The following is a 144,179-nucleotide window of genomic DNA, read 5'->3' on the forward strand; positions in this document are numbered from 1 at the left end:
ATTAACCATATATTCTCTAACATATCACAGATCCTCACTTTCCAACAACAATTGCCACACCCAACAAAACAGTTTGCTGAACAATAAAATGAATCAGGGGGCTTCTTAGAAAATGAGCACGAGTGCTTCTAATCAGCTACTGAAAATAATAAAGGAACCTTTGGTAGACAGACAGAAAACACAAAAATAATAAATCATAGTTTTTCCAATCCAAAGGACTAAAATACATTTGTTGATAATAGGAATAAATGACTTAAATTAGATGTTCTGCATTGTGCTACATTCCCAGGAGGAAGCATGATAGTTGCATCTCACAACGATCTTCAAGAAATCCAATGTCTTAATGCAGCCTGACTTTTAAAAGTGGAACAGATTAACGCAAATGGACTTGAAAATCCATTTTTGGTTTCATTGCCTGGTGCAATCTCTTAATATGAGATATGAAAGCCAGAGAATGCAAATGGAAGCTGTTCAAATTAAATGGTTTTAATTATTCAGCGTAGCGGGCGCACAGGAGACATTGGCAGGTTTTCCTGACTTTCGCCATCTCTTGGTTTCTGTCCAGAGTGCTGATAGTTGGCTAGCATAAAATACAACTTCATTGTTAGCAAGTTTCATTGATAGAATCCTAGGGCTGTTCATAAGGGGCACAGGAGGGGTAATTACCTTCCAGCCTTGGCAATCTCTCTCATCTTTTGATCGGGCCACAGCAAGGAGCCTGAGGAAACAGTATAGCAATGACCAAAGTTGGAAAGAAATGGAGAGATGCCATCCAGAATTATTGCAGCCTCTCGCTAGAGAATATGTTAATACATCCTTGTGCTCTGCTTTTCTGAACTATACAAATAAAAGAACACCAGGCCCTAAGAAGGACAAAAGGAACCTGGAATATTGCTCCACAGTGTGCAAAGCTTGCAGGTTGCTTAACTCCAAACAAAATATAAAATCACTATGGAACTGAAAGTAGTGTGGCGGATATTTGCATTGGTGGGTGCGTTCACTCCTCTTAAAAGAGTTAATTTTGGCCATCTGCACCTCAATAAATCACAGTATCCCCAAAGTGTGATATTAGCAGCCCTTGTTTTTCATTTTGACGATTTAAAGCCATCCAAAATTAATAACAATAAAGTTTTGGACTGGATGAGGGTCGAGATGTGTCCAATTTCAGGGTCAACATTAAAATTGCTACCCTATCATAATTTTTGTTTGCTTTTGGACCAAGAAATCTGAGTTTTTGGCTAGATTGTTTTATACTTTTCAGTGCCTGCCACAATCTGGATGTTATGCTAGGTTGTTTTTCTCCAGTTTTATTCTTTTTTTCTTTGTTTGGTAATATTCCAGCAGAAATTTAAAATCTCAGAAGATATATATTAAAAACATAAACACCTAGATGAAATACATATATCAGAATAAGCTTCTCAGATATTCCTTTAACCGTCAGACAATAAAAAAGCTTGTTTTCCAGAATTCTTCTTCTTCAATAAATCCACACTTTCTGCAGATCTCCTTGATGTGACCCTGCTGGTTAATGGGCACGAGATAATTTGAAATTGAAAGACTACTATCATTATCTTAGCCGTAGAGATATGTGCTATCAGTACACTGATTCTTAATAAACAAGGTTTATAAAGTGAAATAATAAATCATATGCATGAAGAAAGCCAAGTAAATGATTGTTATTATTTTCTCCTTAGAATTTGATAAACCTATATATCTCCTTTGATTCTTCTCTGCAGGGCTCCATGCAAAGCTGGATTAATTTATTATGATTTCCGTAAAATGTTCTTTTAGCGGAGAAAGTCTCCAGTACTTTAATAAGAAAACAGCCCCCCCAAAAAACATTTTCTTCAACAATTCATATCAAATATGATATGAATCACTAGTTGCAGTGTGATTGCAATGATAAGACAATCAAAGGAAAACAGTGTCCTTTTCCACATACCATTTTGCCAGAGTGTTTTATGCTGTTTTGTTTGTTTTAAAGGGCACTTAAAGCAAAAATCCCTAAATGAAAAGGATCTTTACAGAATAGATGTATAATCTGTACAGCTATTATAAAGGAAGGTTACTGAATGACAAGAGAGCTGGGTGAGAAAGGAATTGGGTAGAATTTGACAAAAAAACACACTTTAAAACTTGAAATCTTGTTCTTTCACCTGGAGTAAATCAGTATTATCATCTCATTTTTGCAATATTCAACATGAAGCTATATTTTTCCCCTTCAGCCATCTAAGACCTATTTTTTTTTAATTCTTAAAAGCCTTGTGGGACAAGAATAGTTATGTAAAAAAGAAAACACATATAAGAGCAGTTGTAGTTCATTAAATATGCTTTTAAAGAAATATTGCATTGCCTCAATTGTATGAGCAAAAATGAGAAACACAAGGTCAATATTTGATGTCAGTCCTGAAATCTTACCATTATCTCTGTGGTTTTGAAATACCTTGGTCTGTCTCTCTCTCTCTCTCTCTTTCTCCTAGTAACGTTTATGTACTTGGCAGCATGTACATTTAAAATCCAAATGGATTTTGTGTTCATCATACAATCATTTACCATTAAAATAATTTCAAAATCCTTAAGATTTCCTCTATTATACCTAGATATTTTGACATAAAAAGATGTATTCATTTGAAATATTTATTAGTTCCAAAAATTATATAAGACACACATATACAAAATCTTGGGTATTAATTACATTTTATTGATGTAATACAAATCTGTGGGCTTTTCCATATGAAATTAAACACTAGTGCAACTAGTTTGTTATAGTATATTTGAGATGTACAGGTGATTGCAAGGTAGTTGTATCTTTCATATTTTATATTTACATATTTAGTACATTTTTTTATTTACATTACTAAGCATATACTATAGATAGAAATTGTTTATATGCACTGTACATGTAATATCGCATTTATGACAAGAGGACTTTGAGCCTTCAATATAACATTACAGATCATGCTAAATTATTGAATTGTTCCAATATCTTTTCTACGTTAGTAAATCTTAATATATTGATATTAGATAGCAATTCAAAATTTTAACAAAGGGATGTAAAAGAAATATTTTTTCCATATAACAGCTGGTTGGGATGGCACTTTTCCTGAGTTATACAAAGAAATCAAAACACAATTTCAAGGAAAAAAAAATAAGTACACAGAAAATCTACCCTATGGCCAAATACCCAATTTTTATAAAACAACATTGGAGGACAGAGTATTCCTTTATTTCTGATGTACTCAAGTTGTTCTTTTTCACAGCATGGAATATTATTCAGTTTTGAAGAAGAAGCAAAAATGATTCTAACAAAGCCTGAAAGTCATATCGAATGGAATTAACTTTTTTTTTCATTTCTCCTAATACATTTAACACAGACCCATTTTACATAAGAGAAATTCCTATGCATATTATACAATTTAAAAAGTACAAATCCATGTGCTCTATATCTTATTTTCCTTTTTTTTTAACGATTCATACCATTTTCACTCCCAATGCATTTCAGCTGGTTTGTTTTTTTTTTTTGGGGGGGGGGGTTGTTAATTTATTTTATTTGACACAACCTGACAAATTAAAAATAATAATGCACTGAACTTTAAAGTGTCCTTATGTTTAAGAAACCTTTAACCCTTGTGGCTAAGAATCTCCCTTTGCCTTACAAACATAGCTGGGGGTAGCAGAGGAAATTCTGAAAAAACTAAATTTTATTTCCATTATATAATTAAAGTCCAGAATCTATTGGAATACACTGACTGTGAATGACTTTCCATGGTAGATTAGTAGATGGGTGATAGGATTAGAATTAACAGAGATACCTTAATAAAAAGGGATGGCATAATTCCTCACTAATGTAGCTCCTTCAGATCAGTATTGACCTGGAAGCTCTCATAAACTATATCCTCTTTGTGACTGTGCGTCTGTGTTACAATAGTAACAGAACTACTCTGCTTTGTTCAATAAAGCTGTTAAAAGGCATGCATTTGAAAACGAGGAACTCAAATGGAACTGGAATATGTTTCACAATCACATAGCCCAACACAATCCGAATGCATAAAACAATATCAGAAAGAGAATATGGCAAATGCTCCACTGAACAAAATATCTTTAAACAAGGAACTTTTAAAACATCTGTGCAGCCTATGAAAGGCCAGAAAAAATAGTGCTATTGCCTGTAATTATCATGTATTTTGGCATCTATCCATACAAAAAGGAAGTCAACACATACAACCACACTAAGGCATTCAAATAAAGACTTAAAGGCACACTTGAAGAGCTCCTAGTATTATCTTATTCCATTTATGGTTCAGGACTTAGTGAAGATATGAGTGATAAAGAGGTTTTCATAGATCATATTTAACAAATCTGGTATACTAGAAGCATACTGGTATCATTGCTACTTTTGCAATAACCTTTCCTCTATACAAAGACCAAGAACACTTGGTTCGGTCAATTGTATGCTAGATATGCAGTCTTAAAGAATAAATCACCTTTTGCTTAAAAATATATATTGCAGTGGAAACATTAACTGCTTGAATCTGTTAAATTGGATGCTTCAAAAGATTAATGATTGGTGAATATTTTAGAAAGCCAAATCATTTATATTACTAACAAAGTCCTTTCACTGAATTCCTTCCATAAGTTGCTGCTAAACACACACTTTTTAAAATATAAATTGGCTCTTAATTAATCAAGAGCTCTGCATGATGGTTGCAAGAGAGTACATTTGAGGAGACTTCATCAGTCCAATTTTCTAAACCTGATCAGTACACTGCAAATACATGCCCCATCATATTACAAATTCAATGTAAGGCAGCAACACATCAAAATATATTCTTCATCTATAAAGTAATATTTTAATTAGGAAAATGTTGAAACTAAAAGATCTACATGCACATAAAGGTTTTAAACCATTAGCTCAGTAATACATTACGGCCAACCAAACTTGTTTCCTATTCTACAGTCAACATGTTTTGAAACTCTAAAGTCAAATAACATAGTAAACATCTGCACACTGTTGAGTAAAATGTCCACGGATCTTATTTGACCACACGTGTGCCATTATTTTCAAGTTTTAAATGTTGTGTTCCATAAATATCTACTCCTGGATTTCACTGTGTAAACAAACTTTTCTCTTAAAAGGAGTTAAATATCCTGGGTTTGCAAACAAAATAAGTGTGCAACAACCTCTACATGACATCTTTGCCTAATTTATTTGCACTCATTTTCAATGCAAGACTGATTATTCTTATTAGCTTGCATGCACCTCAGACACCAAAAATACTTCCATCAAAATATTGAACATAATTGACTTGGAATAAAACTGATGGAGACAACACAATCAGTCATAAGATCCCAATGAACACAACACACTTTACTCATTCACATAGTAACTCAGTTACCAAAGGAAAAAAGGACCATAATGAAAATAAAATTAACTTTTTTAAATCAGTGAACAAGATTTTTTTTTTTAAGTACGCAAGATTTTCCCCAAGCCTGTACTCTCATTTCTTTGGTAATCCAATAGCTTCTTGCTCAACAGTAATATAGAAACTGTAGACAATTGTGTGCCAGCACAACCACAATATGGAAACTGATTTGACGTCACAATCAGCGCCATACTTTGTAATTTATTTATTTTGTTTATCTCTTGTAATGGTTCGGAGCATCTGCAAATGCAAACTTCAATCTGTAGGCTTCAGCAAGGAGAACACTGATATCTTCGTTTCCCCAGTGCATTGTAGGCAAATTCTGTAAAAAGATGAGTAGTTCCTTGTGGGAAGAAAAAGAGAAAGAAATCAAAAGATGTATTTTGTTAACTTCACTGGTTACTTTTGCAGTATCAATCTAAAACTACAAGACTGGATTCACCAAAGGTGAGTTCTTTCTAGGTATCTACAAGTATACCTATAAAAACACAACTAAAATATCTGTGGAGATTCTCAGTCATCCAGGTTATGGCTGTCCCAAAGGTGCTTTTATTAAGAGGCAACCGGACTTGAGCTGAAGAAGCTTCTTGGATGAGAAGCTAAATGTCTTCAAAGAAAAACCAGAAAGTCCATTTGCCTCTTGAAAAAAGCACCTTGGGCACAACTAAAATAGTGAGCATGTCATTTGTGATTCAAGATAAGATATCCTGACAGCTTTGGCCTATCCAATGAAACTGCATGGCCACATAAATAAAGCAGCAATTCAAAGCAGAAAAAAAGCAAAGCAAATTCTATTTACGTATAATAGAATAAAAAGAGAAACTCAATCTCATTGGGTAATGGCAAAAAACTGTTTCTTTAATTAATCCTCTCTCATTTGAAATGAACTAATCCAGATCTTCCTGCACACCCAAGTATTGTTATGTGTTAATTTCATATACAACTAAAATTGATCTATGGAAACCTTATTCTAATATATTATCCAGTACTGTCCAGACAATATGGAATTATGGAATATATACTACAACAACTGCTCCAAAGATAAGTACATTTAAGAACTGAGAGATAGAAATCTGAAAAAAACAAATAATTTGCTAACTCAAACAGTGGCAAATAGATTTTGTTTCGCTAGATAATTCATGCTAGCTTAACTGTTGCTCGCTATCTGTTTTCTCAAATGGCTAAGCACTTTATTTCTAAGAATAAATTTGTTCTCAGGAATAAGATACAACATAACCTGTAATAATATTATCCAGACTTATTTTAAAAACTTGAAAAGCATTTGTAAAATGAATTCTTTTAAGACTAAGCCAGCTATTAATAGTTAGATATCCTAATACTGACATGGACTAGCTGTAAAAGAAAACAAACAATGTGTCAGCTTTATATAAAAGTAGAATAAATATTAAACCACAGTTTGAAGTAATGCCAATAGAAGTACACTACTGTAATGAACTGTTGCCATGACTTAATAATGTACAAAATATGAATGCTTTTTTCTGACATATATGATACATGCAAGATGGGTATCTCTCTAAAACAAATGGGTAAATCATCTCTACTTTCATTTCACACAAGCCAACATGAGAACAAAAGTAGGGACTTGCCCGATTAGATTACTCTTTTCCCTCCGGAAAGGTGGAAATGATGGAAAAAATACTAGTGAGCACCAGCATTCTGAAAGATTCAGAATAATGACCTTCGCTAATGTTTTTGACAGATTCAAGGTCAGCTCCTCCAGTGCCAAGGAGAATGCACAGAGGAAGAAGAAATCTCTCCCAGGCTGGAGGAACAGATCTAAATCTGAACTTACAACCTTCCTTGCTAGCTTCTCCACTGACTTTCTGGGGAACCAGCAGAGAAGTTTGCAAAGCCAAACACATGACTGCAGAGCTCTCGGCCACCAATGGGAAGAGGTTTCCGAGCATATAAAATGGTCACGTGACCCCCCGCTTTTTTTGGTCAAGTCTATATTTTAAAAATTGGTATAGATTTTACGGAAGTTTTATTTCTCCTTTTTTTCTTTATTTCTCTCTCCCCACCCTACAGTGGTAAATAAATCACATTTGTGTAGCACACTGTATCATATTGATCAAGCAATCCACAAGTTTCATAGAACGCATTTTTATTCTTGTATACTAAATTCATGCTGCCTTTAAAAAGGTCATTATCCTTTAGAACAATTTTATATTCTGACCTGGATTTGCACAGTATTACTTTTTATGTCCATCTTCCTCCATGCTACATTTGACAAGGTTTCCAGAATAATTCTAAACCTCAAATGAATCCGTAAAAACAGTTTATATAGATGATTTCTTTGACAATTTTGTTACTAGTTGGGGAGGAAAAATACTAGCCAAAATCTGGATGACCTAGCACCAAAAATAGAAAAATAAGTGATAGTTATATTTTGCCTCAACTGTCAGCTTTTTCAATTGGTCAGCTAGGACTGACAGCTCCCAAGAAGGTGAAACCAGGAAGGTGACATTTTGACAGAGCAAACTTCCATTAAACTTTCAGACAAAACAAGGGACTGCCTTAAGATGCAGAAAATAAAGTTAACAAATTAAGGGAATATTATTCACCATGTTAATATTTCAAAAAGGAATGCAATACTATAGATTTTCAAAGTGGTGCAAACTGGGCTAGAATTAATTAACATTTCTTTTGAGGGGCTTGCAAGAACTGTTATAAAGTTGACATTTGAGGCTGGTACTTTCCTTTGGAGCATGTCAGTTTTTCATATAATTAAGTTCTTAATTAGAAAAAATATTTTTTAAAAAGGTAATGAAAGTAAGATTGAGCAGAAAGCCCCAAAAAAAGTATTTATGTCTCTAATAGTGTTTCTGCCTTCCCTTGACTTTCAGTTCAATAAAACTGAGGTCAGAAATAATAATGCCCAAGAGGGGGAGGAATTATTTGGGTCAATTAGTTGATCTGGTGAGGCAAACAATAAATAACTGTAATGCTTGCAAGGCCTACATAAGTTAAGCAGGCAGCTGGATTCTCCTACTAAATTAGACATTATTTAAAAAAACAGTAATATTTTATAGACTAACCGAAACAGGGGACTCAAGAGGAAGTCTTGTAATTCAAATGCTTTTTAATTGGTGAAGAGAATATCAAGGACGTGTCAATAAAATTGAGTACTGACATTCATTGGTACAACAGCCTCATTACATAACTCTCTAAAAAGGGGGCGCATATAATGGCAAAGGCTGAATAAAAATTGATTTGGCATTAAAAGAGAAAGACTTTAATGCAAAATGTGTAGGACGGAAGGAAGGGAAAATGTGATACCTATTTATGAAAATGAACGAGGTTACTTAACGGAAGTACAAATAAAGTAAGTTTAGCATCCTGGCTTTTAACGGAATTGTAAAACCCAGTTCTAGGAAGCAGAATGCCATTCATAGCAACCTAACTGCTTTGCATTAGGTGGCAAAACAAGACATATTTACATGGATTGTTTTCCATCTTGCTGTTGCAGTGTAACGGTTTAGCATTTAGTGAATCATAAAAGAATAGATGCAATTTTTAAAAAAAGGTGGTGGGGGGGAGAAATGGTTAAACCCCTTTTCTTCTGTCAATCTGTCTGAAAAAAAAAGCACGTGTCACTTTATTTCATATTATCCATTTTATACCCCAAGTTTCCCCCCTCCCCATTTTTCTTTGGAGGGTGAAGGCTGATTTGCTCTCATCAGCAGTTGTGATTGAATTTGCTGCAACCAGGGCATCGGTGATTTTTGTTTTTATTTTCAGTAGAGGCTACAAAGCCAGTAATTGGCATTGTTATTCAGATTTCTACTGCAGAAAGAACCACAAAAAGAAAACAAATTTTCTTTAGAGCAAGGCTTCTCCAGTGGCAGCTATGAATTACCAACCATCCCGCCCCTCCAAAAAAAGAAGAATCTCTGCTAAGACATTTAACCGTACTTTGGATAGATTAGGTCACCTAAACTGCAACTGTCAGAAAATCCTTTAGAAAATGGAAAATATCTACAATTTGAAATACAGCAATTCTTTGGTGATTGTTATTAAAACAACTAAAAATCATTTGAGTAAGGGGGAAAAAGTTCATCGGAAATTCACAAATAAACCATAAATCTGACTATGAACATGACCTAGAAATTAATTAGAATGCACTTAGAATTAACAGAGTGGGAAGGGGGTCTTAGAGATCTTCTAGTCCAACTCACTGCTCCAGCAGAAGACCCTATGCTACTCCAATAGTTGCCCAAGACCCGATACTATTCCGAACAAAGGTTCCTTGCAAACCTCCAGTGATGAAGCGCCCACAACTTCTGAGGGCAAGCTGTTCCACTGATTGTATCTGACTGTCAGGAATTTTCTCCTAAGTTCTAGGTTGCTTCTCTCTTTGATCATCTTCCATCTGTTACTTCTTGTCCTGCCCTCAGGTGCTCTGGAAAATAGGTTGATGCCTCTGTGACAGCCCCTCAAATATTGGAAGACTGCTATCCTGTCATTCCCGGTCCTTCTCTTTCTTAGATGAGGCCTCTCTAGTTCCTGCAACCGTTCATCACAGGATTTAACCTCCAGTCCCTTAATCATCTTGGTTGCTCTTCTCTGCACTCTTTCTAGAGCCTCAAATGCTTTATTGTATCTCGGAATTGGACACAGTGTTCCAGTGCAGTATAAACCAAGGGTTACTATCCAATATCTAGAGCTGCATTGGCTTTTTGGACAGCTGTAGCACACTGCTGGTTCATAGTTAAGAGGTTGTTCATTAGGGCATCTAGATACTTCTCAGAATTGCTGCTGTGCAGATTCCAGAGTGGGGACAATGCAGTACTTGAACAATCTGGAATGTGCCAGGACCACATATTGGAATTTCAAGCCACACACAATGAACGATATCTTCCTTCCTTACTTTCAGCTTTGAAAATGCAACCTTTAAAAGTCAAATTACAACAGCTAAGTCATTTTTTTTTTTTTTTTTTGGAGGCATTTTAAGGAACTCATGCTTCCGGAGAACTTTTAGCAGCAGGATTTATTAAATCTGCCAATATTGTATTTTGGGTAGTTAATATGTTTTAACCCATCTTAAAAGCGTTAAATTAAGAAAGAAAAGCAAAAAAAGATGAGAAACAATACATTAAATGATACATTCCATTTATTGCACAGGTCTTATACATATGTACATTTGCTTGACAGAACAATACAGTATGTGCAATCTAAGAAACATCCTATGGACAGACGAGGCTTAAAATAACAGAGAAGCAAACAACTCTTGAACTTGTTTAAAAAAAAGAAGAAGATATGAATGAATTCCTTCAGGATTGTCAGAAGCCAACAACTTAAAATAACAACGAGAGCTCCAGACAGGAATACAATACAAAGGGATTCCAAAAGTAACACAAAAGCGGTATTTACACACCACAACTGCAGAGGGAAATGGGTTGTCAGTTTTACAGATATCCTCATATCATCTGTTGATACACTTTACAAGCTGCCATTTGACATACAGCCAATTTAGCTACAATATAGATAGTAGATGGCTATCTTACCAAAGGTGTTTTTTTTTTTTTTTTAAGATAGAAGAATTGCTATTCTTGGTGGCTTGGACAGGTTTTTTTAAAGAGATATATACAAAGAGGGCAAGTATGGAAACCAGCGTCAGCATTTCCTGCGTCGGATGAGGAGAGCACATCTTTCTTCTGTCCTGGCCACTTTTTACAGAGGCACAAATTGAGAGGCTTTTTAACAAACTGCAACACTGTTTGGTTTGGTGGCAGCAGTGCCTCAGATAGAAAGTCCATACAGAGAGTGGTGAGGACAGCTGAGAAGATTATAAAAAGCTCGCTTCTTGTTATTCAGGATACTACTTATAAGCGTTATTTGCTTATAAGAGCTCAAAGCATTGTTAGAAATCCCACACACCCACTTTACGGAGGTTTCAAATTATTTCTAGCAGGACTACCAGATTCTATAACAGCCTTGTTCCCTATGTCACCCGTCTGGTAAACTTCTAAGATTCATTTTTCTCGCCATCTACATGTTTACAGCCGAACTAGACCATGTTGTTTCTCTGTGTCATATATGTAGCTATATGTATAATTTTATTTATTTATTTATTTAGTCATGTTTATGTAGTAGAGGTGGTGACCCTTGGAGAACTGTATGCAATGAAATTTCATTATAATGTATGCCTATTAGTGTACATTCAAAGTGACGATAGTTATTCTAAATCTAAGGGTCTTCAAAAGTTTTAACCTGATTGAATTTTCAATATTTCTGCATAAACATGGCTTAAAATGAGATGTGTTTGCCACACATCTTAAAATCAGCCAAAGAGAACCTAGTTAAACAAGTAGAAATTATCCCTGTTCATTTGCTTATTAAGGAAAATGATCCAAAGCTTTGTATTTGTATTTAGCAAAAGTATCCAAACTTCTAAGACTATCAGTGTTCACAAGAACATTATCAGAGAATGCTGAACATCAGTGATATGCATTGCTACATAAATATGCAGCTTTGGATCAACTATCTGTAGGTTAGATTAAATCATATTTATGCAAAAAGGCTGAAAATTCAAAAGAATTTCACAAACTTTTAAGCACTGCAGAATTTATATGAACCCAATAACTGTCACGTATAGACATCCTGACCTCTGAAGGGATGTTCATGTTCCTCAGAAGGGATTAAGAGAAATAATTCTGCCTGCCAAGGGCATATGGGAAGCATTAGCTTAAGAGAAGGCTCTGTGATGGTGAGGAAAGTTAAGCACTTATCTGGCTGCAAATATAAGTTTAGTCCCCAGGAACAAATGCCAGATCATTTTATCATTCAAGGTTCAAGATTTGCTGAGTAGTTTGAAAAAAAGGCTCATGGAGACTGGCAAAAGCTCTGAGAAGAGGCTTTAAAATGGCAGTTAAACCCAAATAATTCTTTTTTTCAGAGAAAATAAATTTTGTCACCTACTGAAATGGTGACAAAGGGATGAAAGGCATTTTGCATGAGTTATTACTATGTAAATTATTCAGGTATATGAGATCTGCTTACATTCTGTCCCTAACTTGTAAATTTCCAAGAAGGCCAGACAATTTCTATGTGAACCATCTTCTTGGAAGATTCAAAATCCTTTACCATTTATGCAGTAACCAAATTCTGTGTTACCATAATAAAAATAAGAATTACAGGAATAATGACTTCTATTTTATTTATAACTTGAGAGCCAATACACATTAGTTATCTTGCTTAGAGATATGTATTTTATTTCATAAACTATAGGATTTTAGATTTACACTTGGCACAGGCAAACTATCCACCATTATAATTGTACATGTGTTATTTATTGGTTCAGTATTTAAGTTATCTCATCAACAGGTAGTCCTCAATTTATGACCACCATTGAGTCCAAAATTTATATTTTAAGCAAAATATTTGTTAAGTGACTTTGGGCCCCGTTTTATGACGTTTCTTTAGCCTTAGGCTACATGTGCCAAGCTCGCCGTGTCAGGTTGCCGTCAAGTGATGTATTGCAACGTTTCATGGAGCAGGGGTGGGCGTGGCCTGCATGTGACTCATCCAGCCCGTGGCCACCAGTTTGACACCTCTGCTTTAGACAATTTAGCTCAGTAATATATCATGCTCTCAATTACAATGGCAATGAGTTCACTACTGGAAGAGCTGAAGAGCCAGAATTTTTTTTTTGGGGCAGTCCCATGATCCATTTTTGCCCTCGGTAGTTTAGTTTTACTTCATTTTTGCCTTAAAGATCTCCCTCACCAAGACAATCCCAGAGGACATCTCCATTCATTATGTAGTACATGTCCTGGAATGGATGACATCATAAATAAGAAATATTTGAATATAAGCTGGTTGGTTAAAATGAAATCAAGTCTTTAAGCAGTGTAGGATGCTTCTAACAGTGTGGTTCATCTTGGAATGAAGTGATTCATTGCTTCTGGAGACAAAATCTGCCAGCTTAGAGGGAATGGCAACATGTATTTGCAAAGACTGGCGGGGAAAAATGATAGCATGCCTGCATCGTCAGCAGACCATGGATCCAGTCCATTTAGGATAACTGGAATCCTTCCAAATACAACACCAGTTCATTTATTTCTGCAGGTTCCCTGATGATAGGATTGTAGTACAAGTTGGCAGGGCAAAATTGTTCTCCTGCTGAGTCATGCTGATAATTCATGTTCTTCTTCTTGAACATTTATATTGCTATCACATTAATGGATGATGGGAGTTCTGTTGTGTTCAAAGCAAGTGAAGAAAAGTGGGAGATAAACTACATATCAGAACAAATAGTGCTTGCTTCCTTATAGCCTAGTCTAAGACAATTAGAAACAGTTCTATCAAGATAAAAATATTATAAGTTTAATATATTTCTCTCAAGGATTATGGTTTCATAGGCCTTTTCTGTCTCTGAATATGAAGCTATAAGTCATTATTCTTGCTCACATTAGAGCAGACTTTACAGAATTATATAAAAGTAAAGATGTTTTGTTTCATGTTTACAGCACGGCTGTCAAACTCAATTTCATTAAGGGCCACACCAGGGTTGTGTTTGACCTGGGGGGGGGGGCAGGGTGCGTGGCCAGTTCGACGTCCCTTGTTGAGGCTCTGTTTTCAGCTGTGAGGGCCTCCTGCAGCCCTCTGCCAGCAAAAACAGAGCTCAGGGAGGCCTTCCCGGGCTCTGTTTTCACTGGCAGAAGTCTGCAGGAGGCTGTCACAGCCCGAAACGGAGCCTGGAAGGGTTGCATGCAGCCCTCCTGTGCTCCATTTTCACTGGCCAGTCCTACACTGTTTCCAGGGTGGACCCCTGGGTCAGTTCTAAGCACCCCGCCGGCCAGATTCTTGAGTTTGACACACCTGTTTTACAGGGATGCTGGCCTATCTGAATTATTTTAAATGGCTCTTCATAACTTTTTGAGTATCTATATCACAGCGTCTTCAAAATAATTTCCATGAACCTGATATTCGTCACTCATGTATCAGGAACACAGCAAAGAGAATCGGATATAGAGATTCATAACAGGCATTCTACCATCTCCAAAAACTGAAATCCTGTTGTCTCTGCGGCTGGGGCCTCAAGAAATGTTAGAAATAGGAAAGATGGATTCAAAACCATTAACAACTGAATAGCATGAAATACAATAGACAAAAACAATATGGCTGTTAGCTGTAGTATAAACATTGATTTATACTACATAGGTATAATCTATGGTTGCTAGATAACAAAAATAGGTCTAACAAAAGAGAGGTTTGATATGTTCAGAGGCACTACAAAAGTGTGCAGAAGAACATTAAAAATATTTGAGGAATAAAATTCTAACAGTCAGAGTCAGAAACTTGTATTTACATGAACCAAGTGATTCTTTTCTAAGCATGTTCTTTCCCTTCCGGAAGATTTATTGAAGTATTGAATATAACCATGTGAACTATTTTCGATTTTTAACTAAAATTCCCTCATATATATCAGCAACAAGACTTTCTTCTAACATCTTTCCCCATGATGCAGCAAAGATAAGCATTCTCACAGAAAATGGGAATGTTAGCAGCTACTTGTTTGCCCAGTGAATTTAAATTATCATTCTGACTACCAAGCTGACAATCAAGCTTCACAGACATGTCAAAGAATATGAAGGCAGTTTCTGGACTATATTCCACTTGCACACTAAAATAATTTCAGAGTTTGCAGTACTGTTAGAACAGACAGAAACTGACCATTCATTTCTGAACAGGCTAGTTGTTTGCATGTGTTCAAATAGCTATGAAAGTCTGCACTTGCAGATTTAATAAATTTGACTAAAAACATGGAAAACTCTGTCTATGATTAATGCCACCAACTTGCCTATTGGCCTCTATGTACACTAGTAAAGCAAAAGAATAAAGAGGAAAAAAACCTTCTAATCCAGGGCAAACTCAAAGCCCAGGGACAGTCCTGGAAACAGCAAAGGACCACCTGTGGTGCCTCTGCCAGTGAAAACGGATCTTGGGAGGGCTGTGGGACGCTCTCCCGAGCTCCATTTTCACAGGCAGAGGCTTGTAGGAAGCCCTCACAGCCAAAAATAGAGATCAGGAGCCTGTTTTCTCTGGCAGAGCGTTTGGGCAATCACAGGCGCTCCTGACATGAGTGATCTTGAGCTAGCCACGCCTACCCTGGCCACACCCACCCTGGTCCCCCAAGGTCCAACACAACACTAATGCGATCCTCAATGAAATCAAGTTTGACAACCCTGCTAATCGCTAACAGAGAATGAGGATAAAGAGATCTGGAGAAAAGAGGTACTGAGAAAGAAGAGAAAGCTATCAAAAAGCATTCTAGAACATCACTTTGGTAGATTTTTTTTTTTAAAAAAAGATGTATTAACCTCCCCATCATTCAATTAATGTGTGGCTAAAGGGGTGGTGTAAAAGGGAAGGCTTTGGTTTTATTAGTCGTGATGTCTGCAGCTGGTCCAGTGTAAAACTGTACAAAAGAGATGGTTTGCATCCATCAAAGAAAGGGACTGAGTTACTTGGCATTAAATTCACAGATTTCCTGGATAAACATTTAAACTGAACAGCGGGGACAGAGAATTAATGGATTCAGAACATCTCTGTCCCCAGCAACCTAAAACTGATAAGGATACCAGTGCATGCAAAATAGATGTTTGTGCAGGTAAGATTATCAACCTTCATGCCAACTAAAACCAAGCATTTAATAGTGAGTGACATACCATGTGCACTAATCAAACAGGTGGCAAGAAAGTAGGGGCGGGCAAGCACAACACAGGTGATGTAGACAGGAAACACAGTGTCAGACATAAAGATCTCAAGTGCCTATATACAAATGCACAAAGTCTGGGCAACAAACAGGGTGAACTCGAACTACGAATGCATGAAGGTAAATATGATATAGTTGGAATAGCAGAAACTTGGTGGGATGAAACCCATGACTGGAACATACTGGTAGAAGGATACAAACTGTTAAAAAAAAAAAAGACCCTATAAAAGAGGAGGTGGAGTTGCACTGTATGTAAAGGACCACTATATTGCTACAGAAATGCATGAAACCAAAGATGAAAACCTCCCAGAATGCATATGGGTCAATATAAAAGAAAAAAAGAATGACATGGCCATAGGTGTATATTATAGGCCACCCAGTCAAGCAGAAAATAGATGTCCTTTTTGCCAGCCAACTAACAAACATATGCAGGAAACACACAACAATAGTAATGGGAGACTTCAATTATCCTGATATCAATTGGAAAACAAATTCCGCACCAAGTGAGAAATCAAATAAGTTCCTAACCAACCTAGCTGAGGGTCTCTCGCTTGGATAGGGGGTGGGACTAGATGACCTACAAGGTCCCTTCCAACTCTGATTATCTGTTAAATCTGTTAGTAAAAAGAGAAATTCTTCTGTAGGCAGAAACTGACATGACATTCTTATAGTACTGTATTTTGATTGAATCTTCTTAGGCAGGGATTCCCAACCCCCCAGTCTGGGGACTGGATCAATTCAAGGCATCCCAGCAACCAATCCATACAACCAATTGAAGCCCAATTGGCAGAATGCAGGCAGTATGCAAAACCACACCCCTCCAGTCCACGGAAAAACCTTTCTCCATGGAACCAGTCCCTCATCCCCAAAAGGTTGGGGGCCCACTGTTCTTAGTGATGTAAAACTTCTGTTAACTCAAAACACGTTTTGTGACGCCTGTCCACACTAAAATTTAATAAATAAATAGAGACTAGAGCTTTATTATTTTTCTTTTTGCTTTACATTTTAACAATTGATATTTTACTGCAGGATTTTACTTTATTGTATCATGATGTTTCACTGATTATGTGAACAAGTAGATATTTCACTGATTATGTGAACAAGTAGAGAAAACAAGTCTGTGGTGGAACAGGCAAGGTTTGAAGAAAGACAATATTTGAGGTGGGAAAAAAATCAGCAAAGCCAACAGAGAAAACATAGAAAAGGGTACAATAGTACTGCAGAAACATATAAAAAGACAATATAGTCTTTGTTCATTTGTGGGTTCGGTTGCAGACCACAGCAATAAAGCAAATATTCCAATAAAGCAAGTCACATGAATTTTTTGGCTTTCCAGTGTATATGAAAGTTAAGTTTACTCTAGTGTAGTCTATTAAAAAGCGTGCAATAGCATTATATCTAAAAAAAATCATACATACTTTAATTAAAAAAAAACTTTATCAACAAAATTGGTAATCATCCCCCAAACTTTCAGCAAGTCACAACCTTTTTGCTGGTAAAGGGTCTTGCAAAGAAAAAAAGCACAGTTTGCAAAGCACAGTAAGACGAGGTATGCCTGTACATCATGTAACAAATGTGACACCTACACCCAAAAACTAGTTTTTAAGAAAAGCAAGTAAAAATATTTAACATTCGTGGGCCTTTCAAATATTAGTGTTTTAACCATTTCATTTGCTAATAGTCATATGCTGATGGATGAAATGATTTGGCATTTCATACTACAGCACAATTGATCACCAAGGAATCGTGTGTGCGCTTTCGACAAAAAAATTCTCTGTACAGGTAACCAACCCTCTCTTTTCTGAGACAAGAATTATATCACCTTTCACTTGAGAAAAATTTAACAGCTGAGCCACAAATGACCCAAATGCCTCGATCTGTTATAAATGCGTACAAATGAGAAATGGGAATCAGAAAAATTCAGCTGCAGCTATATATACCAAAACAGATTATAAGATCAAAATACACAGTCCCCGTTTAGCAACTACAGTTTAGACCAGCTATTTGGTTGTCAAGCCAAGCATTCACTAAGTAAAACGGCAACGGTGCTTATGATCTCACTTCAGCTTTCTTATGGTTTATAGGAAAATGTCGCAAATGTGGACAATGGTGACAAACTTACTTTTTTGTCACTATAATTGCAAATGGTTGCTAAACAAGGCAGTCGCTAAATGAGGGCACTGATATATTCTTTGAGGGTCTCCTGGTCACCTCACTTCTTCCTCCAAGACATCTATTTGACCTCATTTTACCTTGCGGCCTCTTTAGTCTACATTCAAATACCACAAAAACCTTCAGTGAATACAATCATCTAAGGGACATTAACCCATATTAAACATGTTATTTCAATTAAAAAAAACAACCCAGCATTAATAGTAACAAATCCTTTTGGTTACCACGCATTTAATTACACATATGCTCATTTCAGATACCCAGAAAACATTCCTGAGGCAAATTCCAAGAGCTGATCAATGACACTGCAAAGGTAACAGCATTGACCAAATCATATTAAAATATTGGCCTTTCAAAGAGAATCTATGGGATCCGCATTTTATTATACTGCTGAACAGTGCAGAAAGGTAGCATTACATACTAAATGTACGCTTGGGATTAAAATGTGAGGATCACAAACACTGAAACAGAGTGGGATTGAAAATAAAATCTTGCACAAAGCAGTGTTAGCAGAATGATCTGAACGCCCTGAGGTGAATATTAGGCTATATAACTTTTCTCCTTTTCAACCCCTCTGGGTTTTTTTTTTCCAAGCCACCTTTTCACCCCAAAATTGCTATAATTGCAGCTCTTTAGAAAGAAAATAAACTAATACGTTGGCGATATGCTTCTTGGGTTGCTATGTTACAGTGATTATCCAATTAGCTACCTGCCTGTAGTGAATAATAATGGCAGCATTTAAACAAATCGATAAAATACATCCAATCAGTCCTTGGCAGGCCTTTCGGTGTACTTTAGAAACATACCAACTAAGAATATAACCAGTCAAAAATATGCTTTTGCAGTTTCACAATGAACTTTTACACTGCAAATGCTGACACATAAAACAATCTTTTAAATGAGCCCATTTAATTGGCATAGAAAGAGAATTCTAGCCTCTGAAAGGGTAGATGACATAAAGCTAATATAATAAAATGTGAATGCAGGCTTTGCATCTTCCCTGAAGGCAACTTTAAGCCACAAAAGGCAACAGTTCACTTACAGCAGTCACGTATATTCCACAAAGTTGCTAGATAAGAATTTTTAAAAAAACATTTTTCTATCAAGAACCTTAGAGCTAATTGTGCTTAACAGCTACATGGGTCAACCCTGACATCCTGCACCCTGACAGACCATTGGAGCTATGGCTAATGATGGAAAAATACATTATAAACTAAATAGCTTTGAGTTGCTATCTGGATTCCAAACTCTTCTTACTCGTGTCATGAGGTATAGCCTGTTCTTCTCTTATTCTTGTACTGGAGGCTACTTCTGCTGACTGTCGGCTGCCTGCAGTTCAGCAGTTCGATCCTCACTGGCTCAAGGTTGACTCAGCCTTCCATCTTCCGAGGTCGGTAAAAGGAGATTGTAGGGGATGCTGTAAACTGCCCAGAGAGGGCTGTAAAGCACTGTGAAGCAGTATATAAGTCTAAGTGCTATGGCATCAACCCTTTTAAGGATAGATGAAGAATTTAAAATGCAGTGTTGGAATTAAAAGCTTGGCACTGTTGAAAACACATGTTAGGGATATACCCTAGCAAGATCTGCAGGGCAGTCAGGCAGGCAGGCAAAATATGTGAGATAAGTGTTTTTTGTAGCTTACACTCAGTAAAACAGATACAAGTGCTAATTAAATAGTTTTATTCCAGCAAGAGTTAAAGCATAGTCAGAACAGTCCATATATCATTCACTTAGTTCAGTCCGTCCAGGGATTATTCATTTGCAAATTGCAGTGTCGAAAAAGAGAGGTCAGTACACTTACAAATATCAGTCCGGTGATATATCTCCTCGCAGTAGAGAGATATGCAAAACTCAGAAACTCCTCTCTTCTTATCAGCAACTCTTCAGTAGGGGAAAAACGCAGCTAACAAACCATACAATGTAATCCAATCCAGTAATTGTCAGTAATTGCCAGCAAACTGTCAGCGTCTCGTCAGCAGTCAATCAGGGTTCTTGCTCCCTCTTATGGTGGTTTCACACCACACCCAAATTACATGCTTTGCAGTTTTTAAAGTGACAGACACTTAACCTAACAATCATAGCTTATATATATATTATTTTACCCAAACTATGTTAGGTGACTTATGTTATACCTAACAACACAGGTGAGAGAATAAACCTAGGTGGCCATAGTGATGGCTCCAGGATGACAACTGGAAGTTTCTGTTGAGTTGAGCGAGAGGCTGAGCATTTGGGTGAAAGCCAGCAAGGAACAATGCACTCATTCCCAGATCCCATTGCTACCAGAACTGGTCCAGCCTCACCGTTGTGGTTTGCAGGCAGCCGGTGCAGCTGGCAACAGAATCAGACAGTGGGGAAGAACGGGGACTAGTCAGGGAGTCTGGAGAGGACTCGGACGAGGGTCCTGTGTCCAATTCAGAGATGGGGCCAGGACTATCTGGGAGTGGGGTGCTGCCTCCGGAGCCTCTGGAGTCTGGCAGCAGCGAGGTAGAGGACCCAGGGGAGCCTGTTCCCAGTGTGCATGTGCTCAGAGCTGCTAGAAGTCGAGAGCAGCTGAAACAAAAAGGGGTGATTCAGGAGTAAGGCTGGGAGATGATTGCCCCTCCCATCAGGTATAAAGGACAGGCAATGATGATGAAACCTTTGCAGGAAGCAAAGTCGTTTGCTCGGTTCAGATTCATTCTTGAAGGTCTTTGTACTTCGGTTAGTTTCTTTTCTAGTTCATTTGACACTTCTGTTATTGGCAGCACTTCACAAGAAAGAAAGGTAGGTGCTTATCTTGAGGGACTGTTTGAAATTCGTTACTCGCTGGGAATGAAAACAATTCCCAGTGTTGCAATAAAGCACTTGTTTTTAAAATAAGTGTGTGCGTAATTACAGTCTCAGAAGCTTTGGTCAGAACACGCGCTGCCCTGCAATGATCCCACCTCTTTCCCTTTCACAGGGTTTCCTCTCTACTGTGAGGGTGAGAAAGCAAAGCCATCACAGCTTTGCTCTCACAAGGACTGGGAAGAATGTTTGGAAAAACGACTGGCTCAGCTCATCAGCAGGGCTTTAGATTAGAAATGGAAGGAGAGGGTGACCCATCTTTAAGGCCAAACCCCAAGCACAAACCACAACACAATAAATCAGACAATTAAAAAAGGAAGTGTTGAGAAGGAGGTGGGACTCAGATATAAAACAGGGGACGTAGGAAGCAAACACGGGGTTAGTCATAATACGCTCAAATGCCAGTATGCTAATGCTCAGAGTTTTGGGAACAAACAGGAAAAACTTGAAATTCTAACGCATGAGAGCAGGCATGATATTGCATCATTACCAACATTTGGTGGGATGGAACCCTTGAGTGGAACTTATTGCTAGAAGGATATAAACCATTCAAAAGAAACTGACCCAACAAAAGAGGAGGAGAAGGAGTTGCTTTGTATGTAAGGAATCACTACATGTCTACAGAAGTACAAATACCAGGGATAAAAGCCCTCTTGAATGCATTTGGGTGAACATTAGAAGAAAAATTGCTACAGGTATATTCTACAGGTATGCCCAACCAGGCAGAGGATACAGATGAACTATTTGCTGGTCAGTTAAATAAGGTGTGCAAGAAACCCTGTAGCAATGAGGGACTTTAACTACCCTGACATCAACTGGGAGACAAAATCTGCACCAGGCTCCTGTCGTGCCCAGCTGACAACTTTGTCAGCCAAATGGTATAGGAGGGAAACAAAGGGTCAGCTATACTGCCTTTAACTCCTACTAACAGGGATCAAATGATACGACAGGTGGAGGTTGCGAGAACTTTGTTGAGAGAGTGACTCTGTCGCACTAGGATACGGTCATAGTACTCAACATAATGCAGGCAGAAACAATGGAACAAAATCAAACTAGTGTTCTAGACTCCAAGAGAGCTGACTTCGAGAAACTAAGACATAAATTAGGAAGGATTCCATGGAGATAAATCTTATAGGGAAAAACAACTGAAGATGCTTAGGAAACTCTGAAAAATGTTATTAAAGCCAATCAAACACAGTATGGTGGGGGGTGGGGGGAGAAAAGAAATAGATCCCAAATGAAACCAACATGGTTGCATAAAGAACTTTTTGACAGATCAATGGACAAAAAGAACAAGAAAGTAGTTATTATAAAATTGTATTTCAACATTCCTCCTCCTCATGTCCATGGAGAAATATAGATACTTCAGGACAATGAAAACAGGCATTCTCTCTGCCTGCATGGGGCAGATCACTCTCTGGGCTCCATTTAAACATAATTAGATCTTTTTTCCTTTATCTTCCCATATGGCCAGGTTAATTAGTTTTTACCAATTATCAAAACTGTCTTCCTTCCGCTTAATTTTTTTTCGACATGAAAGTTGCTGTGCTGGAATTGTATCAAATGAAGTTTTCCTGCTCCTAGTAGCCATATTTTTCTTTTTTTCACACCATCTTGATGTTGCCTCATCCAACACAAGGAGAAGGACGATTGGAAAAATATTCAGCTGCAACTTTGTACTTTCCTTTCATTTTAAACTCAGCAAGAGAAATACAGAAAAGCATCCAAAATGTATCCAAGGCTGTTGAAACCCAGTAAAAATGGAAGTCTTTTGCTACTAATGAAGGTATTTTTTAAAAAAATAAAATAAAATATCCTTTTTTAGTAAAAATAAAAATGTTTTACTTACTTGGAAGTCTTTTTCTTCAAGGATTTCCTTTTTCCATCTGACAAGGAAGGCAGCACAGACATACAGATGGAAGTGGGAAAAACCTTCGGGTTCAGACTGTTAAAATAAAGCATATATATATATATATATATATATTCAACATAAAAATACATTTGAGTAGATAACTCAATACTGATCAGAAAATGTTTTTGTTGTTTGCCTCATTTTTAACATGTAATTGTCACGATTAATTAGCGAATCAGATTCCAAATAAAAGCCTTTTGACTGGTGTAGAGAAAATAGGAATAAATAAAACTATGCTATCCAAGAATCACAAGCTTATATGAGTATATAAAAAGCATAATATCCACCAATAAGCTTTGTTATTGAGCATCAAGGAAACCTCCTGGCTTCAACTTTAGGGAAGAAAACTGCTGTGATTTTTCTTCATGGGCAAGTTTTGCTAGGGGAGAGTCAATGGCCTTCATAAATAAGTTCTTCTTAGCTTTGATGATTTCTGAAACAATGCATCATTCTATACCAGGAGTGTCAAACTCAGTTTCATTGAGGGTCACATCAGGGTTGTATTTGATTTCAGAGGGCTGGGGTGGGCGTGGCCAGCTTGACGTCACTCATGTCAGGGGCGTATATGGTGGCCTGAGCGCTCTACCAGCGTAAATGGGCTCCCAAGCTCCGTTTTTGGCTGCGATGGCCTCCTGCAACCCTCTGTCACCAAAAACGGAACTTGGGAGGGCCGCAGGTAGCCCTTCCGAGCTCCATTTTTGCTAGCAGAGACACCATGGCCAGTGCTTCATTGTTTTCAGGGTGGCCTCACAGGCCAGATCTCAGCAACTCATGGGCCAGATCTGGCCCCCGGGCCTTGAGTATGACACCCCTGTTCTATACCATCTTCCCTATTTTGCCCTGCATTTTGGCTGCATTCTTCCCTGGTAAGAAAAACTACGGAATGTAGTTTTGGGAGGAAATATCTAAAGGGTCTGTTATTAATCCCCAACCTATCAACATGAGCTTGCTGGGAAAGATCATTATTAAAGTTTCTAGAATCAGGAGTGATCAATATGACAATACATTCATAATCAAGTTATGTCCAGGAAATTACATAACAGAAGGATGCTCTCTTCTATAGTAAAAAAGAGCATGTCTTACCCAAAAGTCACATCTCATAAACAATTCAAAATGAAAAAAAAGTTCCTAATGTTTCATCAGAATCACAACCATTCTGCATTGTTGCAGAAAGAAGATGGGAATTAAAAAAAAGGACTGCTCTAGGAATCTGCCTCTTTGCAAGAATATTAACTATCTTAGACTTTTCTGTAACACACAGTAAGTCTTAGTTTCATGAGGCTATCTGGGTCTAAAATCAATTCCTCCTTTAACCTAACCATTGTCTGAGTTTGACAGTTCATACAACATTGGGTTCCTATCCCAATGCCTGACCCAATTATAACATGATATCTGTAGATGACCCAATTCAAATGGAACTTAACACCTCTCTAGAGTATAAGGCAAAGACTTGGAGAAGAATTAGGCCGTTGCTAAAGGGATAGCATGAAAACAGACAATAATCTATCCAAACCATAGAGAAACAGAGCTTTTAACTACTGTTACACCCAACAAAACTGACAGGAGATTCAGGGCAAAAGAAAAGCATAATTTTCAGAATTTCAAGCTGACTATGTAAGATGGCTTAAAATGGATTTTTGATCTGAACTAGTATATCTTTTATGTTCTTGGGAGCAGGAAAAAGAAGAAACCATTTTTTTCAGTCTTAATCCAACACCATCTGGCAAAAGTCAAAGAAACTGAGCAAAACTTCAGGAGAAACTTTGAATAATCCTTTATGCCAAGGCCTAAATACCATTCTCTCTATACAAGCTGTATCAAAGTTTTTTTTCACTCTAAGAAATGGAAATAAAATAGCAAACTGTGCCAAAGATCTAAATTTATTCTTGATATTTCCTGTTTTCACATTGTTTTTCAGTACCGTTTGCCTTGGCTCTTTTAAATTAAATCAAATAGGCTTAAGCATTCAGTTCATTAAAGGAAAATGCATATTCCCTTTAGATCTGAGAATTCATCATAGTTCAGAGATAAAACTAGGGTATAAAGCATTTCAAATGGATAGTCTTGGACAGTTTTGGAAATTGAGCAAAGCACCTAATGCATAATTGCCTTTCCTAACACCTGCTACCTATTATAACTTTCCATTTGCAGCCCTTGAAGTTACAAGCAGATTCATCTTTAAATGTATAAAATGGCAGGCCAATAGCTAAAAGCTGCTTAGAAATCAAATATAAACAATGACCTTGATTTAAATATTTTAGCAAAAGATCTTAAAAACAGATGTACAGCCTTCCAGAAGACTTATTCTGAACATATTAGGCGTGACTCTGAGTGCATCACCACAGAACCATCTGTCATCATCAATAAAAATCACTTAGACAGTTAACACCACAAATATCACATTGCCTTGCAAAAAGTTTTATCGCTCCCCTGGATGAAATTGAACCCATTATTTCAGACTCTGCCCTCAAAAATCTCATGAATTAGTCATGAATCTAGCTTGAGGGACAGAAGGAAGTATAGCAGAACATATTGTTATTACATTACATCCCACCACTTCAAAAGGAAATGTTATTATGAGGCTTAATGTTATATTGGTTCATAATTGCAATAAAACCTACTGTTATACCAAGAAATTTGCAGGCTAGTTTAAAGGGTCAATTCCCAATTGCAGTAAAACATATACACAGATTTTCCCTTTTCTAAAAAAAATAAAAAAATTTAGGACCCAATGCAAACACCTTAACAACAAATATCTTGATTCCTTTGTAGAACTCTTTATGCATTGTGCTACTAAAGTCTAACTATGTCTCCTTGGAGTAATAGGAGTAGTTGTTTTAAGTAGCTTTAAGTAATTGTGCGGGGTAGTTTGAAGACCAGCTGGAGACAGTTGTTCTGAAATTGGTTCAGGTGAATGGGTTACAAAAAGAAACAGTGCAAAGGAAATAGTAAAAGGGGTCTTAGGTGGAAAGTATTAATTGGCTACCACTTTTCATGAGCTATCAAATTCTGTCCATTGACTCATTCCAGTCATATCTCAGACCTTTTGCTGGTACGTTGACTTCTTACTGTGCAATTATGTCACCTGGAGGGAAAAAATATATCAGAACTGCAGTTGAAATAATCCTCCTGTGCTTAGGAGCCATAAGGAAGTGAATTGTAAGCACAAGCGAGGGTTAAGGAGTCCTCTCTACCATATTTTGAACCAGACACCCATTTCCTAAACATCTAAAGTTGTGATACAAGAATAAAGATCTAAAAGTTGTGACAGAAGACTGTAGCAGTCCTTTTCAGAAAAAGCAAAAGTCCAATGTTTCAAAAACTGCCATCTTTTAGGCTTCAACTCCAGAACCATAATGAAAATTTGCTATGATCAACAATTTGCTATAACTTAAGTTGCACATATGTAATCCTACATTATTTAAATTAGATTTCAGAAGGAAAAAATGCAAATTTCTTTAGTATTATCTTTCATACTGAAATACACAATCTGCAAATTCCTTTGAAGTGCACATTCTGCAATGTCCAAGTAACTTAAGCAACAGAAGTGGACATCCATAAAAGAAATAGCAAAATTCTGAAACTCTTTTCTATAATAGGAGGTCATTTGTAAGTTTTCTGAAAAAGCTTTTGCAGTGGGTGCTTCTATTTGACTACAACCTGCCGCAAAGTTCCACTTCCACACTAGTAAATAAACACCAAGGATTCAACAGTCCTGCTATGCAAGCAGAGTCACACAGCTGGTCCAGCATCCAGTTAATTCAATTGAAGGCTTCCCTTCCACCTTGCTTTCAAAATATAAAGTCATAATTGACAAAATAAACAGATGAACGAATGAGCTTATTTTGGAGGAGGTTTTCATGCAATACGCAGTTAATATATTTTTGTAATTCCCCATTTTCATTAAGAAAGCTATGCAGAAAGAAATGGTGGACAATAGAATTATATTTTCCCCTATCAGAACTATTATAGGAACAGCTAGAAATTGGTAAAACATAATCCCACTCCCTCTGCAAATTTACCTATGAGCTTCCCTGTTTAAAACTAGGTGCAATTCTGCCATTTATACAGACCAATAGTAAGTACAATGAGTAAGACATGAGCAATTGATAGTAAGAAAGAACTGATAGGGTCAGAGCCGTTAGACTGAATAATTTTTCTTTTATATATATTTTTGCAACTGCATTAACAATTGCAGTCTGGGCAGACTTAAAACAGCTCAATGTTCCTGTTAGGAGCCACCCACCTTACCTTCTGTAATCTGATTCTTTCCAGTTATGTTGGATTACAATTCCCAACATTCTGTTTGGATTTAATTCAAATGGAGCAGTCTGGAAACCCTGAGGTGATTTTGATTCTAGACAAACGGGTACAATTACCACTGGGCTGCATCCTGCAATCTCTCTAGGCTAAAAGGTTCTCTGAAATGGATCAGCTGCAGACCAATTTAAGAATTACCCAGAATGTATCAGCTGCAAAACCTTTTTGTCAGCCTGTGTGTATATTCTCTCAGGATTAACATTCTGGGTATACATGTTCTTTTGAACCAAGACAAAGTGATGGCACCCTCATACCCCATCTGATCCTAATAACATGCATTCCAATGAGTCATGAGATTCATATATGCCATTCTTTTCACCTAATTCAGATCTGCAGATCACAAGAAATAGAAGCTGAAAGAGTGGGAAACAGGGAGGTATTCTGTCAGAAATTAGTATTTTGAGTAGGCAGCTCCTGTTAGAGCAGCCAGGCTCAAGCTTCTGTTTCTAAGAGCAGATTGGGCTGAACGGGAGGTCCAACTACTCTTAGTGATCAGTCAGGAAGCCTAGAAGACAGATCCCTAAACCAGGCTTTGGCAGAGTGGCTCCTACAGGCCACAGAATCACTTAACTGACCCAAGACTTGCAAAATTAAATAATTACACACAATCCGAAAGAGTAATCAGAATATTTGGCAGGATGCATATTAAATTAAAATAGTTTTTTTAAGAATGGTCAAATTCTACCAAGTTTTTAAAAGTTTCTACGCTTTCATATGAGATATGTTTTAATATCCGTAACACTGTAGGAAGTCTGGTGAAAATGCCGCCAGCTTGAAATGGTTCCTAACCCATGATGTAAGCTTTCCCAGGAATATAGGCCTGAGGCTGACTGGTGTCTGTCAGGTATAGGACTTGTTAACGTTTGCTTGACATGAATAGAGGTGGGTATTCAGCCAGTTTGGACCAGTTCTGGAGAACCAGTAGCGGAAATTTTGAGTAGTTTGGAGAACCGCCAAATACCACCTCTGACTGGCCCTGCCCCCATCTATTCTCTGCCTCCTGAGTCCCAGCTGATCGGCTGGGTCTTCTTTGGTTGCTCTAGCACAGGAGAACAGAGCTGGAAAGCAGGTTAGTGGGGTGGGGAGGGAATGGAGATTTTACAATAACTTTCCCCCAGGAGTGGGGAGAGTATAGGGATTTTACAGAATCCTTCCCCTGTCGTGCCCACCAAGACATGCCACACCCACCAAGCCACACCCACAGAACAGTAGTAAAAAAATTGAATCCCACACTGGACTGCATTTACATTCATGATGGATTTGAATTAGTTTTATTATAATCATAGATTAATATTTATCAAGCATGGTTAAGTAGGAAAAAAACGGTTTACAAGAAGTTATTTATATTAAACTATTTTCACCTTGCCTACGTCAAAGACATCCGCTCCACCTCTTAGTTAAAGGGGCCAAATGCTGCTTTTTTGAAACCAATTTCTATACTTCCTTTTTTTACACTGGGAAAGGCATATAGAAGTTCAGCCATTCTAATTTTAATGGAATTGTTTGATGGAGAAAAAGAACACCGTAACAGAACAATACACCCATGAGATTAAACACAGATCAGTTTTTGTCATCGTTTGTCACTGCATGAAGGACTGACAGCAGCATCCATAGATGAAATAAAACTAAATGTGGCATTATTAGGCCTTTTCAGGTAGCTTTTTGAACTACAGGTCAAACAACTCCAAGTAATTTTGTGTTGTTGTTTTTTTAAAGAAGAATGTAATCAGTTTTTCATGCTGTGGCATAATTCCTTACCCTAAAACCACAATTTTATAACTGCTTGCAGATTCAAGACTCTGCTGAGAAATGAACTCTAACAGAATAATCCTTACCTTGAATTGTTATCTCAATTAGCTAGCTCCACTTTAAAAATTAATACTCAAGTTTTTCCTTTGTTCTTTTTTTTGCCTTTTGTGTTTTTTTATATTTCAACTTTTCCAGATGAAAAAGTTTATCCTTTAAATGGACAAACACAAAAAGTACATCAGGAATAGATTTTATGAGATAATGGACTTCAAAACTAACTTTTTTGTTTTTTTAAAAGGCACCCGAATTATTTTTCTACTATTCAGCTGAACTAGAATCTACTGAATACTTCTCAGTGAATTTTTTCTAATATTATAAAACAGAATATTCTTGCATTTAAAAAAAGAGTTAGAATAAAATTTTCAAGGAAAGAATGCAAGTGACGTTAATCTAAAATTATGACTGTGGAAGTCTTTGAAATGACGTGGTTGCAAATCAGGAATGTACTTCAACAGAATGCCTGAATGTGGCACATTTGAGGCAATTCAGTTATTTTTGTCTGACTTGGCTTAAGACAAGAGTCTCTAACTTACTCTGTCAAAAAGCACAATTTAGCTCAGTAATATATCATGATCTCGATTACAATGGCAATGAGTGCACTATTGGAAGAGTTGAAGAGCCAGATTTTTAAGGGGGGCAGTCCCCATGTTATGTGATGGGATGTTAGACTACACAATACATTGGCCAATTCTTGCATTACCGTATTGCTGTGATGGCGAACCTATGGCACACGTGCCAGAGGTGGTACGCAGAGCCCTCTATGTGAGCATGCAAGCCGTCACCCCAGCTCAGCTGCGCATGCACGCATGCCTCCTGCCAGCTAGCTGGTCTTCAGGTCTCTGCCATGCATGCACAGGGGGACGGGGTCAGGGGTGGGATTCAAAAATTTTAACAACCAGTTCTGTGGACATAGCTTAGGTGGTGGACATGACTTGGTGGTCATGTGATTGGGTGGACATGGCTTGGTCATGTTATTGGCTGGGTGTGGCTAACTCAATGTCACTCACATCGGCGCGCATCTCCTTGCCTGGCCTCCCATGATTGTGGGGATGCTGCAACAGTCGTAAGTGTGAAAAATGGTCATAAGTCACTTTTTTCAGTGCCATTGTAACTTTAAATGGTCACTCCACACAAGCAAAGTACCAGCAAAGGAGGGGAAAAAAACTCCAGAGAAGTTCCAGAGACAGGAAGTCTCGTCCTGCCAAGAATGTAATAAGGGTTAACGGAGAGGCAGTTTCTGTAAGCAATACCAGAATGTTTCCTTCCTGCCTTCCTTACAGGATTAGGCCAGTGATTTCTTCTAACAACCGGTTCTCCGAACTGCTTAGAATGTTAACAACCAGTTCTAGCGAATAGGTGTGAACTGGTAGAATCCCATCTCTGGACAGGGTGCGTGTGCAGGGGGGACACACACATTGCATTTTGTGTGCTTTGGGCTCTCGGTGCCGAAAAGGTTAGCCATCACTACCCTATTGGATAACATGGAGCTACAATTCTGCCAGATCTTCAAAGCAGGACAGATCAGAAAACAGGCACCCAAGGGAATGGCAGAAGTGCTACTTTATGGATGTACAATATCACAACAGAAATTTGACAGACTGTTGAAACTTGTCCCATCTTATTCCAACAAAATCAAGGCATGGTTATTTTGAGTTTCTTTCTCATAATTGCTTCAGTCATTGGACTGTTCTCAACTTATGACTGCAACTGAGTCCAAAATTGTTAAGTGAAACATTTGTTAAGTGAGTTTTGCCCCATTTTACAACCTTTCTTGCCACAGTTGTTAAATGCAGTTGATAAATTAATAACCCAGTTGTTAAGTGAACCTGGCTTTCCAATTGACTTTGCTTGTCAGAAGGTTGCCAAAGGTGATCACATAACCTTGGGACATTTGAATCTATATTCACATATTGTCTGGGTTATCACCGCTTTCCATATTTGGGACATGCCAATCATGAATTTTAGATGCTTCCTTCAGAGCCACGCTTCAACCAAATTTTAATGGAGGTAAAGTATTTTAGGATTTGTTCAAATCATTTTAGTATACATGATTTTACTGACCTTTTAAAATATATCCACAATTATATCCAAATAAATATATCCACCTATGTTTTATAGTTTTATATCACCATTATCTTGCTAAATAAAATATTATTGATCAGGATCATATAGCAAAGAATAAATTTCCAAAAACAGTATTAGGTGTACCACAGAGACAATGGAAATATAGGAACCAGGCAGCCTGCAAATTGTAAAATATATTAAGAAAATATTCAAAAAAGATTTTATATACAGCATTCAATTTCTTGTCTCCATACTTTCTTCTAACAGAAAAAAATCAAGACAAACACAATTTGCATATTTTCTTTCAAACCATGCATGATCGAAAATCATTGAGGTCATAAAGGTATGCCAGGTCTTAAGGTGTATTTTTAGAAATATATTTACAATTGTTCACCCTCCACTGACATGCAATATATTCTGATCAAGTAAAATAATCTAGAAAATTTTATAAAGTCAAATCTTCGCCTACAATCTATCATGTGATCTCTGGCTAAAAATATTTCAAGATTTTCTATACAATAACACCTCACAATAAACAATTATCTCCAGCGCCCGGTAATAATGTAACAATAAAATTATTAATGGAAGTACTTTGCGGATGATAAATATGTAAGAGGGAAAGATAAAGCAAATTATTGGCAAAGCAATACTGGAGACCATTTTGATAACATGGTCTAAAACAGGCTTGTCCAACCTGCGGCCCAAGGGCCGCATGCGGCCCAGGTCACCTTGTAATGCGGCCCAGTGCCCACCCCAACCTTCGTGCCAGAGCCAGCGAGGAGGAGGAGGAGAAGCAGGCGCGAGGCAGGGCGAGGCGAGCGCCAGGCCAAGCAGCAACAGAAAAGCAGGCGCCGTCAGAGCGCCACCCCCTGCTGTTGCCACCACCGCCATCCGCCGCCGCTTCTGCCCCTGCCACTTCTGCCCCCACTGCCACTTCTGCCCCTGCCATCGCTGCCATCGCTGCCGCCACTGCCCCCGCTGCTGCTTCTGCCCCGCCGCTGCTGCTGCTTCTGCCTTCCAGTCCTGCCTCATCCAGCCGGGCCATTTGCAGGAGGAGAGGTAGGCGCAAGGCGGGCGAGCTTTCTCCCCGCAAAATTTGGCTGGAAAATAAACCATGATAAAAAAACCGTGATAAAAAAACTGTGATAAAAATAAATGATTTTTAATAAATAATTAATAATAAAAACATCTCACTAACTTCATTTCCAAATAAATTTAATATGTTAACTATGTTTTGTATGGTTTTTTTGGATGATCAGGTATTGTTACTGTTATTTTATTTTATGTGCGGCCCAAACCAAATTTTTATCTTCTAATGTGGCCCAGGGAAGGTGAAAGGTTGGACACCCCTGGTCTAAAAGGAACTGACTGATGAGAAGAATCATGATTTTGAGCTATATTCACCCAATATGGCACCTTAATTGCTGGAATGATATTACTTAGCTCCTAAATTGCATCTTATAGGCAATCATCATACACATTACACACACTTCTCTCTTAGAAGTATAAAACTTGTAAACTCTTCATAACAGCAAGAGAGATGAAATCACAACATTTCAGATTTACTCTAAGTTGCCATGGCATTTTCCTACCCCAGTAAGTGGAATATTTGAAGACATGTTTCTCAGCTGAGATGTTCTGTGTTGCTTAGAAATAAAGTTGTTCTGTTTCTACTTATTATAGAAAAAAATAGCAAAAATTGTATGGTGTTTAAAAGAGCTGTAAGGTGCATAAATACCTTACCTCTACTGTAAAATACCTCAGCATATTAAGTACCCTTTTCTTTTTATTGGCTCTCAAGAGTCAGGTGACTAGCTCTGGACATATCAAGCTAGCCTTTGATTTAAAGAACTTCCTGCTTCCCATTTCATAACCTATTTCAGTTTGGAAAAAAAATCAGCAGCTCTAAGAAATGCTATCATCAATCCAGGTTGCCTAGAAATAATCCAAAATTGATTCTGTATCTAAAGGAGCTGGAAAACTGGATTCTACCATACTGTACCTTAGTATAGCATTTCTCAGCTTTGGCAACTGTAGAATACAGTATGTGGATTTCAAAGCCAGCATATTGGCTAGAGAATTCTGGGCGTTAAGATCCAGACAACTGAAAAGTTGTTAAGCTTGAGATAAACTACCTTACAATAGCATGAACAGTTAACATTTTTGTTTTTCGCTATAACGGGATAAAAGCTGCAATAAACTTACACAGGAATGAAACATGCCAAATTTCACAGGAAATTGTTTTCAGAAACTGATTTTATAGGATCATGAGTTTTTATGTGGAAAGGGAAGAAAATTAAATGTGCAAAGATTACAACTATGGTAATAAAAGACATATATTCAAAGTTTTTTATGGACAGAGGAGTGTAATATAGCTTCACCTACCTCTTTCTTGAGGTAGAACTATGAAATAATAACTCATTGTATTTCCACAAAACAAATCCACCTTTAAGCCAGTTGGTAGCTAAGACACAGTAGCTCACAAAGCATTTCCATATGAAGAACTGGAGCAAATAATAAAATTAAGCATCTCCCATCTCTAATACTGAAGTAAAGATGATGGCCTCATTCCAAGGGCAGATTCTGAGAACCCAAAATCTGTCCTGTCCTGTCGTTCTTTCTTTTTCCAAGGACTGGAAAAGACAGACAACAATTTAGCATGTTGCTTTATATCTGCCCCAATAACAGACTATTGCTCTGAGAGTTAGCTCACCATCCTAGACCTAGCAAATCGATGTAGATCAGGGGTGTCCGACCGTGGCAACTTTCAGACTTGTGGACTTCAACTCCCAGAATTCCTCAGCCAGCTTTGCTGGCTGAGGAATTCTGGGAGTTGAAGTCCACAAGTCTTAAAGTTGCCAGGTTGAACCCCTGATGTAGATGATTAAACAAACCTTTAATACTCAGTCCTTAAAGCAAACAAAAATCCCCCAAAATCTATTAAGTGGCATACAACTTTTGCCTCTCACCATACATTCTTGCACTGATTGAGATGAGGGGTCAGCGAGGTTGCTCTTTTTCGGGTTGCTGCCAAGCTCCAGACTAAGTTCCAAGGCAGGAATCTTACCAGGGTATGCTACTTACTAGTGTTTGTAGACTTGGCAACTGATCAAGAGCTCTCTTATTGGCTGTAATAGCTGTCAATCTCAAAACTTTGTATCTGGCTTTAGTTTGCTGGTTTGGTTTTTTTTTAATCTCAGGGAGTCTCCAAACTTGGTAACTTTAAGACCTCTGGATTTCAACTGCCAGAATTCTCCAGCCAGCCATGCTTTGGTGAGCTAAGAGTTTGGAATAGGAAGAGGCTACCTCTGGACATCAGAAGCCTCCTAAAAACACCAGGATACATAGCTCAATGAGATAAATGTTGGATACTTCTGAGTAAACTCAGAGTGATTGAATTAATGAGCCCCTCTCTCAAATTGGGAGAATTGGGATAGCTAGTTCAGCTTCTTTCATCCTCCTGTTTTCATCCTATTTCTCTTTCTTGCTTACTCACTCACTCTCTCATATATACATAGGTATCCTTATGGCATATCTCATTGTTATCACATATAATTTGGAGAATAGGCAAAATTGGAGTTTTATGGAAGCCCAAATTCATTCATTTCAGCCTGAATTCATTATAAGAGAGTAAATTATAAAGCATACATAAAATATACTGTCAATGTATCTACTTTAATATGAAGATAGATTATGGAGAATAAATCTGAGAAAAGTTCAGATGTGTTCTAATCCATATTCAAACTCATCTGTAGCTGAGCTTTATAAAATATGTGTGAGCTGTAATTTACAGTTAATATGAAAGCAGAAAATGTGATTCACTTTCCATGAACTTCTGCACTGCAACCTGTAAATACCCCATATATGTACCTATGGCACCACCATATGAGGTTATAATTCATTTGAGTGAATTCGCTATTTTCATATATAAAACAAATAATCTGCAGGGCAGGGCAGATTGTTTGAGGAGTGCTTTGTCTGTAAATTGCCCCTCTGGATATATGGCTTGAAAGCAAGAAGAAGCCACAGCTGTTTCAAGTTTTGATTGGATGCTTAAAGGCTCTCTCATTATAGGGTTTGCACAGTCAACCATGACAGTAAAATAAGATTATCTGAGTTTTCCCATTGTACACTTAGTTTTTCAATGTATGATGAAAGGCCTTTCATCATACATTGAGAAACTATCTATAATCAAACTAAATTTTCCTTAGTAAATTTCACTTTATTCAAATTAACTCTTTCCTAAATATAAGAAAAAAGGCTTAGCATTAAATACAGCTCAGATATCACAACAAATATGAACCTGAGTTATAAAATTGTCTGATTTGTTATTAGTCAGGAAAGTGAAGAGTTCAATATACGGACACACAAAAATACCTTTAATTTCTTTAAATTGAACTGTCATGAGCCATCTAGAGAGAAAATGTCAGACAGCCAAGAGGAAATGAAGTTTTAGAACAATACAATCAAAATTATAAGAATACTTGAAAAGTGAGGATGAACTATAAGTCACAAGCTTGTTACACCAACGATTAAATGCAGGTCCAAAATAAATAAGATTCACTCATTTCCTACTAAAAGGCTTGCTCCAAAAACAGTGGCAGATTGTCATAAAGCAAAACTGGATAGAATAAAAATATGGCATTCCTCAATGTTTAGTACCACTGTTTTACATTAACGTTCATTTTGTAATATATTTTGTTTTAAAAATATAGTTTTTAATTTTAAAACTTTTTTTTATTATAGGCTACGTTTAATCAAGAGCTGGTTATTTCAAATCCTTAAGGTGGACACAGTGGGTGTAAAAGAACATTGAATCCTCCCCTGAGACTAAGGAATGTAGGGAAATCACATATTGTGTGAATTTACACATAACCCTATAAAACACTGTTGTTAATAGTCATTAGCAGGTTAGAAGAAAGAGAAGTACCAGCCAGCAAAGAAAGGAGGAGATAGAGGGGTCCTAATTTTACTTTTACTGAAGAAAAAGCCAAACCTTATTGTTTTGGATGAAAGAAGACTAGAATGTGATAGACATGCTGTTGCTAGAGTTTAAACTGCTTGCTTCCAAATGACATTTTCAAAGGATTCCATTTAGTTACATAGGAAACCTGCCTGGAAGGCTTCTAAGGCTTCTACATAACTGATTCTACCTTACTTTTTGGAAGGGCTGTGAAACAGAATCCTCTAAAACTGTAAGACAAAAGGGACTGACGTATGGCTGGAAGATTTTGTCTCTGATAGAGACGAGGTTGGGTCAACCTGGGAGGAGATGCACTTCCAAGAAGACAAATGAGCAACAGAGCAAATCAGGGCTGCTGAAGACTGCATTGTATGATAAAAAGAAATCTCCTGAAATCTGGCTGATTTTGGTCAGTGATGGAATGGGCAAAAATCTGTAAAACAGAGTTCATTCTAAGAAAAGAGAAAGACATTGCCAAACACATTGGCTCTACAATCTCTTGATGCAGATAGAATAATCTTGCATTTGTACAATCGGACCCGATAGCCACAGATGCAATATCTGTTTATTGGATGACCACCCTAGCATGTGTCTACGCTGATCAGCAGGGATGGTGTCATGTCCAGACATGGATGGCAAGGATGAAGAACAGAACCAATGCAAAGTTGTAAAAGGGGATACAAAACTTTGTAGACTTTGTGGTTTTTATACCACTTCTTTTTTATATGCAACAGACTACAACAGAATTGCAACAGACTACAACAGAATCTGGATAGCCTGATCATAAAGATAGTCTTGGAAAGCTATGAGGGCTTCCAAACTGCAGAATTAGGTGGTCTTAATTTGTTGGAAGATTATGTGCCTGCAGAAAGCACAGTGAATGCAGAGGGCTCATTAAGAAAGCTCTCATTCTGAACACAAATGTATCGGTTGTGAGTAAACGTTGAAAAGGGAAGCACAAAACTAAAATGCCCAATAAAATTGCCTGAAATCAATAGCCAGTGGGATTTTTTTTAAGCTGAGTAGAAATGAGAGGAAGAGATGCTTTATAACTGCCTCCAAGAAGTGAAGCAGAACTACCGCACTTGTAGGTGATAGATGTGAAGGTGAATGGACCCAACAGCTAAAGCCACAGCTGCTATACAGCTCAGTAATTAAAGAATATGGGCTTAGTCTCTTCATAAACATCAAAAAAGAGCCAATAGAGACTGGACAGTGTAAGAATTCATCGACAATGGAGCTATTGAAAATGGCGTTGGTAATGCCTTGTAAAGTACAAAGGAACCTGAGACAGTCGGAGCTGGAATTAGAGAAGTTCTTTATTCCTTTCTTTTCCTTTTTTGCACTGGTTGAAATCAAACAGGGAAGGCTACTCCGAAAGCTCTGAATTCTCAATGGGCAATTTCCTCAGTGCTGACAATGGAACTGACCACAACAGAATATTCATCGTGGGAGACAGAAAATGTGGTTCACCTCTCAAAGATGAGATTCATCAGGCAGCAACCCAGAAGTCAAGAACTGAATATTGACTTCTTCCCTATGATTGGTATGGACCTCCGTATTTCATTGTTTTTGGGCAATAACACAGATTGGCAAGGTAAGGAGAAAACGCTGAAGGGTATGAATAATTATGTCAAAACTGTGACAACAAAGATTGTAATAATTTTCAAAATGTTAGCAGAAAGGAGAAAATGGATAAAAGATTCATACCAATACAGAGACACATTTTTTTCCTAAGGTTATATGTACATTTTCACCGCAGAATAGCAAAAATAAAGAATATTTCTAGGGACTTTTTTTTTTTTGGCTGCTAGCTAAAGTACTATGCTTTTTCAAGAGCAAAGAAGGGCATAGTTGCATAATTATCTATAACTGTGTTCCAAAGACTATTCTACACTTTCCATCTCTTTAGCTTATGAATGTTTTAACTGACAATTTAAGAGTGAGATTTCTTTTATTCCAGTGCTCACCTTTCAACTACTTTGCACCTTTACATCAGACTTGCAGTTGACGTAACTGGAAAATTGTATTTATTCTCATATTACATTTATCCATAATTACTATGTCTCTAACATATAAAATTAAGCCTATGCCCATTTGAAACAAACTAAAGAAAATGTCTATATTTATTTGCTAACAGGACAAGACAACTAGATATTTAATCATTCAAAAATAAAATTGTTAACAGCCACCAGTAGTAATTCAGATGCATCCCAAAAGTCCAATTATAGATAGTACTCAATTTACAACAGTTTAATGAAGGTTCAAAGTTATGACGCAATTAGAACAGTGATTTATGACTTGTCCTTGAATTTACAACTGTTGCATCAACCCATCCATGGTCACGTGATTGGAATTCAGGCATTTGACAACTAGCTCACGTTGATGACCAGCTGCAGAAGCATCCTGTAAGTCACATGATTACAATTTGCAACCTTTCCAACCAGTTTCTGATGAGGAATGTCAACTGAGGAAGCCGGATTCACTTAATGACAAGTGTTTTGTTTTAAAGCAGGGGTGTCAAACTCACATCATCATGGCATCATCACATGATGTATCGGGACTTTTTTCCCCCTTTGTTAAACCAGGCCTGGGCCTGGCCAGCACGTTACGCATCTGTCCCGGGGGCAGGGAGTTTGACAGCCCTGCTTTAAGGGAATAATGTGGTTCCCTTAATGTCCACAGTCAAAATAGTCATAAAATCAGACAGTCACATCCTGACTCACTTAATGATTGTATCACTTAGCAACCCAAATTCCAGTCCCAAAACTAATCATAAGCTGAGGATCACTCGTTTCAAAGGTTTGGAAAATAATTTTTGCTCTTATTCACTTGTTTATTTACTGTTGAAAAGAAGTTCAACAGTTGTCAAACACACAATTGACTGATTAATTTAATTAATCTTTACAGAACTGAATTGTACTGTATTTCTGTCTAAAAATATTTGAGGGGCTTCTACAAAGATGAGGGAATCAAAATATTTTCCCATGCACCAAAAGGCAAGACAAGAAACAATGGATGGAAACTAAGCAAGGAGAGAAGCAACTAAGGAGAAGTTTCGTAACGGTGAGAGCAAACAACCAATGGAACGGCTTGGCTTCAGAACTTGTGGGGTCTCCATCACTGGAGGCTTTCAAGAATAGACTGGACAGACAATGGTATAGGGTCTCCTGCTCAAGCAGTGGGTTGGTCTAGAAGACCTCCAAGGTCCTTTACAACTCTATTATTCAATTATTTTGTGTTCTATAAAGATTATTTTTTAGGAGCTGTTGTTCAGGTCAGCTGTTCAAATGAACTGAGACATGTAGTTTTTAAAAAGACAATGCTTGACATGGTTGTGGAATACTATGGGGGTTCGCTAACTCACCCTTCATTTTAGTCGTCACTCATTCTGCTGAATATTTCTGAATAAACTAAGTAGCTATTTTTTTCTCTTTCAAAACAAGTAGTGCTTTTCAGATACAGGTAGTCCTCGACTTACGGCCACAATTGAGCCCAAAATCTATGTTGCTAAGTGAAACATTTGTGAAGTGAGTTTTGCCCCATTTTACAACCATTCTTGCCACAGTTGTTAAGTGAATCAAAGCAGTTGTTAAGTGAATCTGGCTTCCCCACTGACTTTGCTTGTCAGAAGATCGTAAAAGGTGATCATATGACCGCAGGACACTGCAACTGTCATAAATATGAGTAATTGCCAAGGTTCTGAATTTTGATCACATGACCAAGGGGATGCTACAGTGGTCATAAGTGTGAAAAACAGTCATAAGTCACTTTTTTCAGTGCCATTATAACTTTGAACAGTTATTAAATGAACTATTGTAAGTCAAGGACTATTATACTATTATTTCCTTTGCAGGCTTTATTTTGATTTTTTTTTTAAAAAAAGAGTATTCTTAAATACATCAAGTTGCACTTTACATTTTTTTAAATGTACCTTAACATAAGTTGTTTTTTTACTCGACACAGTAAAAAAAACAGTAAAAATACTAATAATATTATTTCTAACCCAAAGTTTAAGAAAAAAAACAAGCCTCTCCAATAATAATTTGCTCATGCATTTCACTTCCTGAAGCAAAATTTTAATGGTAATTATTTTGTGGATTTTTTTTTTCTGAAAGTGCAAATAAATCTGCAAAGATTCCTCACAGATAACTTTCAGATGGCAAGTTAATGACATTTACTTCAGAGGGTATGAACTATAAAATTAAGTTCTCTCCCATTAAGCTTTCATGCCGCTACTATTATTGTCTATGCACATGTCTTCATGGTTTTTTATTAATTTTATATGGCTGTTTAGTGCTTTGTATTTCTGGTGGACAGAAGAATATCTGCCAAGGAAACTTCAAAATTTGCTAAGAAGTTTAGTTAAAGAAAAAAATCAGATGTACAGGAAGATATTCTTTTGAATCTATAGATTTCCCATATTCAGCTAGGGAATGTTAACTCATAATGCGTTTTTTTCATTAAGATAAAAGATTGTTATGGAGAAAAAACTAAGTGGATTCTAAGAATCAACACTGGCTTGATGGCACATGACCAATCAAGCTATACTTTATAATATATTGAGGTATGTGTACCTAACCTTTCCATCAATAAGATAGAAGAATCTGTATAATAACAAGAATGTGGCCAGGAACTACCATCCACATATATTACTTTTAGAAATAAGATATTATCTATTGGTGCCATTAATATACACAAGGAATCTGAGGAAAACTAGTATAGTGGAACCTCAGGTCACGAACGCTTCTGTTCGCAACCAAATCAGGTAGCGACCAGAATTTTTGCTTCTGTTTTGCTTCAGGTTACGAACAGATCTTCGGATGGCGACCAAGCAAACCTGAAAATCACCATGGGGGGTGTTTTTTTGCTCCATGAATGCACAAACCGCCATGCTTCCGGTCACTACCAAATCGGGTTGCAACCATAGTTCTGGAACGGATTATGGTCATGACCCGAGGTTCTACTGTATCTCTTTTCTTGAGTTACCAGCTACTGTAGGTTCCAATGATGGGGCAGGGAAGGAAGAGACTGATTTAAAATGGTATCATTGACCACTTGTAAAATCATATTTTTAAGCCTTCAATAAAAATAGAGCCAAAAATTACAGGTCAAGACCTTAAACTTATTCTTTATTTTTCCCTTGGAATCTACAATATTTTCTGGTACTTACAACATATGAGGCTGATATGTCCAAGCATTTAGCCACAGTATCATAAAAAATGGTTTTGGAAGATATTATCCTATCGAATTGCAGACAATTGCAGGCAACTCTGCTGGCCAATTTCGAAGTCAACGTTAAAATCCCTACAAAGGAAATTTTTCAAGCACCCAAACAGCAGTCCTAACTAGGTTAAAATAAGTACAGGAAGGAGGAATCGTGTTTCAAAACAGCCTGGGGTGCTTAATTGCAGGGTCAAAGCATGGTTCACCTGGTATGTGTCCCAAAGCCTTATGGTACACCGCAGGGGGATTTCTCTCATCAATAAGTTATTCATCCAACGGAAAGCAAATTGAAGGTATTTCACTTCATATTGTTCTATGTGTTTATGTACTTGGTCTGAAAGAAGAAGAAAAAAAGAGCAGAAATAAACTATTGATGATATTTATATAACTGTCACAAAACAGTGTAATATCATATATGTTCTCTACATATCCCCAAATATGGTTCAGAAAATTCTCCATCCCACCTCTTCTGGAATATAAGCAGGAGCTAGGAATGTAAGATTTTGTTCCGGTATTAAACAAATGTCAACTAAAGGAACGTTAATATATTACTAAACTCTTAATTCATAAATGCAGTTATATAATTTCACATCTTATTTATTAAATTTATCTATGTTGCCCGTCTAACTATTGAACAATGTATCAGGATTATGTAGGAAATATAAATTTTCAGATAGCTGTCCAGACTTTTTATTATTATTCAATTTTACCCCATGTTCATTTATATACATAGTGTCAACTCAAGGCAGTTAACATACTTAATACTCCTGCCTCCTGTTTTCCCCGTAACAATTCTGTGAGGTGGGTTGGTATGAGAGATAAAAAGTGGTCCAAAGTCAGCCAGCTGGTTTTCATGAGGGAGCTAACACCAACTGCCTCTCAGCCTTCATTTGACTATCACCGGTATCAGAGCACCCACAATTCCAGCAGGCAAGCTGTTTGGTTGCTTAATAGCTGTCATGACCAGAAAATTCCTCCTAATTTCAATTATTTCATTTCCCTCCCTCCCTCTCCTTGCAGGCTTCCATCCAGTGGTTCTAGTTCTATTCGCAGGTACTTTAGAAAATAAATTAACACCCATTCTCCTGTAATAGCAGTGGTTAAATAAATTACAGAAGCCTTTTCATGATTTGCTTACATTACATAGAAACTAGGATATAAGGTAAGTTCCCTTTCTATAAAGTCCAAATTGCAATACGTAGTTTTGTTCCTGTTATTTGCTCTATAATTCAATTGTAACCTTTCCACACACACACCCCAGTGATAGTAAAATAAAAAATACAAAAAGGACACCATCATTTCTGCAGTGTTTTCACAATGTACAGGCAGTATAACAAAAGCATATGCTACCATTACATTTATAGGTAGTCCTCGCTTTACAACAGCAATTAGAACCAGGATTGCTGTTGCTAAGCATTGCAGTCATAAAATGTCATCATAATGTGACTCTCAGCAATTTCAATCACTGTAACAGAACTGATCAATGACCTTGGGGAAATAGAACACAAAACATAGAATAAAGGGGCTAGAAGGATCTTAGAAGTCTTTTAGTCCAACCGCCTGTTCAATTTGAACCCCCTGTTTAAGCAGGACTTTATACCATTCCAGACAAATAATTGTCCAATCTCTTCTTGAAAACCTCCAGTGATGGAGCACCTACAATTTCTGGAGGCAAGCTGTCCCACGGATGGTTCTAACTGTCAGAAAATTTATCCTAAGTTCAAGGTTGGATTTATCTTATCTTCTCTGTGAGATAATTAATGCATCTCTAGTTCTTCTCTTTGTTAGATTAGGCATACCCAGTTCCTTCGTCCTGGAGTTTAGACTCCAGATCCATTATCTTCTCTGTATTCTTTCTTTCTAGGATCTCAGCAGCTTTTTTGTATCATGGTGATCACAATTGGATGCAATAATCCATCTGTGGTCTCACTAGTGCTATATAAAGTAACATCACTTCATGTGATCTTGATGTTAACCCTTTATTGACTCAGCCGAGGGCTACATTGAACTTTTGGGAGGCTGGCTCTCGTATACTCTTTGTTACTTGGTAGCCCATTAGGACACCTCCTAGATCAGTGGTCCCCAACCATTTTTGTGCTGCAGCCCGGTACCGGCATCACAAAATCATCCGCGGCCCGGTACCGGCATCAGCACACATGGCAAGGCGAGCCGAGTGACCGGCCAGCCAGCCGTCCCCCGCTTCTCCCCGCCACCTTCAACTCCTCCTTTGTACCTGTGTCGATGGGCTTCACGACGGCTTCAGGACGGTCGCTCGGCTCGCCTTGCCATGCGTGCTGAAAGAATCCTCGTGCCTTAGTTTTGTTCGAAGTCGCCCCCCCCCTCGTGAAACTAAGGCGCGAGGATTCTTTCAGCACCCAAATGCCACTTTCTACCCGGAAAAGCTCATCGGAAGCACTTTTTCATCAAAACAAGATGGCGGCGCCCAGCAAACCGGCGGCCTGGTAGAAATTGTTCCACGGACCAGTACCGGTCCGGGGACTGGTGGTTGGAGACCCCTGTCCTAGGTCACAGGTGTCAAACTCGCCGTGTCACATTGTGGTCATGTGACGTTTCATGACGTTTTCCCCATTCGCACAGCTAGGGTGGGCGTGGCCTATTCATGGTGCATCCGGCCCAAGGGCCACCTATTTGACATCCTTGTCCTAGATTCTTCTCATAGTTACTACTGTTGAGTCAGACACTACCTATTCTATACCTGTGCATGTGTTGTTGTTTTTTCTTACCCGAGGGTAGGACCCAACTTTTCTCGCAACTGAATTGAATTTTGTTGTAAGTGACGATCACGTAAGTGTGGGGATACAGCAACTGTAATAAGTGTGAGCCTGTTGTCAAGCATCAAATTTGAGGTCAATTTTGTTGTAAGTACTACTTGTTCAGGGCCATCACAACTTTCAACTATCCCTGAATGAATGTTTATAACTCAAGGGCAATCATTAGATAGCAAATTATAGTTGTTTATCTACCCAGAAGTAATTGATAATCCTATACTTAATTTTACAGGTTTCTAAATTTTGAACTTTCAGACTACTACTCAGAGAAAAGTTCATCACTATCTTTGTTACACATAGCGTATTTGTGGTACGAGAGAGAACATTTATCTTCACTAAGAAATGCCATAAGTAAAGACCAGATATTACTGATTAGTAAATTTATATTGCTTCCAACTAAATATTATCATAAGTTAATTAAAGCTTTAGTCATGATTAAAACAAATAGGCAGCAACTTCCACTTATTTATATAACAATTATCAGAAAATCTTGTGGATAATAAAACCAGCAAACCAAGGCAACTTAAATGTTTCAAATTTATTTTAAAGCAAAACAAAACGAAAAGAAAAATATTGAATTTCCCATGGGCTTTTCTTTATTACTTTTTAACATATTGAAAAATGGACAACTAAATGCAAAGCTTTTAATTGTCATTTATTTGATAATATATGAACAAACCATAGAAAACGCACAGTATGAAAAGATTCATTCCTCTTTTTTCAAAAGTAATTGTGAGCAGATGTTATTTCACTGATAAAGGTAATTTGGTTGGCAATAATTCTTAATTTAAATTTTCCATGTCATTGAAAGAAAGCATGCAGATGTAATAAAAGGCTTGGCAGATGTAATTATTGCCATCTTTCAGACTTAGAATTTTTCCAAAGATACTTATGCAGCAGTTTGCAACAATAAAATTGTGCTAAATCTTCAAGAAATAATAGCACTTGTATCAAAATGAAGAAACACAAGTGATTTTATTTTAACAGTCTTTTCAGCACTTTTACATCTTATATAAAACTACTGGAAATGTTTGAAGTAAGGCGTCCATTTTTTAAAAGAATGGTTAGAAACACACCATTTATATCATAGATTTGCTGTGTTTGGGTTTAAGAGCTAACGTGTTTATGCAAGTGCATGATATGTTTTACAAACAATTAAATAATGACTCCATAATTTATCCTTAAACAGACTATGTGAAAAAAAACAATGTTTAGTTAAAATGGTATCTTAACTTACTAAAAACATTGCATTCACTAGATCAAATACTTCTAATATAAAGTACTGCCTGGAGTTAGAACTTAAAACTTGGGCAATTTCAGGCAGTGTGAATTTTGTTTGTTGTGTGTCTTGTTTAAGCCAACTGCCTCTCCTGAGTCTCTGAAAGTAAAAGTGAAACCCTCGTTGTTGTAATCAACAGATTGTCCAATGGTCCAGGAATAGTCAAATGGTAAAGAAATGGGCTAAATGTTGGAATACCAATTTCAAATGTGTCCAGGAACATTACAAAATGCTTTTGCCCTATACATCTCCACCGAATGTGTAGAAAACCTTCCTTTGCATAAAAAGACCGAAACAATTCTGAAATAGAAGCATCTATTTTAAGTTGGATTACATGTATTCCTGAAAGAATTAAGAACGTTTCATCATACATCCCATGTAAAATGACCTTCAAGGGTATATAAAGCTATGTATGTAGCTTTATAAGGTTAGCTAATGCTCAGTTCTGAAAATGCTGCAAAAATGTTTATAGGTTAAATTCAACTGGTCTTGTATTTTAACAATTTGCTTGGTAGCCATAGATAATCAGGAATTCCATAGGGAACAGCACATACTGGGAAAGTGATAAGATTTTTCTATTGCTCCTTTAGCAATCCAGTTGTTGTTTTTTATGCCATCCTTATAGAAAAATTCAGAACATAAATAAATGCAGCAGCGAAAAGAGTTAAGATGGATCGTTCTATCCATCCCTCAAGTCGAGTAATGCTCATGTATCTATATTCAACATATGTTTTTGGTAGGATGGATTTTTTTTTAAATAAATAGAATAGAACACCTTTATTGTCATTGCATTTCGCTCTCTGGTTTTTTAAATAAACAATAGTAGTTCCTACTAACAAAAAGATCATAGATTTGTAGAGTAGTGGGATTCAAAAAAATTTACTACCTGTTCTGTGGGCATGGCTTGGTGGGCGTGGCATGGGAAGGATACTGTAAAATCCCCATTCCCTCCCCACTCCTGGGAGAAAATTACTGCAAATTCCCATTCCGTCCCCATCCCACTAACCTGCTTTCCAGCTCCGTTCTCCTGTGCAGGGCAACAAAAGAAGACCCAGCCGATCAGCTGGGACTCGGTAGGCAGAGAATAGATGGGGACGGGGCCAGTCAGAGGTGGTATTTGCTGGTTCTCTGAACTACTCAAAATTTTCACTAGAGGTTCTCCAGAACTGGTCAGAACCTGCTGAATACCACTTCTGGATTTGTACAATTGTGTACAAATGATGGGCTGCAGTAATCAATCAAAATAATATAGGATTAAAACATGAAATTACCATTTTATTTCAAACTCCAATAATGAACTTTATATTGAATTTCCCTAGCCCAGGAAATTAAATTCAATTGATACATTTAATTTTACTGTCTGAACCAACAGGCACTACAATCCCTAAACTCCATAAACCAGAGAGGAAAATCAAATGATACAGGCTTTGTAAAAACGGCTTGCGGTTTTATACCAGGAAATGAATTTGATCATGTTCAATAAAACTGAGTTTTAGATCAGCAAGCTTTTAATAAACCTCAGAAAAGTAATTAAAATAGTTTGCCTTGTAACACTTTTTATACAGTTTAAAACAGCTTTGCTTATAAATATTGTAATGCAACAAATCCTTTGGAACTGAAATCTTGATCCACCAAGATAAAAAAAAAAACTCTTTCATAAAACGACAACATATGCCTGTGATTCTAAGAGTTGCACATTTATTATAAGTGATCTGTAAAATGTATGATGAGGAGAGGGAACCCTAACAGGCAATAGAGACATTATGCCTCAGTTCATAAAGATTCCATGTAAAATTGTCTTGACAACAGTTTTTCTCAGTAAGTTTATTAAGATAAAATTACATTAAGATAATTAAATGTTGCTTAATTTTTCAGGATGACCTTTTATCACAATGAGAGCCAGTTTTATTCAATCATACATACATACATACATACATACATACATACATGTATGGTATTCAGCTTTGTTCGGGTATTTTCCCACGTCCTTATAGTTGTGCTTTTAAAGTTGTAGCAACGTTTCGGCAGAATCTCATCTGCCATCATCAGGCTTCTGTGTTGAGTTCGTCTGTGAGCCAGACTTTTACAGTTGTTTCAGTTTTAAATTTGGGGCTAGCCTACTGCTGTGCCAGAATGGTTTTTTCTTCATCCTGATTGGTTGAGAATCTTGGTCTGTGTTTATTGGTCTTGGAGTTTGCTGAATGAATAGAAGAGATGATTCCACCAGACTGCCAATTCTTTGGAAGCCTGCACTCACAAACAAAAAAAATCTCTACACCACAAGCCAGGCAAACACCTGGATACAAATAGATCCCCCCTGATACCTCCAGCTCAAACACACCACAACCAGGCACCCAGATGTAACCTAGCTTCCTAATAAATGATAGCCATCCATTTACTCGTAGCCAAGCTACACTAAAAGCCTCCAATACAGGAACACAATGTTGCCAGCCAATCAAGACAAAAAAAGACACAAAACAGACAGAAGATATTAGAAACACCAATCAAGCAGAACACAGCAAACTCCAAGACCAATAAACACAGACCAAGATTCTCAACCAATCAGGATGAAGAAAAAACCATTCTGGCACAGCAGTAGGCTAGCCCCAAATTTAAAACTGAAACAACTGTAAAAGTCTGGCTCACAGATGAACACAGTACAGAAGCCTGATGATGGCAGATGAGATTCTGCCGAAACGTTGCTACAACTTTAAAAGCACAACTATAATGATGTAGGAAAATACCCGAACAAAGCTGAATACCATACATATAAATACCCATGAAAACTTAAGAAAACATAGATAGATATAGATATAGATATATAGATATAGGTATTCCTTCCTTAGGTTTGAAAGCTGTTTGCATGATTTTGGACGAGTGACTGTCTCTCACCAACCTACCATAAGGTTTGTTGTTATGGGGTATATAAAGGCAGGAGTATTCTGTATGTTCACCGCCTTGACAGACATATATAAAATGGGGGGGATAAAAAATGACAACAACAGCAATGTAATCCCTGAGAAGCACTTCACAGGTGGACAAAAAAGTCAAATCTAATCTAAGCATTTGGATGACTGTGCAAGAAATAATAATAATATCAACAACAATAACAACAACAATAATAATAGTGGGTATCCTTGCATTTGGACAGGCCTCATTGACATGCCAGGCATTTTTTAGATTTTTAATTTATCAATGTGGTCCTTTCCTCTCAACATGTTATACAGGCCTATTTTAAAGTGATTTTCGTTAGTACAAGTACTAACTGTTTCCAACTGTTAGTAGTAGGTTTGCCATGCTCTCTTTAAAACTCATTAAAAATAATTCTTTAAGCTCTTAATTGTACTATTGGTTACAGTTTAACTCCTGTATATGCCTTTTTTGTTATGTTTTCCAGGCTTTTCCCCTAATTATTATTATTTTTATCCTGTATAAGAGTGTCACAACCTGTGGTCACAACAATAGATTTGTTGATTACTATGGTACTGTTCAAGCTTCTAACTGAACATTCTCCAAAGGACACAATTCCCCTTAGCTTTTAAGGCTTACCATCAATCCGGCTAACAAGCTCTTCCAACATTTTTACTTTCTTCTGAATACCAGGCTGAGCAAAGGTATAGTTATCCTAGAAGACAAAACATTTTAAAAATTACCAGTTGACCAAGAGAGATAAAAATGGCGCTTCAAAAAAGTTCACCTACTTAAATGAATATTGCATTTCTAGATAGCATCTGCTTTCAGTTCCTCTCACCTTTGATAAATGACCAACAACAAAATAATGAAGTTAAATAATGAAGTTACCAAGAGAAATATTGTTATTAATTATAACCATATAGCTGCTGTTAAAACCTGTCTTTCAACAATGGAACATTCTGGCCTGTTTAAGGAAGAAACCCTTTCTCTAACCGATGCATCACCAACAACAGAAAAATAAAAGTTAGGAGTTATACCACCTGAGAGGAAATAAATACATCAAACAGAGAGCAGAAGTAGGGAGAGTGTAGATTTATTGATGTGTTATCTTTGTTATTAAGATGCCAATTGCTACTTCAGCAAAAAGTATTGACACGATATCAATACTGCAAACGTAAGAAATTGTCAAGAAAACTTTCTTTATAGTAAGGCCAACAATATATTCCCAAATCTTGGAAATAGTTACCTATTCCATATCACAGTTCCTGTTAAAAAAGAAATGCATTGTAAATGCTCCATTATTCCAAATTCTAAGAAGTCAGCTTCTTTGAAAAAGTATCTGAGAATTCTAGGTATGACATGCTAAACTATCTGAAAAAGATTTTTATTCCAGTTGAAACAGTGGTATATTTTTTGTCCTCAATGGAGGAATAATGCCTATAAAGAAAACGATAGCTCAAATTCTAGGCGGTGAGGTAATTGTATTTCTGTGCTTTCAAAAAGAGCTACATGATGCAGATTTTCCTTTTAATACTTTAAAAGAAAACGCGCAAGCTATATTAAAGCTTTCAATCACTAACCATTTTTCAAACCTAAGAGCCATCTTAAAATTCTTATTGGATACTAGGCGACATGCTTTATACATCATTCTCTTGAAAAATAGAAACAACAGAAAGGAATAATAAAAAACAATGCAAACGAGAACATTTTCACAAACAGTAGTAATTGTAAACAGAGAAAAGTGCCTCTGTCAATAACAAAATTATTCTTACAGGGAAGAAAGAGCAGTCAGAGAACACTGGGGCTCACAGGATCTTACAGTATGTTCACCAACTAATCTCTTATTAAAATTAAAGGGGTGCTTTTTTCCCAGATAGAAATTGCCTTATTCTATCTACCTACATGGAAGTTTTTGTTTCAGCCCATGTATATTCATGGCCATGATAGAGATTCTTAAAAACTAGGCCACTCAAAAGACTGCTTTCATTGATACAAGCCTACTGAATGTAAGGCATCACAATGCATTCCACATGCTGCCAGCTACTAGATGGAATGATTTAAAATACTATTCTCATACTTGCAGCTATTCCAAAAAGAAACCTGACTACTCAAATGGAAAGCATAAATATAAGTGCTTAACTGTACTGATTTCTTCTAGTATCAATTCACTGGGTTAGGTATGAATTTACGGCAAACAATGACCAGTGGTCTCATCTTTGATTGAAATATATTCACTGCAATTACACATAACACACGGAGAAAAGGTTCAGAGCAACCTTGAGCCCTTTAATATAAATTCTCTGAATCTAAGCTATCTTTTAATTAATCCGGTTTCTGTTCGTATTACTTGTATTAATTTATCATTTTGTAACATTTGCATTTTAACTATTATTCAGCCCTGCAATTTGATTTAGGCTTTTTTTTTAAGGGGGGCTTCTTATTTTAAAGAAAATACCGATAAGCCACCTTGTTTGGAAAGATGGCATATACTGTAGGTTCTTATCTACTAAAAATGCCTACCAACGTGTGGCAAAATAGTTTTGTTTCAGTCATAAAAAGGAACAATGAACTGATTTATTGGGGGTGGAGGTATCTTTTTAATGTACGCCAGAAATGATAATGGCCAATTTCATGATAAATTATTTTTACCAGCAAGAATCAGGCAGGTAACCCTCTACCAATAAATGCAGTATCACCAACTGCTACATCCTATTTATCAACTGCCTGATTTTCAACATCTCTAATGTACTTCCAAGCCCAAATGCAAATGAAATATGCCCACTGGTTAGAAGAGAAATCAGTTCACCTGAATGCCATCAAGCAGTTTGCTCATGCACCAGAAACTGTCAGCTTCAATATTCTGCAGTACCTCAGTAGAAAGACTGGAAACATCAAAATTTTCCAAATCCTCTTCTGAAATAAAGAGAAGGCAAGAATGTCAATTAAATGTGGGAGACAAACGCAAGATTTAACACACAATATATAATCTTAATTAAACTATGAAGGTTAAAGTCAATGTCTTTGCTAAGGACTAAACATTCTAAATTATGCAATTTGACTAAGGCATGAGCTTTGGTTGATCAACAAATACTTGGGAATTCAATTTATTACACATTAACAATACCCATAAGCCATTGTGAAAAACTGTAAATACTTTGGCATACAAATACAAAATCTGGAAAAAAATGAAAATCTGCCAACATAGGTTCCCTTTCCATTCTGTATCATGATTCTCAACAGATTCCTAAGACTGCCATAGTTATCTATATATATTTACAAGATGCCAAAGGAATCATCATGTCTCCAATGAAAAGTGTGGTTCATCCCCAAAGAGAATTTAAAACACAGTAAGTGATAAAAGAAATAAATTTGTTAATTTCATGGTGTAGCAGACAAAGTATATGATAGCTTAAGAGATTAATTGTTATGATCTCCAGGAATATTGAAAGTTTCAGGTTCATGTTCTAAATAAAGTCAGATAACCCAGTACATCAGCCAAGAAAAGAACAAGCAGCTAACTTTTCTGCAAGTATTGTTGTTCTTATAATTGTGGTGAAACTAAATAACAGCAAAAAGGGATTTGTAATTAATATGTAGATATATCACAAATCGTAGTCACCAAACACTGGTTGAATCCCACCACTGCCTCGATTCCTATACCAATGGTTTGTCAAAATATAAAATACAAAAAAAAAAAAATGAAAATAAAGGGAAAGTGGAAGGGAAGCAAGAGGAAAAGAGTAGAGTAAAAGAAAGAAAGAACAGCATTGACTCCCAAGTCATTTTAGTGCAGTAGAATAAGGTAATATCAAACAGCCTCAACTTTTTACTTTTATATACAGTAATAGGATACTGTATACTAGCCATCTCTATAACAGCAAACCTATCCAATCAACAAAACCCAGTCAAAGTTTTATTTTTTTTTCTACCTTAAGCACAAAGTCCAGAAGCAGTTTCCAAGGAGAAAACATTTTTTCTTTATATTTTATGTTTTGATAAACTAATAAAAAAATAAATACCAAACCTTTCCCGTACCATTTCTTTTCAATGAAGGATACAATGCAAAATAGCAAAATTGTTTCACAGCATTCACAGCATTCTTTATGATCTCCAGATTAATAATAAAGTCATAGTCATAAAGACTTTTGGGGAAGTTTCTCTCCGTATTATGCATGTGGGATCCTACCATTTGGAAATTAGCGTTCGATACAATTCAATTCAGCGTATCGTTTTCAGCTGGACATAGGAAATCTAGCAATAACTGCAAAGTACTATATGGCTTACACTCTTTAGATTACATTTTATTTCATTTCATTCAAACATACTGAACAAACTCTTTTCCATGGAATTATAATGAAATAGATCAGCAAGAAGCTTAGAAGTTACTCAGTAGGTTCAGATTTTGAAATATATGAACTCCAGCATCTACACTGGGATGTTTTTTTTTAGAAATAAAACGTTAAAACCTACCAATGTTTCATCTGTCTCAATAAGGGTTTGATGACTCCATGTGCTACAAACCGACACATAGTAAGGAGCCATCATGTTTAGAAATGCCATTAGCTGTTTCAATGTATAGATATTAACCTAACTTTGCAGGATTGTTGCTGAGAAAGTAAAAAATGGAGTATGCTATGAATGTCACCTTGAGCCCCTGGAGGAAAGTGGGACACAAATCTAATAAATGTAAAGATAATTACAATTTCAGTAAATTGCCTAGAATAGGTCAAAAGCGATCCATTTAAGAAAAGCTAAAAGAACCAAGAACAGCAGAATACTTAACACTGGAGGTTTATATACAACATTTTCTTATTGGAAAGTAACACTTTAAGAATTGCTGAAGTTCTTAGATGGTTCCAAAGAACGAACACAGGTAGTCCTCAACTTACAACAGTTCATTTAGTGACAGTTTGAGATTACAACATCGCTGAAAAAAGTGATTTATGACCGCTTTTCATCCTTGTAACATCCCCATGGTCACGTGATCAATGTGATCAAAATTCAGACATTTGGCAACTGGGTCATATTTATGATGGTTGCAGTGTCCCAGGGTCATGGGATCGCCTTTTGCAGCCACTCTATAAAGCCTTAGTAAGACGACACCAGTTTTGGTCACCACACTATAAAAAAGATGTTGAGACTCTAAAAAATAGTGCAGAGAAGAGCAACCTGGATGATTAGGGGACTGGAGACTAAAACATATGAAGAACGGTTACAGGAACTGGGCTTGGCTAGTCTAGTGAAGAGAAGGACCAGGGGAGACATGATAGAAGTCTTCCAATATCTGAGGGACTGCCAGAGAGAGGAGGAAGGGGTCAAGCTATTTTCTAAAGCACCTGTAGGCCAGACAAGGAATAATGGATGGAAACTGAACAAGGAGAGATTTAACCTGGAAAAAAGGAGAAACTTTCTGACAGTGAGAACAATCAACCCATGGAACAACTTGTCCTGGAAACTTTCAAGACAAGACTGGACAGCCATCTGTCAGAAATGGTGTAGGGTCTCCTGGTTGGGCAGGGGGTTGGACTAGATGACCTACAAGGTCCCTTCCAACTCTGATTGTTCTCTGTTATCTGCAGCCTTCTGACAAACAAAGTCAGTGGGAAAGCCAGATTCACTTAACAACCGTATCACTGATCTAACAACTTCAGTGATTCACTTAACAACTGTGGCAAGACAGGTCGTAAAATGGGGCAAAATTCCTTTAACAAATGTCTCACCTGGCAACAGAAATCTTGGGCTCAGTGGTGTTTGTAAATTGAGGGCTACCTGTTAAATAGCATGTCATTTTTCTTCCTCTCAAACTTGAGGAATCTTCATCAATATCGGTTACACCAAAGTCCCCGACTCCAATGTTTCAAAGCAATGTCTCTCCTTTTCTCCAGTTTCCCCTGGTAGTTCTCATCACACTCTCTGCATCAATGTAAAAGATACCAAAAGGGTTGCCTAAAGAGAAATAACTGGGACATAAAAATAAGCGACACGCTGATGCGAGGGGCTGTGGTTGATGCAAGTACCTCCCTTAGCTCTTGTGTATTCTTTCACAGCACGTGACTCAATTCTTGTGAAAAAAAAATTCCTTGGAGCAAACAATAATTCACAGAGGAAGGAAAGAAGTCTGATCCACAGGCAGCAGCCACACAATGTAATGAGGGTGGAATTATACCTTAAGGAGTCATCTACAAATCATAAAAACTGGTTAAGATCAAGTCCAGCAACGGTATTTTGGTTTTCCTTTAGAAGCCATGGAGTAGTGCGATATTTCTTGGTTCACCACCAAAAATAGAGAAAACGCTTTTCTCCTAATTTTTCAGATATAAATGTTTTTCAAAGGAAGTCCTTCTGTATTCAGTGGCACTTTTAAAACGTATCACAAGTTAACCTTCTTTTTATCTTGCTTCAGATTTATCCACAGACTCTGTGACTCAGTGACCCTTTAAAGCTGTTTTCAGATGAGTAGCAAAATAGTTATTTGCAGCAAAACAGAATTTTTGAGACCCTAAGGGCATCTTTTAAAAAATTACTTGACTTTTTCTGCCACTGAGCATAAAGTCTCTTACTGGTTTCAATAAATATTTAAGTTTATAAGATAATAATGGGTTACCCTTTATATTATTTTCCCGTTGAATGGGGTTAGCTTTGAAAATTGTCAGTTACCAGATAGGAGTTAAACACTAGAAACTTATACTGCACATACAACACCTATGAATACACTCACATGAAACAATACAGGAAACAGAATAGATACAAATATACAGAGAACAAGAAAGTTTTAATTCTGGAATGTCCATGCCGGGTCCCATTTCACAAAGCATTTGCATTTTCAGAGACATCTTGATCCTCCTTTCACCACAACGGTTACCAAACTCTTAAGTTTTAAACATTTTCAGATATTAAATACAACTCTCAATCAATTCCCCTCAGATGAGGAACCTGATATAAAACATTTTCAATAATTCACAGCCAATGTTACAAAAAATAAGAACAATATATTTCAGCGCCACAGAAAAATATTTAAGAAGTGGGAATGTATGAAACAATGCTCTTTAAGAGGAATTTTACTTCTGGTTGTGATTTACTCAATGCCCTTGGCCATTTTTTGGCAAGAAGTACTTCCACAAAGTTGGGAACATTAAACATATTGGTGCCTCGCTAATAGAAACACTTCTGGATGAATGAAAGTGAATTTAGAGAGTTCATTTATCACAAATAAGGAATCATAATTTGTATTTTGATTTTTCAGAATAAAATTCATAGCATGCAACAGTGTTCTTCATTAGCATAACCTAATTACACCACAATTCATTATTCCATAAGTAATTGTCAAGACTGCTACTAGGATTATAAACACGTTTACAAAATTTGGAGGTGGGGTGGGGAAAAGAAATCAGTTAAGAAATACATTTTGTACCACCTTCAACTATTAAAATATTACAAGCCATCTGTACTGATTGCTCTACAGCAAGTAATAAAGCTGAAGGTTTAATTAAAATACTACAAAGATTTTGTGATTGTTGTGGTTGAAATCACTCTGGTTGGTTATTTCTCATGGTTTGAGAATGAACAGTTGAAACAGTTAATTATTCCCCAGTCTGACAAAAAATACCAAAGCACTCTGTTGTTGATCAAGTTGTGCTCATACTATTGTTACTATCAAATTGTTTTATTTTAAATGCAGTTTACCATAATGCACCTTTCTCTTATTGTTTGCTAAACATTAGCTGTTACTAATCCCAGAAAATTGTCACAGAAGCCACAAATGTACATTAGGCAGGAAGAAGAAAACAACTTTAATAATTATTGTGTATCTCCTGACTACAATGGCTGAGCTGACAGGTAACAACACCAAGCCAACATTTTAAACCACAGCTTGTTGAACCACAGTAATCCAATTACTAAAACACAATGGGCGATTTCCACATAATGCTACCAAATCAAATTTTCCACTTTCTCCACAAAGGCTCTCCGGTGCAGTTACTTCAATGACAGCAACTTCATTCATGCTCTATGCATATAAAGCACCTCGCCTGAATGCTTTGCGTTGCTCTGTAAGAAATTTACACTACCCTGTTCTTCCTGTGTAGATGGCATCCTCATTAATTCAACTTTATATAAGTATTTCCAAACACTTTAATATACAAGTGTACTCATTTTCTTTTGAGCCACAACAAAAGAGATTTGTGATACTAGACAGTTGTGAGTAGAGTTGATGCAAAAGTTAGATTCCAAGTCTTAAAATGATAGTGATCAGTGGTGGGATTCAATTTTTTTTACTACCAGTTCTGTGGGCATGGCCAGGTGGGTGGGGCCAGTTGGTCATGTGACTGAGTGGGTGTGGCTATGTGGTCATGTGACTGGGGGGTCAAGTGTCTTTTTTTTCTTGTGCATCACCCCCCGTTCCTCATTTTTGGCCTAGTGGGCCTCAGGGAAGCCTCCTGGGCACTGAAAAAAGAAGCATTTTGAAGCCTTTCGAGGTAAATACAACAGCAAAGGGGGAAGAATCAGCTGTGCCTTGTGATTTAGATTAGCTAGAAAGCTAGAAATCCAACAATCGCCCAGCTGATCATTGGAACTGGTAGCATTTTTTTTTTACTACCGGTTCGTCCAAACCAGTAGCATTTTTTACTACAGGTTCGGGTAAACCAGGCCGAACCGGCAGCATTTCACCTTTGTTATTGACCCTAATATAACAAAAGATTCCTCTCAGAATAAAACATAAAAATATAATTTGAGGGACCAAACTACAATCCTGTCTCTTGTTTATATATCTGGTATTCACTTACTTCCAACCAGATATATACAGGATTGCCTGAAAATGTGTTTTAATCATATATCTTATAACTGCAAGAATGTAATTAAAAGGCTACTTTAATAACTACATTTATTTTATGCATCAAAATACATGTGCTATCTTGAATATTTTACAATGGATGACAATTGTGGTTTGCCAGCAGCCTGTGCAGGTAGCAGCAGAACGGGACAGTGAGGAAGATCAGAGACCAGTCCGGGAGTCTGGGGGGGGACTCGGATGAGGGTCCTGCGTCAGATGCAGAGATGGGGCCAGGACCATCTGGGAGTGGGGTGCTGACTCCAGAGTTTGGCAGCAGTTGAGGCCGAGGAACAAGAGGAGCCTTTCCCAGTGCCCGTGTGCGCAGAGCTGCTAGAAGGCAAAAGCAGATGAAACAAAACGGGCAACTCGAGAGTAAGGCTGGGAGGTGATTGCCCCTCCCATAAGGTATAAAGGACAGGCAAAGATGACAAAACCTTTGCAGAAAACAAGTTGTTCATTCGGTTCGGATTAATCCTTGAAGCTCTGTGTGGACTTTGTACTTTGGTTGGTTTTTTTTATAATTCATTTGGCACTCTAGTTGTTGGCAGCAATTCAAAGGAAAGAAAAGTGGGTGCTTATCTCAAAGGGACTGTTTGGGACTCATTACCGGCTGGGAATGAGCATAATTCCTAGAGTTGAAATAAAATAAGAGTTGTTTTAAATAAGTGTGTGCTTAATTACGGTCTCAGGAGGCTTGGTCAGAACAATGACATTGGTATTATATGTATCTTATAAGAAACTTACCCTTATGAATCTTTTCTGCTGTTTGATATATGACTGTGCTTAAGGTTTTGTTAGGACAAAAGAAAAAGAACCTTCTAGTAAATAATTCCCATTTGCCACAGATGTAGGAATTAACCTAGATAGCTGAAGTAGCATTTTAGACAGGCTGTTATATATTCAATTCCATTAAAAAAACAGAATTAAAATATAACTATGGCCAGTTCTCTTTTGAGATATTAATCAAAATTCTTGTATCAACATCTAGGAGGCTTTTTATTTCAATATTTTGAAATTGCAGGTTTCTTCCCCTCTTCCCCAATCTTTTCAAAACATTTGGCTACTCGTTCACATCTTTATCATTGGATCAGAATTTGACATTATCAATAATGCTAAAATAATGTCAGTCTCACTTGATGGCATATGAAATCTAAAACTCAATCAAAATAAGTATTGAAAAACTAGTTTTCACTACAGCTCTATTTTAAAACTGCATTCATATTCCTCCTCAAATAAATCCAATCACCCAAATTTTCTCTCTAAAATAGAAATAGCACATGGGACTTAATTTAAATGATTTAAATGATGTTTCTTTTGAATGTAAGAGCTACAGTTAACTTAGAAGCATGGAAATATTTTTTAAAAACCGCAATTTTTTAATTTTATTGTAGTTAACTGAGGACTGAAATCATATGATGAAGGATCTGCATTTGAAAAATAAACAGTATGATCCTACTTCTTACATGATTTTTAGAACTGAGGCACAGAACATGAAAAATTCATCACCGTGTTATTTGCTTTTGAGATAAGCAGCATTGTACAAAATGCAGAAAAGGAAAAGGAAGAAGTAAGTAAAACAAATTAAATACGGGAGATAATAAAAAACAAATCTAACTGTATGTTATGACCCAGAGTTGGCACGTAAGCAACTCATGCTAGGCAGAAACTTGACAGCTTTTATTCAACCACCATCCCCCGCAATCCCCACGATCCAGCAATTCCCGGTCCGTTCTCCAAGGTCACCCGCAGACACTTCGTACAACTTTCCAGCAGTGAAAATCCACACTAGCAGCACCACTCCAGGGGCAAGACAGGCTCTGAAACTTGGCAAAGTTCATGACAAATGTCAAAGCAAAGGATAAAACTTCAGTCCACACCAGCAAGGATTCTGGAGCAAAGCTCTTCTTGGAGCCGTGGAGCATGTTGCTGCAAAATACAACATTTGTTCCCAACAAAAACCTCTCCCATGGCTCTCCTTAAATGCTCCTCTCCAGGTGATCCTCAGGAGGAGGGGCAGGGTGCCCTCCTCCTGAATAGTTGGGTCACCCTGAGCTGACTCTGCTACCTCTCCATTCTCCCCACTCGGAGATCGGGTGGGGGAAACATTTGCTCGTCTCCAGAGCTTCGCCCCTCCTGTGCCTGCCCTTTCCATCTCCTTCCCGCTTCCTTGGTCAGCCTGTGCCCTCTTTTCCTCCCTGCCTACCCTTCTGGAGCCCAAGAGATCCAGGACTGCCTTGTCCTCATCCCCAGGTTGTTCCTCATGGGCCACAGCGATTCATTCTTTCAGAATAGGATTCTTCTATTTGTATGAACAATCTCAAAACTTCAAGTTAAAAACTTCATCCAATAAAAAGGGAATGTATAAACCAATTACACAAAACAAAATTTGCTAGAATATATTGTAAAACAAATGTCACTTTAACTGTAACTCCTAACCCCAACACTAAAGATTACTTAATATTTTATTCATTACAAAATATAAAGGCAAGCCTAAACAAATGAACTATTTAGAGTATGAAGGTATGACAGTTTATCCAAAGTGGAAACTGAAGAAGTAAAAGAATGCACAGGTAAGCAGCCAGCCAATTTTCAGAATAGTTTGAGTAGCTTACAAAAACCACCTGTTCAGAAAGTATGATTTTTCATTTCCTTTTAAAAATCATAATTTAACCCTCCCCAAATCAACTTTCTTAGACTGTATTAAACAATATTTATCCAAATTCATTAATTTGGTGGAAAAAATATTTTTGTATTCAATTTTTTGATATTTAAAGAAGTATGGTACAAAACCATAATAAGTACCAATAACGAGAAGATCCAAATTATTCTTGTATTAAATCTATTTGCTGTTTTCCCTCCGTTAAGAGCAAAGAGTGCCAGAGACTGGTCAAAATAGGGTTACAGAGTTTTTAAAAAATGAGCGTACATATAAACTTGAACATTGTCAAAGAACTGTTTTGCAACTAACATGGAGAACATATAGGGTAAACAGGAAATCTGGATGTAGGAGTGGTAAAAGGAGGTCAAATATAGCTAATGAATAACAAATATGTGCCATTTAGCTTCATTGCTCGAGGCCTTATTACAGGAATGTTATACTTTCCATACTGACCAAGAATGAAACAAAACATGTATTCTTTTTCTGTTACCAACAACAGTATCTTCATCATAGCCAGTGTGATTAGAATAATTAAGATGTTAGGACTAGGAGCAGAGGAGATATTTTTATTTCCCCTTTTGGCAAAGAAACCTTCTAGATGTGTAAAGCACATGTTGGCAAACTATAGTGTACAGGGCCAAAGTTGGTCCACAGGGCCTGTTTTTGCATGGCCCACAAACTAAAATGTTTTTCCATTTTTAAATGATTGGAAAAAGAGCTTTTGTTCATGATGCCTATATGAAATTGAAATTTCAATGTCCATAAATGAAGTGTTATTGGAACGCAGCGACACTTGTTTATTTATATATTGTTTATGGCTGCTTTTACACTATAACGTAAGGACTGAGTAGCTGAGACTCTTGACCTTATATGACATTTTACCACTCTGCACGGCTGCTCAGCACACTGCAAATTGCAATAACGCAGTTACAACAGGGTTTCAAGTGCCATGCATAGTTATTTTTTCTTACCAATGGATATATATCATGTCAAGAAAAGAAAAGTGGACTTCAAATATCATATAATGGAACGTGGATTCTTATGCTGTCAACATTACAAACATGATAATAAATTCACAATAATAAAAAATGAAAGTGAGGCTGCCACTCTAGTAAGTTTCAAGTGACTCATTTGTTAGTCAAGTAAGGAAAGCCTTTTACCGATGGGGATTAATGAAACTGTATTTGATTACAGCAGCTGAAAAAAAAATGTATCTACAGAAAATAAACTTGTTTAAGACCATTAGCTTTTTGATGAAAACAGTTGCTTGAAAAGTTGTGGACACTGGAAGCAACATCAATAGTCAATTAAAAAACAAGGGAAATGATTTTGAATGGTTTTTCTTAGCTCTTGATGAATTCTTGTTTATTCGAGGAATCAATGCTGACATTGAGATCCCTGGAGAATTAGTCTCTATCAGTAGTTTGCATGAAATATTTTCAGAGAAAATATTCCTGCACAATCTTAAATGGAATGTTAAAGTATGTTACAACGGATGATGTTAAAAATATAAGTGGAACCGAAAAAAAGCTTAGTTGGACAAAGCTTGTGAAAATGTAAGGTATTTCAAATGAATGATTATTCATTGTAATATTCATCAACAGGCACTTTGCAGAAAATATTTGAATCTATTGAACCAATAGTGTCAACGATTAATTTCTTTCACTCTCATAGACTTAACCATAATCAATTCCAAGGTTTGTTTTTTTTCCAGAAACAGAAGTTGAATAACATGACTTGCCTACCCTATAGCAATTTTGTCAGCCTCAAGATCTCTTCGGGTACCCTAACTGCTATCTATCTCATTTATTTCTCCCATATCTTCTCTACTGCTAGGCTTACTTCTTTCGGCTGTCATTAGCAACGGGGGAGGGGTAATTGTGGGGGGGAAGAGAGCTGGAGGTGTTTTGCATTCCTTTACTGTGGGCAGAAAAAGGAGGGGGTGTATGATTTCTTCTTTTCAACTTTCCATTTCCCTGCTAGCCTCTATCCCTTTTTGCGCAGCTGCGAAGTCTTATCAAAATATGTCAAGGTCAACGGACAGAGGCCTCATCACCACCTGAAGATGCCCACATGATCATATTCAGAACTTTTAATTGGAAGAGACTTCTGGATTTCGGGGGGGTGGGAACAATTCCATTTCTTTGTATGTGTGATCTGCGCGCCAAATTCTCAGTTTCGGAATTCCATTTGTAGCTTCCTTTTCATTTTCCAGTAAAAGGATAACTTTGCTCTAATCCATGGAGTCTGGGTATTTCTTTCTTGGATTTTGAAAGGAGCACACACTGACAAATTTGATGATTCCCAGTAGTAATGTTTTATTCTGACTTTTGAGTTCAGGACTGGAAGTTTTCTGCATAAGTACTGTTCCAGACACTAAAATCAAACATTAAAAGGCTTTGGAAATTAGCTTTTGCTGCAGACTTGATATTATTTAATGACCTAAATGTATAAGACAAAATAGCATTAATATCCAAAATGTATTCTGAAATAAAATCTTTTTGATGATAACTAATGTTCAATCACAAATAATGATGCAAGTGCAAAAGAAATTCCCATATTTCAAAATCTATTTAACTATGAAATTGAAGAGCTTTCACCTAAATTTCAATTGCAATTAATTTGCAATTTAATAATATGCTAAAAAGCAAGCTTCAAGAGAAGATCTAATAAATGCCTTCCGAGCAATTGATATGTTCAATTAAAATCATATCCTCATGCACTGATATCAATATCAATACATATTTGTGTAAAAAACATTTTCAAAAATGAAATACCTTTCATTTAATTATAGATCAGCATTAACAGATATTCATTAGCAGATCTGTATTATGAAAAGGTATGTATGTATTAGTATTATTTGAATTTCATCAAATAAAATCTGTTTTCTCTCTTGCTACATAAGTATATAATACCATTGATTTTGCCTCTTGGCCTGCAAAGCCTAAAATATGAAATGGCTTACATAAAAAAAGTTTGATAACTCATGTCCCTAGAGGTTTCTGTTCTTTCTCTTCTCCATCATTTTAGGAAAAAAATAAATCTTGCAAGACATAAACAAAAATTTTTTTAAAAAAAACCTAAAAAATAATATATGAAGCCCAGTTTAGACAAATGGATGCAAGGTTCTTGCAAAACCATGATGATGTTGGTTTGCTATAATTAACAAGCTACACCATTTCTTTTGTTTCAAAGGATAAAAATGGCAAGAAATTAATAAAAAAGCAAAATAAGCATTGCTTATTGATGTTCTATGGAGTGCCCTAGTCATGCAGAAATAGGAAGAGACAAGGCACCCAGAAGCAAATTAATTTCAACACCCTAACAGAATTTTGATAAACTTGGTTATTTACTCTTTCTTAAATAGCATCTATTTGAAGCAAAAGTCCATGGGTGGCGCAGTGGTTATAATGCAGTATTGCAGGCTAATTCTGCCAACTGCCATAAGTTAGATTCTGACTGGCTCAAGGTTGACTCAACCTTCCATCCTTCCAAGGTTGGTAAAATGAGGACCCAGATTGTTGGGGGGGAAATGCTGACTCTGTAAAATGTTTAGAGGGGAGTATTAAAGCACTGCGAAGCGTTATGTAAGTCTAAGTGCTATTGCCATTGATATTCAACATTTTTTCTGGACCTTTCCCAGCTTCTTCAGGTAATTCCAGTCATTTATCAGACCTGCTGGGAAGATGGCACACCTCATTTCTTTTTCCAATTCATGAACAGCAACAAGTTCTGGTTTTTTTCTTTTTCTTTTTGAAAGAACAAAGGTTTTTTTCCCTATCCAGGAAGGGTCGGTATCAATCATATGATTGTATCTGTGTACCAATCACATCTGTCACCCTATGTGAAAAAAAGATACCTTTCCCTCTTGAATGTGGATCAAAGCACAGGTGTCAGCTGACTGCCAGCTATCAATCAGCAAACAGAGGTTAAGAGTTTTGGTCTCCATATTTACTATGTATTATTTCCAAGCACTCTCTCTATCCAATTTAAAATGAAAATGGGAGAACAAAGAATACTTAATATCATCTTTGCTTCCAATAACAAAAATGACAATAAACAAATAAGTTGAAACTAAAGTTGAGATTTTTCAACTGGCTCTTTCAAGCCTACTATAAAATGAATTTATTTTAAACATACATTTAAGTAGTATTAACCAAATTTAATGTATTATCAAACATAATTTCTTTCTAGTAGTGGATTTGTCCTTGGATTTCATGAAAAAAGAAATTATCCCTTCTGTCAAGTCAACTTAAAATATGGTTTTAACTTGAGGTTTCACAATATGCAAATTTCAATTTAATTAAATGAAAAAAGTTAATTAATAAAATGGTTGATAGCGCTCAAGCCTGAACAACATGAAGAAAACATCAATTACATGAAAAAATTCTCATTTGATAAAAAACCCTTTCATACTTTTAAGAAGCTAACAGCCTAATCATTCCAAATATTATTAATATAGGAATACGGTTCACCGGCAGGTTAATTTTTTTAACATTACCATTCGGATAATTAAATGGGGAGAAGAAAATTATTTGCCAAAACAAAGTAGAGACTTTTTCCTTTGTTCTTTGAATAAAGACCATTTTAAAAGTTTCATGTTCAACTGGCCCAAACAACTTTATGCCTTTTTATTCCTAAAAAATAATCAGGTATAGCTAAACAAAGACCAAAGATAATATTACTAAATCATGTTGCACTCTTTGAAGTACATTTCTGCCTGCATAGTTACATTAATGCAATTAGCTTCCAATCTCTTTATAAAGCTTAAAAATTTGTATCTTTTAAACTTTTTTGGCATTTCCACTAATTTTACCATTACCAATAATATTACTCACATAGTTGTTTTCATTTTTTTCCATAATACAATATTCCAGCAGTTTCACATTACATACAAAAGAGATAGTAGTCTTTAAAATTATGCTAACGAATGTGCTTGCTAAATATTAACGATAGCTTTTACATTATGAAACAAAGGGTTTTTAAGAAGATACTTCAATAATCAATTTTAATTATTTAGCCTTCTATTTTAAGAAACTTAAATATAAGGAGGAATAATATACTTTTGCTTGCTTTTAATTCAGACTATTATAATCTGAAATAGCTCTTCTTTGGAACACAAGATAAGAGGATATATATTTGGCTATCAAAAATTACTACTACTAGTAGTACTGCTACTAATTATTCTTATTGTTCTTAACTCATTCCTCCTGAATCCTTTTCTATTTTCAAAGTCCTAAAATACAACAAGATTTCTCTTGATATCTCTTTTTGCTAATTAACAAGCTTACTGGTTCTCTTTTCATATGTCCATCTTTTCTCAATCACAAAAGAAAATATATTAGCACCAAAATTAGCATTCCTAATCAGACAGACGTATTACTCTGATATTTTGAAGTCCAACTGACGTTGGATGACTGAAAGTAAATAAATTTAGACAAAGTAGATTCTAAATTACTGCAGAAGCTTTCATTATGGGTTGATGGTTATATGAATACTTTTAGGTAATACATACACAGGGCAAGTGACTGCTGTGCCATCTGTCTCCTGAATTTGAATATCTACAATGTAGATTACAAGCTCTTCCCCGACATGCTAGATTTCATAGTTTAAGAATTTTCTAATAATGCCAAATATATAATTGCACTGAGAAACAGTAAGTAAATGTCTGAAATCTCTATAAGCCTCAAATCCTTTGGGTAACCAAAACAAATCCCTACATTACAACCCCTTAATAGTGTCCATCTCTGTTTCATAGAGCTCTGGACTCTAGAAAATTCATATTAGATCCTGTAAAATTGAATACAGCTTTCTGACTTCAAGTTTAGTCAGTTTTCTTTCCAAAACATACTTTTGTTTTCAGTTGTAGCTATATGTTTTGCATTTTTGCATATTGTCCATTCTTAAATATTAACAAGAACAAGTAGAGGTAGGAAAACACTGTAATTTTAACTTCCCTCTGTATTTGTATGATTGCCCTGGCGATTTACATGACAAAGAAATCAAAGACACAATTTTCAAATTTCCAACAACAGAAACAGACCAAGATTCATTATGCTTATATTACATAGGTTTTCACAATTTATAGTGGATAATGTTGAACTGGGCCAATGGATCTACAACCAAGTTGCTTTTGCTCACTATTATCAATAATAGAACTAGAACAGAAATTTGAAGGCAATGAAATAAATGTGGGCTACACTGGGAAAGATTCTAGGAAAGTTTTCAGAACCACAAAAGTTGCAAGATATGATAGATGGATTAAAGTTAACACTATTGTACTTTGCCCACACACAATGGCAAGACTGTTAAGGCAAGTACACAAACAGTAAACAGACTAACAGACATTAATAGCAACAACCTTATTCATCATAATTTTGTTAATTGGATTTTCTGGAGAGGAGATTTTGGCAGCAGTGAGGAAAATAATATCGTTGAAATAAAGGCAAGTCTGATTTTTCATCAACATAACATTCTCAGTCCTAATTAAGATGCTAAAATAAACAATATAAAATCGTCTCCATAACATAGCATGCAATCAGCAGAAAATGGGCCAACATATGATTTGGGACAATTCAGAATTTTTCAAGGCCAAATTTAATTACTGATTGTATATTGACTTAACCTTGCTGTTTCTTTTGAAGTAGGTGGACATCACACACATATACGGATCGCGAATGGATGCCTTGAGAAGTTATGAGAAAAGATTGTGAATAAAATAATTATTGATTACTACATCAGCGTATGCTGTATGAGAGCCGGTTTGGTGTAATGATTAAAATATCAAGCTAGAAAATAGGAAACCATGAGTTCTAATCCCAACTTGGCCACAAAGCCAGATTGGCCAGTCACTTTCTCTCAACTCTAGGAAGGAGACAAGGGCAAACCACTTTTGAAAAAACCTTGCCAAGAAAACTGCAGGGACTTGTCTAGACAGTGTCCTAAATTTGGATATGCTTGAATGGAAGAATACAGTGAGAGAGAGACAGAGAGAGAGAAAAAGAGACGGAGAGACGGAGACGCTGGATACAACAATGGCAGTAGCTATTCCATTTAATTGGAAATACTATAACTGTAAAATATAAAGGGCAGCTTAAATCATCAGGGAGATATATCATCTTTCTTCAAGGAACTCCTTGTGCAACTGGAGGTTTCAAGGCGATTTCTCATATCTTCAATTTTAAAAAAAGAATTACAAAATGACTTCTACAGGGCAGCACATTTCAAAATAAGTCATTCAAACATCTTTCTAGAAGCAGCTATTTCCAGTAGAATATGATGGTTTTGCTCATATTGGAGAAATATTTCTATTGGGGATCCTAGCCGAAGAATATAATAAGGAAATTGCATACTTATTCATATATTGACTGCTGAAAGAATTGTATTTGTACAAAATTGGAAGAGTGAATATATGGTATTCAGCTTTGTTCGGGTATTTTCCCACGTCATTATAGTTGTGCTTTTAAAGTTGTAGCGACGTTTCGGCAGAATCTCATCTGCCATCATCAGGCTTCTGCATTGTGTTCGGGCTTTCACAGCCGTTTCTGTGAAACACACACCAACCGCTACCAATGCACAATCCCATCACCACCCTGCACAGATCAACTCTGTAGCCAAGACCCTCATCTCCAGAACCAAATGCCTAGCTGACAAAGACCACCGGAGAACAGAACTACACACCCTCACTAACGTATTAATTTCCAACGGATTCCAAAGAAACACTATCACCAATCTAATCCGAAAAGAGATACCCCCAAAAAACCAAGATATCGCACTCCTCCCCTACATCAAAGGCACCACAGACAAAATCAGCAAAATTCTCCACAAACACAATATCAGGACAGCCTTCGGCACTAACCAAAAAATAGCCAACATCCTAAGAAACCCCAAAGACAAGATCCAGCTAGAAAACGAAGGAGTTTATGAAATACCACGCAACAATTGCCCAGCCACATACATTGGACAAACCAACAGGAGAATAAATGCATGCATCGCAGAACACAAAAACGTAGTCAGAAGAGAATACTTCCTCCCTCTTCTAGCACTTTAAAGCCACAGGACATGGAATTAATTCCGAAGGAACCAAATTAATATCCAATACTGAAAAACTCCAGCAAGAGAATAATCAGGGAAGCCATCGAGATAGAGAAACACCCCCATAACATGAATAGACGGGATGATGCCTCCCGCCTACCAGACATCTGGAAGCTAGCCCTCACCAACAAACAAGTCCCAGCCATGAAAACTAACACCAGACCCAAAACAACACGGGATACCACCGTCAATCCCCCTCATCAGACCCAGGCCCAAGCCCATCCTATAAACGAAGGACAACCACCATCCAGAAAACAGACCATGGCTGCTGCGCCAACTGTCCAAAACCAAACAAGCTGATACACGCCAAGAACACAGACCCAGACCCCAAACTCGAAGCCAGACTAAAACCCAGAATGCTACATCACTGCCACCCGCTCAGGATATCACATCAAAAAACTCAGGAAACTACACCACAAGAACTCAAGAAGTTGCAACACAGCAAATGACCCAGAATATCACAGCACAAGACCAAAGATACCATAGCAATAAATCTCACAAGGTCATCACACAACCCATTACCCAAGCCGTTACTATACAGGAGGCTAATGGAAAAGAGATCAAAACACAAACAACCCAGGAGATTACAACGCAGAACCCAGGATACCACAACAAAAGAACTCGCAAGCCCATCACACAACCCATTATCCAAGCCGTTAAAACATGAGAGACTAATAGAAAAAAGATCACTACAAAACAAACGACCCAGGAGATTACAGCACAAGATCTAGGATATCTCCACAACAAAACTCACAAAGCCATCACACAGCCCATTTTACCAACATCAACTCCATCAACCAATCAAGAGGCAGCAGCGCAGCCAACCAGCCCAGCACACCAGCCCCCACCACCAGTATTTATAGAGAGATGACAGCTCCGATCACACACTGCTTGCACTGGCATGAAGCCGAAAGCACCAACCTGAGGATGGCCAAGATACTCTTAATCTTATACAGGAAAAGACCCGAACACACCTAGACCTATATATAGGTCTAGGTGTCTATATATGATATTCTAGGTCTAGGTCTATATATATGATATTCAGCTTTGTTCAGGTATTTTCCCACATCATTATAGTTGTGCTTTTAAAGTTGTAGCAACGTTTCGGCAGAATCTCATCTGCCATCATCAGGCTTCTGTATTGTGTTCGTCTGTGAGTCAGACTTTCACAGCCGTTTCTGTTTCGTCTGACTCACAGACAAACACTATATAGAAGCCTGATGATGGCAGATGAGATTCTGCCGAAACGTTGCTACAACTTTAAAAGCACAACTATAATGACGTGGGAAAATACTCGAACAAAGCTGAATACCATACATATAAATACCCATCAGAATTTTGATCATGTGACCACAGGGAGGCTGCAATGGTTGTAAGTGTGAAAAATGGTCACAAGTCCCTTTTCTCAATGCCTCTGTAACTTTGAACGGTCATGAAATGAACTGTTATAAGTCAAGGACTACCTGTCATACTTTCTTGCTGAAACCAGCATTCATGGAAAAAGTTACAGCAAAACTTATATACAGCTGTCAGGACATTTGATGAAAAAAAAACCCTAGGTTTTAAAGCAAGTAAGAACACTCGATTCCCTTACAGTAGCTTACAAAACTACTGTATCATAATCATGAAACCTATTTTAAAGATGCCAAAGGGATTACTTCAAATAGTCATTTATGGCTCCATTTTTATTCTAGTGCAGAAATCTATCCTTTAAAAGTTGCCAGCTAGGCTAAATCCCTTTTGCCATTAAATATTTTTATTATCATCAACAGTGCATACTTCTCCCATGTTCCACATTCTCAGGCATCATCACATTCACGATAGTGCTATACCAAATGGCACTTAGGGAAAGCAGGAGAGGATTTTGGTAAACATAGAAGACAGAATGGCTTTCCAAAACATGTTTGTGAAGACCCACAAGCAGAGCTTTCTCCATATATGTTTGTATTTACAGATACATGACTGAAAAGATTTTAAAGACACGTGGCTACAATGTGTGGCTGAGAAAGGCGTAGAGAGCCATAAATGATTTAAAAACAAATTATGACACCTTAGTAACTTTGGAATTTTTCACTCATTTCTGTGTCCAACCTGACAATGGAAACAGTCTTAATTCAAATGGTCAAGAGTTTCATCCGACTGATGAACACTGCTTTAAAAACAAACTGCTTCCCCAAAGGAGCTATGTTCCCAGGCATGTCTCGTGCATGCCATAGATCAGATTCACTGACAACCATGCAGCGTCAGAAATTGCTCCCTGTGGCAATAGAAACCTTACCTGGGCACCTGTACAGTTGAATACATTATTACACACCATAAACCAGCAGTTTCCAATTCTTGAATACCTGCCACCAATTTTATTGCTTTAAAACATTTTAAAACCCTTTTCATGGGATATCTGTCCTGCACAAGAACTGATTTTATTAAGAATGTGATGTAATCAATACAGATGCAAGCAATATATATAAAAAGGAATGTTTCATTACGTAGAATTCTGTCTTCATATGTTGAGTAATCAATCAACAATCTTTCGCACAAATCTAGAGAAGGAAAGAAGTGTTGCCCAAGAACTACAGTCTTAGAGATATGGTACCTGTAAGATTTCATATCATTGTGTAGTAATTTACCAAACTATAAGCATAAGTTGCACTCAGCCAGCCATAACTTTTGAAGCAGCTATAATGTGGAAGACTGAAGTTCAGTTTAAGGATAATCATGCTTCTACTATCTTCATACTTTAATGGAACATTAGGCTTTACATTAAGGTCTATATTAATGGAACATTAAATCTTTTGTTAGCAGAGACAGCTATAACTATAGAAATCCTTTCTTATAATTGTCATGGAATTATAAACTCTTTTAAAGTATTCTATTAAGAAATCATTCTAGTTCTTATTGAGGTTAGCAGCATTGTAATACCTATAGCAATAATTATTTTCAGCCACAAAAATTAATTGCACTATTGAAGCAGTTATCAGAAATTATGGAATATATTTATTTTAGACTTAGGATTCTCAGTTTCAAACATTCCAGACTTCTTTTATTATAAATAGAACATAGAAATGCGTACATATGTTAGAAAACAATTGGGTTATTCATCTGCATAGTTTCATAAGAACAGTAATAAAAGTAACTGCTTGTCATAAATAAAAATATTTTTTAAAAGCTTAAGCCATTTATCTGAAGATTAATTCAGAAAAAAAAATTAGAACTCTTCATTTTCAGACTAACTCTTGAAGCATAATCATGAAAAAGATTCATGTCTGAAAAGTGACTCTATTTCTTACCTTATAAAATGACAGATTATGTAATATGAAACCAAAAAATATTCAAATCTCAGGCAATTGTAATATGTAACAGTATATAAAAAGTGTGTGTCTGTGTATGTATATATAAATATATAAATATTTGTATTCTAAGGGCTATTTTCCAAGTCTTAAGGCTTTAATATTTCAAGGTGGTGAACATACATAATATTCCTTCCTCCTCCTATTTTCTCCATAACCAACTTGTGAGGTGGCTTGGGCTGAAAGAGAGTGACTGACCCAAAGTCATCTAGCCAAAGTTGAGGATTGTCTACAACTCAGTCTCCTGATTTCCAGGCTAGCATCTTAACTATTACAGCAAACTAAGCACCAAGCATGGAAAAGAAAGAGTCTCAAATGAAAGTAGGTCACTTTCACTTTAATATGCATATAATAAAAACTTTGTAAGTCTAGGAAAACAGAGCATACTTCATGTGGTCTAATTAGCTACAACACTAAAAACAGTCTCAGGTAAAAATAGATGTACATAAACAATAATATTAAGCACATAATATTTATCATCAAGAAACAGAGCATTCTGCTGATGGTTCACTAGAATACCAATTAGGAAATGTACAGGCAAACATGTTGTTATTGTTTTAAGATCTGTCATCAATTCTGCTTAGTTACCTTGAAATGTATCAGCAGCAGTCGTTGACATTATGCTTCAAAATGGGCCGGGTTAAAAACAAAATTTGAAGTAATTCAGAAATGCATAAAAGAGAATTAAAAGACAAATACATTTTGGAAAAAAAACACACAAACCCAATAGCTTGCCAAGAAGAAATGGCTTGAAGTTGCCTGAGTGCAACTTCAAAGTCAAGTACTGTATGTAATTAAAAAAAATCAAGTTCTGAATTTTTGTTATGCTGAAAGCATAAAAGTTGTCCTGGAGAAATCTCTGCAGTTGTTCCCCAACTAAAATAGAGATCTGTCAGAAATAACTTTTTGAGCACCACAAGATTCAAATAAATTTATAGTCAGAATCTGTCCGCTACACCAGATACAGCAAACGATTCCACAGGATTATAAAGGCTATTTTACTGAGAGTGGCTACAATAAAGAAAGATTCTTGCAAGTCTGATTATTCTGTATCTCCTCCCTTTCTCATACCCATATGAATTAGGGAGGTGTCTAAGCCACTTAACACATACTTTCTGCAGGACAGCTCATACTATGAGTCCTTAGAAAGAGAGGTCTTATCAGTATAATATTATGAGGTCCATAAAACAATCATTTTGAATTGTGTGAGTACTCATCCCCTTGAGTATCTTCTATACCATCTTGTCTCTATGATTTTATCTGTTAATATTTTGATCTGTTGTTGTTGTTGTTTTGGAATGGATGATTAGTTTGCCAATGTTTTTGTGTTGTAAGTTTTCCAGAGTCATTAGATACAAGATGGTGCCAAATTTTATAAATAAGCAAATAAACAAGGACATTTAATGAAGATACCAAGATATTCAATGACAATACCAAGATTTTAATAGCTACAGTGTTTTGGTATAAAAAGTAAACTAACTTTAATTATTCAACCAATTATTCTGGTTTCATGAAAGTCACAGGTAAAGCTATAGATAAGGAACTAAAGAAATGAAATTAAATGTGGAAGTTTAATGGCTGGGAAGGGAGAGATGGAATCTCACTAGGTCATCTCTTATTTTAATCAATGAAAAGGATTCAATAGTAGTCTTAGTGGGATTGGAGTGTAGACAAGTTAGATATAGAGGAACGGCAAAATGGGGAATGAGGTGAAGGGAGGGAGAAGAGAAAAGGGTGCTTTTCAAAGGGTGGAGGGAGAAGGGAGGAAGGCATCAATGCAAAAAGAATATTAATGTTATACCCGTTTAATGTTATAATATCATGCATATTGGTAAATTCTGTGAATAAGCTTTCTAAATTTGCTTGGATGTGAGAAAATGTTAACATCACGTAGAGATGTTCTAAAAATTCAGTGGAAACTATTTCCCTAAATATTAGAGACCTGGAGATTTTATTACAACGAAAGGGATTGTTAATAATGTCAAATCATTTAAGCTTCATGTGCTTATGTTACAAGAAACATAAACAACAAACAGGTTGAATGATAGGTATTTGGATGAACTGTTTTTTTGTACAAGGATCTAATAAATTAATGGGAATAGTTATTTTTTTTTCAAAGCTGCCATAAATGGTAAGATTCAAAACTTCCTGAAAGATACAGAAAATATACATATTTATATAAGAGAAATTTGGTAATAACACATCAATTCTTTCATCTATATACGGTATCCTCCTGGTTAGGGTCAGATTGGTTATTTACAAAAGGTTATGAACAATTAAAAAAAACAGCTAAATTTATAATAGGAAGGTGCTTCTATATTGAAATGCCCAGCCGGGCATGGAGGACACCACAAGTGGGGAGATTAGCCTTGAATTGTTGCACAGGTACAAAAGATCCAAGTCTAAACCTCCTCTATAGAATCGTATCTATCTGTTTCCAAGAGAAGGCAAGAGTCCTATATCATTGGTAGAATATAATAAAGTAGGTAGCTTGAACTCAATAAAGATTGTAGAATACTGAAAAGCTTAAAAAGAATAATAAATGCAATTAAAAATAGCAAAAAGTGACTTAAAACAAAGATTTAAGAATTCAAACTTGTTTTCAGCAACTATATTCCCCAAATAATCCATCAACAATAAAAATTAATCGATATTTAAATTAGTTAACCAGAATTAGCTCCAGAAGAAATTAAGGTGAAAAGTCAGCTGTGGTGGCACTGGGAAAGCCGGTATAACAGCAGGGGGAGTTAATAATTTGTGGGTGGACCTAAATTTTTATTCCATAAATGTGGAGGTTCTGCAAAGGTTATTAGTTCTAGGAACTGTCCATTTTTAAACCAATAAAATTTGACAAAAAAATACTTAGCCTTATTTGTCTATAGCAAATCAAATATTAAATGAAGTTGTTGTTGTTTTCATTCAATCAAGTCAGATTCTTGGAGATTGCTTGGATGAGTTCCTGCAGTTTTCTTGGCAAGTCTTTTTGCAGAAGTGGCTGCCATTACCTCCTTTCTAGGGTGAGTGTCACCAGCTGGCTTTGTGCCCAAGACAGGACTAGATTTCTAATCTTTCTAATAACCTTAACTAACCTTAGTCTCTACATCAAACTTCACTCCAAACTGAAAAGCAGAAATAAAAATATTCATTAAAATACGTGATGCAATCAATAATTCCAAGCTGTACTTAGAGGATTCTTCACAATTATTTAAACTAATGTCAATTAGACCCTGCCCTACTAGGGAACCTGTTTGGCCTCTAAAATTAATAACTTGCACAATAAAAGGAAGTACCCAATTAACCTCACACCCCCACCAAGAGTACTACATTCCTATTCCAACAAGTTTTTATTAGCACTCCCTCCAAACAAAATTCTTCAAATTGATGGCTAATTGAAACAGAACAATACAGATGCTTCACAAATAGCTTATTTTTACATGCAACGGCAGATTTAGAAGGTTGATTAAAAAAAAAAACAACCTTAAATTTATAGCAGAGCTACTTTAAATTAACACTTAGTGACACAGAATCAATTTCATGTCTTCCCTTCCATGGTGAACTGCATGCAGTCCTGCCCTGACAGAATAATGTATGTAGGTCACTGCTATTATTTTTATATATTCAAAAATATACAATGCAAGAACTTTCACAAGTTGCTGATTTGGATTTCTCAGTCATGAAACTAAAAAACAGGATACTGAGTTCCAGTCTTCCTTCTAGCTTTCAATTTAGCATTCAGTAATTAGTGCCATTAGTTTACTCAGCCAAGACAACTAGATTCACTTCTTCTCCACTGAGCTAACCAGAACATCTATTATTGCTTCCACCCTGGAGAAGTTATGGTAAGGCATAATAAACAGAAGATAATGAAGAGAAAACTGTGGTTATATAATCAAGTATCCCAATAAAATTCTCTCCATTAGAGTAACATAGCAGTACCTTCCATTCTAAAGGTGACACACTGACAACATTTCACTGGTATTATGACAGTTACTACAAGTGGACATTAGACAATTATTTCCTTATCTGTAGAGAGAACATTTCAGAAAATACAGACAACTTGCTAAGGATTTGCAATGTAAATTGATGGTAAAGTACTTAAGACCAACATATTTACTATATTAATTAAATGGTCTATTTAACATGGAATATCAATCCTCTAATCACATCTCGTTTGAAGTTATTTCAATTAACAACTGTAAAGTACACCAGCACAGACCCTACTGTTCTAGGCTCATTAACATCATTTTCATTATCTGTCAAATCAGGGAGTAAAAGGCAGAAACTATAAACACTCTCTAGAGTAGCCCCCTTTCCTACTTAAGAGATTATTAGGAGAACAAGCCGCAGTAATTCTCATTAGCTGCTCAGTTTGGGGGGCTTTCCATGCACTGAAACAATAGATGGAATAAGTAAACGGACAGATTTTCATGCATTCAAGGGTAATCTGTCCTTAATCAAACAAAATCAATCTGAATTGTTGATGAGACATAGAAAACAAATTGAATTATAGGATGAAGAAGAGCTGAGCAAAAAGATTTAAGTATACTACGAACATGAATGTTAGAATCTATCAAATGTTATTCTTACAAGAAAAAAAAAACCCTTTCAATTTGCTTGGTTTAATGCAAGGGTCACTAACCTTTTGGACCTCAGGGACCACCAAACTCATAATTTTAAATCCTGCAGACCAGAGACCCTGGGAAAATCTCCCCAAAAGTCTGCAGGAAAATTCCCCACCCCATTTTCCTACCGATCAATCATTCTTTATTTGGGATCACCGGATACCATCTCCAGCTCCGTTCTCGGGGGGGGACGACTTTTGGCTTCATGCAAATAAAGCAGCAGAAGTCTTTCTTTCTCTCCCCCAAACTTCACCAGAAATGAGTGTGTGTGAGACTTGTTGTGCCGCGTAGCCTCTTGGAGCAGGATGCCTTGCAGGGTCCCAAAGACTCATTTCTGGCAGAGTTCGGGGGAGAGAAAGAAAGATTTTTGCTGCTTTCCTTGAGTGCAGCCAAAAACAGAAGAAGAAGTGGAAAGAAGCAGCCCGGTGGCCAGGCGAGGCATGTGGGGCGAATGGGGTAAGTTCCCCCCCGCCCTTTCACGGCCATTTGTGTTCCTGTGCATCCTGAATTAATTGCTTTGGGGGATGCTTTGGGGGTGACATTTCTCTGCAGACCACCAACATTTTCTCGTGGACCACCAATGGTCCACAGCCCACTGGTTGGCAACCACTAGTCTAGTGATTAAGTTGGGCTGGGTGATTAAGTCAGCTGGGTGACTTTGGGCCAGTCATTCCCTCTCAGCCCAACTGACCTCACAGGGTTGTTGCTGTAGAGAAGATAGGAGGAGGAAAGAATATTAGGTATGTTTGCCATCTTGAGCTATTTATAAAAATAACTAAGGTGGGATTTTAAAAAATAAATAAATATTTTTTTAATTTAACTAATTGATTACTCTTTATACGCTCTGCATTTTCATAAACATAAATGCTAAGGAACACAAGACAGCAATAATAATAAAATATCAGATTAAAGCAATGTATAAAGTAACATTAATTTTTACCTGTATATTCGCTAGTGAAGACAACAAAGAAAGGAGTCACGAGATCATTAATGCCCTGAACATATCCACTGGCTGGATGGCGTATTGCCCAGATAAACAAAATTCTTTCAAAAATCTAGGGGGGGAAATATAAGGAAAAATATATATAATTATAACAGAAGGCACGTATGTCCAAAATTCATGCACTGGATATGTGAAAGATGACTCTTTTATGAGACTGTCAGGCAATGGAAGCCACCTCTAAAAAGATGCATTTGGCCACCAAGTTTTGATACTCAGAAGAAGGGCAAAAAATGTGTCTTTTTCACCAACCTTTAACTGATTTTAATGATACAGGATTAAATTTTGATTTTAATTATATTAATTTTTGTTATATATCATAATTTGCAATTTCTTAATTATTAGAAGCCACCTGGTGTGTTTATATGAACAGAAAGTAGGGTATAAATATAATATTAAGTAAAATTAGAAAATAAACAGTTTGATGATGGGTGAGGAATCTCAATGAGCCTACTTGAGACCTCAGTACATATTCAGAAAACCAAGTTAGCACCAAGATATTGGTGATGTTGTTAAACATATTACAATAAAAATGCAAGAACCATGCTTAGCTATTGGAACATAGCAACATTTATAACAGAATTTAAATAGTGTTGATATACAGTGTTCAGCTAACAAAACTGAATTCGCCATTAATATATTGTACTTTTATGGAGATCCCATATATAAATATTTGCTGAATTTGAAGAAAAATAACAGCAGTGAAATCAGATAATTCCATTTTTTAAAGAGATATTAAAGTAACAAATATAAAGCAGTAAGAATTAAATATTTTTAAAAAATCAATGTCCATGAAGGCATATTCATGTACATAAATGAGTATATTGATATTTCTTTATCAGAGCTATCAAGTCCCATTAAGTCTTGTAAACAATCTTTGTAGCTGTAATACTGATAGGTCCAATTTTGGAGGAATATTTCAAATCAAGGGCTGCTGTAAACGATTTTCATGTAGATAGTTTGGAAAGTTCACGCTCGCTAGCTTTCATGTATACTTATTAGTCAAATTAACATAGTACAGACTTTACATATTGAGATCATTGAAATGTATTATGTTATAGGATTAACATCAAGGCTCTAAAGATTTTACAATATAGGATTAATATCAAGGGAGAGTAGAATAGCTTATTTCTCTCCAAAGCTTACTATGTAATTGCAGATTTTCCCCCTGCCCTATAATCTGAGATTATTCATTTCTTGTGAATATCATTATGGTATATATAGTAGACTGAGCTAAGGAAATGCTTGGTATACTCTAGAGATTTCAGAAGTAGTTGAAAAATGGAGTTTACATAATCTGATTTCCTGCTAATCATGCATTTTTAAAAAAAAGCATGATTTTTTTCTTAAAAAAAAGATCAATGAGCAAGAAGAAAAAAAGGGGGGGTTGGACCAATGAGGGGAAAAAGAAGAAGAGGCTCCAAATCCCCTTTAGAGATTCTGGATCTGTTTATTCTGGATACGTCTTCAGTAATGGGATTATTGGGATGAGAATAAGCATTTATCTTCTCTCCAAATTAACCTCACCCACTCTTTTTCTGGGATTCTGAAAGTAGGGTGACAATGAAGTTAAGAGTTCAGTTTCATGAGGCATGCATCTGGACTTCCAGTTAGATATACACTCTTGTCTGAGGTAACAGAAATACAACTGAGTCACTTAGTTCAGCCCCTCATGAATATAGTGCAGAACTAGACCAATAAATTTCAAGACTGGGTGAGAAGTTACAGCTACTTCTTGTTTGAATGAAAGCAGAGCTCTCGATACAATCTAAGGCCCATTTGATTACTGAGGAGAGCTGCATGCTTGGTTCAGACTTTGAACGTTCTGCATTTTCAACTAAACAATACAGTAATTAAGATTGGCAAACCATTCCCATCCAATAAGCATTGCTTATAAAGGAAATACCTTTTTCAACACAGCATATGTGAGTGATATATTTTAACTTATGATCTATCCGAACGCAAATTGGAGAACCTTAGGATTATACTTGCCTCTGTTACTTTGGACTGAAGAATTAAAGCTTCGGGGCTCATGCGAGGAATATCTATATGAATCTGTAACAGAAGCATTTAAATTCAGAAACCTTCAAAATATACAAGCAGGTTCAAATCAGACAATATATTGCAGGTTTCACTTTTCAAAAAAATACCTCACCTTTAGCATTCTAAGAGCCTTATCTTTTATAAAGCCTTATAATATATACTTACTGTTAGTTCAGTGGTATGAGTGGTAGCTTATCTATTATTTTCCGTTTAAAAATTCTCTGCATGCCAAAAGCTTCTGCAGGTACAAAGTATGGTGTCATCTGTTATTGCCTACTGTTTAATCATCCCTGAACCATGTTAAACCTATGACATCCTTGATCTTGTCTTTAATCAGTTAATAGAATAAAAAACATCAGCTACAAAAACACCCTCAAAATGAAGACACACAATAGGGCACTGGAAACAATTTATGCAGATGATTTACACAGCCACCTTTGGCTAAGAAGATATTTTTCAATTATTTCACAAAAGTATACTATCTTTCCAGAAGAGAGAAATCCCTTCAAAAAGAAATTACAGGCATGTAAATGAAGAGGAGGAAATTATATTTATTTTTTAATTCATTGTATACAACAACCATATTGTATACAACTACCATTAGTGAATCTTATAACCTCTAAAAGTTGGTGGACTACAATCCCATAGCTTCAGTAAACTGCTGGATAAATTCAGTGATGAGGAATCAGCTGAACTTCAGCAACTTTTTGAAGGTAATGACAAGTACTCCAGCTTTGATCTAACATAGATTTCCAAAGTATATTCTAGGGGCATTCATGGGTAATTTGTGTCAGAAAGACCCGATCTTCAGACTGTCCTGAAAAACATTATTTATCTTCCTCAGCAATGAACAGAACCAAAAGCAGAGTGCTCTTATGAGATTTAATTTATTTAATAGATTTATTAATAGCGGAAACCTGGCTTGCTTAGCTCATAGGCAAACCAAATATACGTTTTTTATACAATGCTGGAACAGTTTCTGACATGTGGAGAGATCCCACAGCTACAGTCACAAAGAAAAATACTTCTTGAAGCTAAAGATTTGGAAATTACTGATTTTTTTCCTGTTTTTTTTTTTCATTTAGTTCAATTTTCAGGCTCCCCAACTCTTTAGGTAGTTTAATATTAAAAGAGAAGTAAAGGGAAACAACATAAAGAAATAGAATGATTGGAAGACTTATTCCATATCATATAACCAGAAAAACAAAACAAAACAAAATCCAATTATCACTTTATATCTTGAATTACAGTATATTTATTTCTAAAGTTAACTCCAAGCTGGGGGGGGGAAAGGGAGGGGGGAATCAGGATGCTAAAGCAGGTCTCATGAAAGTCCTGCAAAATCAGATCCTACATCAGGATTTTAAAGCCTAGAAGAAAAGCTATAAACACCAAAAGTTCTTTTCCAGAAGGAAGGACCTGAAGACTGAAGAAACCGAATATGATCTATGTATTAGGAATAGAAGAATGCAATATATTTAAATGAACAGCCTGGGTGGTTTAGAGTTTAGGCAGTTTGCATCAGGTCAAGGACCATATTAGATTCTGTGCAATACACGGAAAGCTACTTTCCATTATTGAGTAGATAAACTGTATTTTTGATAATATATTTTTTTTATTATATATTCTTAACTAAATACATTTAAAAGAAAAAAGCATACACCTTTTTCTCAAAAAAAAAAAAAAGTTGCAGCTGTTCATAAACAAAGCCAGGGCTCTGACAACCAGGACCTATGGGAAACCAAAGCCTAAACTTTTTCTTATGATCAGATAAATCCCTTTAATGTGCCCATTTCAAATGTTCATTCAGTTTGGGATAGTATTATGGCAACAAAAAATAACAAGGCTATTCTTGCTACAGAATACACTTCTGACATTGCCCTCGTCAGAATAGGAGAGGAAAGGAGAGGAGTAGAGTTGGAAGGGTCCTTGGAGGTCTTCTAGTCCAACCCCCTGCTTAGGCAGGAAACCCTACACCACTTCAGAGAAATGAACCACTTGCCTTTTTAAAAACTTCCAGTGTTGGAGCATTTACAACTTCTGGAGGCAGGTTGTTCCACTGATTAATTGTTCTGTCAGGAAATCTCTCCTTAGTTCTAGGTTGCTTGTCTCCTTGATTAGTTTCCACCCATTGATTCTCAGGTGCTTTGGAAAATAGCTTGACTCCCTCTTCTTTGTGGCAGCCCCTGAGATACTGGAACACTGCTATCATGTCTCCCCTAGTCCTTCTTTTCATCAGTCTAGACAGACCCAGTTCCTGCCCAGTGCATATGTTTTAGCCTCCAGTCCCCTTTGTTGCTCTTCTCTGTACTCTTTCTAGAGTCTCAACATCTTTTTTACATTGTGGCAATCAAAACTGGATGCAGTATTCCAAGTGTTACCTTACCAAGGCATTATAAAGTGATATTAACACTTCATGTGATCTTGATTCTATCCCTGTTTATGCAGCCTAGAACTGTGTTGGCTTTTTTGGCAGCTGCTGCACAGGGCTGGCTCATATTGGTTGTCCCCTAGGACTCCAAGATCCCTCTCACGGTTACTACTATTGAGCAAGGTATCACGTATACAGTACCTGTGCATTTGATTTTTCATTTTAACAATTTAACAAGAGTCATTTTAACAATTCCTTTACCTGTCTATATGTATCCTGATGAGTTTCTTCATTTCTTGAATCATAATATTGTTCAACAAAAGCGAAGTATTCTTTCCGTTTTCTTTGCAAAGTACCTTCTCGCCTATCTGTATTTGCAGGAAGATAACCCTAGTAATTGAGAGGTAAAAAAGGCAGTTGTTAATCATTAATTCAAGGGGGAAAAAATCAGTACTATGGCATCAGGTATTTTCAAATTAATTTCAATCAACAAAATAGCCAAGTAAACTGGGGGTTTTCACCTTTGAAAATTTGAGCAGCATTTTACTGAACCATTTTGCCAATGACTGCAGTGGAGATTCAGATTATATTGTGCTACTTATACTTTTATTTCTGTATTCATAGTATGTTCAAAGGGATAAGACCTACTCAAATAGACTGAAATTCATCTAATTAAATTTAACTTCAATCAAATTAAAAAGGTACACAAATTAAAAAAAATATATGAATAGAAAAATCTGATCTGTAAAACTTTAAAATAAGCTAGGATACATTTTTCTTGCAAATAAATTCAGCATTAATGTAAATCAGATTTTAGCAATTTTCCAGACATTCTTATGAGATTTTGCATAATGGCACAGGCAACATCATTAAAGGAGAAAATTATTTTAAAAATGACTGAAATCTTAGGAGACTGCATAGTGTACAATTTTTCTGAATCATTACTCTGAAAACTCACAAATTTAGACAGTCTCTTGAAATTAACCATAAAAAGTATGTCGCAGGAACTATTGCCAATCCCTGAAGCATAAGCAAAGAACATAATCTGATTCGTCTTCATCTTGCAGTCTTATAGATGTTAATATATCCATGTAAAAAAAAAGGCAGTGCACTCAGTGCAAAATAATTGAAAAAAGTAAGATTAATTTACTTTATTGCCCAATTTATTTTTCATCATGAAAAAGAAGAGAACATCCCTCCATGGAACTCCATTACTTCCACAGAATTCTTAAACATCCATTTTCCGCGGATTTTCTTATGTACATAAGCTGAAGTGAAAGAATAAGGGTCAAAAATGAGACAAAAGCCATAATTTGTTGGTAAATGACCTGAAATACTAATAAGGAATGGTACATGAAATCACTGAGAGTCGATGAATGTGAGTCAAAATTCAAATACAGGCAGTCCTCACTTAATGACTGTCCTGTTTTGTGACCATTCAAAATTACGATGGCACTGTAAAAATAACTTTATTACCATGTAGCCTCTGTGGCTACATGGCTAACATTCAGATGCATTCACAACTGTTGCAGCCTTCTGTATTTATGCGATAACCATTTTGCACACCACGGCCAGCTTCTAACAAGCAAAGTCAATGGAAAAGCTGACAGTAAAATCACCAGCCATGGTCATGGGATGTCTTGCTTTATGACCACGGGTAATTCCCTTAAAAACTGCTGTGGAAGAGAGGCTATAAGGCCATCATAGCCACATGAAGTCTCACATAATAGCTGCACTGCTTAAAGACAATTGCCAGTCCCACTTCTTAAGTTCTTAAGCAAGGACTACCTAAATAGGATTTTTTTCCCTAAAATAAGCTGATTCAACAGAAATGGGAAAATTTTTACAAAATTGTGCACAATGTGAAGCTATTTCCCCCTTCTCAAAGTACTGGAACCAGAAACTGGATCCTGGAAGAATTAGGACAAACAAAAAATATTTTTTTATGTACTATATAATTAAACTTTGGAATTTACCACCACAAGTGGGAAATGGTTACGAGGATGGCTGGTTTCAAAAAAAAAATTGGACCAATCTACAGATATCATGAGGATGAATAGCTATTAGCCTCAATGGCAATGGGGCTGCCTCTGAAGACCATCTGGTAGAGGATTAGCGAGTTGTCCTGTGCAGTTGGTTGGCCATTAAAAGAAGAGACAATTGGCCTAGACAAGCTAGGGACTTGATCCAGTGAAGCACGGCTTAAGTTCTTAATGCAACTAACTCAAAGGTATAGATTACGCTTTCCAGAAACATAAAACGCTCATATTATGCCACAGAAATAATGGGCAATTTCAGTTAACCTTGGCAGCTGTTAAAAATGGAATAACTAATACATTTTTGTCTTGCTAACAGCTTCATTTTGCAAAATGAAACTTGATCTTCCCAATACTAATCCCATGCATAACTACACCGCACATATTAGAATGTATGGCAGTGAGGGACAATAAAACCAAGCATACAATACTTAAATACTATCTATATATTACTTTTAAGAAAGCTGACTTCAAACCTCAGGAAAAAGTTGCAATCTATTAAGATCTGCACTAAGACAGGACTAAGAATCAATTGTTTGGTTATTCAGTTCATTCTTTTTTACCTACTAAATTGTCCAGGGAAAAGTTAAGCTCAATTACCATTATGGCCAAATCAGAAAAGCTGTTATTTAATCTCTATTTAAATAACAGGATGTAAAAAACATTATCTGATTCTTTACACCTCCGTGACAGTCAGATTAACGAGCTGGAGGAATGGCATCCGCACAGCTTCTATTTTCTAGCACCAGCTAAGCATTTTTGTTAAAAGTGTGCACCTACATACATAGAGATACAATATTTTCCAGGTATTTTACTCTATATTAGCTTACATTATGTCTTTAGATGAAATCTGACATTTAATATCCTGTCGCATGGGTTTATGTAAGGTTAAATATTAAATTCTAGGCTTCACTTCTTCTCAACAGTTTGCATTTATGTATGATACTATTAGTATCATTAAAAACAATTTAATGTGTAATTGTAAATTTAACTCTTCATGGGATATAAATGTTTGCCTTAGGGCAGACGTGTCTTCTCTTACTCAGTTTTTAAGATTAACACAGGCACTCTCTCTGGATCAACAGTTTCAATATTCTATATCAAGCCAACTTTTATTTTTAAAGTACAAATAACATACACTACCCACAAATATGAATCGCTGTACAGTTTCTTCTTCTGGTTAAAAAAAATAAAAAATACAGCAGCCTTGTTTATTGCCACAAACAAGGAATGCATCTGTACATCAGGAGACCCATAAGACATTCAAATTTCATTACCCCTGGGACTTTCCTAGACTCCTTTAAGTATGACCTTCTTTGTCTCACTGGGAAAAAAAAATCCCAGGATCCCTCTTTGTGATCACAATACTGAACTAATCCGAAGTTCTTGTGAGGCCTGCCTTCTCACAATGACTTCTCTTTGTCTTCCAGTGGCCTTCTTGATCCACATCAATTGGCATTTTGTGAAAACCAATAGAAATAGTGCTTTCTCAAGTTCTAAATGTTATTTTGGTAACCAAGTCCCAAATTCTCACACTAGGTTGATTCTTCAGGACCCGACTGCAGTATTTCATACATACGACCATAGTACTACTTATGATCCCTGGCATCGATAATGGAGCTATTTACTAATTCAACCCTTCTCTATCTTCTGGCTTGTTTGCAAAGTGAATTACATCTTCAGGAGCTTTCCCTTATGGCAGGTGTCAAAGATCAATCCTGGGACCCTCCTTTATCCTTTATACCAGGGGTCCCCAAACTCGGCAACTTCAAGACTTGTGGACTTCAATTCCCAGAATTCTCCAGTCAGCTTTCTGGGAGTTGAAGTCCACAAGTCTTAAAGTTGCCAAGTTTGGAGAAACTCTGCTTTATACCCTTCCACTGAATATGCCAAAGAGCTTCCGTACCACTATTTCACTGACAATATTCTACCTGCCTTTTGTGGTTCTTGATGAAGATATATGGCCAAATAGATCAAGTTACTGTTTTGACTTGGGATGTTCTTTGCTCAAGCTGAATATAAATAAGACAGTGACTTGATTGTCCTTCCAATTCCCTCATGCATCTCTCTCCTCCATCCCATTTGTCTCTGCAATTTCCAGATTGTCCCAGGTTCCTCTGCCTCTTAGGATCTTGACAGTTGATGATCAACTGACTTTGTGCCTACTTATTGAGTTTTGTTATCCTTCTGAGGTAGGCAAAGTCAGGGAATAGCCACAATAAGGATTCCAGGAATGGGCTTTATTGTTGTAGGAAAAAGAACAGAACTTCGAAAGCATGTTGAAACTTTTCTTGAAACTGAAAAAGAACAGTGTTCCTTTGGCCACACTGTTTGTAATGCTACTTAATAGTTGTGATTCAAGCAAAATTATACACGGCAGACATACACCATCATCATAAAATCAAAAAGTACTTACTGACAGGAGCTTCCATGTAATTGGCCGTACAACTTTTGGAATTCCTGACCAACTCAGCTTCCGCAATTCTTCTACTTGCCCAACCAAAAGAAAAAGAGCAATTAATTAAGAAGTTGCATGAAAATACACTGGGGTTAAGATAATTTCCTTAAACATTTCCTTGTAAACCTAGGTATTTGTTCTGATTCTTACACATGAGTTCCCATGCCTCACTTTTAAAAAATTGTTGAAATGTAAATCAAAGAATTTCTGTGATTGGATTCTTTGTTGCCTAGGGATTTATTTCAATGCCTGCACTTAACAACAACACAATTAAACAATACTGGCTTGCAAATATAATTATGACCTTTTTAATCATGTAAATTGTAAAACTTACATTATGGAATAAATCCTGGCTTAAAATTAGCATCTAAACCTGTTTGGGGCTAAATTTGCCTGGTCACAGGATTATTAGTCTGGATCAACTTAGTTCTGAAAAAGACGACAAATTTGTTGGCAGTTTATTCGACTTTAATAGTCATTTAGTCTACATTATTCAAATATTAACTTTGCTTCTGAAATTGTGTAATGATTAGACTTTTGAGAGGAATTTGGTTTCTAAATCTTCTTTAAACAAAACACTTTAAGAAAAGTGCTTAAATGTTTCAACATGAAATTAGCTTACTTTGATAATATAAAAAGATTAATAAAAATGCTTTTTATAAACTGAATACTGCAAATAATGTTTGAAAACATTACAATTCTGGAGAGATCACTGTGTGCAATATATAGTTGTCCCCTTGATTATTTTCTTCCATATTTGCAATCTTTTAAGACACCATGAATTTCTCAGGTACTTAGGAGCTTTTTTAAAAAAATATCATACAACGTCGAGAGAAGGAATCTATATTTGAATTGCAGCAATAGTTTGTGGATTTGTGGATTTTTGTCAATATTTGAATTTGGGGGTTTTTTTCATCAAACAAGACAAGAAAACTTTTCAAATAACATGGTTAAAACAAGTGAACTTATGAAGGTCATTTTTACCTCTCTTCGTATTATTATTAATACATCTGGAATACATTGCAGTATACATTTAAATAGAGAGGCTGAATAAAACCCAGTTTGGTGTATTGGGTAATGGCTGGCCTACAAACCAGGAGATTGTGAGTTCTAGACCTGCCTTAAAGTATAAAAACACCATCATAACATGTTTGCAACTTAGCCATGTTGTGCTTCAATATATGTCCACACTTTCAAGCAGTTTAAAAATGGAAATAAGGAAGTGTATGAAGCATTTACTTTATTGTACCTTAGATAACAGCAAATTCAAAATTACCTAAACCTCACCTAACTATGAAACCAACTAGTTGACCTCCTTCACAACTGTTTCCCAACCAACTTTCCTGTATCTCAGTCTCATAATGCAGAGACACCAAGGAAAAAAAACGTGCTTTAAGCTTTTGTTTCTAATTCAAGAATTTACTGAAATGCTCCCTAAAGGAAAGTGATTGTATGTTGTCCAACTGTTCTTCCTAGCCGTTCCTGGACATTTATAAATAGCACGTGCATTGTTTACCTGATATAATCTGTTGACACATATGCATTCTGTTTGGGTGGGAAGAACAACGGCCGTATCAAAGACTTTTAATGCAAACATTAATTCCTTTGTTACACCACATTCAAAACATTTACATACAAGCTGCACATTGCAGGTGGAGAGATGGCCTAAGTAAAAGCGCAAACATCAGAGAGAGTGAAATGCCACTAAGTTACATTCTTCTTTTGCAGATTTCACCCAAAGAAGAATATCTATGTAGTTATATGACAGATATTAAAACTGAGTACACACAGGGCAGTTGGGAGAAGAGATCCAAGGTTCTTCATAAAATTCCAAGACCCATTTTATTCTGGTTTACTAAAATCTACTGCCATCCCAGTAGAAAAATACAGGTAGTCCTCACTTAAGGTTCTAAATGAGAGCCAGAATTTCTGTTGCTAAGTGGTTATTAGGTGAAACATTGTGCTGCTGATGACAGAAGTTTCAGTAGTCCCAGTTGAGGTCCTTAGGCCAGGACTGGACTATCATTAAGCAAGGATGTCATACTTCTGCCCTGACACATTCGCCTTCACTCCCCTGCCTATCTCTAATGATGTCACCATATCACCACCGCAATTCTGCTTTTTATAAAGACATAAAAAACAGAAAAGGAAAAAGTGCAAGACCTGAGCTCCTACAGTAGATCACCTATCAAATAGTTCCAATGATACTGTTTGTGTTATCCCACTGCAGTATTTTTCTCTACATGCCAAGGATAATTTTTATTTATGCTTCTTGTTCCTTCTCCAAAATGAGTCATGATGGGCATTACGGATAAAAGATATCAAATTATTTCAAAAATGGGGAAAAGGTTGCATTAGAATTATTATTTATTGCATGGTACATCTGCATCACATTTAATTACATTTAATTAAAAAAACCACAGGATAAAAATAAATATAAAATCAGAGAAGAATTAGATTAATTTTAAATTAGAAAAATTTGTACATCTAATTCCAAAAGGATCAAGAGCCTAGATCCAAGAAGGACTAGAAATCTGATCATCTTTCCTTAACTATGCTTCCAACAAATACAAAAACACTATCTGGAGAAAAAAAAATCAATTCATCATCAGTACTAAAGAAACATTTCCAGAAGGTCCAGTTACAAGCTTTCTAATATAATTGCTTGTGCATCCTATGTTCCACAATTGTAATGAAGAAAAATTTACTGCTGCTTGATATTATATATCCACCTCTATTTACATTCCCAAGTGTAAATTAGCAGGAAGAAAAACTGACAGATACCTCAACAGAATAGACCCAGTGTGGTATAAATGTTAAGGTGATGAACTGCCAATGAGGAAACTGGAGTTCAAGTCCACTTTCATCCATGTAAGCTCACTGTGTGATATTAGACCAACCTATCTCACAGGGTTAGGGGAAAGAGAACCCATCAATTTTGCAGATGACACCAAACTGCCAGAACCTTGGAAGACAGACTCATGATTCAGAAGGATCAAGATTCAATTCAATGGAGAGAAAAGGAAGATCCTGCATTTAGGAAGAAAAAAAACCCAAAGGCATAGATACAGATTACACAGTACCTGGCTCAGTAGTAACTGTGAGAAGGATGCAGGTGTCCTACTGGATAATAACTTAAGTGTGAGTCAGTAGTGTGCTGCACCTACCCAAAAGCCAATGCAGTCCTGGTTTGTACCAACAGAGGGAGAGCATCAAGATAACATGTAATAGTACTCTATAATGCATTAGTGAGGCCACATTTGGAGTAGTGTTTACAATCCTGGTCACCATGATACAAAAAATGCTGCTCAGGCCCTAGAAAGAATGCAGAGAATATCAAAGATAAGAGCTTTGGAGGCTACATTGTACAAAGAACTTTTAAGGGAACTAAGCATGTCTTGCCTAACCAAGAGAGAAGGATTGGAATTCTGCAAACCTGCATCCAGTTTTGGCCACCACGATACAAAAAAAGATGCTGAGACTTTAGAAAGAATGCCGAGAAGAACAGCAAAGATTGGGGACTGGAGGCTAAAGCACGGGATGAATGGTTGCAAGAACTAGGTATGTCTAGTTTAACAAAGAGAAGGACCAGGGCTGACATGATAGCAGCCTTCCAATATTTGACAGGCTGTCCCAGAGAAGAATGGATTGACCTATTCTCCAAAGTATCTGAGGGCAGGACAAGAAACAATGGATAGAAAGTTATCAGAAAGAGATCCAACCTAGAATTAAGAAGAAATTTCCTGTCATTGAGAACAAGTTGTGGGTGGCTCCATCACTGATGGATTTTAAGAAGAGATTGGAAAGCTATTTATATGAAATAGTACAGGGCACGGATGTCAAACTCGCCATATCACCTTGCCATCGTGTGACATATTGCAATGTTTTTTGCCTTCGCGGAGCTGGGGTGGGCGTGGCCTGTGCCTGATGCATCCAGCCTGTGGGCCAAGGTCTCCAAGGTCCCTTCCAACTGTGTAAGTCAATATTCTGTATTCTGACATGGTAGCTGCCTTGCGGTACTTAAGGGGCAACTTATTCTCTGAAGCATCTGAGGGCAGCACAAGAAGCAATGATTGGAAGCTTGCTAAAGAGATATCCAATCTGGAACTAAGAACTGACAGTAAGTACAATTAAGTAAGGGAACAGCTCACCTCCTGGAGTTGTGGGTGCTCCGTCGCTGGAGGTTTTCAAGAAAAAATGGGACAGCCATTTGTCCGGGATGCAATAAGGCCTCCTGCCTTGGGCAGGGGGTTGAACTAAATGACCTCCAACGTCCCTTCCAGCCCTATGATTCTATGATTCTAAACAAAAGAGATAGAAATCTAGTAACTAAGTGAATGAATACGTCATTTTATTGACATTGAGAAGGGCACTAGATATATATACTAGTTATGGCTTAGGAACCATCTAGAATTCCTAGATTTTTTTTTTTTTTAATCTTGATCACTGAATTCACCAATATCTTAAATTCTGCCATAAAATGCTAAATAGAAAGGGGAAGCTTTCACCATTCTGGCTGTACGTAGGTGAAATTCCTCAATGTCATTTCCTTACTGAATCTCAAAGAAGCTTTTTCAAAAGGCAATTTCACTTACTTTGTTTTTCCTTGAAGACATTTTGCTTCTCATCCAAGAGAAGCATTCAGTCTGAACTGAAGAAGCTTCTTGGATGAGAAGAGAAACATCTTCTAGTAAAAAACAAAGAAAGTTCAGTTGCTTCTTGAAAAAGTACCTCGGGGACTATCATGACCTGGATGACTGAGAATCTCCACAGATATTCTTTACTGAATGTTTTGCCTATAGCATCTAGAAAGAAGTATATATACAAGCTTCAAATAAGGTAAATGAAACTTTAAAAGGCAGCCACAGGTTCCAATGATTATTTTTTGCACATGAAAATTATACGAATGTTTTTTAGCTGCACGTTTTAGAATAAAGTCAAAAAAGCAATATTCCTTTTCTAATATTGACTGCATCACAAGATCACTTTGAAAGAAGAGGGGAGGCCAGATAGATCCAATTCTCGATCTCTGAATTGGGTCTTTTATCAGCAAAAAGGAAATTCTGGATCACATGATTCCATGTGGTCAAAAGTTGAAAAACTGACCAGTGGTAGTTTTCATACAAATACAATTAATGTATTTGTATTGCAATTTAACATTAGCATCCCCTTTTCCTCATTTTTTTCCCCTCTGTGTTAAAAGAAATTTCCACCTTTTCTTTTTGGGCAAATTAATAATAGGAGATATGGTCTCTTAGATAATCAGATTTATATTACAAATATTTCATTCTCTTTAAATGGTATTTACAATTTTGTTTTTAATTGTAATTTTAAAAAAACCCATAAAAGGTTTTTTTTTTTAAAAAAAAGACTAGATTCTGCTCAAACAGCCATTTCCACCAGATTTAGCATCCAAGAGAACATGCTGTCTTTGAAGGCACTGACTGCTATCCTTCTCCATATTCCATAGGGATGTCTGCAACTAAATATGTCTATTATATTTCAAAGTATTTCTGACTCATTTAAGCAGATCTAGGTTGAAAACAACATTGATGGAAAAAAACAAATCTCAGCGATGGATTCAGAGGAGAATAGGCAGATTCAAGAAGTGTTCTCCCTTCCGCAAGGATGCTTGTGCAGTATGGAAATGCTCATTTTGTTCCTAAACAAATACTGGTAGCAGCGCCTCTTTTCCTAGCTTCCTGCAGATAAATACAGATAGCCGATAGTCCTTGTTTAGCAATCACAACTGGAACGCAGCAACTCAGTCCTTAAATAAAGCGGTAACTAAGTGAAACCATGACTGTGTTTATGATTTTAAATGAGCTATTTTTTGCTTTACAAACCTGACAAAGGCATAAATGTCAGGATGGTTTGCAGTTACTTTTTCAAAGCTGTCGTAACTACAAACAGTTGCTAAATGAGGCAGTGTTTAAACAGGGACTTCCTGTAGTTCAAATACTCAGGCACATGAGATACACCTTCCAATTATTTTAACTAAAAGCCTCGGTGTCAACCTCACAATCTTTTCTTCTCGAAACAGAGAGGTATTGGGAGTAGATTGGTGGGAAGAAGGAAAGATATGACGAGCAAAGAATTAGATTTATTTTTTTTTTGCTGCTCCTCTTTTCCTGTTTAGCCTTGTCACATTTAATAAGTGCCCAGGAACTTTAACCAGTATCAAAGGACTAGAAAGAAACCGCTACAAAGGCAGCTGAACTTTATTGACAAGATTCTGGAGACAAGACAACTACTCTGACATTCAATCTTCAAGAAACCAAACACTGAACACAGCGCTCGCTAGATTCAAATAAGAAGAGAATAAAACAAAGAAATGGACAAGAGCGCCAGTAACTGCAGACACTGTTGCTACAGAGGATGAACATCCTGGAAGGTGACCTTAAAGACTTCAAAGACTGTCTGGATTTCTCCTTTTGGAAACATCAAAAGATGGCTTCTCTAAGGAAAGGCCCTCTTAATAGAATGGAACAGTTGAACAAATTAGGAATATGAGAGATGGTCTCTTAGGGGCTCCCAAAACCCGGTCCGTGGACTGGCACCAGGCTACAGCATGCCAGAAACTGGACCGTGCGAACAAACCTTCCATCTGTGGGATGCAAGCAGCATGTTTTCAACTATGCCCTCTCCAGCCCATGGAAAAACTTCCTTCCATGGAACCAGTCCCGGGGGCAAAATTCACTTAACAAAGTTGTTAGTTAGAAACATAAATGTTGGGCTCAAACTGTGGTTATACGTCGAGGACTACTCTAGTTACTTTTTTTAAGATTCTTTGCAAGTAGACAGGAAAGAAGAAAAAGAATCTTTATTTATTTTCCTTTTGAGTTTTTTGCATTGGTGAATACTTTTCTCTATGCAAGGCTTAAAAGGCAAATATCTCCTTGAGCAACTAAAAGATGCTAGGTTAATTTGAAATAGGCTAAATACTATTCTTTGATTGGCAAACAAGTTTTACAGTATTTTCATAGGTTAGTGTTGTGATTGGAAGGACCAATCCTGTTAGGAACTTTGAATCTGATGACTGTTAGATCGTGGACTGACGTCAGAACCAGGAAACGTTAATCTGATGGGCAAGCCAGTTAATTAGCACGTTACTGCAAAGAGCTCTGTCTGTTTGAATTTCAAAGGGGAGTCCTAACAGTTTTGCTTGCAGTTTTGAATGAGGACGTTACTGCAAAGAGCTCTGTCTGTTTGAATTTCAAAGGGGAGTCCTAACAGTTTTGCCTGCAGTTTTGAATGAGGACACATTTGATTGCAGGACCGGCCTGAACCTTCAACCTCCTCTGCTTCTTAATCAGGTTATCAGCCGGGAACGGCTGACAATGAGGAACTTATGGAGACTTCAGGTGAAGATAATTTAGATGATTGCTGGGTGGATGTCAGAAGCAGGCGTCTCCTTACGAGAAGAAACCAACGGGAGCACAGGAGGAGGGCAGATCAGTAATTAGACTAATTAGCTGCTGCTCTATAAAGGGAGAGAGATGACTTTGCACTTGGTCCGGAACAAAGTGTTTGTTTGCAAGGAGAATCGAAGATTTTGGCTTGGAGGATTTAAACCTGAAATATCTTGTTGGGACTTGGATTTATTTCGTTGGAACTATTAACTTGGACTATCTTGTGGAGGCTATCTATAGCTGTTATCTGTGAAGATTCCTGTTTGCTGCCTTTATTTGCGAGGACTGCTGCTTTCAGCCTTATCTGTTTATTTTGGAAGGTGGGACATAACAGGTTAGTATATGGCCTTTAACTTTAGTAAGAATAGTTCGTTCCCATGTTCCATTCTAGATCATGCAACAAGCACAAATATGACTCAGGAACCAAACAAGACTCATTCTATCACATAATTCTTTGCACGTCTATTTAACTAATTCGATTTTAGGCAAAATGGATTTCAATAGAAAAGAATATATGTAACTCAAGGTTGAACGTGGAGTCCTTGGTTTTCTCTGAGCCTAGTTGTTTGCTTGCCATTCATTGATGGTGTTATCTAATCAGGTAATGAAATGTCTGCAAAGCAAACAAACAAGCTCAGAGAGCACCAAGTATTCCAGAAAACATATTTAAGTTTTCACATGAAAAGAGCAAGACAGCTACTAAAAAAGACGGAAAGTATGAAATATACTACATCATTAAGGCAGTGACTAGAACGACTTCTCCATAAAGAAAAAAGCACCAGATCGAAAGACAAACACTAAAATGCCTAACCTCCTATTTAAACGATGGAATCATAATTAACCAATGAATGTGGAAGAACAAAATAATTTTTCAACCCAATGACTACTGATTTTTTTTTTTAATGAAATCATACCACATCAAGAACACAATCTCGGGCTTTCCTGAAGCAATTAAGTATTGCCACTCTTTGGATGCAAGGATTTTTCTTCTTTCCAGGAAGGAAAGCCCATAAAGATAGCACTTCAAGCTTGCCTATTCTTCCTTCTGGTAAAACAGATTGATCCTTGTCTATTTCAGTATCAAGAGCTCCATTTGAACAACTCAAGCATATTGCTAGATTCTAGAAAATCTCCAAGATGGGATATAAAATATCTGTATACTCTTGGAAACAATTAGCATTTACATCCAATTAAAACAGACGGAATTAACTTTCTGTAATATTTCTCCAGCCTGAACTGGATACACTCATTACATACTGTTTCAATTCAGCAAACTTCAGTTAACACTATACAATTACAATGAAATAAATACCGATAAACTACACTTTTACCATGGAGATTTGATCCTCTGCTTTATCAAAAATTAAGACTCTGCTTCAAATAGGAGTCATTGCTGGCCTGGAGGCCTGCTGGAAACCAAGCAACTAACTATGCACAATATTTTGCTCAAAACACAAAAGCATTCTTCTATTATTTCCCTTTAAGCGTAATATTTCTGGCTGTATAATTTTAAGGGAACCCACAATTTTTGCTCATGCATTATTTATCTTTTGACACAAAACAGTTACTTCACTGAGACACTGTAAATCGTAACGTGATTTGAATGAACAATTAAATGATGGACATGATAAACTAGATTTATAAGCTTCAAATTCTTATGAAAAAAAAAATCTTAGCATAATTCAACTCCAAAAGAACTAGAATATTCTTCTAAAACAATGCAGATTCATGGAACTGCAGCTCCCCCAACAGTATCTGAGAAGTTAAACAGCACAGAGGTTGAGCTAATAAATGGCTTGAAATTACTATGGGCAACCAGACTAACCGCTTTAAAAATAAAAATAAAAGGACAGTTCTGTTATACATATTTTAAAAAATCCATGTTCAATGCTGCATTTATTTTTTCCTGAATGATTGAGAAATTAAGAAGCATCAGACAAATGGAGCGTGCTGAACACATTATATTCTTGAAAAACAATCTTCAACCAAAAAAGGCCAACTTAGCTGAAGTATAAAATGTTCTAGTAAAATAGATGAAATAGAAATGTGAAAGAAACAAAAACAGAACCATACAGATTAATCATTGAATGACAATGCAGAATTTGAAAAGTGAGTGGCTAGCAGTAGAAATGGGAATTGTTGAAATATAAATTAATATAAAAACATGGCAGCTTTAGTGCCTCATGGAATCTTTCCCATTCAGGAAATTGAGGTCGTATTTATAAATACTTACTGTTTTTTCAAGGTTAACTTGTTTGGAGAGTTTTAAGCAACAGTTCAATATTTGCTCCCAAATTTCCCTTCCACTGAGGGTGATGAGGAGCACCTTAACCACGAAGCTGGAGCTAGACTATCTATGCAGCTGTGTTTGGCTTCAGAGAGCAGAAAAGGACATTTGAGATTAGCAATTATGAAAGTGGGCAGGGAACCAATTAAATAATATCCAAATCGTGGCCATTTGTCACCAAAAGAGCCATACATCTTTTCTCCAAACCTCTGAAGTAAGAAACAATACTGTAAGACTATTCTTAACATTGTTTTACAAAGACAAAGTATCAGTAGGAGCTATGATTATGCATTCTTATCTAAGCTCCACTGTGACCAATAGGAAATATTTTCACTTAAAAAGATACTGTAAGGAAGGACTCAATGTTACTTTAGCTTGATCTCAACTGATGGACCAAGCTCCCCTTATTAGGTAATCCTCATAAAACCCAGTACAATACTGGTACACTTTAAACGTGCCATTTGAGTGCATGGTTTGTTGAAACATCTGGATGCTTCTCTACTGATAAGAAATAAAACACAGAACAATTTCATATATGGATGTAAAATCACAAGGTAACTTGCTGCCTTGCTTGCTTCTTGTGCCCCTTGCTCCCTCATGCACACGTGTATATATATGTTGCTCTTCCCTTACACACATATAGTTCTCTCACGCACCCTTCTCAGTCCTCACACAGGAGACAGGGCCTTTCAAATAGCCCATATCACCAGGACTTCCTTATGAGAGAGGATAGGAAGACTTTGTTATTGTTTTTCAAAAAGGCTAATTTCTTTTCTTCAATAAAGCACTGCAAACTGGGTTACAGACTAATTGTGTTCTCTCTGTGTGGTCTATTAACACATCCCTGCTCTAATGGGTCGGGTAGAAGTGACCGGCAAGAGACGTTCCCTCGGATAACCTGGTCCCGAGCCATGAAGGGCTTTAAAGGTGACAACCAGCACCTTGAATTGCACCCAGAAGCAAACAGGCAACCAATGTAGCTCTCGCAGGAGGTGAAACATGTGCACACCGGGGTCTGCACAAAACCATGTGGGTCACTGCATTTTGCACCAACTGGAGCTTCCAGATGTTCTTCAAGGGCAGCCCCATGTAGAGCACAGTGCAATAATCAAGACGGGAAGTGAATAGGGCATGAGTGACTCTGAGTAGGGACCGTTGGTTCAGGAAAGGGTGTAACTGGTGCACAACCCGCAGTTGCACAAAGGCCCACCTGGCCACGACTGCCACCTGCTCTTTGACCAGGAGTCATGAGTCCAGGAAAACCCCTAGATTACTCACAGGGTTTGGGGTAGTACCGTCCCATCCGAAACCAAAGGTGGCAATTCTCCCTGAGCCAACGAACCCCAAACCCAGAGCCACTCGGTCTTGCAAGGGTTTAGTTTCAACCTGTTGCTCCCCATCCAGCCCCTAACAGCCTCCAGGCACTTGAGAGGGAGGACACAGCAACACTTAATTCACCACGGGCTGAGATATACAGCTGGGTATCATCAGCATATCGGTAATATCTCAGTCCATGGTGCTGGATGATCTCACTCAGCGGCCTTCATATAAATGTTGAACAGGAGCGGAGAGAGTTCGAGCCCTGCAGCACCTCCTAAAGCAGTGGGCGAGGGCTGGATCTCTCCCCTCCTATCCACACTGACTGAGAGCGGCCACAAAGGAAGTGAACCAGGACAACACAAGGCCCCCCTCTCCTATCCCCCAAAGCTGCCCCAGGAGAATCCCATGGTCAATGGTACTGAAAGCCGTCGAGAGGTCAAATAAAGCAAGGATGGATGCACTGCCCCATCCCATTCCCACCAGAGATCATCCAAAAGTGTGACCAATGCTGTTTCTGTCCCAAATCCAGGCCTGAATCCTGACTCGTAGGGGTCAAGATAATTCGTTTCATCCAGAAACCGCTGGAGCTACTGTGTGACCACCTTCTCAATAACCTTCCCCAAAAAGGGAAGATTGGAGACAGGTCGGAAATTCTCCAACTGGGTGGAGTCCAGCAATGGCTTCTTAAGAAGAGGGCAGACCATAGCCTCCTTAAAGTTCTGGGTCACCATTCCGTCCTATAGGGAAGCATTAATCACCACCAGAGTCCACAATTCAGTTTTCTTTCATATTTTTTCCCCAAATTCTATCAGCTGTCTAAATAGGTTCTTATTCCTAGATTATATTACTTCTTTCCACAATCTTTATCTGCTGTATGATATATGCTGTCCTAACCCTCTTTGAAATTTCTTTAACATCTGAATTTGTTAATTAATATGACATATATGCTGAAAAGGAGTTAAAGAGTGAGCTTAGCAGGGATAAGTAGCAGAACAAAGCAATTGCAAAAGTTGAAAGTGAAATATGTGTAAAAAAAATTGGTATTCTGTGTTTAACTTGGGAATAAAGTAAATGTCAATGCCTAGTTGTTATCAATGACAAACTGTCTAGTCTGGAGAGGGATCAAAGGTGAGAAGACAAAAAATGGCTTGTCACAAAAGAAAAATGCACAGAATGAGATATTTTATTTAATTCAAATAGTTCAAAAAGTACTTTCATAAGAATGTTATAATAAGAACAGCAAAAGTAAAAAGATAATGTAAAAGTAAAAATATAATGAAATGTTAATCTGCCACATTACACTTCTATTCTATTACTCTGTATTGCAAGAAAAAAAAACATAATGTATTTCAAATTCTTTATGAAAAAAAAGCAGTATCAAGCGCTACCAAACAAGTTCATAACATACAGGATGATGCATCAATTGATAAGTATCTTTCTTGTACATGTCAAGAAAGATACCTATGAGTTTATGTGATAATTTTTTATGACACTTCCTCCCCTCTACCACGTTTATATAGAAAACAGATAAAAGGTTTCCTAAAACTGACCTATCTACAACGCTGAAATTCGTTCCTGTTCCTGTTTACTAAAAAACAGTATGTATATGTATATGCATGTATATATGTGAAAATGTTTTAATCTTTAACACAAAACATATAGACAATATCATGGAGTTTTCTTTCTTTCATGGTGAATGGGGGGGAGGGGGGAACCTGCAAGGAATACTTTTTTTTATTACCTCTTGTTCTTCTTCATCATCATCATCATAACCAACATATCTTTTAACTATAGTTAATCAGGAATATATTCAGAGCAGCTCAATAGCTGATGCAATTCTAGACCAGGACTATGATAGAGACCCAGGAAATTCTTTATCTAACAAATATCTAAAGTATAATTTATATGATTAATTGCTCACAGAATCAATGCTCATGAAATCTACTGCTTCAGAACCTCTGGTAATTAAAGAAAATTTCCAGAGAAAAATGGACCAATGTCCCTATAAATGTAGACTCATTTTCCATCCATGTTTCTGAATATGGATAAAAAATTTTAAATATCTCCCTATACAGATATTAAAGAGAAGGAGGCTCTTTGTAAGTAAAATTGAGCAAGTGGATGCCTGCAAAATTCTGGCTTTCTGATATTTTTTTTTTATGTCTGTTTAAATAACAGGCACATTTTACTATATAGCAAGAAAAATTGCATTCCTTTCGGCTGCCAAACAATTGCTTGAAGGTCTGGGAAGAGTATAACCTACCTAGAGGTGAGATCTCTGGAGATGGAGTTAAAATCTTTCTCCTATCCCTGTAATATTGTTTTTATTCTTTCCCAAGCCATTTTAGAGGAAACTTCAGCCAGACATCCTTAAAACTGCAATTCCACTACCGTAATGATGAAATGATTTGACAACAAAAGCTCAACAATAGGTTTACAGTTAAAATCCTTGGGACCACCAATCTTTCCATTAAGCCAAAAGAATTAAACAGAATAGAAGGCAGTAAAAAAGTTCCAATATGCATTTTAGGAAAGAGCAAACCGCCTACTCCTTTCTCACAACTATTTAAGAGATCTTAATCTAATGTGCTGTTTAATGTTTATGAATACTTACCAAGGTTTGTATTTGGGCCAGCAAGAAGCTGCTTGAATTTATCTAATCGCAATGCCTCTCTTTCAGATAATACATGAACACCGGAGGCATTATCTGCCACCCCACCAGTAAGTGCATATGTAGAGGCTTGTGGAAGAGACTGAGATCTTGGCACAGAAGTATTTCCATTAGTGTCTAGAAAATATAACAGGGGAAACAAGGCATAAAGCTGATCAAATCTGAAATGGGGAAAGAAAAGATATTTATAAACAACACACACACACAGAGAGAGAGAGAGAGAGAGAGAGAGAGAGAGAGAGAGAGAGAGAGAGAGAGAGAGAGTGTCCTTACAACAGTTCATTTAGTGACCATTCAAAGTTATAACGGCATTGAGAAAAGTGACTTATGACCGCTTTGCAGTTACAACCTTTCCAGCATCCCCATGATCATGTGATCAAAATTCAGATGCTTGACAACTAGTAGTTCATAGTTATGACCACTGCAGTGTCCCAGGGTCACGTGATCCCCTTTTGCGACCTTCTGACAAGCAAAGTCAATGGGGAAGCCAGATTCATTTAACAACTGTGTTACTAGTTTAACAACCACAGTGATTCACTTAACGACCGTGGCAAGAAAAGTCGTAAGATGGGGCAAAACTCATTTAACAAATGTCTCACTTGACCACATAAATTTTGGGCTCAATTGTGGTCGTAAGTGGAGGACTCCCTGTAGAGTATTACTATGTATTTTCAATAAACTTTGGACTACAAATAGCAGTATTTTATCCCCTTACCTCCAACTCAAATACGAGATCTATCCTGCTATTTACCTCAGGTTTGTCAAGAAGCGGATGGGAAAACTAAGGACTACCACTCTGAAATTTCCTTTTGTAAGAAAAGAAGTATTTTACTTATAAAAAGAAAGTACAGTGCTGTTTTATATAATTATTAGAAATCTGTTGTTTCGCAGTTTTCTCATACTGAAAATAATTAAAAATAGATCCCCCCCCCCATTTCTACTACCAGAGTCTCTGGAAAACTAAGAGGGTAATTAGAGTTCCATGTAACTCGGGATAATAAATTTAATATTCGCAGTATCGGAACTGAGCTATCAGCCATTTTCCAACTTCATTTATGGAAAATCAGCATGACCTTTTGATTGGTGCTCAGGAAGAACTGTTGCATTCAGCCGGGGAAGCACAGGGCAGCGATTGAGTTTCTTAAGTGTAATATACCTGCAGAACTTGATGTGTTTGTTTCGCTGACAGATTTAACCAGTCTGTTGTCACCACATGCAGCTGAAGGCAAGTCTGAAATTTTCTGGGGCTGCTCCCTTTCTATCTGTTCCTCCTGCAATTTGTGCTGCTCGTGTAATTTGCTGTGATTCTGAATTACTCTGTTAGCTGTTTCCATGACTACATCAGTGTTGAGGCTTTCTGTAGCCATTGCTAAAAGTTCGTCATCATCTTCTCCTACATCCCAGGCGTCGCTCGTGTTGCTTTCAAATTCCTGAAATGTGCTGACTTTTTTTGCTTTTACTGGGGTCGTAGGAGGCTTGGTTCCTTGTTTTAAACTGTTTAAAAAACAAACAAAAAAGCAGCTTTTACTAATACTTGCATTACTGTAAAATTTAATTAAGGAAAAAATTCAAGTTGGTTAAAAGTGATATATTTCTGATGAAAAAGCAAGCAGATTAGGATGTCATTTTGAGAACAATAGAATAACAGAGTTGCAAGAGACCTAAGAGGTCTTCTAGTCCAGGGGTCCCCAACCACCGGGCCGCGGACCGGTACCGGTCCGTGGAACATTTCCTACCGGGCCGCTGGTTTGCTGGGTGCCGCCATCTTGTTTGACGAGAAAATGCTTCCGGGTGAGCTTTTCCGGTTGGAAAGCGGCGTTTGGGTCCTGAAGGAATCCCGTGCCTTAGTTTCATTGAAGCGGGGTGGGGCTTTGAACAAAACTAAGGTGCGAGGATTCTTTCAACACCCAAGGCAAGGCGAGCCGAGTGACCGTCCCGAGCCAGCCATCCCGAAGCCGTCCCAAGCAAAGTCCATCAACAAAGGTACAAAGGAGGAGTTGAAGGTGGCGGGAGAAGCAGGGGACAGCCGGCTGGCCAGTCGCTCGGCTCGCCTTGCCTTGTCATGCGTGCTGATGCCGGTACCGGGCCGCGGATCATTTTGTGATGCCGGTACCGGGCCGTGGCACAAAAAAGGTTGGGGGCCACTGTTCTAGTCCAACCCCCGTACCTAAGCAGGAGATATTATACCATTCTGGACAAATGGCTGTCCAAAATGGCTGTCCAGAATTTCTACTCCGCTACTCAGTTGTAGCTGTTAAAATAAAACAAGCCAAAAGAGAAAAGGGAGAGACAGATCTCAATTAACAATAAGTAATAATTCTGTATAGCTGTTAACACTGAAGTAAAAAGTCCTTCTCAAGAACTTATGGTCTTCATATGTTCTGCTTAACTTCAACGTGAATAATCATTGTACAAACGCTGTACAGTGTTTGTCTGCACAGAGTCCGTCATGCCAGTTGGAATTATCACAAACAGTATCAATCAGATATATTACAGACTTAGACTCTTCCAATATAATGCTGGACTTCACAGACATGAGATGTGGATTAAACATCACAACATGAAAACAGCTAAATCAGAAGACGGAGATTGTTTTTAAAAACACTTGACATATAATAATTTATATGCATGCATATATGTGTGTGTGTGTGTGTGTGTGTGTATAGATTATAGATACACACGCACAGAGAGAGAGAGAGAGAGACAGAGAGAGAGAGAGAGACAGAAAGACAGAGACAGAGAGACAGAGACAGAGACAGAGACAGAGACAGAGAGTTACCACAATCCATATACTACTAAAATTAATGTTGTGAACTTTTAAACAATCAAAACAATGTCACAGGGCAACAATTTTCAAATCGAGGTATCTCAAATGGATTAACCTTTCCTGATTCATGCAGTATTTCTTATGCACCTATACACACCCTTCCCCAAACCAAGCTTATCCCACACGCTTTGCCCAACTCATGCAGCACTTCTTAGGCACACACACACCCTTCCCAACCTGCGCTACCCACCCCACGTATTGTCCTTGATCTGCACAGGATTTCCTGCACTATCCCAAGCACCCCAGGTATCTGTGCCAACACAGGCCACCCTCCCTGCACCATTCACAACCATTATGGGACCTCTCACTTACCCCTGTGGCACCCATGCATTCTTCTTGAGCTAAAGGGCCTCCCCACACACGTGCCTACTTGACTCCCACAGCAACTCTTAATACTACTTCAAGACCATTTTCCCATTTAGCCACCCAAGGGCCTCCCGAGACTCCCGCTGCCTCTGCAAGTCCCTTGGATGGGTGGATGGAAGTAGGTCTCAGCCTACAGGCTACAGCTCTCCTCCGTGTGCCAGCCGCTTCTGCTGACCAGATTTTAGGCTCTGTTGCCTAACTAGACAGTCGGCTTAGGAGCAGGCTGAGGCCTGGGTAACCCTGAAGGGCAGAGAGCGGAGCAGCACTGGCTGTCTTGGGGAGGGGGGAGAACTTAGGAGGTCCGGGACAGGTGAGCTTGAGCTGGCACTAGGCCTCCAAAAGCTTCCCCCTGAGATCCACCCCATGCTCTGCTTAACGACCCACACGTTCATTTAACAATTGCAATGGGGAAAGCAGGAATAGGGGTTGTTAAGTCAGATGCTTCACTTAACTGTCACTGTAACATGCAACCATAATGGCCAGGCCCACACTGCGGTTTTAAGTTGAGGACCATTTTGGATATGTGGCTTTGGATATTTTAGTACAAAGGGCCATTTTTCTTTTTGTTCCATTTGGTCGAACAGTTTGTCTTTATTTCAGGAAGCTTGAAAAAAAAAACATTCTTCTACACATACTTGCTGATTATCTCATTTGAAGAGGAAGGGATAGAAGCTGAAGCTATTTCTTTAAAAAAAAAAACACTAGCTTATCTATTTAATAAAAATCATGACAATAAAAGCCTTTGTAAGAGGTAAAAGGTACTGCTATACAGAACATGCAATGTGTATAATCAATGTTGTATCCATAAAATCAATCTGGCTTTATAAAACAGTAGTAATATATCAAGAAAGCACTAGTAGAGAAAAAGACTGCATGCTTTTATACATTTTAGGGTTGTTTTTTAACAACCCTATGTTAAATAGAAACTTCATTAAATACAGTATTTTCAAAACTTCAAGAAGAAAATATATACACATAATGGCTTGGCAAATAAATACACAATAGGTGCTAATTAATGTCAAAAATGCTTTCATTAATGACCTTGATACTTAAAATAATACTCCTTGTCTCACATTGTCTGAATGTTTCAACTAGACAAAAGAGGGGCCTTTAATTGTCAGCCAGGATGATCCCCTCACAAAGTCAAGCTTAAGTAACCACTATCAGTCCTTCTATCATTAATCTTTCACTAAGCTAAAGCTTACACACCAACTTTACAGAAATTACAAAGCTTACACACCAACTTTACAGAAATTACAAAACTTACAATTATCCTTGGGCTCAGCCTGCTCATCTCCTACAGTTACTAATGTACATTCACCAGTAGAAAATGGAAATATTTTGATATTAACCAGTTTTCTAAGCTGGGTTTGCAACCTTATTCTGAATTCTGATTTGCGTGATAGTTGATTTAGTGATAGTTGGTGTAGATACAATAGTGATAAGATTCATTCAAACTAAAACGTACTAAATAGTTGTCTACTTTTCAGTTAAATTTGCGCGATACTTGAGCATTGCTATTTGCAAACAATAGATTATTATATGTAATGCAAGTCAATGCCTTACCCAACATACTGCCACTTATTGGAGCCAGGTACTAATTACATGTCAAAAAGCAAGAACACAGAAAAGGTATGCAAGAAAGCAACAGCAAGCAATTCCATAATTATCTGTAATGATTATGATTATAACACACCTTAGCCATGTTATTACACATATTAATGGCATCATGCAACAATAGCTTGGATTTTCCCCCCCTTAATATTTGTTCAGGCATCTATTTTAGATATGTGTAGATCTCAGGGAAGAAATCTACAATTTTTAATTTTCAATATACTTTTGGTTTATTACTTTATTTTTAAGTAATCAACCTTGACTTAGTGTCCTAGCGCTGAACCCTAACCCTAACTCGCCTCCCACTCAGAAGGTTGAGAGTTCAATCCTAGGTTAAGGCAAAGGTTTCTCTCCTAGGACACAAATAAAATATTTGCTGCAAACTCCACATGGCATCAGGAAGGGCATCCAGCCAGTAAATGCTCAGCTCTAGCCAGTCATCCTGACTCTATCCAAATTTGTTGCTTGTATCCTAACGATTTTTATTGACTGTTTCCTAGTATGATTTGATTGCTTATTGTACCCTATGACTATTATTAAGTGTTGTATCTTATGATTCTTGATTCTTGATGAATGTATCTTTTCGTTTATGTACACTGAGAGCATATGCACCAAGATAAATTCCTTGTGTGTCTGATCACATTTGGTCAATAAAGAATTCTATTCTATTCTATTCTGTTAAGGGATCACAGAGTCATAAAAGGGAGTTTAACTTAGTATAATTGTAAAAATATGTCTTTGCATCTGCTGAATTTCTAAGTGGTTCATGGCTGTCCACATGCTAACTGGAACATTGTCTAACCATGCAACACCAGTATTGTAGGAACAGCATTGGTTATACGAGAAAGAAAACTATGGGTTACATGAAGAGAAACTTAAACAAGATTGGGCATTGAAACAGACATCAGCATAAAAAAATAAATCTAAAACTTCAGCAGACACTTAAAGAGCAATTAATGTTTACTTTTTTTTTTTTTTATAAATTTTTATTATTTTTTTAACATAAAAAACACAACAACAAAACATAAAAGTATCAGCTCCCCCATATTTTTGTACACACAGTAAGTCGGTTGGTCCATCGGTTTTGTGCATTCACCTCATAGTCACAATTACAGTTACTTTATATAATACTCTTATCAATACAAATTTATAAATCCTAGTATCGCTATTAAAGAAAAAAAAAAAAATTGACTAAACTTTTATTCGGTCATGCCTTTATGAGATAACTATATTTTAAATATTTTATTCTAAAACAAATCTTATAATCATACCAATTCTATCCCAAATATGAAAAAGAAAGAAACAAAGAAAACTATTATATAGATATAGTATCAAAAACCAATAAAAAGAAAGGGAAAATAAAGTCATTATTATTCCTTATTATCTAACTTTTTATATTTTAATATTTCATCATTCAACCATTGATAGAAAAGATCCCAAACTAAATAAAATTGTTTATCTTCTTGCTCTCTAATTTCAAAAGTCAATCTACTCATCTCAGCACATTCCAAAATTTTCTTTACAACTTCTTCTTGCAATGGAATTTTCTCATTTTTCCAATTTTTTGCAAATACAATCCTAGCAGCAGTCAATACATTTACAATCAAGTGGGAGTTGGATAGATCAGAATTTTATCTTAGATTCCAAAATATAGAAGAAGAAAAAGGACAAGATTTGGTTGCTGATAATGGTAGGAATTCTGGCGGAGGCGCCGAGATAACAGAAGAGAAGATGATGGATGGAATTGATGAGATATATCGAGTTTTTACAAGATATGCGATGAGAAATAACCTACCCAGAGAAGTTCATATCAGATTTATTAAAAATCTTTGAAGACACAAATATTGCAAGTAGCAAGAGAGAAGCCACTGAAATACAAAAGTAAAGAAATTTTGGTTTTAAAACAAATACCTAGAAGAGTGAGAGAGATGAGAAGAGAATACCGATTCCTGACTAAAAGGTTATTGGAAAAAGAGGTGTCTTACAGGTGGTTGATTCCAGAAGGATTGATGTTTACGTGGCAGGAACAGAGACATAGAATTGATTCAATTGAGAAAGCAGAACTGTTTTGTGCAGAGGTTTTTGGAGGCAGAGAAGGAGGAGCAGGAAAGGAGGTCCCATCAATTGAATCCCAAGAGGAACAAATGGAGGTTGGAAAAGAAGAAGGTGCAGTAGGTGGACAAGTGGATATTAAAGATCAACGTGAGGCAAGACCCATGAGAGTGGTGAAATCTAAATATAAAACATAATTATGGAAGAGAAAAAAATTGATTACAATGAATATAAATGGACTGAATTCAGCTGCTAAGAGAAGGAAGATTTTTCATAAATTAATGAAATTAAGGTTCGACATAATTTGTTTACAAGAAGTTCATATTAAAAAGCAACATGAACAATTGTTATTACAACCAAAATTAGGGAAACTGTTTACCTCTTTGACACAATCCAAGAAAAGAGGGGTGGTTTTATATATTAAAGAGGCCATTCCAGCAAAAATGATTTATACAGATGATGATGGGAGAATATTAATGGTAGAAATAATGGACAATAATAGAAAGATACTTTTGATTGCAATTTATGCACCGAATGATAAACAGGTAGAATTCTATAGAAAATTACATACTAAGACTGCCGAACTTGACTATGCTAATGTAATTATGATGGGAGACTTTAATGGAATCGTGGATAATAGACTTGACTATATTGCAACAACAGTAAAGCATAACAGGAAAACTCTTCCTAAATCCTTTTTTAAATGATAGATGAATTAATTTTAAAAGACATATGGAGAGAAAGAAATGATAAATCTAAGCAATTTACGTTCTATTCAAATAGGCATCTATCATGGTCCAGACTAGATATGATTTGGATCTCAACAGGTTTAATGTCTAGTATTCAAGAAGTAAATATTGAAACAAGTACTTGGGCTGACCATAACCCATTGACAATTGAATGGAAGGGACAAAGGAAAAGATCGAGATGGACATTAAATAATTCTATTTTAAAGGATAAGGAATTTATACAATGGATGGAGAAAGAATTGGCCTTCTTTTTTAAAGAGAACAGAAAAGAAGACACCTCAATACAGAATGTTTGGGACACAATGAAGGCCTATGTTAGAGGCTTGATAATAGACTATACAAGAAAAAAAGAATAACAGGAAAAGGCGAACTCTTAAAGCCTTGGATGATGAATATAAGGGACTTGAAAAAGAATTACAGAAAATGCCACACAGAAAAGATGTTAAAATGAAACTGGATATAACTAAACATAAAATGGACTTAATAGAGAAAGAAGAACTGGCACAGAAAATTAGGAATGCTAAACAGAATTATTTTGAGGATGCAAATAAGCCAGGTAGATGGCTAGCATACAAATTGAGAAAGGAGAAAGAGTCGAGGAAAATACCGCAGTTAATAGACGACCAAGGTAAAATTTGCTATGGCAGTAAAGAAAAAAAAAGAGATTATTTATGATTTTTATAAGCATTTGTATAAGAAAGAAGACATTGATGAGGAGAAAGTTAAACAATACCTGCAGAATGCAAATCTACCTAAGATACCTAAAGAGATTGAAGAAATGCTAGAAAGTAATATAACAATGATGGAGTTAAGTCAAGCACTTAAGAAACAAAATAATGGAAAGGCACCAGGTCCAGACGGGTTTCCTGTAGAATTTTATAAAATCTTTCAAGAATCACTGTGTATTCCACTGTTAGAAGTTATGAATGAAGTTATGTTAAAAAGATGATACCTAAAACATGGTCAGAGGCTTACATTACACTTATTCCAAAAGAGGAGGCGGACCTACTGCAAATCAAGAATTATAGACCGATTTCTTTACTAAATGCAGATTATAAAATTTTTGCTTCAATATTAGCAGAAAGACTTAAAAGTACTTGAATAACTTTATCCACCCAGACCAAAATGGGTTTTTGCCAAAGCGACAAATCAGAGACAATATGAGAGTAATTCTGGACACCCTGGAATACTATGAGGCGCATCCTGAAAAGCAAATGGCTTTGATATTTTTAGATGCTCAAAAGGCATTTGATAACGTGAATTGGAGATTTATGTTACTTTTAATGGAACAGATGGGCTTTGCTAGAAGATTTATTCAGGCAATAGAAGCAATTTATAATGAACAAACAGCTAAGGTAATGATGGAGGGAGAATTTACAGATCCTATTAATATAAGAAAAGGCACAAGACAAGGTTGTCCTCTTTCTCCCTTGATATTTGTATTGACTTTGGAAGTGTTGAATAGAAATATCAGAGAAGATAAAACTATAAAAGGAATGAAAATTAAAAAGGAAGAATTTAAACTACAAGCCTTTGCAAATGACCTAGTCTTTATCTTGAAGACCCTATAGAAACAGCCTCTAAACTGTTGGAAAAAATAGAGGTCTATGGGGAGGTGGCTGGCTTGAAAATAAATAGAGATAAAACAAAGATTTTGTCAAAGAATATGTTGCTGAAACAAAGGGAAGAGTTGGCAGAACTGTTAAAAATTCAAGTTACAAACAAGGTTAAGTATCTGGGGATATATTTGACATCAAGATGTAGTACATTGAAGGAGAATAATTATATTAAACTTAAACAACAGATAGCTCAAGATTTGAAAAAAATGGGAGAACTTACAATTGTCATTAATAGGAAGGATTTCAACAATCAAGATGAACATTTTACCCAGAGTCTTATTTTTGTTTCAAACAATACCAATTAGGCTTGGAAAAGAATATTTTGAGGATTTAAATAAAATTGTTTTGAAGTATATATGGCAAGGCAAGAAAGCAAGAATAAAGTTAAAGCTTTTACAGGATGCTAGATTTAGAGGAGGGTTTGGTCTGCCTAATTGGGAGTTATACTATCAAGCTGCAAACTTGACGTGGGTCAAAGAATGGATAACATTAAGGAAAACCAGATTGTTGACATTAGAAGGTCATGATTTGTTGTTGGGCTGGCATGCTTTTTATGGTACAAGGGAACTAAAACACAGGGTATTTTAGAAGACATTATATACGGGAGTCTCTGTGGTTGAATTGGGAGAAGATAAAAACAGTGTTATTTGAAAATTCCAGTTTGGTTATCGACGATAGAAGCATTTTCTTATCCTATAATTTATAAAAAGGAACAAACAGTTAACTATGGGGAATTATTAGATGAAAAGGGTGAACTTAAATCGATGCAAAATTGGAAGAACAAGGTATACAGATGAATTGGTTTTCATATTTGCAAATTCATTCAAAGTACTATGAGGATTCCAAAGCAGAGGGATTTTATGATAAGCAAACTGACTTGGATAAGATTTTGATGGGTACTGATGAAAAGATGATTAAAAATTGTATGGTTATTTATTGCAAATTAAGCTTGAGGAAGAACAAGTTAAAGAAACTATGATTGCGTGGGGAGGAATTTTGGATATGGGATTGATTTAGAGAAATGGCAGAAATTATGGTCGCAAAATTATAAAATGACAATGTCTACAGCCTATAAAGAAAACTTGTATAAGATGTTTTACAGGTGGCATTTTCCCCCGACAAGGATAGCAAGAATGTTCAAGAACAAATCCGAAAAATGCTGGAAATGTCATCAGAAACCTGGTTCATACTATCACATGTGGTGGACTTGTGAGGATGCTAGAAAATATTGGACTAAAATTCACATGTGGCTGGAAAAAATGACAAAGAAGCATATAGACTTGAAACCGGAGTTTTTTCTATTGGGAATACTACCAGATACTTATAGTAATTAATGTTTACTTTTGTTTTATAAACTTTTACTACCAGTACTGAAAAAGCAGCCATAAACTGTGAATTGCCACTCCTGAGACTCTAAACAGTACTCCTTAGAACTGCAAGCACTGTTGAAAAATCTATTATAACTGAGATAGCTGAATGACTAGGGGCCTATGGTTTCTCTCTGTTATCACAACAAGGATCCTTTGTTTACTTTTCTGATCTATGAATCAGTGGTGGGATTCAAAAAATTTTACTACCAGTTCTGTGGGCGTGGTAAGGGAAGGATACTGTAAAATCTTCAGTCAGAAGTGGTATTTTCCGGTTCTCCGAACAAATCAAAATTTCCGCTACCAGTTCCCTGAACTACTCAAAATTTCCGCTACCGGTTCTCCAGAACCGGTCAGAACCTGCTGAATACCTCTGCTATGAATTAGACTGAACTCTATTCATTAGATATATTGACATATCCTGACATGATATCTTACAAGAGTCGTCATATCAGCAGAATGTATTCTGATGTCCACAGTAAATTCACTAGAAGAAAACAGATCAGCTTTTCTTCACAAAGAGTAAAGTCAGCGAATGAATGTGCATCCCTCATATAGAGCAATGTAAATCTGTAAGACTGCCATTCCAAGGTCCTAAAATATGGCTTGCGTATTCCCAAATTATCACAAATTTACTGTAATGGGAAAAAAATGAGACAATGTTCTATATGCCTTTCCAATTTCTCACAGTAAGAAAATGAAACCACTGCAGTAAATAAATATGAACCAGATTATAGTTCATATATAAAATCAAATTAGTGTTTGTTAAAAAGCAGAATTTCCTGCCTGGAAATAGGCAAAGGATATAGCATTAGTATCACCAAAGTAAATCACAAAGCTTTCATTTTACATAAAGAAATGAGCAGTATTCACATACAACTAAATCCAGGATTTAGTGTTTATGTTGAATAAGTTACATGCTGGTACATAAAACCTGTTCATTTCTGTTTTCTATTTATGCAATCAAATGAAACGGAGAAGTCATGGCAAGAGTAATCTAGTTACAGTTTCACAACATAAAAGGAGATGCAAACAACAATTCAGAATGTATTGCTAAATTAAGATTCTGGCTTGTTTGCAAGCAACAGAGCAGAGTCTTAAATGAAACGAGACAATTCATAACTTTTGGGGCATCCTTTCAAACGTATTTCTTTGCCAGATTCCTCAGTGCCTTCAATAACAACAGAGCTTCTGATGTTCTGTCTTCACTGGAAAGGTTGGGATACATTCAGAGATGTATCTCTGCCTTCAAAACAGCCCATTTTGAACGATATAGCATAGTCAAACTAAAGCACAGGAAATATCTTATGACATTTTGTATTGTATCACAAATTGTTTCATGATAATTTTTATGCTATAAAATGTTTTATCATAGTTTCCCAAATTTCAGTTCCACAAGAGTCATCAGTCCTGGATTTCAGATGCATTCTGTAAGTTAGCCCATATGAAGTACCTTGATTAAAAAAAAAAACCTTTTCCCTATAATGCACTGTTTCACCTAATTAAAGGTTATGTTATGATTTTAATAGTATATTAATACAATATATAATCCGTTAATTAATTTCATCAGTTTATGTAAAGAGAAGGAAAAAAATACAGTTAAAATTGCATGCTGCAGTTCCTTTTAAGCTATAGTACAGTAACAGAACAGATACCAAATGTAATTTATAAACATTATGATGAAGTTACTTTGTGTTTAAACATTATAACTAAAAATGTGAATATGACTCAGTTGATTAGGCTATTTGTATCTCTGAGTTTTTAACAAGAAATGATTACTTACTTCTTTAAAATGCATGGCATTAAATATTTATTCAATAAGCTAACCTAGCCAAAATGGTATTCCTTTGTATTCATGAGGACACTTATGCCAGAAAGAAGCAGAATAGGAATAAGACTAAAGCATTTACTAAAGCTTAAAATAAGGCAGTAAGATTTTCACAAAAATAAAGTCCCTCAGCCACAAAAGAAAAAAAAAACTTACTTTCCATGCAACAGTGGATCAAAAGGAGGATGCTGAGCTCCATATACATGTTGAATACTAAAAAGAAAAATAAGAGAAATAATATTCAATTCAATTACAGCAAGTCTCTAATACTTGGAAGTAAATCCACAAAATGTGAATGTGGCATATTCAATAACTTTCTATAGCAGGTTTCATAATACCAAGTTCATAATTATACCGATTACAGCCTACATGAAAGGATCCTAACAACTTTCAAAATATGGAGACGCTTATAGGTCATCACTGGAGCTTTACAGTAATCTCAATCTCATCCCTAACTCCAAGATGAAACAAAGAGTTTGGAAATATGATACAACTGCCTTCTTTCTTGCAGATGGACAAAGCAGCAACTTTAGAATTCTGAGCCTGACTACCATGAGTGCAAAAATCAAGACAATTTCTAGATGACAACAAAGAATTCAGGCACCCAATATCCCTGTGCTACTGAATCTAATGAACAGATTTTTGCAGTCTAGATCTGGTAGCCCTAAATACTTACTGAAAAGAGGAGGAGGAGGAGGAGGAGGAGGAGGAGGAGAAGGAGGAGGAGAAGGAGGAGGAGGGAAACGAAAACAACTACTTGGCTATCTCACTTTCCATGGAAGCACTTACCACCATCCAGTTCTGAATGGAGGAAAAAATCTACTAGCGAAATTTGTAACTTGGTTAAAAAGACCATCCAAAAAAGATACAGGCTGGTTTTTATAACTAATAGGTACACTACATAATACTAATACCCACAAAAGGCTAACATTAGGCTGGCCACAACCTTTGGAAAGCCTTAAAGATCTGGTTGTATTACTGATCATAGGAGTCAGGAGGTTAGTCTAAGCCTATGAAATAAATAAATAAAATAAATAAATTAAAAAATTATTAGCAAATATAGTTATCTCATGCAGATTTTGTTGTTGCTTTTAATGCACTGTTGGCTGCCCAGAGTCACAATGGCAAGATTTGATAGAAGGGGCTCTTCTTGCTTTTGATAATCCATTTTTGGGAATTCTTAAGAATTATGTGAAAGTGGAAAGTGAACACAGATGAAAAGGAAATTTGAAGAAAACAATTATCTCCATATGTGAACAGATTATTTTACAATCTACTCCATTGGCTAGAATCAATGTAGCCAATGTGGGATCAATGTTGATGTATTTTTTTAATCTATCACTCATTTTCTAAAGTTATTATTTGTTTCCTAAAATAGTAATCAAATTGATAAAAATTCCCCCCAAAGCTAGTTTATTGTTGAAGAAGACTTAAGAAAGAACAGTACTTAGAGCAAGTGTGTCCAACCCATTGCTTACTGGTCACATAGTCTTGGACAGCTACTAAATTTACCACTATGCAAGGTTTGAAATAAAGACTTTCTAAAATGGTCAGCAAACCTTTGCATTCCATATAGCTGCTTCCCTAAGCACTAATAAATTATGTTATTCGGAATGCAAAATATCATTATTACTGAGAAAATAAAACTCAGCAGGAATTTGATTCATAGAAACAACCCTGATTAACCCTCACTTTAAAATGTAATAACTGAATGCTGCAATTGAAATGTAGTATATGTTATAAGAAAGGCTATACTCTACTCTTTCCTGGAATAATTTTTCTTTCCTTTTTTGATTTTATTGTCAACTCATAAAACATTTTCTATACACATTGTATAGTTGTCAACAGAAAAGGAGGGGATTTCAAAGAGCAGGCAGCAGTGTAAGTACATTCCATTCATATTCATTCCATTCATATTTTCTTCAGAGACTTATTAGATGACTGAAGCTTCTGCTGTGCGAAAATCTAATTGGAGAGCATGACTCTTGGCTATGGAGGTGTTACACTGAAGAATATGAATTATGATACACCCAGAGGGGTGGGGGGGGAAAGCAGGATCAAGGGTGACAGTGAATTACGTATCTCAGAATCGGCTACGCCCAGATCATGCCGACATGTTGACTTCTAATAAATCCCTTGAAGTTTTGGGAGTGTGGCTCCTCATAATTCAATTGGAGTAACTGCCAGAATCCTGACATTTGTTATTTCACTGAAAATTGTATACAATCTACATAAATGTCAGAAATGGTTAACAATTTTTTTTATTTATATTATATCGAAGTAGGCAAAAGAGATTTGATAAACCTTGTATTATTAAAATGCTTTCAGGTGCAACGAAGATGCTGAAGTTATTCTGGCAGACGTTATCATCATTTAATGGAGGAGATTCAATGACTCTGGAAGGTATCATACCAAGAACAAGTTTATTGTCTACATCCAAGTCCGTTCTTCATTCCAAGCCTTCATCTCAATTTGCCATGCTAAAATTTAGAAATATCATATTCTACCTGATGTAACATTCTTCCTACCCAAAATAAAGAACTATGTGAAGCAAATCATCCAGATTTATAGTAATCCAATGATTTGTTGCTCTTCGAAATTTATATTTCCCAAAAAGCTTATTCCTTTCAAAATATTAACTAGTTATTATGAAAATATATTTTACTCAACTGAAGTCTCTTCCTATCAAAGATTTAACAGCTAGAAAGTTTTTCTGAGAGGAGTTGGTTATGTATTGCAAACTATTGTGACAAGTTTGAATATGTATTATTTATTATATTGTAATATGTGTATGATAATTATGAAATACTTGTGCATACATATTGATTTCTTAACAGATTATGTTTCCAAGTTTGAGAACTGTAAGACTTAAGTTTATACAATCACTACCAGTGATTTGAAGCACTTTGAAGATTTGAAGGACTTAATATTTTATTAAAAACTTTAATTATTACCATCAAAATAAACTCTCTAATTCATAACTTTAGTTCTATAGATAAGCCCAAAACTACTCTCAGTACTCTACATATAGTAGCCTGTTTTGATTAAAACTGTGACAGTGTTCCTTACTAAATGTATTTACAATACAGTAAGCTGCAATTGCTTAACTATATTTATACCTTCCATTGTATGTAAAGCTTGGTTATAAAGGAATCATTTAATATTTTTCCTAGCAAAGAAGCTTTTAATGGCTCCTCCCTCTAACCTGAGCAAATACCCATCTTGATCTTCCAGGATAACTCCTTTTTCTGTTATCAACACCTTCTGTTGCCTGTGCATGAAGAGCAATCCAGATCTCTTGGCTAAAGTACCTTCTGGTCAAATTGCCTTTAGAATCTTTTTAATGCCCAGTTTCATCATTATCTTATAACGATGCTTCCCGCATTTTCATCAATTAACATTGGCCTCTAGATTGTTTTCCAATAAGACTGGGTCAAATCCAAAAGCTTTCTGTTATCTTACTCTCTCCTTTCACCATTCCTTAGTTGTGATTTTCAAAAAAGCTTGTAATTTTCCAGGTGAACTTCTCTAATTCTGAAATGGAGAAATTTATTTATTTTTATTCTGTTCCTAGAAGACTTTCTAACATTGAACGAAAATGTATTCCTAAAAATCCAAATTAAATCCAAGCAATCCCGACAAAACTATGCCTCCTACATTCCAATTCAAGGTCTTTGTGAGAAAATAACCAATAATAGGTTCTGATAATTGCTTTTCCATCATAGATAAGGATGCGAGGTATGATTTTTCACCTTAACAGAAAAATTAAAGGGACAATGTTCAACAAACTGTGATGTTTCAACCCTCCAAAATTCTATGCTATATAATCTAATTTATTCCTACTAGTCTAAGTTTTTTGCTTTAGCTTCACTATTATGCAAGACAGTTTTTAAGTTAATTTTACCCCATTTTACAACTTCCTTGCCACAGTTGTAAAGTGAATCACTGAAATTGTGAATAGACTAAAAATATAGAAATATAGAAATCACAGAAAAAGAAGCAATCAAAAGAGACTAGAAACTAGAGTGATTGGACACACAAGGAATTTGTCTCCAGTGCATAAGCTCTCACTGTACCTACAAACAACAAAGTGATAAGTCATAAGATACAACAATTGATAAAGCATAATATACCAATAGGAAAAGGTAGTAGGAAAGATGACAGGTGAGAAAGATGAGAAGATGGAAAAGATGAGAAGAATAATAGCAATACAATGTACTACATAGGTAAATAGTGTTAGGCGTAAGATAGTGCTGTGGAAGTTAGGTATTTAGCAGAGTGATGGCACGGGGGAAGAAATTTGTTGTTTTGGCATACGGTGGCCTACAGAGGCATCCTGAGGGGAGAAGTTGAAACAGTTTATGTCCAGGTTATGAGGGGTCTGTAGATATTTTCTCAGCCCTCTTTCTGGCTTGTGCAGTATTGGGGTCCTCAATGGAAGGCAGGGTAGTAGCTATTGTTTTTCTGCAACTACCCTGCCTTCTTTTTTCTGCAATCTACTATCTGTTGAAGTCTATACCTATCCTGTTTGGTTGCTATGCCAAACCAGACAGTTATAGAGATACAAATGACAGGCTCAATAATTCCTTTGTGGAACTTGATCAGCAGATTCTTGGACAATCTGAGCTTCCTTGGTTGACACAGGAAGAACATGCCTTTTTAATGATGGTTCTAATATTAGGTGTTCCTTTCAAGTCCTGAGAGATTATAGAAACTTGAAGGTCTCTACTGTTGGTAAAAAACTTTTAAGTGATTCTGCCTTCCCTTTGATTCTGCTTGTCAGAAAGTGTCACTTCCCCAGGACACTGCAACTGTCATAAGCACATGACACTCACAGGGAATTTGGAATTTTGATCACGTGACCAGGGGGATGCTGCAGCGGTCATGTGAAAAAAAATCATAAATCACTTATTTCAATGCTGTTGTAACTTTGACCTGTCAATAAACAAATGGTTGTTAAGTGGAAGACTAACTTGTATACAATACTGTTGCCAACTGAACTTAAAGAGCCAGCTTTCTCTATGAGATATTTATGAATTGGGTTCCCCCCACCCCAAAAAACACAGATTTTTGTGGCCAGGTCACAGAAATGCAAAATATACTTACGGCCTCTCAGATTAAAATCCAAAGCACTCCATTCTGAGGCTTCAGAAAATCAAAAATAAAAGGCCTCCCCTGGGCCTCAGAATTTAGGGATACCTTACAGAATCCAAGAAGGACACGAAGTAATTTCTTCTTCGGTGACTGCTTCACTTTATTGTCCATTCTTGTTTTTATCTTATCATTTCAACCGTAACAAGAACACAACAGTGTCCAAACACATAACTAATTTCTTGACGATGCTTTCAGAATATCTATCAGCAAGAAACGAAAACAGCTCCGAGAATTGACACCGAGAGATGCCTTGCCTCTGGATGGTCGTGTTAAAAGTTATTTACCTGATACTTTATTCTTGATTTAAAGGTAGCGGCTCCACCCAAGATCATCATAAAGTCTCACCTCTGCTAGTTACTGCTCCTACCGCCCTGCCAGGTCCTCGTTTCTCACTGGAAACATTGGCAAAGTACTTCCAGCAAACTCGAACTGTCTACCATGGACATCACTCCATTCCCAAGAGGCCTGTAAGGGGGCGTGCATAAGCGCACCAGCGTGCCTACTGTCCCTGCCTTACTATTCCCATTTATTCTTACTCATTGGTTATGTATATACTTATACTTCTTTATACTTATATGCTTATATGTTATGCTCATACTTATACTTGTTTTCTCATACATGCTTGACAAACAAAAAAAATCAATAATAAATAAATAAATACTTCCAGCAAACTCATCACCATTGTAGAGCCAGGGTGCCGAAGAACAACCGCCGCCGCCTTCGCCCTCAAGCCCCGGCTTCTTCCAACCACCCCACCCCACCCCCCGTTTCCAAAGCCATCGCTTCATATCCTGAGGAACCGAACGCCTTGCGAAACGGGGAGGCGGAAAAGGAGACGCGACACCGTCGTGCCTCTGCTCAAAATGAAAACGCCCACCTACTTTCCCCCCCGGGAGAAGCCCGTAGAGCCCGACCGCCTTACACGCTCCCGCTTAGGCACCCCGCAACTTTTCGCCCGCTTACCTGCCCGGCACCCGAGACGCGTTCCGCTTCCAAAACTGCTTCTTCCCCGCGTCGCTCGCCATCTTCCCGTCACCTCATAGCCCTTCTTCTCCGCAACGGGAGCGGCGAACGGGCACAGGATCCGATGCCCGATTTCGACCGGCAGGTCCCGATTTCTTCTCCAACCAAGGCCGAAAGGTTCGGGGCTCACTCCATCCCGGCCCCTTTCCCTTTCCTCAGAGACCTGCGCGCGGCCATCTTGAGACCCCAGAGCAATCTCTCTTTCTATTGGCTCCGAGCATCAGCTGTCCCTTGCGCCCTATCACAAGTGAACATACTTCCGTGTGGGTTCAAGGAAGCCCGATGAAGATCAGTAAATCCTATTGGAGAAGAGTTGGGATTTCAATCAATGGGAAGGCTTCGGGCAGAAGCGAGGGTTTTGTCGGTCACCGATTGGCTGTTTTAGCATTCTTTTCCCGCCCTCATGAAGAGCGCTTGACAGAAGTGCTGGCTTTGCAGAAGGACAAGCACAACAGCAGCAAGAAGTGTCATCGCCGCCCTGTCATTAGTGGCATCGTAAACTGACCTGACGTCAAAACATTAGCACAGAAGGCTGTATTTAAATAGGGTTGATCTTACATCGCCTTGATTCATGTAATTGCTGAGCTTGAGCTGCACAAAAATCTTTTTTGCGGGGATATCAATAAAAAGTAACAGCAATTTAAGAACTACGATCATTTCAAACCTGACAATAAAACCTACGAGATAGTAAAAAAAAAAAAATCTAAAGGCTAGCATTGTCAAGATGATGGAATAATATTAAAACACCACGATGATTGCACATGGGCCCATAATATTAAAATGAGACTGTTAACCAAAAAATGAAAATAGAGTAGGAAATGCAAGAGTATAGTATTTCCTAAAGCAGGGGTCTCCAAACTTGGCAACTTGTGGACTTCAACATGGCTGGCTGAGGAATTCTGGAAGTTGAAGTTGGCAAGTTTGGAGACCCCAGTGTGGTCCTAAGCACCCTGAGGGTCCCCCGAGATCTTTGGATCCTCCAAATGAAGACAACCTGTGGGTTAAAAAATACATTAAAATCAAGCCATCATAAGAATTGGTAGCAGAACAGGTAGTCCTTAACTTAGAACCATTCTTTTAGCAACCGTTTGAAATTACAATGGCACCGAAAAAAGTTTTAACAGTCCTAGCACTTAAGACCGTCATAGCATCCCCATGATCATGTGATCAATATGCTTGGAAACTGACATGTACAGTATTTAGGACAGTTGTAGTCAGGGATGGGATTCAGCCGGTGTTACTACCGGTTCAGTGACTACGTTTTGCACGTACATGCAAAAAAACATTAAGCTGTGCTGTCCGGACAGCTGAAAAGCACTGCGCGCTGGTGCACAGCATTTGAAAAGTCTCTTTTTTCCCGCTTTTTCAACCTCAGCTGTGCCACGCAAAGCAGCTGAGGTTGAAAAAGCAGGAAATAAAAATCAGGTAAGACCCCAGGCAGGCGGGTGGGCGAAAACAGCAGCAAACACAGAACCGGTTCAGTGTCTGCTGCTCTTCAGAGAATAGAATGGAATTCTTTATTGGCCAAGCGTGATTGGACACACAAGGAATTTGTCTTGGTGCAAATACTCTCAGTAAAACATAAAAGAAAAGATACATTAGTCAAGAGTCCAGAATCATAAGGTACGACACTTAATGATAGTCATAGGGTACAATAAGCAATCAAATCATATTAGGAAAATCAAATCATACTAGGAAAAGGGCAGAACCAGTAGCATTCCACCCCTGGTTGCAGTCCTAAGGTTATGTGATTGTCATTTGCAACTTTCCCAATTGGCTTCTGGCAAGCAAAATCAGTGAGAGAAGCCAGATTTGCTTAACAACCACATGATTCACTTAAGAACTGCAGTGATTAACTTAACATCTGGGGGGGAAGCAATACATTTGGGCATGATTCACTGAACCGCCTTGCTTAGCAACGGAAATTCTGGTCCCAGTTGTAGTCAACCGCTACCTGTAGTGCATGAATCAATTTTCATTTTCAATATAAATTGCTTATAAATATAATCCAACAAAAGCTCCTTTGGAATCAACCATATTTTTAAAAAAGTAGGAAGGGATCCTGAAAGAAAAAGCTTAAGAAACACTAGAATAGAATAAAAATAGTATAAAAACTTTAATAAAGTTAAACTTCATTAAAATTTAACTCTGATTTAACACAATGATGTAGAAATAGAGGAAAAAAATCTCTGTTTTAAATCTATGGAGTTATGATCAGAGATAAAATACAATTAAAAATACACCATAACATGTAAAACATACAATTAACATTCTTGGTTCATTTGTTAGTAGATTCTCAAAGTAGCCACACAAAACTTTGTAATTGCATCAGAAGCATGCTGGTTTGTACTGTAGTCAATCATTCATAGGTGTCCTGACATTAGGTCAAGGTTGTATGTGTAGCAGAATGACACTGTATCAATAGATAAGATAAAAAAAATGATTAGGGAATTTGATTAGATTCAGGGTTAGTAGCTCACAACAGGTATCAACATAAAATGCATCGTAGAATAAGATATATCTGATTATTTCAATTAATCCCTCTCTGCATGGACATAGTCCAGATTCAAAATTCTCTCATCTCAAATGTATTGGTTTATATCAGAGTAGATAAGTTCAGCATGCAGTTCATCAAATTTCCCTGGGTACTTCTTTTTTATAGGTGTGTAATTACATACTCCTGAACACACTGATACACAGAGCACAATTGTTCAGTTTTCATGGCAACAGCACAGAAACTTTGCTGCTGCCTTCTTCCAGAATGTTTTATTTTTACTTCCCATTCTTCACTGATTACTTGATGGTCTCCCTCCCATCCAAGTACTAATCAAACCTAACCCAGCTTAGCTTTCTGAACATAGACAAGGTCAGCTAATTTAATCTTTCTACAAAAATGTTAATATGAAGATTTATAAAGAAAAAGCAGGAATTTCTTATTATTTGCTCTTTTGGCAGGCTTTCACAAAAGAGAAAAGACAGACTGATTTTCCTTACACATACATACACACACATCTTGATTTCACTGCAGAAAAGTAGAACTTTGTCCTAAGCAGAGCCCTACAATCTTTATTTGGGATCCATCTAGGGTCACTGTTAAATCAGAAATCACATCCAAATATTTGGCACTGTGACAGCACAAGAGCATGACCTGAAAAAGGATACTCAAATGAGGACAGAAACCAAGATGGGACAATTAAGCAGGCAGACACAGATATATAATAATTGCCAAATGCATCTAGCACATGCAGGGATACTTGATAGCAAATGGTCACTTATTTGCCTCCCAGCCTTCTAGGGCCTAGCCATTGCAATTATTGGACTGGATGGCTAAGCCTCTAATTCAAGGTCTGTCATAAGGAGAATATGGAGAATAAGGAGTTGAAGTCCACAAGGAAACTTGTGGACTTCAACTCCCAGAATTATGTCAGGAAATTAGTTCTATGTTGCTTCTCTCCTTGATTAATTTCCATCCATTATTTCTTGTCTTGCCTTCTGGTGCTTTGGAAAATAGACTGACCTCCTCATCTTTCTGGCAGCCTTTCAAATATTGAAACACTGCTATCAACCCTAGACCTTATTTTTTCTAGACTAGCCACACCCACTTCCTGCAGCCATTTTTCATCTTTAGCAGGGGCCTTCAAACTTGACAGCTTTAAGATTTGTGGATTCAACTCCCAGAATTCCTCCTCCAATTGTGTTACCTCAGGAATTCTGGGAGTTGAAGTCCACAAGCCTTTTTTTTATATATATAAAAGTTTTTATTTTTTAAGACAAACATATACAGACAAAACATAAAAACATAAAACCATCTTCCATTTTATATACATACAGTGTGTCAGTTGGTTACAAATCTTTTGTGCTATCCTTTCGTAGTCATTACTCACAGTTTATATACATTTTCACATTGTCAAACTAACTTATGCTTATATATTTATCAGTTATTAATCATCCATGCCTAAACTATTTATTCCATCATTTTATACGAGATATTCCAAATTTTATTTTGAAATTTATATTGTACTTTCATCCAATGGTTATATATGTCTATATTATATTTTATATCAATTTATTGAACTTCTATTACAAAATTATCTAATCTATTACATTACCATGTTTTTTTGTCCAACCATTGATAAAACAAATCCATATCCCTTTAGCATTAGCATAGTCTTTAGCATTTAGCATACCTTCAATGCGGGTTTCGATTTCTCTCAAAGCTGTTCCGTTTGGAAGGAGAGTGAAAAGAAAAAAGTTTTCCCTTTGATATCCATTCGCTGTCCTAGTAAGACTCATCACTGGGATAGGACAAGTAAATATATGGTTGGAGGCAATCTTAAACTTCTACAAAAAATTCAGATCTCATTGATTTGCACATAATTAAAAAAAGAACCATCCCAGATGCAGTTATTTGGAAGAACCACTATGATACAAAAATTAATCCAAGTGATACATCCTCACAGTGGATTCTACCTGAAACCACCATCAAAAAGCATCACACTAGTCAAGCGCTGTAACAATCACAGATTTAATCATTTCTGCCTCCCTTATGACACAAACATTGGATCTAAGGTGCAGATACTTTTCAGGATCATGTGAACCCACTGGCAAAACCTACACGGAATAGTTACAGCATGAATCTTCTAGTGGACAGTTTGTGAGTTACCTCTCATTTTGAACTTCACCAGGTCAAGAATTTTGAGCAATGGAAAATGCAACTCATTGTCATACATTGAAGACTGTAGTTCTACACTGTTGTTCATCCCCCAAAGCCTACTGAGTTATTTGTGTGTATCGAGGAATCAGCAGTGATAAGCCGCCTGGGAAAGCAAAGGAAAATAATCAAAACTATTAAAAAGTGAAAGTTAGAAATATTTCGGACATGTGATGTGACACCTGGAAAAATACACCATACTTCATTTAATCCTCTAGGGAAAGATTGAAGGCAAATGAAGTCCAGGAAGAAGAAGAACATCATGGCTTCAAAATCTAAGGGACTGGTTTGGACAAAACTCAGCAGCACTTTTTTGCGTGGCTGTTGATAAAAATAGGATCACCAACATGATCGCCTATGTCCGATGACAGATATGGCACAACAAGAAGACCATGATCAGGGAATCACCAAACAGTGTTTGTTAGAAGTCTTTAATTTGACATTCACCCTTTGATATATGTCTAAAGCAAGGGTCTTCAAACTTGGCAAGTGTAAGACTTGTGGACTTCAACTCCCAGAATTCCTGAGCTAACATGACTGGAGAAGGAATTCTGGGAGTTGAAGTCCACACTTCTTAAAGCTGTCAAGTTTGAAGAGCCTTGGTCTAAAGAGCCACGAACAATATATCTGAATTTTGCACAACTGATGTTAATTCTAACATCTTATTCCTCTGTCCTTCAGACAGGATATTTAGTTATTCTCACTGTATAAACTCAGTATGTTGTTTACTGATCCTTCATGTTAGAAGATTTGCAGATTGCACATGAGAAGAACTGCCTCTAGTAACTGAAGTTGGCACCTATGTCCGTGTGAGTGACACGGTTATGAAAAAATTGTTGCAGGGTCCTTATACAGATAAATGGAAACTTAATTCAGGGAGTGTCACTGTCTGTAAAAAAAAGAAAAGAAAAAGAAAACCAAACCATATTTGACAGTCCACAGAAATGATAAAAGATTAATACATAAAATATTCATTTGGTTTACACAAGTTTGATCAAATACAGTATTTATGATATCATGGATATAAGCAGGCTGTCATTTTATACTATTAACATACAAACTCTAAGGTGGTTGGATTATGTTGCTCTCCTGTTGGAGCTCTCTAATCATAAGTATAACGTACTAAGTATAAGAACAAATGTATTTGGAATAGTTGATTTAGACAGAGAAGCACAATGGTATTTCCCTTCTCTGTACAAAATACATTTTGATTTTTCCACACCTTGCATTTATTAAATTGTCCTAAGAACATTCTAGTTTTTGCTTCAAAGCCACATGAAATTGCAATATAAAATCAGGATATTTTATCTGAATAAACCTGTCAATCCTTGTTTAGGCTCATATGCCTTGATGGATTTGCGTTAGGGTCCATAATTTTGATAGATCTTTCAGATTAATCTTTGATTGGACAGGGATATCTTTAGAAATATTAAAAAGTTGCAGTTTCCCCAATAATTTTATAGAGGTACCCTGATAAAATGATGCTTAATACATATGCAGAAGGCAGGGTTCCACTCTAAAATTCCAGTTGTTTTCCTGTCACTAACACTTCTCCATTCTCCTTAAATAGCTTTTCAAGAGTGATCAGGCTAAGATTCAGTACACCTTCTCATGAGTCTGAATATATATACATATATATATATATATATTTTATACATATATAAAATAGTGTGTGTGTGTGTGTGTGTGTGTGTGTGTGGATGAACATAATACAGAAGCCTGATGATGGCAGATGAGATTCTGCCGAAATGTTGCTACAACTTTAAAAGCACAACTACAATGACATGGGAAAATATCCCAACAAAGCTGAATACCATATATATATAATTTTGAACTTGGTTGTTTTCTTGCAAATATTTCATTATCAAACTAGGAAACATCATCAATGCATCATCAGAGAGAATAAGGACCCTATTGTCAAATTCCACTTAAGTCTGATAAATTATACCACCTGTATGTTGAATACTTGAGGGAATTCAAGTGTTTATGGATAATTATTATTATTATTTCTTCAAAGGTCAAACTCCCAACTCCATGCAGACTCAGGGCAGCTTAGAAGATTTAAAATGCCTATGGTGTAACGTAAGCATATAATCAATAAAATAGCCACACCTGTAGTAGAAATGTAACATTTCTATCAACTAAGTCAGCGGTGTCAAACTCACACTCTCATGACGTCATCACGTGATGTATCGGGACTTTTTCCCCCCTTCGCTAAACCGGGCATAGGCATTGTCAGCGTGTGACGCATCTAGCCCATGGACAGGGAGTTTGACAGCCCTGAACTAAGTGATACTAATGGAGGGCAGGAATTATAAAACTCTTCCCTACAATTGCAGAACAATTATATCAAGATGGTTCAATACAGCACAACACTTTGAAGTGGAAGAACAGCAATAACTCCCCCCAATTGTCTTCTCTGTCCTACCTAAGAGGAAAGGATAGGTGTTCACCATGAATTTATTGAAATGGTTTCAATCAGGTGGACTTATGTGGCAGATATACAGACATTTCTCAGTAGATAACATGATACAGAAAGTGTTCTGCAAAATTAATTTTTAAAAAATATGTAATTTTTTTGGTAGTAGTCAGGGTGACCCATGCTTAGTTCCAAAAGTAAATCAAAAGTAAGTAGATGCTTCCATCTGCAGATATCCTATCCACATATTAAGGAAGAACTGGATTGCTTACCAATGGTTTTTTTTTTTTTTTGAAACTAGAGTTACATGAGATGAGGTAAAAGGCCATGACCTAATCCTGATATTATAATTATTGTAAGATATAAAACTGGAATACAAAAACCTATTCAGTAATATTAGGCCACAGAATGGAGAAAAACTCAAGAAACAAAGAACTAAATATTAAACTTGCCATATTGTGGGTACTCATCATGGATTCGTTCATTAGTCATCTAACTTAATCAGGCTAATTCCTTTTGGACAGGCCTCTCTATATTATTCTTATATGCTGCAGTAATGATAAAATCTGAAAGAATATGGGGAACCACCGGGGAACTTACATTATCTAATGAAACAGATGTGTATCATCATTGGGAAACATTAGACTATTGATCCACATGGAATTCCCACAACTTCAAGCATACAGACTGTTGTTCTGAATGTCACTGTTGTTCCTCTCTTCAACAACTCTAGCACAAAAGTATTTCTCTTCTGTATTATATCTGCACTGGCAGTGCAAGCTCTTCACGTTTATTTCTATGCATCCACATCGAGCAAACTGATTGAGAAGGCAGGGTGCAAATTAATCCTGACCTTTTGAACCTGACATTTTAAACTATCCTGATTTAAGCCTTTCTTCAAACTAGCTAAGGTGACAGAATAAATCTGTAACAGATAAAATGCAGCAATTTAGCCAATCGCCTCACTGAAGGTCTTACTGCAGTTGAGTATCTCTTCTCTTTAGCTGCAGGAACAGTGAGAGCAGGAAGGCACACAAGAAAACCTCATTGTTCTCAAAAGAGAATTCTTCAGCACGTTTCCTTCTTGCTTCCAATAGCTGTGAAGATGATTCATTATTGGTGCGTTTGCTAAGCATGGGTGCTGAGTTTCCCAGCAGGACCATATAAGTTGCCTTCTTTAAGCTTGCTGTCTTTATTACTTCTTCAAGGAAAAATAACATGTGGCTTCCCCGGAGGCCCCAGTTATTACCTCATTATGAGATCCTAATGAGAGATGTGCCCCTGGAGGCTCCTAGCAAGATCACAGATAAAACGGAGCAGCTGGGACTGCCAAGCAGCATTGTAGTCATCTCCACCTGGGATCGAAAGGCCTTATTGACAGTATTGATGGAAGAAAGCTCCATCTGGTTCAGTTTGAAGCAGGGAAAAAGACACTGGAAACATGGAGGCTGATTGGAAAGATGGTTTAATGAAGCAGAACCACCAAGCACATGGCCCTGATGCAGCTGACCACATGGAGTTCAGAGAGAGATGTATTTACACCCTCTCTTAGGCTTTGCACTTGAACTTCCTGTTCCTGCCCACCAATGGTCCCTGGCCCACCCCTGGCCCACCAATAGTCCCTGGCCCACCCTGGCCCACCGGTGGTCCCTGGCCCACCCCTGGCCCACCAATGGTCCCTGCCCCACCAGTGGTCCCTGGCCCACCCCTGGCCCACCAGTGGTCCCTGGCCCACCCTGGCCTACCCTGGCCCACCAGTGGTCCCTGGCCCACCCCTGGCCCACCAATGGTCCCTGGCCCACCCCTGGCCCACCAATGGTCCCTGGCCCACCCTGGCCCACCAGTGGTCCCTGGCCCACCCCTGGCCCACAAATGGTCCCTGCCCCACCAGTGGTCCCTGGCCCACCCCTGGCCCACCAGTGGTCCCTGGCCCACCCTGGCCTACCCCTGGCCCACCAGTGGTCCCTGGCCCACCCTGGCCCACCAATGGTCCCTGCCCCACCCTGGCCCACCGGTGGTCCCTGGCCCACCCTTGGCCCACCCCTGCCCCACCAGTGGTCCCTGGCCCACTCCTGGCCCACTGGTGGTCCCTGGCCCACCCTTGGCCCACCAATGGTCCCTGGCCCACCCCTGGCCCCACCGGTGGTCCCTGGATCATCGGTGGTCCCTGGCCCACTCCTGGCCCACCAGTGGTCCCTGGATCATCGGTGGTCCCTGGCCCACACCTGGCCCACCAGTGGTCCCTGGATCATCGGTGGTCCCTGGCCCAGCCCTGGCCCACCAGTGGTCCCTGGCTCATCGGTGATCCCTGGCTCATCGGTGGTCCCTGGCTCATCAGTGGTCCCTGGCCCACCAGTGGTCCCCGGCCCACCGGTGCAATACAGAAGCCTGATGATGGCAGATGAGATTCTGCCGAAACGTTGCTACAACTTTAAAAGCACAACTTCAATGACGTGGGAAAATACCCGAAGAAAGCTGAATACCATATATATATATATATATATATATATATATATATATATATATATATATATATATATATATGTGTGTGTGTGTGTGTGTGTGTGTGTGTGTGTGTGTGTGTGTGTGTGTGTGTGTGTATGTGTATGTGTATGTGTGTGTGTGTGTGTGTGTGTGTATATGTGTGTGTGTGTATGTGTATGTGTATATACATATACACACATATATATATGTATACACACACACACACATATATACACATGTATACATATACATATACATATATATATTATAACGTTAACAATATTACAGCTCTTCTATCCATTTACACAACACAAAATCCAGTATTGATACATATGGTGAAATATTGTCCTGATACCTACTGGTAGGAGGGAGAGACTGCATTCCAGAGGAATAAGAGGCAATGAAGTTTAGATTGGTTGGGAGGAGGGGGACAAGTTAGTTCTTCCTTAGAAGTTGTTAGAGTGTAGCTTTAATGCTGCTAGTTTGCTCTAGTTTGGCAAGATTCTGTCTATGCTGTGAGGAATAATAAATTGATTAGAAGTAACTTTGCATGTTTTTCTTGGTTTTTGAAGTACATTACACCTAGACCTCATATAAATACTTCCTCCTCTTTGCTTTTTGTCATTGTTCATTCACTTGACCCCTATTCACTGTAGCAACAGTGAAATAGTGAAAGAGGAGTTGATGTTTTATAACAAATGGGTAGTGCTACTGTTCATTCCTAACCATAAAAGAAATAACTTTAAGATAAGCTATGAGTCTCCAACAAGTGTTTGCTACCACCACCGTCTGATAGCATTCCTGCTTCAGATGGGATAGGACAGAGGTTCAATGCTACAGGAAGGTAACAAGTTGGTGTTTTTGATGATGTGCCACCAAGCAATTTTTTACTTATAGCAACCATTGTCTCTCCTTGACATATTCTATTGGCTGTTGTTAGGGTCACAGCTAACTTTGTAGGCTGTCTGAGTCCCAGGCTTGGTTGAAGCTTGCTGGGTGATCCCCAGATGATTGTGCCATGTGGTGAGCTCTGCTGCTAGATGGGCTAATCCTATTATGTCCTGGAGAGTCATATCTTAATCCAATCACCAGGAGCTGTAGGTCTTTTGTCCTGTAGATAGGCTGGCCCAAACTTTCCTAATGGACACCAAATATCTGCTGGGGGCAGGGAGCTGCGCATTAAAACAGGAAATACATCCAGGGGAAACATAATATTCTGCCTTTTTAATATTTCTCAAAATATTCATTCTTCTAGGAGATGGGCGGGTGCTAACTATCTACAATATCACAGAACAAACAGTCTGGAAGAGAGAAAATTGGTTATTTTAATTACTCATAAAATTGGATCAGAAAGCAATGTAAAAAGCTGTTGCACCATAAGGATTCTCAAGTCTTATTTTTTCTAGGATATTTGTTCAGATCGGATCAGTAATATTGTCTGGAACAGTTACCAGGCAGAATACTTAGCTAAAAGCTTCCATCCAGGGGCAAGATGAGGACCAGTATATACTGTATGATACTGGATTTGGGATACCGTTAATTTGCACTAACAAATTTGGGCTGCAAAAATCTGGGTCAATGCCAGATGGCAGCAAAGATATATATATAGAAATCTCTTAAGAGTCCAGGTTTATGCAGGTCACATCTAATAGTAACCTTACATTAATGGGATAATAGTTTATCAAGTTTGTTTAGTTCAGATTTGTAAAGACATTATAGCTTTCACTAGTCTTACAGTTGTTGGATAAACTAAACCAAGTACTATTCACAGTACAATGGTAAAAATATATTCACAATTTTCATTAAAAAATAAATCAGATTCTAGGTCTAACCGATAAGGAACCAGAGGAGCTGTGGAATGAAATCCACAAAGTTAAGATGACTATGAAAACAGACTACCCAAAGCCAAGAAAGAAAGTGGATGTCAAAATAAAAATTGCCAAGGACAGAAGAGAAGAGAGCCAAAGCCCCGAAAGACAAAGACCGTAAGAAAGAGCTTAATGAAGAATTTCAGAAAACAGAAGAGGTAAGAAGTAGAATTACACTGTTGGTTAAAATAAAGGAGGAAAGTTTTCCATAACAACTCTGAATTAAGAAGAAGTTTCCAATTTCAAATTCACATCCTAAAAGACTTCAATAGACAGATACTAATTCAAAGAAGAATAAACAGAGATAGAATATCTCAAATAGTTCAGAAGTTCTTCTCAGCTTACAAGAACCACTAGTACTAAAAGATAAAGTTAGATCAAAACTCCAGTCATTACAACCTCTACATAAATGCAATTGAATCTAGATTCTGGGTCATAAGACATTATGATTGTAAATCAAGGCACACATATGACTAGATATGATTTTACAACATTTTTGCAGTGGTTATTACAACAATCACTGATGTGGGTGAAATTATGGTTGTTAAATGACTGAGATCATAAATCTAAATTCATTCTTCTATTTTATGGCAATAGCACTCAAACTTATATACTGCTTCACAGTGCTTTACTGTGGTTTACAGCGTCAACATATTGTCCCCAACAATCTGAGTCCTCATTTTAGCTATCTCAAAAGGAAGGAAGGGTGAGTCAACCTTGAGCCTAGTAAAATTTGAACTGGCAAATGGGTATATTTTGCCAGAAACTGGCAAAAATGTCACAACTCCCAGTCACTTGTCTGCAGGATGCTACAACCAGAAGTGCTCACGCGACTGTGGTAGAAACATAACATGTTACAATGGCCAGAAGTACATTACAGGCCATAAAGCACCTGGAATTTCGACCAGAATCTGTCATAATTTCAAATGTTTGTTAAGCAACCTATCATAAGTTGAGGACTCCATCGGAAGACTAAAAGAATTTGAATATCTGCAGAAGTGAGGTTGAACGGAAGAATTATTAAACATTTTAACATTGAGCAAAAGACAATGGCCCACAGATTGTAAGCAATCAGTTTTCATATCAATAGCAAAAGAAGAAACCTAAACTGATTTTTTCAACGATCACATAACAACTTTATTTTCATATACTAGTAAAACCATTCAATGCAAAGAAATTATGATATGCCATTCCCCAACTTGACAACTCATCCAAATGGATAGAATGTAGGAAACCATCACACGCATAGATTATCAGGTTCCAGAAGACAACTGAAAATGGATCTGAAATAAGTTGTAATCAAAGATCTCAGCTGTACCTAACTTGTTAAGTAATAACCTGATTGTCCAATAACTATGTCAGAAAAGTATTTTAGCTGAATAGGAGTTGGTGATATTAAACTCAGTTACTCCCTGCTGGGTTAGCATAACTGATAGTACAATGCTTTATTGCTGAAGTCACCAAAGCAGAGGTGGTTCTGATCAGTTCTGGAGAACCGGTAGCAGAAATTTTGAGTAGTTCAGAGAACCGGCAAATATACCACCTCTGACTGGAGATTTTACAGTATCCTTCTCCTGCCACGCCCACCAAGCCACGCCCACAGAACCGGTAGTACAAAAAATTTGAATTCCATCACTGCACCAAGGATCTTTTAGTTGCCTATTACATCAATTCAGAAAGAAGTTTACAAGTGGAAATTTATGTTACTTTTAGCTGAATAGGGGGAGAATTAATGGATGGGTGAGGAAAGGTGAGATTGCAACTTGCAGAGACAAGGCTAATAGACAGAAAGGACTAAAATATTTAGCTCTAAGAGTGACAAGGCTCCAAAGTTTCTCAGTTATATCTTTACTTGCCAAAATTTTCAAAGAAATATTTCCTGAAATTGTAGTGGCTTTGCTAAGTTAGTTCTGTTCTTAGAGAAAAGCAAGATATATAGTTTTTTAGCTTCGGGTGATTCGATCAGAATTTATTCACTACAACTACATTATTTTTTCATTTCTCACAAGTTTTCAGATTGGGAACCTTTTTGTTATATTTTTTCTGAGGGCCAATAACTGACCAGCTTCTATACAGAGCTCTCTCAAGTCATTTTTTCTGACACAAACGTTGTTTGCTAAATCATTCCTAAAGACACAGAGGGGGATAAAAACTGAGAAGTATTGCAGTAATTCTACCAGGAAATATACAAACTATGCATCTGAAATTCTTTCTAGTGTTTCCATGAGATACAAATCATATTTATTGATGATCTCTCTCTCTCTCTCTCTCCCTCCCTCCCTCCTTCCGTGTGTGTGTGTGAGAGAGAGAGAGAGAGAAAGAGAGTGAGAGAGAGAGAGAGACTATAGTCAAATACCATGCACGTGCACGCACGCACACACACACACACGAATGGCTTTCATTTCTTTTTAAACAAATGATTTATCATTAATATTCAGGTCTGGTGGTGTATCTGTCTGCCAACAGCAATTAGCAACAGAATTTATTATATGTTAAAAGTGTAATAACTGACACATTCTTTTATCTGAATTGAAACGAATGCCTTACATGTAACCATGGAGTTGCCTCTGGCAAGATGGATGGTATACACATTTAATAAATAAATAATATGGCCTGTCAAAAACAGGTCCAGCTCTATCAATGGGTAAAATAAGATGATCACCTGAGACAGCACATGCAAGAAGTTAGCACCAGAGTGTCAGGTGAAAGAACTTCATATCAGTCCAATTAATCGTTCAGCGGTAAATAGGAAAAGATACCTTGTCACAAACACGCCTTGAGCCAGCCTTATACACCTTTCAATAGATTAATAACAACTGTGTTACATCAAAGATTACTTCCTTTATGTCATCTGGACGTGTAAAAGTAATTGTGTTCAGAGAATGATCCAGTTTTACTACATGAAAAAAAAAATGTTATTATTACTTTTATTGTCAGAGTACAACATGTATACAATGAGATTGGCTGAGGCTCCCTTCGTGCACCACACACACACACACACACACACACACACACACACTTCACAGTCAGGACAGAAGTCCCTAACCCAGACCCAATCTTATTACTCTATGTGACCTTGCTGCACAACACGCCAGCCCCACAAGTCTGTCATACTACGTTGACATAAAGTTAGTTTCCGTTCAGAAGTCTGACAGCCCAAGATAAAAACTGTTCTTCAGCCTGTTGGCTATGCTTCTATTTCTCCTACACAATGATAGGAGAGCGAAGAAGTGCTGACCGGGATGTGAGTCGTCCCTGAGAATGTTCCTCTCTTCTAAGGCAGTGAGCCCTAGCAATGTCATCTAATGCAGTGGTTGCCAACTGGTGGGCCGGGGACCACTGTTGGTCCACAAGAAAAATTTGGTGGTTCTCAGAGAAATGTCCCCTCCAAAGCATTCCCCCCAAAGCAAATAATCCAGGCTGCGTGGGAATACAAGGCTGCACCCTACACATGGCCCACCCACTCGCTGGCTCCCACCCTTTGTCGAACACAAACCTTACCTTGAGTAGCGCTATGCGAGCTGGTAAGACCAACAGTGGGGGAGGAAAATCCACTCCAGGGTGGCTTGCTGACGTTGGTGGGAAAGTTGGTCCCATATTTCAGAGCTGCAGTAGTCACAAGACTGGCCCTTTGGTCATCCTGGAGCAGCTCCTTCACTCTATGGCAGGCTGGTGCACCCGGGTGGAGGAGCAGCTGCTCTGGGATGTCCAAAAGGCCAGTCCTGTGACTACTGCAGCTCTGGAATGTGGGACTGACTTTCCCACCAATGTCAAGAGGCTGGTGACCCTTGATCAAGTGGTATCAGGGAACAGCCCACAATGTTTTGTGCTATGCTCAGTGTCTTTCTATCCACGGCATGTGTAAAATTAACCATACATCACAGAAAACTGGGTCATAGCCATTGGTCAAGGAGAGAGTGGACCATGAAGTTAAAGCTCACATCCATTGTCATTCTACCAAGGTCTTGTCCAAAATCTGTTCCTCTGTTCCACATCAACACTGTCTATTTCATTTTTCTCTTAAGAATTCTCCCATTCACATTTTAAAGTTGACCGCACTAAAACAACAGTTTTGACCATTTTGTATTTTGTACTGATTTGCAAATAAGGGGTTGAAACTGGCTAACTCACAAGAAGCTTTGAAATGTCCTCAAAATGTCCTTTTGCCATCATGTATTCATAGAAGAAGACACGGTAAGTATATATGGGCTGCAATAATAATAACCATCACTGTAAGGTTAAGAATTGAAATGTATGCATTTTGGAGTATGCATTAGACAATTTTAAACCTGATTAAATGCCATCAAATCATGTCACTTCTTACTAATAAATTAGACAGGACTTCTTCCAGATGAGCTTTCTTTAACCTGGCCCTTCAGTTTTTCCAACAGCGTAACAGCCACTGTAATTGAGTCCATAGAAACTGCTATTTTTCTCTTTCCTTCCTGAGCATTAGGGACTGCTTAAGAGAGCTAATATTTGCATAATATCATAATAGAAAAGGAAAATAAGAAATAACAATTAAATCTGCAAATAATACGAAAAAGTGGCAGCTAAGGATAACTAGCCACAATAATTAACAAGATTCATCTAACTTCCTAACTCCCATGCTTGGAAAAACATTCCCTTTTTGTTTTATTCTTGTTGTGTATCCTTATTTTTTTTTAATTTTCCTTTTGCATTGTTACATTTTTTAATTGTGTTCGCCACCCAGAATCCCTCATGCAAGATAAATAACTACAAAAATTTAAATAAATAATCTAAAGCCTGTTGAGCTGGATTATTTCTGCATGTATTCTAAATGATAGACCTCTATATGGTGATTTGATATTGGTTGTCATGTGATGGTAAGCAAAAAGGTCCAAAAGGTCTGTCTGTCTGTCTGCCTGCCTTCCTGCCTACCTACCTGTCTGCCTGTCTTTCTGTTTACCTACCTACCAATATAGATCTATCCATCTACCTACCTACCTACTTATCTACCAATCTATCTATCTACCTACCTATCTATACATTCATCCAAAAGGTCTGCCTGCCTGCCTGCCTCTCTCTCTCTCTCTCTCTCTCTCTCATCTATCCATCCATCCATCCATCCATGTTCAAAGTGCCAGCCCTGCAGGCACATCAGGAAAGTAGAGCAAAGCCAGTCTGGGAGGGAGAGAGAGAGAGAGAGAGAGAGAGAGAGAGAGCTGATGCATCAGATTGAAATGAGGCCTAATTTAGACTGAGGGCCTTTTCCACATTGAAACATCTTTGCCAGCACATTGAAACCTCTTTGGTTTCTATTAAAGGTTTTGTGGAGGAAACATGGTCAAGACTATCAGGAAGCTCCCACATTTTGTTGAGGCTTTAAAAAGGATCCATTGGACCAGATCTCCACCCTAAATATTACTTTTCCCCAATGAATTACAGTGCCAATTCTGAAGAAGGCAAAACCAAAATGTACTGGTAAATTATAAGGAGAACACACACACACGCTCTCTCCCTTCTAACCCTGCTGGAGCAGGTGATTGGATTAGAATAGATATCTCATTATCTTTCTCCTCCCTCCTTCTTTATTTCTTTTCCTTTCTGTCCCTTCCTTCCATCCCCCCTCTTTCTTTGTCCCTTTTTCTTTCTTTCGCTTTTCTCTTTCTTTTCTTCCTTCTCTCTCTCTCTCTTTCTATCTCTCTTTTCTCTCTCTCTCTTTCCCTCTCTCAGGCTCACCCCATTGACTTGACTTGCTTGGGCAGGTCCCTCCAGTGCAGTGGACTCAATGGGGTGGACCTGCAGGGCCGGCACCTAGAACGCGGCAGTGGAGGCATGTTTGAAAAGTAGAGCAAAGCCCGAGGTCGGTAATTGTTGCTGCAAAGAATCACAAAAGCTTCTGGGTTGTGCACAAGAAGGGACACACATGTCAATGCAATTCAACATAAAATAAAGAGATACAAATAAAACAAATCCACAAGAATCAGCAAAGCATCTCTGATTAGATTTTATTCACTACTAGAATCTAATCAGAGATGCTTTGCTGATTCTATTTCAATGACCTGCTCCAGCAGGGTTAGAAGGGAGTGTGTGTGTGTGTGTGTGTGTGTGTGTGTGTGTGTGTGCGCGCGCGCGCGCACATAGCTGTGAAAACTCCAAAAACAGGTCAAGTATCTCTGGGACGGCCAGTCATAAATTAGAACACTTGCTAAACAACCGGCCATTAAGTGAGGACCACTTGTTTGCCAGTCACTTGACCAGCAAGCCACGCCAGCCAGTCATGTGACTAGAAAGCCACGCCCACCCAGTCACATGACCACCAAACCACACCTACCCAGTCATGTGACCAGTAAGCCACACCAGCCAGTCACCTGACCAGCAAGCCACGGCCACCCAGTCCCATGACCAGCAAGCCACACCCTCAAATTATGCCACACCCACAGAAATTTGAATCCCACCCCTGGGTGGGGGGCACCAAGGATGAGTTTGTAGCACCAAGGGGGCGGTTGACTGAAAACGTTTGGGAACCACTGGTTTAAAGGAAAGACTGAAGAAATTCAGAAAGGGAAGATTCTAATACCAACAAGTATTAGAATAGCTAAATGAGGATGACCCCAAAATAGATTTAAAAACAAACAGAAAGTATACTGATTTGCATAACCTTCCTGGAATCAAGGGGTATTTATCCACCTACCTGAAAGAATTACTATATAAAACAGAATTACAGCCTATGTTTTTCTAGCACAGAAAATTGTTCTCCTGTGATTCATCTAAGCCTGCTTTGCCTGCTGATTAGAGGCTGGTGGTCTCCTCTATCAGTGTGCAGCAACTGGTAGTCCGTGGACCACTGGTGGTCCACGAGAAAATTTTGTAGGTCTGCAGAAAAATTATTTGCATTTTTATATTGCACTAAATTAGGGATCTTCAAACTACCCCAAGCCGGATTCATGCAATGAACGTGTCATGCCCCTGGTGGAGTCTGACTCTGAGGGAGAGGAGGAACAGCCAACAGGGAGTGGAAGGGTGGCTCCAGGGGTGGTGGAGGAGGCTGGGGAAGGGCAGAAGCCGGCTGAGCAGGCAAAGGAGGGCCCAGGCCCATCCCCTCTCGATCCTAGGGCATGCAGGGAGGAGAGGATAAGGGAGAGCCGTGGTCTTCTTGGGAGGAAACGGCCTTGATCCACTTCATGGGATGCAGGTGTGAGAACTGCACAAGAGTTTGGACCTGTGTGCTAGCAAACACTGGACACAAAAGAGTGCCTTATTCCTGGATGAGGTTTATCTTGACTGGCGTTCTTCCAATGGACTGTACCTGGTTATCTTCTTGAAGTTTGTAATTATCCTGGTCTGTCGTGGAACTTTCTTCCCTGCAGTTTGTTTGTTTTGTTTTTTATTGCTTCATTATCTGCTCTTTGAGTTGGACTGTATTTCTTTCGTTTGGAATGTTATTTTGGAAAGAGTTTAATCTCCAACTGTGAACAATTGAACAGTGAAGCCAAGTTGAAGGCATTAAAAGAACATTTATTTACGTTTTTGGTTTTTGTTACATTTATAGGATTACATTTACACTCCGGGTAATCACAGAACGTTTGTGGTGCTGCAGAGACTCTCTTCCCTCAGGGTATTTTTGTGGGGGGGGCAGAAATTTTGACTTGGGATCTGCTTCAGCCTCCTGGTCTAGGGCTTTGGGTGAAGGCTGGAGGGAAGTGCCATTGGTGGTGAAGAACCGGAGGGCCTTGTTCCAGTAGGACTGCATCATGGCCTGGAACTGGCTGGCCATCTCGGCCTGCTGAGCCTCCAGGCGCCAGTACCTGGCCTTGCACTTCCGCAGGTCTTCCCTCTGCTTGGAAAGCCTATGCTCGTAGTCCTCAGTGAGGTGCTTCTGCTGAGCCCCCTTCTTGGTCAGATCCAATTTGAACTGAGCCAGCTGTTTTTGCCAACTCTTTCTCGTGGGGGCTGCTTAGCTCCAACAACTACTTCCTGTTGGGGATCTAAGGAGCCCGGGCAGGCGAGGAGTGGCTGGAAGGGGAAGGGTGAGTAGAGGCGGGTGAGGCGCCCCTTGACATGAGTGACATCGAGTTGGCCATGCCCACCCAGCCAGTCATTAGGCAGATCATATAATAGCCTGCAGGATTTAAAATTATTAATTTACTGGTCCCTTAGGTCCAAAAGGTTGGTGGCCCCTATCCTATAGGATAGCTCTTATAGAAGACCAGGTGAAGTGTAGGGAGGAGATGCCCTCTGATATTTTTGAACTACAATATTTGTTCCCTGTGCAAGGTATGCTAATGAAAGTTGCAGTCTGACACAACTAGAGAATACCAGACTGTCTAAACCCACAAGAGATAATGCCTTCAAAAAGACGCATCTTCTTAAAAGTGGGACACATAACCACACTGAACACAGTTGGACTATTTCAGGTGGGAAGATGACTCGGTTAGAAAATGACAGTGTTTTCTTTTCCAGTGTCAAAAATACTTCCTCTTTTTCTGTTGATCAGCTCTAGTAAAAAAAATAAAAAAATAAGAGCAATCAGGACATTATTTTTCTTCTAATCAGCATGTAATTAGAATTTTTTTTTTATAAATTACAAATTAGAATTAATATATGGAAATAAATAGTTCCTTCCCTAGATTTTTCTGAAGTGCATTTAATTGACTGTGGTTAATTATATGTGCCAGTCCTGCTGCCCTTAGACATCTACCTGATGTTATAAATAAAATTAGAAAGGAAACCAAACTGCTCAGTCCATCCTCTGTGCTGTAAAAGGCAAAAAACAAAAAACAAAAACCACTTGGCTTTGCAATGAAGCTTACTTGCAGTTCTATATCGGCCATTCAGAGAATTTCACACCGAGGTACCGGTTTTGTTTTTTCTCTCTCTAATGTTCAGCTGAGCAGGTATCAAAAAAAGGGGATCATTTCATTCAAGCAGAAGACTTGAGGGTCTACCTCGACTCGTGGCTCCTCCTACACAGGTGGGTGGAGGCTGTGACCAAGAGATCTTTACTATGTTTTCCTGCCAGCTCTTATCACAAAATTGAACTACTGCAATATGCTCTACAGTCTGTTTTTGAAAATGATCTGAAAGCTGCAGTTGGTCCAAAATGCAAGGGCTCGCTTGCTGGTAGGATGGGCCTGCAACAGTTGCATATAGGTGAGGGAAGTCACCCCCTCCTAGCAGAATGAAATAGTTTGAGAAATATTAAAAAGGCAGAATATTATATTTCCCTAAAGGAGAAACATGATCTTGGAAAGTAGCCCCCACCTTTCTTAATAGCCCCAGCAGGACTGGGCCAGTCTATCTACAAGATAAAAGACTTTCAGCTCCAAGGTGATGGGATTAAGACACGATCATCCAGGACGTAATAGGATTAACCCATCTAGCAGCAAAGCTCACCACGTGGCACAATCTGAGGACATTGCATCACCCAGCAAGCTTCAACCAAACCTGGGAGCTCAGAGAACCTCAGCTAGGGCCCCTGCATAGCCCCATGGGAGTCTGACAGCAACAAATAGAATACATGTTCTTGCACAGGAACAGGACGCTCAAGTTCAAAGCCCAAGAGAAGGTATAACTACCCCTCATTCTCAACTCCATATGGTCAGCTATCCAGAACCATGTGATTGGTGGTTCTGCTTCATCGATAAGCCATCTTTCCAATCAGCCTCCATGTTTCCAGTGACTTTCTTCCAACTTGGAACTGAACCAGATGGATATTTCTTCCCACAATTCCAAGTGCTGGTTTTAATCCATTAAGCTCTATATGACCTGGCTCCTAATTTCTTCAGGAACACTTTGTCCTCATAGAATAGTCCTGTCTGATGTATGCTCTCCCACACAATCTATTAATGGTCCCCATAGCAAAAGGCTAAGAGAACAGAGCCTTGCAGACAAAGTTCCCACCCCGCCCAGATTGGATTAGCTTTCTTGTGGAAGGTTGCAAAAACTGAGACCTTTTCAGAAGCATTTGAATGCTAAAGACAATGCTCCGCCTGGATTATCATATTATTATTGTTGTCTTGGTCTTAATACAGAAATAAAATGTTTACTGGCTAATGAGGCTAAAAGTAGGCTAGTGGACATTTGAAAGTCTTAATTCCTATCGTAGGCAATCTCACAAACAGTCCAAGTACTTGTTGACAACATGGGTTCCAAGTACTTGTTGACAACGCCAGCTATAATTAACTATGATTATTCAGTTCCTAAGCAACAAGTAAAGGACAAAGAGCAACAAGGCCAAGATTAAGAGAGAATTTGCTCAATTATATCATACTGCAAAGTACATAACTTATTACAGATTATCACTTGGCTTTGTAAAGACTTTACAGTCTGGTAGGTATATTTCCACTCCGTGTTATTCAAAAGGCCATCTTAAACCCTAATCAATTTACACTGCAAGGGAAACAGTTTTCAGGCCTCAAATGGGCTAAGCAGGATTCCAGATTAAGCACGGACAAAATAAATGGATTATATTATATGGAATGCCAAAAGATAATAGCATTAGCATCACCTGTACCTTTAGCACTCCTCTTTAATGCAGTCTCTAATTTACACGGAAAAACTAAATCCAGCCAAAATCAATTGATTAGCTTTTTAATTCTGTGAAGAGCTTTGGCTAAGCAGCTAAATTTCATTTCTAGCCTAAGCAACACAAGTTCAACTCATTTAGGTTTAATTCAAACCATAATTCAACTCCAGCTATTAGAATACTTGCTCTCGTTCAGGCATGTTTCTTATACAAGAAAAAAAAATCACCAGGTCTTTTTCAACTGAACAAGGAGGAGGAAGAGGAGGAAAGACAAAATATTTTAGTTAACTACAATATGAAAATGAAACAAAAATAAAAATTAAGGGGTTTTAATTGCTCTTCCATTATTCATGATTCTGTATTTTTCTGGTTCCATAGCAAATCTGGGTAGCATCTTTTTTGAGTGTATTAATATTTTATTAAAAGACATGGCTGCCTTTTTGTCTGCTGAAGCTCACAAAAGTTGATGCATTTTAATACAATTTGTTAATCAGAGAAGCTGCTTATAGAGTTCTGATTTCTTTGGTCTGAATTATCCCAACTCTCCTCCTGCAACAGTTAATTAAATGCACTTCAAACTAAAAACACTAAATTCTTTTTATGCTCTTAGAAAAAATAAACAGGGGAAAAATCAGAGCAAACACCCAGACTCACTGTGACTTTTTAAAAAACTCTCCAAATAAGAGCATTTGTCAATATGACTATCCTATCCATGATTTACATCAAAATACATTGTAAGACAGAAGCATTATCTTCACTGATAATTCCATTTTCCCCTACAGAAATGTGGAGCATATCTGTTGCATGTTTCATTCATCTTAAATGATGCATGCCTTCTTGTTCTCCTCATTATTTTTATAGTATTCAATGCAAAGGTAAAGAAAAAGAAAAAAAATGACATATTCAATTTAAAAAGTTTTGGGGGAATACTAATGTAGCATATATATTGAAAGTATAATGTAAAAACTTCTGACAGAAACAGCAACTGATATGGGAAGAATGTGTCTACAAATCTATTTATTTGTGAGAAGACATAGTTAGGAATAATTATAAAAACTATTCAAGAGCTGGTTTTTATTAAGAAAAGATGTAAAAGAGGGGGGATTGCAAACAGGAAATTTAACAAATTAGCAGAATAAACTTGTAATTAACAATGGAAAGGACCCTTTCTACCATGTTGTCCTTGGATACTAAAAAAACTATAAATTCCAGCAAAGGAACCTTGCTGGTTTTAATAGCACTTAGTATTGTGAATGTGACTTTCATAATGGTACCTGAAGAAATAACATGCCTTGGAGAGATATAAAATCCAGAGTATGGAGGAGACTGACTTCAAAGGATTTATTTTAGACATATGAGTATAATGTTCAGGTATATATTGCCTACAACGGGTAATCAATCTTAACTGAGCTTTGATGATCCAAAAAAGTTACTAGTTACTAATCTAGTTGTGAGATTACCTGGAAATTCCCAAGCTACAGATTGTAGTCCAAATAATTTTTTTAAAGTACAGTACAGAAGGAAATGACAAACCATATTGATGCCTAGAACACAAGATCTCCATTGTTTCCAGGTCAACTTAAGGGAGTCTTTCAGGTTTTTAAATAGACATTTTACTAAAACTGTTTAGAAGTATTAAAAAAGGCCAGATATAAAACCCAAGCTAAAAGAACAGAATATTAATGATGCTATTTTTATCATTATAAACTGTGTATCTAAAACTAGTGTTATTTAAAACTAAAACATAAAAGTACCATTTCAACACAGACGTTTTTAAAAAATTTATCTATCTATCTATATAGCCCTGAAAAAATGGCTTAGGACATCTTTTCGGGGGTGACCTCCCCCCCCCACACACCATCCTAGAGTGCCCCATGCGCAGTCACCTCTCCACAAGACCACTTCTAAGGCAGAGTCACCAGCCGCATCTATCAGCTGGTAGAAGTGGCCTCGGATTCGGAAGGAAGGACTCTGGTTTTGCAGATCTGGATCAATGACATCCCAATTCTTTTAGTAGTAATTTATGCCCCGAATGGGGACCAAAAAGAGTTTTTTAACACCTATATGGAAAAAATGGTTGAATTGCAACAAAAAAACATCCTTATTATAGGGGACTTCAATTCTATTGTTAAATATCAAAAAGACCACAGCAATGGCGGAAAAATAAAAAGGGGAAAAGAGAACTCCCTAAGATTTGCAGGGAAATGATGAAAAGAGTTAAATTTGACAGATATATGGAGAAGACTACATCTTGAGGAAAAACAGTTTACATTCTATTCAAAACCCCACCAAACATGGACACGGATAGATATGGCATGGATGAATGGGGAAATAGCAAAGCGAAATAAAAAGAAGTGGAAATTTTGCCCAATGAATGGGCAGACCACAACCCAATACAGATAATATGGAAGGGTAGGGCAAAACCAAAGAAAAGGTGGACATTAAACACTCAATTAATAAAAGAGAAAGAATACATCAATAAATTAAAGGAGGAATTAATTTTTTTTATAAAAAGAAAACGACAATGGAGAAACTACAAAACAAAAATATATGGGATACAATGAAGGTAATAAGAGGTATAACAATCTCTTATAATGCCAAGAGAAATAAAGAAAAATATTCCCAGCAAATAATCTACAACAAAAGAATTAAGGAGCTAGAAACTCTACTACAGAATACTCCAAAAGATACAAAACTGCAAAATCAGATAAATATAGCTAAACATAAATTGAATTTAATCGAACAAGAGAAAATGATTACAAATTTGAATTTGACCAGACAAACCTATTTTGAACATGCCAATAAGCCAGGAAGATGGCTATCTTATAAATTAAAAAGAAAGAAAGAAAAGAGAATGATATATCAGTTAATAGATAGCAAGGGAGATATATACCAGGAAATAGAACAGAAAAAAGAAATCATTCATAAATACTTTGAAGATTTATACAGAAAAAGAAGAGGTTAGTGAAGATAGAATAAGGAATTATTTAGATGAAGTTAAAGATAAGGTAATTGGGGAAGAAATGGCAGAACTATTAAATAAAGACATTACTGAATCGGAATTGAAATCAGCAATAGATAACCAGAAAAATAACAAAACTCCAGGCCCAGATGGAATCCCAGGGAGCTCTATAAGGGTATAGTAGAACAAATTGGACCATTTATGTTGGAAGTTTTTAATGATGTTTTACTAGCAGCCAGGATGCCGGACTTATGGAGGGGGGCGTTGATTTTGTTGATCTTGAAGGAGGATACAGATCCTAGATATATAAACAATTATAGGCCGATTTCACTTCTAAATACTGATTATAAAATATTTACTTCTATTATAGCAAACAGATTAAAAAGACTGCTAAACTTTTATATACATGAAGATCAAAACAGATTCCTCCCAGCTAGGCAAATAAAGAATAATCTAAGAATAGTATTAGATGTACTAGAATTTTATGAAGCCCACCCTGAGAGACAAGTAGCACTCATGTTTTTAGATGCAGAGAAAGCTTTTTGATAATCTGAACTGGCAATTTTAATTCAAAAAATTTATAATTTGAATCTGGGTACCAAATTTGAAAATATTATAACAACTATCTATGACACACAACAAGCTAATATAATAATAAACAGGAACACACCCGCCCAATAAAGATAGAAAAAGGAGTGAGACAGGGCTGCCCACTATCCCCACTGCTCTTCATATTATCATTAGAAACATTATTAACGCGAATTAGGCAAAATTCAGATATAAAGGGATTAACGGTTAAGAAAGAGGAATTTAAATTGCAAGCATTTGCGGACGATATGATCTTCTTTATTGAAGAACCAATAGATAGGGGACTAAAATTGATGAAAGAACTGGAGAATTTTGGAGCAGTAGCAGGACTTAAAATAAATAAGAAAAAAACTAAATTAATGACCAAAAATTTAACAGAAAAACAGAAAATAGAATTAGAAGGAACAATGGAAATACAAGTGACAAAGAAAGTGAAATATCTAGGAATTTGGTTAACACTACACTG

The 144,179-nt window shown here is 37.2% G+C and overlaps 1 protein-coding gene across 2 annotated transcripts; it reads right to left on the minus strand.

Moving 5' to 3' along the window:
* Positions 1-2,680: 2,680 nt before the first annotated feature.
* TBC1D22A (TBC1 domain family member 22A) lies at positions 2,681-118,454 on the minus strand. Of its 2 annotated transcripts, none has more exons than XM_026702992.2 (13): positions 118,130-118,454; positions 112,169-112,225; positions 100,747-101,084; positions 99,534-99,707; positions 85,859-85,929; positions 81,668-81,796; positions 78,985-79,047; positions 76,933-77,047; positions 51,247-51,353; positions 49,077-49,152; positions 41,666-41,793; positions 23,015-23,110; positions 2,681-5,766 (listed from the first exon to the last, which is right to left on the minus strand). In XM_026702992.2, the coding sequence occupies exons 1-13, from the start codon at positions 118,189-118,191 to the stop codon at positions 5,638-5,640; spliced, it is 1,545 nt and encodes a 514-aa protein (XP_026558777.1). In that variant the 5' UTR covers positions 118,192-118,454; the 3' UTR covers positions 2,681-5,637. The 2 variants fall into 2 exon arrangements, with proteins under 2 accessions (XP_026558777.1, XP_026558768.1); XM_026702983.2 differs by having other exon boundaries at positions 85,859-85,932; positions 118,130-118,400.
* Between the last annotated feature and the right edge of the window lie 25,725 nt (positions 118,455-144,179).

This window comes from Pseudonaja textilis, chromosome 5 (genome assembly GCF_049901715.1).
Source record: "Pseudonaja textilis isolate UNSWEBS1 chromosome 5, rPseTex1.2, whole genome shotgun sequence".
Classification (NCBI taxonomy): Eukaryota; Metazoa; Chordata; class Lepidosauria; order Squamata; family Elapidae; genus Pseudonaja; species Pseudonaja textilis.

Coding starts and splice junctions, on each gene's coding strand:
- TBC1D22A (XM_026702983.2), bottom strand. CDS start 118,191: ATGGCGAGCGACGCGGGGAAGAAGCAGTTTTGGAAGCGGAACGCGTCT. Junction 99,708..100,746: donor AAACACATCAAGTTCTGCAG/GTATATTACACT, acceptor TATATTTTCTAG/ACACTAATGGAAATACTTCT. Junction 51,354..76,932: donor CTTCACTAGCGAATATACAG/GTAAAAATTAAT, acceptor TCTTTATTTCAG/AAGAGGATTTGGAAAATTTT.